The following is a 143,138-nucleotide window of genomic DNA, read 5'->3' as shown; positions in this document are numbered from 1 at the left end:
GAGAAGGTGGAGCATTATTGCATATGGAGTTAAGAGTAAGAAATTACGGGGATAGTGGAGTCTTGTTACGGTGAGCCAGGAGAAGGCTTGTCGAGGTAGCTCAGCGTGAGTGACGAAAATGATCAACTCAAGTTCGGGTACACGGAGGTTCACGCATGGGACAAGTTCAGGTTGGCGTGGCATATTCACCAAGGTGGAGTTTATTAGAGTTTGTGTTGAATATGTGTATAAAGTCGATTACATTCTAGGACTTCGAGTTGTATTAAGTGTAGAAAAAGAGTAGGAGTCGAACTCTATCCTAGACTCTCTCTTAAATAGAGGCACGCTTGTTGTAACCACATATGACGACTTAGCATAGCGAGAGGTAGCAGTTACCGGTGGCGTCTGGCCATGAGTCGTTGTAACTCTAATACTCTGTAATATGTTGGATCGGGGAGGAGCGCCCGTAATCAGTGCTCCGAAGATGTAGTCTAAAACTAAACTATGTTACCAAATATCATGCCTCGGTGTCATCATCGTGTTTTAATCTCTTATGATGTTTCTTCCGTGTTTGGTTTCGATGGACATTTCGAGCCGGTTTTATAACAATTTAGTTCCTTCGGAGGAAATAAAAAGCAATCAACTCTTACTATTCTACTGTGGAACTATTCATACACAACCTTCATCAACAGAATAGTGCTTAACGAAGCATCAGTGGATGCATTTAGTCATTGACATTTTTTTTCCAAATGCAACTATGTATTGTACAGTACAAGCACAAAGGCTATGTCGATAGTTCTTAATACACACTGCATAATTCTCGATTAAGGTTCAGTTTACCTCGCTTTGCTGTGATAACAACTTGTACTCGTTGTAGTTTATTACATACTGAGTTATGGTTCAATAATCAACAGCCATGTCTTCCAATTATTTCATATTTTCGTAAATACCATCTCCGTCCACAAATTTTCAGATGAAGCAAAACTGCAATAATCTACACACATTTGCGAAATACAAAGTAGGGAGGTAATTATGCTCAGTACACATTAGCAAGCAGAACTTGGCAGTCTTACTGATACTGCTGCGCGTTGCTTCCTTTACGAAAGGGTTGGTCCAGGTCCTTGAGATATGGACAGTCGCTGATATCCACATTTTCTACTTTTGCAACTGCCTCTGATCCACCAATTGACTGCAGGCCTTTGCAGTAGAAGATTGTCAAGTTCTCAAGAGATACAAGGCCATTCCATGTCTGTGCGGGAATTGAGTTCACCAAATGACAAAATTGCAATTTCAACGTGGTAAGGGCATAAAGGCTATGCAGGCAACTGAGAGTTGAGTCCGATATATCCCCGCATGCTTCAAGTTTGAGCTCCTTTAGGGATGAAGGAAACACCTGGTCTGATGGCCAATTGAGGTTCCAACACTCAGAAAACTCTAGTTCTTCCAGATGAACAAAGCCAGAAAAACCTTGAGATGGAAGTGACACCAAACTCTCACATTTTTCTATATGTATAGATTTCATAGCAGGAAAACAATAGGATTCCAGAGATCTCGCAAGGCTTGACAACTTTCTGCATCGGCTAATGAATAGTTTTGTGAGCCATGGAAACCTGGTGATGCCATTGTTACTGCTGCTAGCACTATAGTGGAATGGCAGAATTACAAGATTGGGGCACGAGTTAAATGAGATTGAAGACAAGCCATGTAATCTTTCATTGAACCAACTGGGATGGAGTTCAAGCGCTGTGTAACATTTTATTCCAAGGTGTTTAAGATAGTAACTAGGGCATAAACCCTCAACAATCTCCATTTCCAACCCAGTCATCAATTGTCTGGTGCATGTCGTGACTGGCTCATCCCATGAGAGAATTAACGTATCCAGTTTTTCTTTCTTATGTAGCTCAGCCTCAGCAGCTTCATCCTTACTCATGACATTGATAAGACCACTAATCTCCAAACTTCCATAAATGTGGTTCATATTCTTCAGTTCTCCAATGCATCGTCCATGTTCATTGCCCACAACAAAATAAGGCAGCTCCTCAAGAAATCTAAGCTTACCAACCTCTGGAATATACCTGAATTGGTTGATAAGGTTACCATTTAATTTAACCCTCCGCAAGTTTGTTAGCTTAGTAATGTCCTTGGGTAAATGTTGAAATGTGCATTCCTGAGCATACAAAATCTCTAGCTCGGAAAGACACCAGAAGGATGAAGGTAGCTTGTCAAAAGTACAAGAAGAGATATTGAGATATCGAAGGTGTTTTAAGTTGCCAATACTCTCAGGAAGCTCCTTTAACTGACAAGAATCAAAACTCAAAATTCGTATTTCCCTGAACATATCGAACCAGCCTTTAGCAGCATAAGTAACAATGTTAGAGTCAACACCATAGCACACAAGTGATCGCAGCTGATTGTATCTACTCAAGCTTCGTAAACTACTAGTGCCAAGACCACAGTTGCTGAGTAGAGACAAATGAAGGATATTGGGATGAACTATTGCTAAGTCAACTGAATCTCTAATCGTTAAGCATTCATTCTTGGCAACAACCAAAGCCATATCATGCAACATATCATTCATGACATACTTGGAGGACGATGCAGTTTTCTGAAAGAAAGATCTATTTACCAATTGATCAAAGTACAAACCGCCAACATCTTGAACTGGTATGTCCTTGTGTGCCACCACTAAGCCAACTGCTGCCCAACAGTCCACTAGTATATCCTTGTCAAACTTGTAACCTTTAGGATATGTAGAACAGAAAGAGAAGCACTGCTTCAACTCGGAGGGCAAATACTGGTAGCTCAGTAGAAGGGCTGGACAGATCCCAGTTTCATCTTCAGGCCATTCCCACAGCTCGCTTCTCAAGATGTTGCTCCAGAATTCAGAACTGAGGTGCAAGCTTAATAATCGCCCAAGAATTTTGGCAGCGAAAGGAATACCATTTAATTTTTCAACTATACGTTTTCCAATATCCTCCAGAAAGCGGTTGCTTATAAAGGTATCAGAACCAAACACACATAGCTTTAATAATTTCCAAAGGGCGACTTCAGGAAAGCCTCCAAGAAAGAAGGCATCCATAGTACCAAAAGTGTTGGCAACCTTCATGGACCTTGTCGTCATCAAAACCATACTTCCTAATTTGGCATGTTTTAATATAGAAAGAGAACCCATCCATTCACCACTGGTTCCATTGCAGACACATTCCTGTATGTTATCAACTACAAACAGAAACCTCTTTGGTTTATCAACAATGCCACCGGTCAAAACCCTCTGGATGCAACCTAAGTCATCAGATTCCATCTCACATTCAGCAACAGCATGTATGAACTTTTTAATTAAATCCTGCTCATGGAAAACATCTGAGGCAGAGATCCAACATCGGCGGTCAAAGTAATCTAGAACATTCTTGTCATTGAAAATCTGCAAGGCCAGTGTAGTTTTCCCAACACCACCATGACCTACTAGTGGCAAAACAGGCATATCTAGAACATTGGAAATCTGCAAGGTCAGTGTAGTTTTCACAACACCAACATGACCTATTAGTGGCAAAATAGGCATATTCTCTGGTCCTGCTTGATTCCTATTGATTTCTATTCTTGATGACACACCGAGTAGTTCCATCAACTTTCTAAATTCTTTCTGATAACCAAATATCATGTATTCCTCTGGGACAGTATTTGACTGTAACCTGATAGATTCATTAACAAACTGGTGCTCATCCACATAATATACAGAATCTCTAACTTCTTGGAGAAGCTTGGACTTATTATTATCGTGAATCCAACATTCAGAAGGACTCATATGGCCATGGATATCAGAAAGAACTGCCATAAAACATATAGTTAGAATACATGGTAAGACTGACTCATTTTAGCAACTCAGCATTAGTTGAATATGTTTACAGACTATTTTGCAACATTTTAATGGCCTGTTAGGACCAGGGAATGAAAAAAAACAAGGATAAGAAAAGGACAAGTCTTCACCCAAATTATGCAGGAATTTTCTGAAAGAGGCCATCAGTCTATGCATGACAAAAATGAATTTTCTCCAGAAATAATATCATGCTAGAATTCCTCCAAAATTCCTATAGGTTGAACCATTACATACGAATTATATAGGCTTGTTCCATTGTTACAAAGGTGTGTGTGGAATTCTTTTTTCCCATAGGATTCCATTGCTTCAGAAGTCTTTTTAAATTTCCTATAATCCGAAGAGGGATTATGCTTTTAATTGAACTAGGAAATAAATAAAACTCAATATACTATCAAGTTTGAAAAATTGCTGTTGCAATTTTTAAGGGAATAAAGTAATCGCAGCATACTTTTAGTCCACCAGCTAGAGCGGGACTACCAGGGATGGTGACTTAAAAAACAAAGTTCATATGTTAATGGCCAAAGTTTTAAAATATCCCCACAAGTCTCAGGGTAACAAACAGAAAAGAACCAGCAGAATATCATTATTTCGGCATAGGTAACGCTACCTTTGGGTAGTGGAATATGTGCCAACCTCTTCAGAGATAAATGGTATTTCTGTTGATGAGAAAAAATGCATTAGAATGATAATAACATATAACTGGGGAAGTCCATTTCCCCTAAACACCCTAAACATCACCAGTCCCAAACCTAGTAATACAAGTGTTCACAAGAGGCTTATGGCAAAATAGGGTCACATTTTGGAATTAAAAGTTTTGAGTTAACAGCCAACAGCTAGCATGTTTTACACTAATTAATGTGCACAATGTTACCTAGCTACCTAATTATGCCTTGGGATTTGCACCATTTAACTAACAACCTACTCGCCAGTCACCACTATGACTTGGCTACCTCACCACAATAACTTGGCTTTACTCATGTGGAAACTTCACACCAGAGAACATTATATTTGTCACGAATGGTTTTAATATAAAAAAATTGGACATATGCCTCGAGCTAGTACGTGAAAGCATGTTAAGAATCCATGCTGTGTTACATGTATACGTTAGGAAAAAAAACATCAAGTTGTGTGAATTTTCCATTAAGACAAAATGTCTGCACGTGCCCAAGAAATATAATGGTACATAAAAAATCACAAATGTGTATTCCAGAATTCAATGGTGAAAAGGACAAATGGAAGCTCAAAAGGTGCATTAACAATAGTGAAAGATAATCATAAAAATTTGCCTAAGATGGAATCAAACCTTTGAATGGATGGCTATAATTTCTCTGCTTAAACCCTCCACATCCATTAGGTCCATGACTTTTTGTGGATCAGCTTCTGTGTCAGTAAAATAGTATCAGAAAGACATTGTGAAAAATTGAGTAAAAGCTTATTCTCTTATGATAATATACAGTACTCTATAGATATCCATATAGATGATTCAGCAGTATCTACGGCAAGATATCTTATAAAAAATAGATAAAAGAAAGAAACAAGTACACACTCCGTTCCCAAATATAAGCATTTCTAGGATCCAAAACAAACATTCTCGAAAATGCAGGAGAACTGCACTTTTCATTTCATTAAGAAGATAGACATATTTAGTTATTTACAAAGAAGGGATCAAAGAACCCCTCCTACCAAGAACACAACTGTACCATAATATTATTAGGAATGTATAGCCATATATGTATAGGATTCTTTTGTATCCTTAGCTTCCTTCTATACTCCTCTAATTGAGGATCTTGTATATTGGAAACGCTATAATATATGGTCACCCCCCCCCCTCATTGGGGAGTGTGGTGTTCCCTCCTATTCTCTCTACATGGTATCAGTTTCCAGGTTTCTATCCTTCCTTTCGCACCTTTGACCTCCCCCCTGTGTTGCGCCGGCGCCGTCACCTGCTGGTCGCTGCTCTCCTCGTCGCCATGTCGACGTCTTCTGCCACCACTGCTGCGACCGACAGCTCCACAACATCAGCCTCCACCAACTCCGTCGCGACCGTCTTCGTCAACCCGTACGCGACCATCTCCGTCAAGACTCATGTCCCGATCTCCCTCGAGCTTTGCAACCCCAACTTCAACAAGTGGAAGACCTTCCGCTCGATGTGCGGCAAGTTCGGCCTCCTCGACCACCTGGACTCTGCACCTCCTGCAGCCCCCGACGCCTCATGGGAGCAAGCCGACTTCTGCATCCGCAGCTGGCTGTTCGGCTCGATTGCCGATGACGTCCTCGACCTCGCCATGGAGCCGGATCAGACGTCTCGCGCCCTCTGGCTCGCCATCTCCGACCTCTTCCAAGCGAACAAGGAACCACGTGCAATCTTCCTGCACCATGAGTTCCACTCCATGATCCAAGGCGATCTCTCCATCACCACCTACTGCCAGCGCATGAAGACGGCAGCCGATGCACTTCGCGACGTCGGGCACCGCGTCACGGAGTCGCAGCTGGTTCTCAACCTTCTGTGCGGCGTCAACTCCAACTTCACCAGCACGGAGGACAACATCGCAAGTGCTCCTGTCCTCCTGTCTTTCGCCTCTGCGCGGAACACCCTTGTTCTCAAGGAACTCCGTCTGGCCAACGACGCCGAAGTCCAGACGGAGACCGCCCTCGTCGCGGCAAGCAGCGCTGCTGCCTCTTGCCCCTCAGGTTCCTGCTCCTCCACTGGTGGTGGCGGCAAGGTGGAAACAAGAAGAAGAATGGTGGCCGCAACAACAACCGCAATGGCGGCGGCAACAACAGCGGCAACGGCGGTAGAAATCGTCAAGGCGGCGGCGGCGGCACCTTCTCCTTTGCCGTCCCGCGCACCCTGACTGGACCATGGGTCTGTGTCTCCCTATGGGCCGGCCAGCAGCAGCAGCAGCAGCATCAGTGGCGCGCCCCCAGCATCCTCGGAACTTTTCCTCAAGCCCACACCGCCTTTGCCGACCCGTACTCGTCGCCGGCCACCTCAGCGGCGCAACCGGCCTGGGATCAGGCAGGACTGGTGGCTGCCCTCAACCAGATGACGGTCAATTCTTGGGTCCTCGACACCGGCGCGACCTCGCACATGTCATCCACTGATGGTATACTCGTTACTCGCTTGCCCAACTCACACCTATATTACTGTCGGCAATGGTCACACTATTCCGGTTATATGTCGTGGCTCTTCCTTTCTACCTATAGGGACCACCAAATTCGATCTCAAACATGTCCTTGTTGCTCCTTCCTTGGTTCGCAATCTTCTTTCCGTTCGCCAATTCACTCGTGACAACCATTGTTCTATTGAATTTGATGAGTTTGGTTTTTCTGTAAAGGACCTCCGGACCCGGCGCGTGATTCTTCGCTGCAATAGTCACGGCGATCTCTACACCCTACCGGCAGCCGCACCACCCATCGCCGCCCACTGCTTTCACGCCACCTCCACCACCATTTGGCATCGCCGCCTTGGTCATCCCGGATCTGCAGCCGTCCTCGCCCTACAGCGCCTCTCCGCCATACCCTCGTCAAAGCCAGATAGTTCTCTTTGTCATGCATGCCAATTAGGCAAACATACCCGTCTTCCCTTTACTCGATCAAGTTCCAGTACTTCCTCTCCTTTTGAATTAGTTCATTGCGATGTATGGACATCTCCTGTTTTGAGTACCTCTGGCTACAAATTTTATTTGGTTATTCTCGATGACTTCAGTCATTTTTGTTGGACATTCCCGCTTCGTCATAAGTCTGACGTTCACCAACACATTGTGGATTTTGTTGCATATGCACACACACAGTTTGGTCGCCATTTGAAATGCATACAGGTCGACAATGGCGCTGAGTTCGTCAACCGCAGTACCACCTCCTTCCTTGCTAGCCGCGGCTGCCTGCTCCGCCTTTCCTGCCCATACACATCCCCGCAAAATGGCAAAGCCGAGCGTGTGCTTCGCACCATTAACAACTCAGTTCGCACCCTTCTCCTGCAAGCCTCCATGCCTCCTACCTATTGGGCCGAAGGTTTAGCCACAGCCACATATCTCCTAAACCGTCGTCCTTCCTCATCTGTACAAAACTCCATCCCATTCCAGCTCCTCCACAATAAACTCCCGGACTACTCCCCATTGCGTGTGTTTGGATGCCTTTGCTACCCTAACCTTAGTGCCACCGCCAGCCACAAACTCGCACCTCGCTCCGCCGCTTGCGTTTTCTTAGGCTATCCCACCTCACACAAAGGTTAACACTGCTTCGACCTCTCCACTCGCCGCATCATCATTTCTCGCCATGTCGTCTTCGACTAGACTTGTTTTCCATTTGCTCGTCACCCGGTCGATGTCTCTTCGTTTGATTTTCTGCTACAGGAAGTGACTACTCCCACCGTGGTCGCTCCACCCGTCACGGGTGTCGAGCAACGGCAGCCCTCCCTACCCCGCGCCACGGATGATCCGGTACGGTCGTCTTTGGTGGCTGCTCCCTCGGCTGAGGTCGAGCAGCCGCTTCTTCCCTACAAGGCGGTTGTCCCGGCTGCTCGGTTGGCTCGGCCGGCCACTGGGGGCTCAGCGCCCTCGACCAGGCCAGTCGCTGGGCCTCTTCTTCCGACTACGGCACGGCTAGTCGAGCCCTTCCCGCGCGTCTACCAGCGACGGCAGGCCACGCCACCACCGCACCTCGACGCTGCACCAGCACCTCCCCTAGTGGAGCCGCCTCCACCAAGCCGCATGGTCACGCGTTCCCAGACCGGCTCCATCAGGCCTGTCGACCGCCTCATCCTAGCGGCTTCCCACTCCGCCATCTCCCCGGTTCCGACCAACTACCGCAGCGCGCTCGCCGATCCCAACTGGCGTGCTGCCATGGCGGATGAGTACAAGGCCTTGATCGACAACGGCACTTGGCGCCTGGTGCCCTGCCCCCCGGGTGCTAACATCGTCACGGGCAAGTGGATCTTCAAACACAAGTTTCACTTCGACGGCTCTCTCGCTCGACACAAGGCTCGTTGGGTGGTTCGCGGCTACTCCCAACAACACGGCATCGACTACGACGAGACCTTCAGCCCCGTTGTCAAGCCGTCCACGATCCGAGTCGTCCTCAGCATCTCGACCTCACCTTCATGGCCCATCCACCAGCTCAACGTCAAGAACGCCTTCCTTCATGGAAAGTTGGACGAGACGGTGTACTGCCAGCAGCCCTCCGGCTTTGTCGACCCGGCCGCGCCCGACGCCGTTTGTCTTCTTCAGCGTTCTCTTTATGGCTTAAAGCAGGCTCCTCGCGCGTGGTACCAGCGGTTCGCCGCCTACATCCATCAGCTGGGATTTGTCGCCTCGACCTCCGACACGTCCCTCTTTGTCTACAAGGATCGAGACCGCATCGCCTACCTCCTGCTCTACGTCGACGACATCATCCTCACAGCTTCCTCCACGGATCTACTTCGCTTCATCACCACTCGGCTGCACTCCGAGTTTGCCATGACCGACCTCGGCGACTTGCACTTCTTTCTTGGCATCTTCGTCCGCCACTCCTCCGATGGCCTCTTCCTGTCCCAGCGACAGTATGCCGTTGATCTTCTTCAGCGAGCCGGCATGTCTGAATGCCACCCCACCGCCACCCCGGTTGACGCTCGGGCCAAGCTCTCCGCCTCCGACGGCGCCCCTGTCAAGGATCCGACCGAGTACAGGAGCCTTGCAGGCGCTCTGCAGTACCTCACTCTCACTCGGCCGGAGCTCGCCTACGCTGTTCAGCAAGTCTTGCCTCTTTATGCATGATCCACAGGAGCCCCACCTTGCCTTGGTCAAGCGCATTCTGCGCTACGTCAAAGGCTCTCTCTCCGCCGGACTCCACATCGGCACCGGGCTTGTCAAGTCTCTGACGGCTTACTCTGATGCCGACTGGGCCGGCTGTCCCGACTCCCGGCGCTCCACCTCCGGCTACTGCGTCTTCCTCGGCGACAATCTGATCTCTTGGTCCTCCAAGCGTCAGACGATTGTCTCCCGGTCTAGTGCGGAGGCTGAGTACCGCGCTGTTGCTCACGCCGTCGCTGAATGCTGCTGGCTTCGTCAGCTTCTCCAGGAGCTTCATGCCCCCATCGCCTTTGCGACCGTTGTTTACTGTGACAACGTCAGCGCTGTCTACATGACGGCCAATCCGGTGCATCACCGTCGCATGAAGCACATCGAGATCGACATTCACTTCGTTCAGGAGAAGGTGGCTCTCGGACAGGTCCGAGTGCTCCATGTACCGTCGTCCCATCAGTTCGCCGATATCATGACCAAGGGGCCGCCTGTGCAGTTGTTCATTGATTTCAGGTCCAGTCTTTGCGTTCGTGATCCTCCCGTTGCGACTGCGGGCGGGTATTAGGAATGTATAGCCATATATGTATAGGATTCTTTTGTATCCTTAGCTTCCTTGTATACTCCTCTAATTGAGGATTTTGTATATTGGAAAGGCTATAATATATGGTCACCCCCCTCATTGGGGAGTGTGGTGTTCCCTCCTATTCTCTCTACAAATATAAGCATATCTGGGGCACTAATTTCAATACACAGAAATCTATACATTTTCAGCCAATGAGATGCTTGGGAAGAGAATCTAAGCAATTCAAGATTCAAAATTTGACCACTGGAGTGACTAAAAGAGAATATTTTCCCTCCACCTTAGATTTTGCATAAGAACCTAGAAATGCTTATATTTTGGAATGGAGGGAATACATATAAATGCATGACTATCACGGAATGTCCACTTTTCACCCGACCGTACGAATAATTACTTAGTTTTTGAACTCTCAAAGCTAGTGCAAAATTATGTACAAAGTAGATACTGCAGACTATGCATCACATGTTATGTACCAAGCTTTGATTGCCTATGATCTCTATGTTACATTACATGTGCACTCAAGTTGGCTTAGCCCAAATTTCTCCATTACAACTCCTAGCTAACACTTATACCGAAAAAAAACTTATGCCCTCATGGTCTTCATTTTGCATTGTGCCTGTGGAGGTAAGGAGGTGGATGCCACAGGGATGAGGGCAACATGGACATGTAAAATGTACGGAGAGCATGACTGGAGGGATAGAGGCCATCTTTTGCTAGCTTTATTAGTTTAATGATAGGCATGCTATGCACTTGTGCTGATCTATGTTAGTAACACCGCATCACACTGTTGGCAACCACATGGCAAAACTATACAGTTAAAACTAATGTTGGGAAAGTTATTTGCATAGGTTGTCAGTCACCCAGCTTGCACAATGAATAATAGCCTAAACTTGCACAATGCACACACTAAATTTCCAGTGTGTCTTTAGTGGAACTCTACTGCAACTTCAGCGTAATTTCTTCTTCATTTGTATGGTTACACCTAGATGTATTTTTATGTTTATCTGGACTTTTGGTTCCATATCTTTTAGATATTCAATAAACAACAGTTTTATTAATTACTCCCTCCATTCCACATTACAAGACGTTTTGGCTTCTCCATTTCTCATCTAGATTTATTAACATCCATATGAATTTGGGCACTTACATGGATCCATGCATGAATCTATGCAAAACCCAAAATGTCTTACAATGTGAAACAGAGGAAGTAGGACACTGTTTTTGTTCCACCCAATAAAAAAGAAACATGAGCTGCTAGATGTTGATCTAGAAACTAAGAATACTGACTAACAGATAAGAAAATTAATAAATTAGTTATTTAACAAATAGATGGTCATATTTACTTCTTTTTACAGCTAAGGTTGAGGTTGAGGTTAGCAGTCATTTGTCATAATTCAGGGGCAGTAAAGACGTTCAATAAAAATGTTAGTTCAACAGCGTGCAACAAAAAACTTACTATCCAAGCCCAGGCGTAATATGACATTTATAAACCGCTCATGAAATTCAGGTGTCCAAACGAATCTTAGTATCTTAGATCCACAAATTTCTTCTGTTACTCTTGTGAACCTTGTTTTGGATTTGGACCTCTTTAGCAGCCTCAATTTTGTAACAAAAATAACTATGAAGGCTAATGATGAGAATGCTCTTTTTGCCGATTCAACTCGATAAGGTTCTTCCCATTCTATTTTACCTTCATGTGGAGTGCTTACTTGTCTGCTCTGACCAGAACGATATGTGAGAGTTGGCATTGGCCGCACAAGCATATTGTAATTGCTACTCTGAGATCCAGAAATTTCATCTTCTTTTACTCGTGTGAACCTTATTGTGGATCTCGACATCTTGAGCCATTTCAATCTTGTAAGGAAAAGAATTACTATAACTGTTAGTCTCAATGGTCGATTTAGTCTTTCAAACCTTGTTTCTCTTGGCAAGTATCTTACAATACTTCTTTCATAAGACATGGTTGACAATACTCGAATGAAAATAATTGCCAATATTGCTGAAAAGAATTTCCTTTTTGGAGATCTGACTCGAGAAGGTACTTCTTTCCATTCTGTTTTACCTTTATGTAGATTGCACACTTGCCTGCTCTGACCAGATTGATATATGCTAATTGACTGTGCAAGCTCATTGTAATTGTTCCTCTTAGAACCAGAAGTTTCTTTTTTTACTCTTGTGAACCTCTTTTGAAATCTGGATCTCAATTTTGCAAGGAAAAGAACTGCTAAGACAACTGATGAGATTGTGTGTCCAGAAGGTTCTTCCTTCCATTTTGTTTTACCTATATGTCGATTGCTCACTTGCCTGCTCTGATGAAAATGATACATGCTAGTTGACTGTACAAGCTCATTGTAATTGTTACACAATTTTATCCTTGATACATGAAAGATCAAGGTCCTCAAATCTTCCTCAACTATTGGCTTCACTAAATATGAAAGTGATCCATACTTTAATGCATTCAGGAAAGAATTTGTGCTTGAATCGTCAGACATCACTGCCATTTTTTTTTAATGTTAGTATTGTCCTCAAATTTCAGAGAAAACTATGTCAATAGTCAATACAACAGGAGGATATTGAATTGCACTTACCTGCGACTGGAACATTCTTCTCAAGACCGACATGTTCAGTTAATCTGAACACATTCATATCTGGCATGTGAGCTTCACTCAGTACTAAATCAAAACTGTCCGTTCTATCCAGCATAGCTAGTGCTTCTCTAGCTCGTGAACAAGTTGTCACTGTGGCAATGAAGGGGGAGAGACAAAAATGAACAACAGGGATGTTTGCTGTTTGACAACTATTGACCTAAATAAAGTATTACAGTGAATTGCAGCTTGGACCCCTTCTTATCAGTGTTTGGATTTTAGAACCCTCTTTCTTCACTTTGGACCCATCTTCTTCACTTTGCAGGCAGTGGACTGGTGCTGCCACCTTAGCTCATACCAAGTAGCAGATGACGACAGTGGTGAACTCAAGTATGGAGCAGAAAAGGAGAGCGGGTCCAAAGTGAAGCAAAAAGGGGAGTCCAAAGTGAAAATAATAGCTAAAGAGGGTCCAAAGTTAAACGTTCGTAAGAACAAGTCCAAACTGCAATTTACTCTAAAGGAAGAATATCAAGCTAAAGAGTTTTTAAAATAAAAAGTTCGTAAAAAGTACATTGATGTACAAGTTTATCAAGTTTTCTCCGTGGTTATTGGCATAACTTTTTGGAGAGTGACAATACAGGGGGCACTAGCTTTTCAAATATAGGAGCATCCAAATGGGTAGATGTTTAGAGCATACCCAGCAGCACATCTAAATTTGGTCCTCCATATCTCCTTTTGGATGGTCATCCAAAAAAAAATTCCTCCATATATCTTCTTACTCCAATAGATCATCCATAGTACATCCTCCATATCTCTTCTTACTCCAACAGATCATCCATAGTGCATCCTCCATATCATGCTCATATATTTTAATAATATCTCCCAACTACCTTTGCAATGGGTACATGTTTTTAGGCCTAATTCGATGAGTTAAAAAAAGAAAAATTGAAAGAAACAATGTATCGCTAAACATGTTTCACATACATCTGGTGATAGTTTATTAATCTCTCACATATATCGATGCTCGATTAATCACCACTTTTTAAATAGATTAATCCCCACGCTGTTTACTGTGAAAGCAAAGGAAAAAAGGGGGTGGAATGGATAAGTTATCGGCTCATCGCTCCCCACAAGCCCAATGTGTCATACGGACATGCGGGCGAAGACATGGCCATGGCTTTGCCACTTTGTCAGAGCATCATGGGCGGCAGAGCGGCACAAGCAGAGAAGACTGAAGGGCAGCGTAGCGCAGTGGAGATCGACGAGCAGCAGAGGGGCGGCGTGGCTCGGGGTACCCAGGCAGGGCGGTCGGCATGGATCTGACGATTGGAGCGGTCGGCACAGCACCGGAGGGGCGGTGCCGCTTCTACTCTGACAACCTCCGCCAAATCTAGTAGGTGCAACCTATCTACCACCACTCCCCCCCCCCCCCCCCCCTTCTACTCCTGAATCTGGGGGAAGATGGAATCCATATTGTGGCACGAGTTAGATCCGGAGGCAGGCAGTTGCGAGATGGCGTGAAGAGAGAGAAACGCCAAATTTGGCATTTCTCTCTCTAGGATGGCAGATGCACTAAAATTGGAGGCCGCAATGGCGTATCCGCTGGAGCCCGTTTTTCTCCCCCCATGCACTATTTTCAGGATGGTATACATGATATATAAGCTGCTGGGAATGATCTTAGGTGAACCAAAGTAAAAACTTTTTGAACCTTACTTCACCAGTCATCTCACCAATCAATCGCTTGGGGTTTCAACTAGTACAACCAGATTGAAATGAATCCGTAGAATCTCATAAAGGTAAATAAATAAATAGCAGTCGGGGAGGTGCCATTCCAAGAACCACAAGTCAAACGAGAAGAAAAAAGAGGCAAGCATCCTCACCGTGGCAGAGGAAGCCGATAAGCATCTGGGAGAGAGCAGTGAGGTTGGACTCATCATGGTCGACAACCAGCACCCTGGTCCTCATCAGGAATCCCTTGGGCAGAGAGCTCGTCATACTAACAAGAAACGGCGAAGCCCCAAACTCTGAAATTGAATTGTTAGAGGAAGGTGAAAGGTACCAGTTTTTTTTTTCAAAATTGTACTGAAGCTTCAGTTGATACAATGCCAATTTTCAAACCTTGAGGGGGACCTAGCCCCTGCCAGCCCTCCCGTCCCTCCGACCATTCAGATCCCATCTCCGAGAAGGTAAACAACCCATGCTCCACGGTGAGCTGTGGTTGCACACATAACGTTGGGGCAGAGACTTGTGAGTATACTTGTTCAAACACCAGGCCAGAAGGGTTTCAAGCTAGGCTTAAAAAAATAGTGTTGGAGCCAAGCCTGGGCCTGGCCCGAGCCAACAATTTTACATTTTCTCAGGCCTGAGGTGGCCTAAACAAAAGCCCAACATAACACAATTAACAAGCAATAGGTTGAGACTTATCAAAAAAACATGAAGTCACCGATGAGGTTTCAGCTATTCAATTTGAGCATGAGTATATGAACATGATGCATAGAGCCATAGTCCAAAGATTTAACTCAATGTCAACAGCTTAGCTAAAGGACATAGCTCTAAATTGCATAGCAAGAGGGCATGACAACAAGAGCTAAATAATCAGAATTCCATCATTACATAGTAGGTGGATAATTGAAGTTCCAGTCATAATATAGTTCAAGTCACCTTCTTGTACCATTGTAGATGGATGTGCACATCCAAGAACAAACAAACATATAAGTAGTTATTAAAGAATCAGCATCATACTTGTAGTTATTGAACAAAATTGAGCCAGCATCATTCAGAAAATAAACGCTCACTTCAGCATTACTAGTGGGATGCACATTCTTAACATGCCTCATGTTGAACTTTTGGAATTTGTTATCAATACCCTATGGCAAATATTTGCCATAACAATATTAAACATTTTCAGAAGGCAACTTGGTGAAGTCCTCCCATACCTCTGATTTCTGCTTCTTACAGGCATCTGTAGCTGGTTGTTGTGGATTGGAGCCTGAGGAAGTCCACGAGCTCGAACGCTTTAACTGCATCCTTGTTTGATGTGGTGGCAGTGGGGTTGCATTTTGAACTACCTTATTCGGCTTATGCTCCTCTTCCTCTTCTTAAACTTCGACATTAACAGAAGTCAATGGATTTCTCATTTCTGCAATTAAACAAGGAAGAACTCAGAGGCAACATAGAGCAGCAACACGAGTACTTAATTTGTTAAATTTAGGCCTCTCCAGAACAAGAAGAATTAGTGTTGAACTAAGAACAAGTATTTAATTCAACACCGAGTCTATTGCATAACCAACACAACCTTGCGTGCTAACTTGTCTCGTTGACTGCATCATGCATAATCTCCCACCCGAGAGAGGCTACTAAGCTACTCATACTGGTCTGCAGTCAGCAGTGACTTGAGGATATCAACTGACAAATACGATGTATATAACCTTAAACTTGTAGCGAATTAAACTCTCCCACCCCCCCCCCCCCCCATCCTCTCTCTTCTCTCCTGGCCGTGCCTTCCTTGGCGTTCCTGCCGTACACCTGTTATTTCCTATACAGGATATAGGCGTTGGGGATTGATGGGTTACCGCGGCCGATCGACTGTGGCGCAGGGAGAGGAGGCGGCCGATGATGAAGAAGGAAGGAGACGCGGGCGGCGGCCGAGCGTGCCGATGATGGATCGCGTCGTCGGCCTCAACCCTCAACCGCACAGCCCTCGACGGCGCCGAGCAGCGAGCAACCCCAAGTCTTTAAGATCTGGTATGGCCGTATGGTGGGTAGTAGCAAATGAGCATCTAGAGTTGACTGACTCGAGTATATTAATAAATGAATGTTCAATAGAGCATCAACATCTGTGACGAATTTAATAGCTACCACTCCCATAATATAAAATGATTTTGGTAGATGTGACACATTACAATGAATTTGGACGGATGGTCTGTCCAGATTCATTGTATTAGAAATATATATTAATAAATGATCCACATCTCTCACACACATCCTTTCTTCATCTCATGAAAAATTAATCTAAAATTGAATGGGATATAACCTAAATCTAAATTTGTTAGCTTGGTTTTTTTTACGAACTGTCAACTGAGTATGGTTTTCTTTAGCTTATATTAGAGCCAACTACTCCCTCCATCCCATAATATATGGCATGCACATATTTAATATTTAACACTTAAAACATTTGACCAACAATTAGTACAGTGTGAATTGAATTTTATTTGCTAAAATTAATATCATTTGATTGACATTTGAATTTAATTTCATATGGTTATAATTTTGTTGCTACAAACCTTAGACTTCCTCCGTCCGAAAATATATGGGATTTTGTTTTGATAGGACATATTCTAATAGTATATAAGAAATTATAAGCTAAAGGTGTCGACGAATGATACTCGCGGACCGGAAGAGTAGAGTATTAGGGTACGTTGGAACGAGGATCTACGTAGTACGACATCAGCAGACAAAAGACAAGGATTATACTGGTTCAGGCCCCTTATCAGGTAATAGCCCTAGTTCAGTTTATATGGGATTGATGATGATGAGAACAGATTACAAAGAGAGTAGTCGAAACAGATAATACCGACGAGATCGTAGTCGAGGGATTCAATGAGATCTCCCAGCGAGTGGGCTCTGCGTACTCTGGCTTCGTAAACTTTCGTGTGTGTGTTGGCGATTGAATTAGATGCCCTGAACCTCTCTTAGGGAGGCCCTTTTATACCGTGGATCATCTTGATCCCCAAGAAAGGTTTTGAGGATATCGGACCTGGTACGGTATAACAGAAACTCTATCCCTTCCGAGTAGGACTTTGGAAGTCACTTGACTCGTAGAGATATTGTCTATAATTTAAACGGTTTCCACGCGACATTTAAGGGAACAATCTGTATACGTGAAGGTATAACTTATCGGTATATTCCATAAGTCGTAGGATAGGAGGTATGCCTTATCCGTAACCCTGACAGTAGCCCTCGACTTCAACTCAAATGAATTTATGTTGTCAACCGTGACTTCTCTAATCAGCGGCTTGTCATACTTACTTGATCGTTCTCGATATGGGACCGAGAAGACGAGAAGTTATTGACAACACTAACGGATGTTCGACTGCTTAAACATGAATTTAAATTGAAGTCTGAACAATCGCCCTTAACGGGCCTCAGGATTTTTCGGCGGCAATCTCTCCCTTCCCTTGAAATTCGAACCGCCAAAAGGGTTTTAGGATCCATTTCAAGTCCGTTTGTCGAAAAATCCTACAACTTTCCAGCAACCTCGAACCTTCTGTCTCCCCCAAAATTCCCTAGGTTCCTTCGTCTTTCCCCAGTAATCTTCATCCAATGGCAGATCTTGGCAGGTCGACCTTCGATCTAGCGACGCTGGCGAAGCTCTCCACAGACGAAGCTCTCCCTTCGGAGCAAACGATGGCCCGAGAAGAAGGAGGTATTACCCCCTCCCCTACCCTAGGTCACATGGTAGCGGTAGAGGATTTCGTTCGCAGTGGTTTTTTGCCGCCGCCGTCGAAATTCCTTTTGCTGGTCTTGAACTTCTATGGCTTTTATCTCTTGCACCTCAACCCCAACTCCATCGCTTTCTTGAGCATTTTTACCCATCTCTGCGAGGCCTACATTGGGGTAGTGCCCTTCTTGGATCTTTTTCGTTTTTTCTATGATATCCGATGGATGGAGGCCAGCAGGGTATCGGGATGCTGCGGGTTTTGCCTACGCGATGGCATGAAGGCAAGATACATATCTCTCCAATGCCACACATCCCAGACCAAGTGGCAGTCCAAGTGGTTTTACCTCGAGTTGAAAGAACTTGACCCGGTTCTTGTCGTGCTCGAGGACCAGCATGTCCGACAAGACTGCTGGACTTCCAAACCTCCTCTGACTCCTTCCCTTGAAGCCTTTGTGAATGTGATCGGAGAGTTCCGAGAGCAGGGGCTAACCAGGTATGAGGTCGTTCAAGACTTCGTCACAAGACGTATCCAACCGCTACAAGCCCGCGCCCACCCCGTGTTCGATTATGAGGGAGCTTGCGACGTGACGTGGATATCGCCTCGGGGTACTCGTTCTCAAGTTGCTACCTCTTTGTTGCTTTTTGACAATATTTTTTGACTCAAGATCTGACTTACTTTCGCCTTCTTCCTCGCGTTCCAGTTCTCCCTGCGGATGTCGTGACACAACGGGTCAAGGACGTCTTGATCAGCCCCGCTTCTACCGCTGACCAGCTACCGATCCCACTCTGCGACAAACCGGTAGCTGACAAGGCGGGCGCCATCAACGTGCGTGAGAACCGTGAGAACATGCGACTTTTTATGTCTCTGTCAAATGGAGGATCAGGGTGACCTCAACTCCTACAGGTTCTGCCATTGATGGATGTCATCGGTCCCCTTGTTGATCACTAGGCCTCCGCTTTCCTCAAGGAGAAGGTTACGGAGGAGGTCGACGCTGCGTCCTCCGTCCCCATTGTCACAGGGGGGATTGGGACCAAGAGGAAGCCATGGGCTTGGTCCAGTGCTCCCGCCGAATCTCGGCAGAACTCCAGCGGGTCTGAGGTAAAGCCCGTCGTTCTTGGTCTGCTGCCTTTTTCTTTTTTGTGGGATGATGAAGTGAAGCCATGATTTGCTATCTTACTCAGGATACGGGTGGCCTCCCTCATCCCCCAAAAGAGGAGGCTAGCGAAGAGGGCCGCCGACAAGTAAGTGAATCTTTTGACCTCTTTCATTACTGCATCTGTGAGCTTATCGGGGATGTCTTCTCGTACTGGCAGGAAAGCCTCCGCAACCTCTGCGCGGAGCGGCGATGAGGTGGCGACTAGCGGGACTCCCGTAGTCGCCTCTCCCAGTGCGAATGTTGCGCCTGCCGCCGCCGAGTTCGCCGAACCTGCTGTCGCGGCTGTGACTGCGGTACTGCCGTAGGGACCACAAAACAGGTCTAACATGATGGCCGAGTGCCGTCGCCTCTTCGAGAACACTTCTCGGGAGGTAGGGGCTCATGTGGACCACTTAACGACCCGCGCCATGTCGTCGGATGGAAGGGTGGCGCAGCTGGAGACGGAGCTCAAGTCGCCCGCGACGACCTTCAGAAAATGAAGGAGATCGTGGCCGGCAACGAGATGCAACGTCTGGGCCTGGAGAAGAGGATGAGCGATCTGCAAGATCACATCTTCTCCATCGGCGACCAGCTTCGGAAGAGCTTCACCAGCCTGCACCAGCTAGCTCTGGCGTGCGGTGTGAAGTCTTCTATCCCCGCGCACCCCGACGAGACCTTCCTGACATCAGCGTTGGGCGAGCTGGCGACGAAGATGGAGGTCATCCCGTTGAAGCATGCTGCCAGGGTCTCGGAGGAGATCTCCAACGGGATCCACACGGGGGCTTGTCATGTCCTCGCTTGCGTAAAGCTCGCTCTCCCCGACGCTGATCTCAAAGAGATCTTGTCTAAGGGAGCTGCTGATGCCTCGCACGAGGACGTGATGTCCGATGTGGCAGATCTCGGGGAGACCGTCCTCCCTCTCTTTGAGGAGTATTTTTTTTCTTGTCTCGTGCTCCTCTTATACATATACTTTTGTCCTGTCCTGTGTGGAACAGCTTCTTTGCCTTAATGTTTTCAACTTGCTAATTTGTAGCATGGTTCCCTCGTAGATGTGTTGATCCCGAGGACGTCCAGCAAGGCGGACGTCCTGATGTCAACGAGATTAGCCCACCTTTGCTAAGCGGAGTGCCTTCACCTGACATTGGCATGGATACCGCCGTGTCGGAGGACACGGGTGCAGCCCTTGGTTTGTCAGATTTTGACGTAGCCCCGCTCCTCCGAGAGAACTCAGGTGGGATGTCTTAGGATTTTGCTCCCGAACCTTTATTAATTGTGAGGCAAAGCTCCCTGAACCCTTGCCCTTTGCAGATCTCAAGAACGTGCTTGGCAAGCGAGATCGACAAGTTCTCTATTGGAGGATGAAGTTTGAGGTGGCAGAGCTCGAGTGGTCTGTCCTGGTCGTGAAGAAGGACCAGGCTGTGGAAGCACTCCGAGGATGCAAAGTCTGGTTAAACTCATACCTGAAGAGCTGCTGTAGCACCATGTCGGAGATCTGCCGACAGCTTAAGATTGAACGTGTAGAGCCCGAGAAGATGATTACCGGGTATTTATCCTGGATGAGGGGTGCGTGTGCCCAGCTGGAGGGTGTCGATCAGCGGATCGACAACTGCCTGAAGGAGGAGTGTTGCCGTGCTAGCCGCTATGCCGGGGGTCACGTGCTCGCCTGCATCCGAGATCAGCGTCCGCATATGAACCTCGGGTTCCTGCATTCAGGGTTTGGCCGTTCTCGGCTGTCGGCGAGCGAAGTTGACCACCTGGCACGTTCTCTCGCTCCCCTCACCGAGAAGGTCTTCTCATTGATGGATTGGCGGTGGTCCTCTTGGTAGACTTCGTTTCCTGTGGAAAAAAAATCTAGGGGATTGTGTATAATATGAATGTTAAGTTTTTTGTAAACATAACGGAAATCTATCTACTAAGTATTTGAACGAGGTATGTTATGTGCGGGTACTACTCTTTTTACTGACCATTTTTGCCTGTTGTCGAGTTGGGTACCCTCCCTAGCCCCCAGCCTTGTCCTCGGAGAAATATGTTCTCGGAGGAGAAGGCTCGATGACCCAAAACTCACCTATTTGAAAACGTGGTTACCTAGCCCCCAGCCGTGAAGTTGGAAAAATCAATTTCCGATTACATAGCTCGGTGAATACACCACCATTGAGCACTCTTACATGACCATGTTTGACATGGTCGTTTGGCTTTTAGAATCCAACAAGGCTTTATCTGCTCTGGGCGTCGCCAGCTGAAATTCCCGTAGGTCTCTCGGAGGCTTGTTGGAATGGCATAAAGGGACATTAGGTCCGATTTCAATAGTAGGTGTTATCGTGGTAAGGGATCTCTGGGTAGAACACTATATCGCGAAGTACTCAAAAAATACCTTTGTGGAGCTTTATTTGATATTACTGAGATACATTGATCATATACATAGAATTTACGCAGTTGATCAATGATCCAGGAGTTGGATATTTCGCGGCCATTGCCATCTGCAATCTTTAATGTTTCTGGTCGTAAGACTTGCACCACCGTGTACGGTCCTTCCCACTTGGGCGAGAGTTTATTCCACCCTGCCTGGTTTTGAACTCGTCGGAGGACGTAATTGCCGATGGAAAGTGTGCGAGCTCTCATAATAACGGCGTAGGGCCTGTTGGTACGTGGCTGCTCGGACGGCAACTCATTCATGATGTTCTTCGAATAGGTTCACATCGTCGCTTCGTCTTTCATCCTGTTCCTCGTCGGAATATTTCTGTACTCGTGTACTCTGATGCCGTAGCTCCGTGGGGAGCATGGCTTCTGATCCGTACACGAGGAAGAAAGGTGTTTCCTTGTTGGACGTTGTCGGCGTGGTTCGTACGGCCCATAGGACTGACGGGAGTTCTTCTACCCATTTTGTGTCGTAGGCCATGAGCCTGTCATACACGCGGGTTTTTATCCCTTGGAGTACTATTCCGTTGGTGCGCTCGACTTGTCCGTTGATTTGAGGATGGGATACTGAGGCGAAGTAGATCTTGACTCCTAGTTCAATGCAGTAATCTTGGAAGTCACCGTAGTGAACTGTGAGCCGTTGTCCGTGAGGATGCGGTGAGGCAATCGATATCTGCAGAATATCCCTTTGATGAATTTTATGGCGTTGTCGGCTTTGATTTCTCGTGTTGGCTCTGCTTCAATCCACTTAGTGAATTTGTCGATTGCCACTAATAGGAATCTGTAGCCCCTTGTCCTCGTGGGAATGACCTGAGTATGTCGAGCCCCAGCATGAGAACGGCCATGTCAGAGGGATAGTCTGGAGCGCTTGTGCTGGTAACTTGGTGTGTTTGCTAAAGAACTGGTAGGCTTCACATCGTTGCACAATGTCATAGGCGTCTTTTAAGGCTGTTGGCCAAAAAAGCCTTGTCTAAAAGCTTTTCCGACCAAGGTGCGTCCGCCGACGTGTGATCCACAGATGCCTTCGTGGATGTCAAGAAGGAGAGCTTTTCCGTCGTCGGATGAGACGCACTTGAGGAGGATGCCGTTCGGGGCCTTTTTATATAGATCTATGCCAATCATGTAGTATATCTTGGCCTGACGGGATAACTTATTTGCCTCCATGTCGTCGTCCGGTAGCTCATCTAACTCCTGGAATTTTATTAGCGGAATACGCCAGTCATCCATTGTCTCAATGTTTGAAACGACGTATGCGACTTCTGCAGCCCCCGGCGGGATGTCTGATGGGAAAAAAATTACAAAACTAAAATCCTCACCAGGCAACTGAAGCTCTGATACCAACTGATGACGCTCTCTCTCGTGGCCCGATCTTCTGGTGAGGGGATAACTCTCGATTTGATCGAATGCGACGTTTGCGATGTGGCTACCAACCAGAACAAGTCCAGGACGCTGTGCAATCGCTACACCACAAATGATGTCGTACCAACCGTGACGCGCGGTTGATGATCCCTGCAATGCAAACGAGAGAACACTGCAAGAAGAAGATAAGATGCAATCTAAATATTGCGAATAGGTGATTAAGCACAAAGAAATAGTTGCGATTGAAGTGTTAGATCTAATCGACCCAGCAAATCAACACACCAACTATTGGGGGCTCTGAATTTATAGTCGCCGACTAATCGAGCGAGGACTAGAGACAAGGTGAATGGCACTTGGCAAAATTCAACTAAACAAAACCCAATTGTTTTTGAGGATGTACAAAGCTATTTATAGAGGAAAATAAAGCTAGGGTTAAGTGCTAATTCGTGGAGGTGGAGGGAGACACTTCCGAGATGGGCCTAGTCTATTACAATGCCCAAGGCCCAAGTTCGATTTTAGCAACATCACTGTCTTATTTTGGTGATTCCCGTTGACTCGAGATGAATTTGGACATGAGACTGGATGCGTTTGAAAGTTAGCAAGATATGCTTTTCATGAAGTCCAAGATCACCCAAATCGGAGTTGGCATGAAGGCGCTAGGTCCATTTGAAGTCAGTGCTGTCTCCGGAGGCCAAACTGGATTCCAAAACTCATTGGACTTTAATATCTTGTAGATCTTCCATTCATCCGATGTATTCTTTGGCAATGTTTTATATTTCTCATGCATGGTTGTATGCATATACTTGATGGTCACATCAATGTTGGTGTTGGCTGTGGTACTTTCGTCGTGCGTGTCCTTGACGGAGGGCTTCGTCAAGATGTCCAGGAATGTTCCGGGCTCAAGTGGTTCTCGTCTGGAAGCACGGCGTGCGAGGTCATCTGGCTCAACATTGTATTTTCGGTAGACGTGTTCAACCTCGACCTCGTCGAATCCGCGTTCCAGTTTTCGAACTTCAGCAAGGTATTTGGCTAACTCAGGGTTAGGGAACTTGTTGTCTTTGTGTACTTGGTTCGCAACTAGTTCGGAATCTCCTTTCACGATTAGTCGCTTTGCACCGAGTGCAGCTGCTGCTCTTATCCCCGCGAGTAGGCCTTCGTACTCGGCCGTGTTGTTTGTTGCCCGGAAATTGAGGTGGATTGCATGCTTGAATTGGTCTTCGGAAGGAAATGTCAAGATGAATCCGGCTCCTGCTCCTTCGTTGTTGAGCGCGCTGTCGAACGCCATAGTCCAAATTTCGTTATCTATTTGGCTGGACGGTCTATCCTCGGGGATAGTCCAGTCGGCTACGAAATTGGCTAGGACTTGAGACTTGATGGCTGTCCTTGGTACGAAGTGTACATCAAACTGGCTTAGCTCGACTACCCATTTAGCGATCCGGCTAACGATGTCTTTGTTTATGACAACTTCCCCCAAAGGGAAGGAGGAGACGACCGTGATCTTGGGAGCTTGGAAGTACTGGCGTAGCTTTCTTGATGTCATGACCACGGCGTAGAGCAGTTTCTGTATCTGTGGATATCTAGTTTTTGCATCATAGAGGACCTCGCTGACATAGTACACAGGGTGTTGTACTTTTTCCCTCTCTACGACGATAATCGTACTCATAGAATAAGGCGTAGCAGTGATATATAGGAATAATTCTTCATTAATTTGAGGAGCAATGAGTACAGGGGTTTTGACAAGTAGCGTTTGAGCGCGATGAATGCGTTCTCGGCCTCTTGGGTCCACTTGAATTTGTCATGCTTCTTGAGCAGGGCGAAGAAAGCTTGTCCTCATTCTCCCATCCTTGTGACAAAGCGGCTTAGCGAAGCCATGCATCCTGTCAGCCGCTGAACCTCCTTGAGTCTTGTGGGCGACTTCATGTTCTCGATCGCCTTGATCTTATCAGGGTTGGCCTCGATCCCTCGACCTGAGACAAGGAAACCGAGTAGCTTCCCTGATAGTACTCCGAACGTGCACTTCTCCGGGTTAAGCTTCATTCAATATCTGCGGAGGTTGTCAAACGTTTCCCTTAGGTCATCGATTAGTGAATTGCTCGTCTTGATTTTGACGACGATGTCGTCCACGTAGGCTTCGACATTTTGCCCGAGCTGATTGCCAAGTGCCACTTGGATTCCGCGCTGATATGTGTTCCCTGCGCTTATCAATTCGAATGGCATCTTGGTATAGCAGAATACACCGAAAGGCGTGATGAACGCTGTTTTCTCCTCGTCCTCTTTTGCCATGCTGATCTGGTGGTAGCCGAAATAAGTGCCAAGAAAGCTTAACAACTCGCATCCGGCCGTTGAGTCCACCAATTGGTCTATTCGAGGAAGAGGGGAAATGGTCCTTGGGGCACGCCTTGTTGAGATCGGTGAAGTCGATGCACATCCTGCACTTTCCCATTGGCTTTGCGTACCATTATTGGGTTGGCAAGCCACTCGGGATGAAGGACTTCCCTAATGAAGCCGGCTTTGAGAAGCTTGTCGAGTTCTTCTCGTATGGCCTGTTTTCGGTCGGGTGCGAATCTCCGTAGTTTTTGTTTAACCGGCTTCGCGTCCAGTCGCACCATCAATTTGTGCTCAATCACCTCCCTGGGAACCCCCGGCATGTCTGATGGTTGCCAAGCAAACACGTCTGCATTGTCGCGGAGGAAGGTGATGAGCATGAATTCCTATTTGTCGTCCAGTGTAGCCCCCTATCCTGACCGTCTTGTCGGGGTTGGGGCTTGACAACGGGATTATATTGATAGCACCGTTTAGTTTGGCCTTCTTGCTGGGCTTGCTCACTTTCTTGGGTTGCTCAGTTTAAGCGGGTGGGTTGGGAGTATGCTTGACCATGTCGAGGCTCCGCTTGTCATATTGTACTGCCAACTTAGTGTTGCCTTGGATAGTGATTGTCCCTTTTGGTCCTGGCATTTTGACTACCTGGTAAGCGTAGTGGGATGATGCCATAAACTTCACGAGTGCAGTTCTCCCAATGATGGCATTGTATGCTGTGTCAAACTCTGCGACATCAGAGGTGATTTGCTCTGTTCGGAAGTTATTGGCTTGGCCAAAAGCAACTGGTAGCGTGATCTTGCCCAGAGGTTTAGATGACGAGGGGTAATTCCATGGAAGGGCTAATCTATAGGCGTTAGCTCACTTTGAGGTATCCCCATCGCGTCTAAAGTGCTGGCAAAAAGCAGGTTGATTGAGCTCCTACCATCAATGAGGACTCTGGCCACCTTGATGTTCCGTATAGTGGGTTCAACCATGATCGGATATCTACCAGGTGTAGTTGCGATCTTGGGGTGATCTGCCTCCGAGAACTCAATCTTGTGCTGGGACCACTTCATCTTGGCGGTAGTTGCTTGCGAAGTGGAGCAGACTTCACGTTCCGCCTTTTTGTACTCCCTTTTTGAGCAGTACGATGTAGAGCCAACGAAGATGTGGGAGACATGGAGGTCATATTCTGGGAAGGCAGAGTCAGAATCGAGGGTGGTGGCTTCCTCAGCCGTCTCGACAACACGAACTCGCTTCCCTCTCTCAATCGCCAGTTGTCTCGCGAGCTCCTTCTTGAAGACGAGACAGTCCTCTATGGCATGGTTGTTGGTCTTATGTATTGGGCACCATTGCTTGCGTGAGTCGTCGTTTTGGGGGTTGGGGCGCCTGGGTGGGTCCGTTTGCTCAACGACGAGGACCTCTCCTAAGGATTTGCGCTTCCTACTTTTATGACTTCTCTTTTTGCTTGACTTTGGTGCGTCCTTGTTGGTTGACCTCTTTTCCTCACTCGCCTTGCTCTTTCCCTCCTTGTGCCCAAATCCAAATTATATTGCATCGGCTTGATTTCAGACGATACACCATCGGCAATCTAGCCAATCGGCTATCATTTATGGATTTAACTTTGGTTTTTTTGTTTCTTGTTGGTTGCAGAATCAAACCAACTAGCATGCTTTGAACCCGAAAGCAAATCTTTGGACTTGCACTAGAGTAAAGCAAATCTCTCAGGCCAGTGTGTGTTTTTTGCAACAACACATTCTCAAACCATTTTCACAATATTTCAATCCAAATCATTTAGTCATTTATACAATATCTAGCATATATCCCGCAACAAAAGCGCGGGGTATCAGTAGTATATATCATAATTAAATAAAAATAAAGAAAAAACAACAATACAACCAATTTTTTCACCTTCAAATTATCATATTGAATTTATGATGAATATCACAATTTTTTTACAAAATTTGTTGAACTTTAATTTGGTGATCGAATCTTTGGTATGTATTTAGATGGATTTTTGTTTTTTTATAGGTGCATGTAACACCTTTACATTGTTAGATATCAATTCACAGTCACATGTAGTACACTATCCATGTAGGTCACATATTTTTGGCTTTCAACATGGGTACTTTGGTAGATCTGTGGCACTCTCAACCTCGGTGTGCTGATTAATTTTTTGGTCTACTCAGATGACATGGAGTGATGACTAGGCTATAATATACCGTTTATTTTGGTGACAATAATGCTGTTTTGTGATCTCCAACTCTGCGATCGAGCACCATTAAGGCTGTGTTGTTCCCTGTTCTCTCTCAACTCACCACTCTCTTTTTCCACGCACACGCTTTTTAAACTGTTAAACGATACGTTTTTTCCTAAAGTTTTATATACAAAAGTTACTTTAAAAAATCTTATTAATCTATTTTTTAAAACAGATAGCTAATACTTAATTAATTACTCTCTTTATCTACTTTTGATAGTCATATTTCATCTTGGTACACAGAACAAGGATAAGTAATTCTACTTATCATTTATTTAAACATGCTACTCCCTCCATTCCAAATTGATCTACATATTTCATAGGTACACCAAGACCAAGAAAAGCTAATAACTCTCTCATACTATATTTACTCTCTACCAACAAACTCAATGCATTCATCATCCCCACTATTTCCTAGCCAATAGCAAATCAAGATATTGCATGTGGGTTATAAATGCTTGTGTGCATGAATGCATGCATCAATGTCCATTTACTCCAATGCACAAATAACGAATAGACCTAATGAATGAACATAAATATGTAGATCATTTAGGAATAACCTCAAAAAAACTATATGTAGATCAATTTGGAATGGAGGGAGTACTAGTCATTCCTCATAAACAAGCTATTCATTAATATTTATTGTCGACGGGTGATACCCGTAGACCGGATATAGAGGGTATTGGGGTACGTTGGTACAAGGATCTGCGTAATACGTCATCAAGCAAACAGAAAACGAAAATTATACTGGTTCAGGCCCCTTGACAGGTAATAGCCCTAATCCAGTTGATATGGGATTATATAATGGAAATCACAGGTTACAAAGGGAACAATGAGATTCGATGAAACCGTCGAGATCGTAATCCAGTTGGTTCGATTAGCTTTCCCGACGATTTGACTCCTGCAAGCTCCGACTTCGTAGGCTGTTGTGGTTGTGTTGATTATGAGATTCTCTCCTTAGGTCCTCCCAGGGGGTCCTTTTTATATCGCAAGTCAGGCGGTTTCCAAGTAGAACTCGGAGACATCGGACCCTACACGAAACATTGACAACCCAGTCCTGTCCGAGTAGGACTCTTATTCTCTGCAAACTCCGTGAAGGTTTTCCTTAGTGTACGCAGAGAATGTCCATATGTGCACGGGCATGCCATATCGATATATGACGTATATCGAAGGGTAAAGGGTATACCTTATCCGTAACCCTGACTGTAGCCCCCGACTTTTGCTTAAATGAACTCGTGTAACCGATCGCGACTTCTGGTGTCGAGGATGTTGTCGTTCTCGATGTGAGAACCGTAGAGACAGGACGCACTCGACAACACCATGCGAAGCTCAATGGTCATGAGTGAATTTAAACTGAAGTCCGAAAAACTACCGCGCGTAACAGACCTAGAGATTTCCGGCGGCAATCTCTCTCTCCTTTCCTTGAAATCGTACCATCGGAAATGCGTCTATTTAAGAGGATTTTGAGGATCCATTTTGAAGTCCGCCCGTTGTGAAAAAAGCTCTCCGGCCTCCAGGCGTTCTTTGTCTCCTCCGCTCCCGCAAAACCCTGGCTTGTTCATCTCGGTCCCTTCTCCGACAACCTCCGGCAGAGATGGATCTCGGCAAGTCTACCTCCACCAGCGTGTCGCTAAAAAAGCTACAGGAGGATGGCGCCCTCCCCGGCCGCGAAACCATGGAGAGGGAACCAGGAGGTACTGAACCTGAACCTGTCCTGGGTCGTATGGTTGCGATCGAGGACTATATTCTCTGTGGCTTTCTTCCTTCGCCTTCTGAATTTCTTCTCTTGCTCTTGAATTTACTACGGCCTTTCTCTGCTCCATTTGAACCCCAATTCCATCACCTTCCTCAGTATCTTTTCACATCTTTGTGAGACCTACATTGGGGTAGAGCCGTTTCTCGACCTCTTTCGCTTCTACTACGAGTTGCGTTGGATGGAATCTACCAGGGTATCTGGATGTACGGGTTTCCGGCTTCGGGATGGCTTGAAGTCGCGATATATCCCCTTCCAGTGCCCTTCTTCTCGTAGCAAGTGTGGTTCTATCTTCAGATAGAGGATTCAGATCCGATCTTTGTCGTTCCTGAGGAACAACCAGACAAGATCCCGTCTTGGACCGCAAAACCCGCCTTGACCCCTTCTCTTCAGTCGTTCATCGATGCCATCGATGACCTCCGAGCGCGAGGTTTGTCGGGGTATGAAGTCGCTGCCGACTTCATTGGTAGGCGGATCCAGCCGCTCCAGGCCCGTGCCTACCTAGCCTTTAACTTCTCTGGGCCGGAGGACGCAACCCAGGTTTCTCCTCGGGGTATTTTTATTGTGTTTAATTTGACTTCCTTATATGCATGTTCCTCCTGACTTACCGAATTCTGGTTCTCGGTCTACAGGTTTGAACAGCGAGACCGTGGAGCGTCGCGTCGGCCAGTTGATGATTAGCGGCCCGACAACAGCGAGCAACGTCCCTGTCCCCCTTTGCGAGAAGGGGAAGGCTGAGCGTGAAGCAGCAATCAACGTGAGTGTGTTCGCCGACGCCTTTATTTTTGCTCCTAGATCACATAACGATTTCACGTGGTGCAGGCTCTCCCTCTGACCGACGTGATTGGACCACTCGTGGACCACCAGGCAGCGGCCTCATTGAAAGAGGGTGTTGCTCAGGAGGCGTCTGATGCGGCCGCTACCACTGCTGCCGCGACTAGTGGCAGTCGCGTCCCGAGAGTGGGGAGAAAGTTCACCTCCGTGCTCGGCAGCCGCCGGAGGGCGTCCTCCCCATTGGTGAGTCTCTTAATTTGTTAACTTCGTAGTCGGAAGATGTCCCCCTTAATTCGTACTCGGTTTACTTAGGCTGTGGATGCGTCTCCGCCGCCTCCGCGACGACAGAAGCTGGTAACGCTGGGCGAGAAGTAAGTAGACGAAAATTGAGATTCTTCCCTTGTTTGAATTCTGGTGACTTGTCTTGAGGGCCAGACATGATAATCTTCTGCAGGTCGGTGCGGGCGAAGGCGGCGCAACACAGGTCCAGAGGGAACTCCAGCGCATCTCCTGCGGTGGCCTCGCCTGATGTCGTGATCGTGCCCAGGAGCCGTGAGGCGATGCCGAGCGGCCCAGCCAGTGATCTCGGGCCTACTTGCGGCCCGCCTGCTGACGTCCTCACCTGGGGGGAGCTCCAAGTCGAGATGGGGCGCATCCTCGAGGCTGGTGCTCGCGGCATAAGTCGTGACATTTCGGAGGCGAGGGCAGCGGCAGCGTCGTCGGCGAACGAGCATGCCGACAAGCTGGAGCGCGACCTGGCAGAGGTTCGCGAGGACCTCCAGAAAATGAGGGAGCTGGTGGCCGGCAACGAGCGACAACGTCGGGGACTCGAGAATCGGATGTCGGAACTCGAGAGCAACCTGTCAGAAATCCGTGGCTCGTTGCGGGTCACCTACACCGGCCTACACCAGCTCGCCAGGGAATGTGGTGTTACGACCACCATCCAGGTGAACCCCGACGAGTTCTCGCTGACGTCTTCGCTTGCAGAACTGGCCACGACGATGGAGGCAATACCCTCCAAGCATGCGGCCAGGATCATGGAGGAGGCGTCCAACGGGATCTATACCGAGGCGAGTCACATCCTTGCGTGTGTAAGGTTAGTGCACCCCGAACTCGATCTTCAACAGATCTTGAATCAAGGGGAGGCCAACGACGCGCGTAAAGGAGTGATGGAGGAAGTCGGCAAGCTAGGAGAGTCTGTTCTCCCGCTTTTTGAAGAGTAGGACCTCAGTTCCCTTGTAATCGGTTATGCTTTGTAAAACCCTTGTTGGCTTCAACTGCCTTTGCTTGTGCAGCCATCACCTTGGTCACCTTTAGCACTTTGATCCTGAGTACTTTTGTTGTCCTTTGTAGAGATGTCGATGTCGAGGATGTGCAGCAGCGTGGGCAGCCTGAGTCATCAGCGATCCTTCTGGATTTTGCGTCTGAGGAACACGCGTCGCTGGAGAACGCGGATGAAATTTTACCCGCGAGTACGGGGACGGCGACGACTTCCTTAGGTTGGTGGTCTCTTCATCCCTTTTCGCTCCTCTGACTTGATCAGCCGTGTTCCCGAGAGAGAAAAGCAGCTTGACTTAGTCGCTTCCGTATTGAACAGATCTCGAGAATGCACTTGCTAACCAAGATCGTCGTATCCAGTATTGGAAGATGAAATTCGAAGTGGCGGAACTCGAGAGAGCCATGTTGGAAGTGAAGAAGAAGCAGGCCGTGGAAACGCTCCGAGGTCGTGAGGTGTGGTTCAACTCATACTTGAAGAGTTGCTGCATGTCCATGGCCCGAGTTTGTAGAGAGCTCCGAGTACCCCGTGGAGATCCCGAGGAGTCGGCGGCCGGATACATCTCGTGGCTGAATGGGGCCTGTGCTCAGCTCGAACGCGTCGGCAAGCACACTGACGAAGCCCTGAAGCAGGAATGCCGTCGATTGAGCCGATATGCCGGAGGGCATGTATTGGCTTGCATACGAGATCATCGTCCGCAACTGCACCTCGAGTTCCTCCATGAAGGGTTCGCTCGTTCTCGGAGAACTCCGGCGGAGATAGACGACCTAGCGAAGTCGATGGCGCCGCTGGCGGAGAAGGTTTTCCAATCTATGGACTGGCGTTAGCCTTCCTAGTAGTCTTTGTACCCTGTGATGGATATCTTAGGAAAAAAGTGTAATATAGTTCTGGACTTGTGTAGAATTGTAAGAAGTATGTTGTGAAATAAAAAAGAAATCTATCTTAATGAGTCCTTCTTACTCTGGGTGTAGTGTGTAAGAGTGTTTTCTCAGTTCACGACTTTGGTCAGTCGTTTGAGTCGTATACTCTCCCTAGCCCCCAGCCTTGTCGTCGGAGGATTCTTCTCGGAGGACGAGGCTCTTGGACCTTTGACCTGCCTCGGTTGAAAAAGCACTGATCCTAGCCCCTAGCCACGAAGTTGGAAAGTCAATTTCTGATTACGCGGCTTGGTTAATACGCACGGCGAGAACTCTTACACGACCAGGTCTTACATGGTCTTTCGTCTCTACAGGATCCGACAAGGCCTTATCGGCTCTGGGTGTCCCCAGCCGAAGATCCCTTAGGTTCCTCGGAGGCCTTGTCGGGGCGGCGTAAAGGGACATGAGGATAGGTTTGAACGCTAGGTGTCATCTGGGTAAGGGATCGTTGGGCAGGAACACTTTGATTGTAATTTGCGCCTAAAAATAGGCTTTATTGATGCTGTAAGGTGTCTTACAGGCATGGATGCTATTGACTCATACATAGAATTTACGTAGTTGGTCAATGTTCTACGAATTTGCCAACTCGAGACCATCGCTGTCGACAATTTTGAATGCGCCTAGCCGCAAGACTTGTGTGATCGTGTAAGGTCCTTCCCATTTGGGTGAGAGCTTGTTTCGCCCTGCTTGGCTTTGGACACGTCGGAGGACGTAGTCGCCGATCGAAAGTATGCGTGCTTGAATGCGCTTCTCGTGGTAACGGCGGAGGGCCTGTTGGTAACTGGCTGCTCGGACGGCAACTCGTTCGCGATGTTCTTCAAGTAGATTCACATCGGCGTTTCGCTGCTCCTCCTGCTCCTCGTCGGAATACCTCTGTACTCGTGTACTTTGATGTCGTAGCTCGCTGGGGAGCATGGCCTCGGAGCCGTACACGAGGAAGAAAGGTGTTTCCTTGTTGGACGTTGTCGGAGTTGTGCGTACGGCCCATAGTACTGATGAGAGTTCTTCGACCCATTTCTTGTCATGTGACATGAGCCTGTCATAGACGCGGGTCTTGATCCCTTGTAGTACTATGCCATTTGCCCTCTCAACTTATCCGTTCCTTTGAGGATGAGAAACCGAAGCGAAACATATCTTGACTCCCAGCCTGATGCAGTACTCCTGGAAATCGGCGCTGATGAACTGGGAGCCGTTGTCGGTGATGATGCGATGTGGTAGTCCGTATCTGCAAAATATCCCTTTGATGAATTTGATGACGTTGTCGGCCTTGATTTCCCCCGTGGGTATCACTTCGATCCATTTAGTGAATTTGTCTATTGCCACGAATAGGAACCTGTAGCTGCCCTGTCCTCGTGGGAATGGCTCGAGTATATCTAGCCCCCAGCACGAGAACGGCCAAGTAAGAGGGATAGTCTGGAGCGCTTGTGCGGGTAGCTTTGTGTGTTTACTGTGGAATTGACAGGCTTCACACCGCTGGAATATGTCGCATGCATCTTTGAGGGCAGTTGACCAGAAAAACCCTTGTCGAAAAGCTTTCCTGACCAACGTCTGACCTGCAGAGTGTGACCCACAGATGCCTTCATGTATATCAAGGAGGAGGTGTTTGCCGTCGTTAGACGAGACGCATTTGAGAAGTACCCCGTTTGGCGCTTTCTTGTATAGATCGTTGCCGATCACGCAATAGATTTTCGCTTTACGGGTTATTTTCTTAGCATCTGCGTCGTCCTCGGGCAACTCTTCGCTGTTGATGAATTTGATCAGTGGGGTGCGCCAATCGTCTGTGGTCTCGATATGGCAACGGCGCGTTCTGCCTCTGTGGCCTCCAAGCTGATGTCGGAGGTGTCTGGGTTAATTTCGCCGCTGACCTCTTTCACTGATGGCTTTGTTAGGATGTCCAGAAAAGTACCGGGCTCGAGTGGTTCTCGTCTGGACGCGCGCCGTGCTAGATCATTTGGCTCGATGTTGTCCTTGCGGTATACATGTCGGACCTCGATCCCATCGAACCTTTTCTCTAGCTTCCTGACTTCTACGAGATATTTGGATAATTCGGGGTTAGAGCATTTATAATCTTTGTGCACCTAGTTTGCGACTAGTTCGGAGTCCCCCTTCACGATCAGTCGTTTGACCCCTAGTGCTGCTGCAGCTCTTATCTCGGCGAGTAGTCCTTCGTACTCGGCTGTGTTATTGGTTGCCCTGAAGTTGAGGTGGATTGCGTGCTTGAATTGTTCTCCGGAAGGAGATGTCAAGATGAATCCTGCCCCTGCTCCTTGGCTGTTGAGTGCACCATCGAACGCCATTGTCCATGTTTCGTTGTCGATTTGGTTGTCTGATTTATTATCAAGCATAGTCCAATCAGCTACGAATTCAGCGAGTACCTGGGACTTGATGGCTCTTCGTGGCACAAAGTGGACATCAAACTGGCTTAGCTCGACTACCCATTTCGCAATGTGGCCGATGACGTCTTTGTTTCTCACAACTTCACCGAGAGGGAAAGAGGAGACAACTGTGACTCTGTGGGCTTGAAAGTAGTGACGCAACTTTCTTAATGTCATGATTACCGCGTAAAGCAGCTTTTGTATCTGTGGATATCTTGTCTTTGCGTCATGGAGAGCTTCGCTAACGTAGTAGACTGGTCGTTGTATTTTCTCTCTCTCGACAACAATGACAGTGCTAACGGAATATGGCGTGGCGGCAATATAGAGGAATAATTCTTCATTAGGTTGGGGAGCAACAAGTACAGGAGGGTTTGATAGGTAGCGCTTGAGTGCGATGAATGCCTCTTTGGCTTCCTGTGTCCATACAAATTTGTCTTGCTTCTTCAGCAGAGCGAAGAAGGGTTGTCCTCGTTCTCCCATCCTAACGACGAACCTGCTTAGTGCTACCATGCATCCGGTTAGCTTTTGTACTTCCTTGAGTCTTGTAGGTGACTTCATGTTCTCGATTGCCTTGATCTTCTCAGGATTTGCTTCTATTCCTCTGCCAGAGACGAGGAAACCGAGCAGCTTGCCTGCCGGTACTCCAAACGTGCACTTCTCTGGATTGAGCATGAGGCGATATCGTTGAAGGTTGTCGAACGTTTCCCGGAGATCTTCAATCAATGTGTTACTTGTCTTGGTCTTGACAACGATGTCGTCGACGTATGCCTCGACGTTGTTGCCGAGCTGGTCGCTAAGTGCGCCCTGGACCGTGCGCTGGAAAGTATTCCCTGCGGTTATCAGTCCGAATGGCATCTTAACATAGCAAAATACCCCAAACGGCGTGATGAATGATGTTTTCTCTTTGTCCTCTTTCGCCATGCTGATTTGGTGGTAGCCAGAGTAAGCGTCGAGGAAGCTCAACAGCTGACAGCCGGCTGTGAAGTCCACCAGTTGATCTATTCGGGGAAGAGGGAAGTGATCCTTGGGACACGCCTTGTTGAGGTCGGTGAAATCGACGCACATTCTCCATTTCCCATTGGCCTTCCGTACCATTACTGGATTGGCTAGCCACTCTGGATGAAGTACCTCTCTGATAAAGCCAGCTTTGAGAAATTTGTCGAGCTCTTCTCGTATGGCTTGTTTTCGGTCTGGTGTAAATCTCCGCAGTTTTTACTTCACTGGCTTGGCATCGGGTCGCACCATGAGTTTGTGCTCGATCACCTCCCTGGGGACCCCCGGCATGTCAGACGGCTGCCAAGCAAACACGTCAGCATTGTCGTGGAGGAAGGTGATGAACGCGAGTTCCTATTTCTCGCTTAGTGATGCCCCGATCTTGACGGTCTTGTCGGGGTTGGCATTAGAGAGTGGAACGATCTTGATCGCACCGTCTGGTTTCAGCGTCTTGTTGTCTTGCTCACTTTCTTGGGAGGCTCAGTTGTGGCGGGTGGGCTAGGCGTTTGCTCGACCATGTCGAGGCTCCGCTTGTCACATTGTACCGCTAGCTTGGCGTTCCCTTGAATAGTGATTGTTCCTTTCAGTCCTGGCATCTTGAGCACTTAATACGCGTAGTGAGATACGGCCATGAACTTCGCAAGTGCAGTTCTCCCGATGATGGCGTTATACGCTATGTCAAATTCGGCGACATCAAAGGTGATCTGCTCCGTTCAGAAGTTGTTTGCTTGGCCGAAAGTCACAGGCAACATAATTTTGCCCAATGGTTTGGACGAGGACTGGGGAGTGATTCCATGGAAGGGTTGATCGGTAGGTGTCAACTCGCTTCGTAGGATTCCCATCGCGTCCAAGGTGCTGGCGAAGAGAAGGTTGATTGAGCTGCCACCGTCGATGAGGACCCGCGCGACCTTGATGTTCCGAATAGTGGGTTCGACCACGATCGGATAGCGTCCTGGGATGATGGCAGTCTTGGGATGGTCTTCTTGCGAAAATTCTATCTTCTGTTCAGACCATTTCATCTTAGGTGCAGCCCCCTGCCATGTCGAACAGACTTCACGTTCCACTTTCTTGTATTCGCACTTTGAGGAATACGATGTGGAGCCTCCGAAAATGTGTGAAACGTGGAGGTCAGAGTCTGGATATGCTGAGTCCGATTCCTGAGCAGCCGCCTCCGCATCCTTCTCGACTACGCGTACTCGTTTGCCTTTTTCCAATGCCATGTGCTTCTCGAGCGACTTTTTGAAAACAAGGCAATCTTCCAAAGAATGTTTGTCCGTCTTGTGTATGGGGCACCATGCTTTCTTCGCGTCGCTACCTTGTGGGTCTGGGCGCTTGGGTGGGTTCACGTATTTCGCTGCGAGAACGTACGCTTGGGCTTTCCTTTTCCCACTCTTGCGATTTTTCTTCTTGCTTGACTCCGATGCGTCCGTGACCGGTTTCTTTTCTCCCCCGGTCTTCGGCTTGTCGTTCTTGCGTCTCAGCGCATCGTCTACGTGGGCGCATCGTTCAACGATCTCGAATAATTTCCAAGTAGTTGTGATGCGTCTTGTCGCCAACTCCTGGGTAGTATAGCGATCTCGGACACCGGACTTGAAGGCGCGAATTACAGAAGCGTCGGTGATTTCGGGGATTGTATTTCTGCACTCGTTAAAGCGCCGAACATATTCCCTCAAGGATTCACCCGAGTTCTGTGTCAATGCGTGTAGGTTGTCTTCGATCGCGTGGCGTTTATAAGTTCCTTGGAAGTTGGCGACGAACTGCTGCCACTGGTCTGCCCACGAAGAAATCGAGTAGGGCGGGAGATGCATCAGCCATGAACGTGCAGAGCCTTTTAATGCAGTTGGCAGATAATTTGCCATCGCATTGTCGTCTGCTCCGGCAGCGTAGAGTACTGTGGAGTAGACTTGAAGGAATTCTTCTGGGTTGGTACTCCCATCGTACTTCTCTATTGCCCTGGGTCGGAATCTCTCAGGCCATCGGACATCACGCAGGGAACGACTGAAAGCTCTACACCCAGCGCTGGGGGCGGTGGGTTGTCGGCGATCATGTGTCCTGCGTGGATGTCTGTCTGACGATGAGGATGAAGAAGAAGACGACGATGACGATGGATCGCTTGGCTCCGGTGTTGGATTACGAGGTCGTCGGCTAGGTTCTCGAGAATCCTGCCGTCGGTCTGCGTTGTTGTCCTGGTGCCGATCTCTGTTGTCTTCGTCGTTATGGTGGTGTCCTCAACCAGTATCGCCCTACGTCCGCCTCTCGCGATCATCATGATCGTGGCGATTGTGGCAATTAGCACGGTCTCGGTCTTCGTTCGAGCGGCCCTCTCGTTCTTCGCGATGTTGGGAGCGATTCCCATCGTCTCGTGTGCGTCGTGCCCCTCGGTGGCCATTGAGATGGTCACGGAGATCGGCAGAGCCGCGCGGTGCAGGGGTAGCTCGATGGGGTGACTCCCGCTGTTCGGGATTTTCGCCATCGACACCGCTGGTTGGTGGCTGTTCCGGGTGCGCTGCAGCAGCGGCCTCTTCGAACGCGTTGCTGAGGTTGGTTACCGACTCCCGTAGTCATTCTGTCCACTGTGCGAGATCATCGTTTAAAACGGGATTGTAAGGGGTCTCCCTCAATATTGCGTTGATGGTCCTGATGTGCTGGGCCGGTGTAGTCACTTGATTTTGCGCTTCCGCGTTAGCGTGTGCTGACGTGCTAGTCCTGTCGATAGCTAATACCTCGCGTGGTGTACTCGTTGGCGACGAGCCATAGTCCTCGAGTAGATGCAGGACTAATGGTTCGTGGGAATCGATGTTGATCACGCCAACGAATCGATCTGAGACCAGCGTTTCTTGTTCCTTGTCTTCATCTCTAAGGGGTATGCCTGACTGCTGGACCTTAGGAGATGACGTCTTTGTGGCGCTGAGAAAGACCTTGCAGCTTGAGAGGTTGTGATTCTTTGTCTTGTGAATAGGACAGTAGACATCACGAGTTGGAGAAATACGTTGAATTCCACGCTCTTTGCAGGCGCGAATTTCGGCGTGGATGTTGAGAAAAACCCAGCAAGCTTGCAAAGTGTGTTTCCTGGTTTTGTGGATAGGACACCAGGACCTTGTCGCTTCGAAAGTTATTCTCGTCGGCTCGTGGTTCTTGTCGGAACGACAAGGTTTGGCCGCATTAGAATCCTTCTCGAGCTTGGATGTCGTCGATGTTCCGTTCTCCGCTTCGGCGGGAGGATCCTTCGACATGGAGTCATCCTGGGTTGTAGCCACTACGTTCTCGTTTCCGGTCATTGACGGACCGGCTGAGATCGGCATCGTGATGTAAACCGGGAAGACAATTTCGCCGACTTGAGTCCACACTAGGATTGTTGAAGCAGGAACTCCTTGGTTGAGGTTGATGCTAATGCTGTTGTCGACGGAGCTGGATGACATAGTAGTAGAACCTTGAGCACCAAGTCCCCCTACCTGGCACGCCACTGTCGACGGGTGATACCCGTAGATCGGATATAAAGGGTATTGGGGTACGTTGGTACAAGGATCTGCGTAATATGTCAGCAAGCAAATAGAAAACGAAGATTATACTGGTTCAGGCCCCTTGACAGATAATAGCCCTAATCCAGTTGATATGGGATTATATAATGGAAATCACAGGTTACAAAGGGAACAATGGGACTCGGTGAAACCGTCGAGATCGTAATCGAGTTGGTTCGATTAGCTTTCCCGACGATTTGACTCCTGCAAGCTCCGACTTCGTAGGCTGTGGTGGTTGTGTTGATTATGAGATTCTCTCCTTAGGTCCTCCCAGTGGGTCCCTTTTATATCGCAAGTCAAGCGGTTTCCAAGTAGAACTCGGAGACATCAGACCCTATACGATACATTGACAACCCAGTCCTGTCCGAGTAGGACTCTTATTCTTTGCAAACTCCGTGAAGGATTTCCATAGTGTACGCAGAGAATGTCCATATGTGCGCGGGCATGCCATATCGATATATGACGTATATCGAAGGGTAAAGGGTATAGCTTATCCGTAACCCTGACATTTATATTTCTTGATGCTCATGTAGCCAATCTTGTGTGGAAGAATGGAGAGTCACGCATTAAATCCGAGAAAGTCATTAAGATGATAGGTTGTTGGATTGAAATATATCTATCAAAAATAAAATTTTCAAATTTAGAAATATGACTATCAAAAGTAGATGGGGAGTATGTGCTAATAAATCACTTCATTTTACTTGCGTGTATAATTACTCCCTCCGTCCCGGAATATAAGGGATCTTGAGTTTGTGCTTACAACGTTTGACAACTCGTCTTATTCAATTTTTTTTGAAATTATTATTTATTTTATTTGTGATTTACTTTATTATCTACAGTACTTTAAGCATAACTTTTTGTTTTTTATATTTAAAAAAAAATTGAATAAGATGAGTGGTCAAAACGTTTCAAGCGAAAACTCAAAATCTATTATATTGTTGGACGGAGGGAGTAGTTCCCAACAGGATATGCCAACGCAGCCTAAGACTGTCTCCTGTTCTAGCACCGAGTCTATGCAGCATACAGTCACGGAGGATTAATTGCTGGCTGCACTAACTTCTCGTCAAAACAAATCCAGTCGTCTTTGGCATCCCATTTTGGTTCATTAATTAATTTGCCTAATCTCCAAACCTTGCGCGGTGGCCTAATTATTTGACGAGTTTCTAGAATTTTGAATGAACAAAAGTGGTATATTAATAAGGAGCTTCGTCTCAATGTTATTAAGAGAGAAGCAACATAATGTTGCCTAGAATTTAATTTTGGGAGGTGGTGAGTTACCTGGGTGCGAACCCAGGCCAAACATGTTAATCTAGAATCAATTCATGGTAAAAGAAACTTGTGAATCTAGTGAGGCATGAGCCTCATTTCTATAGCTGGTCGAGTTGTTGAGGAACAACTCGCCATATTGATTCAGAAGCAAGTCTCTGGTAATTGAAAGAGCAAACACGTGTGAAATTCTTTTTAAATTAGATGTTTACAAAATAAACTCAACCCTTCCTTGACTTCAAAGATTATATATTCACATCTCCAAAGACTTTTCATGGTAGTAAAGTTACCTTCACACTATTTATTTGATGTTTCTAGTTATATTAGAATGATTTATCAACTATTTGGTCATAACAGGAAGGAAACATGTCAATCAGCCAACAACTACAAGTCTAATAAATAAAGTTTTGCAATAATACTTTAGTCTATATATTTTGTTTCTGGCAGTAAGATAAGATTGCATTGCAGGTTTCTACTTTAGAGTTTATAACCCACACTCTGCTTCACATTTCATTTCTATTATGGGAGATATCAAATAATTGCTGCAATGATTCGAGAAGACAGAAAATAAAAAATGAGCAGCCTAATTATTCATGTACTTTGTAGTTGAATCCAATCAGGTCTAGTTGAACCACACCTTTAAATTAATTCGCTTACACTTTTATTCTCGCTTTTGTGGAAAACAGTTAACAGGGAATTAATGTATCCAGACAACTCAATCTTAGAGCAGGTACAATAGCAGGCTATTAGCCAGCTATAAACATATTTTTATGAGATAAATGATGAAAGAGAAGAGCAGCGGGCTATAGATCTGTAGTCAGCTGCAGCACGGACTCCAAAATACACTGTGTGTATGATAGGTGGGACCATATATTAATAGCATAGTAAACAATTATTGTATGAATTAATTATTAGATTGGCTATAAATGAATTGGAGCTAGTAGTGAGCTGTACTGTTAGACTTGCTCTTATAAGCTAGTGCCATTCTCACTTTTGGAAAGCGAGGTGGGATAAAGCTACAGCTGCTGCTTGCCGCTTGCACGCATTGGCCGGCCAAGGCCGCTGTTGCTGCTGGGCTGCTAGCTAGCTTGCTCTTTGCCCTTTTTCTTTTCTTTTTCTCTCTTCTCTTTTTGTTTTTTTTTCCTTCTAATTATTTGCGGAGCGTTACAATCAGATCCAATTTTCTTATCATGATCCTGGCTAAATGTTCGTAATACTCTCTCTATCTCTAAAATGTTTGACGTCGTTGACTTTTTTAAAAATGTTTGACCGTTCGCCTTATTCAAAAAATTTAAGTAATTATTAATTTTTTTTCTAATCATTTGATTATTGGTAAATATACTTTTATGTATATATATAGTTTTACACATTTCACAAAAGTTTTTGAATAAGATAAATGGTCAAACATGTTTAAAAATATCAACAGCGTCATACATTTAGGGAAGGAGAGAGTATAATCTGTATTGAACTAAATCTTCATTTGTCAGATGACCAGTGATTATTCATTGGTACTCCATATTCTGTCATATATATCCCTCAATACGAATTTTCTTTTATTAACGTGTAATGCCTGAAAGAAGTTTAGATAGCCAATTGTGATTTTACTAACAAAAGATAAAAAGTAGTATAGCACATAAGCCATATTTGTATTAATATTTGCCACTAAATGCTCAACAGGTAGGCCCAAAGTCAATTAACCTACCAAAAGGTTTAAAGAGTGAATTAAAAAATTATATGCAGGCGGCGCGTCATTAGCGCGCCCCATTGTCTAATTAAATCTAATCCATTATATTATATCCGATGGACGGCTCTTTTGTTCCATTATTAAAAAAAAGAATCCCAATTTCTCAGCTTGAACACGAACCTGCAACTTTTGTTCTGTCACAGTACAGGCGGCTGCACATGGCAATTATTCTATCACAAGCTGGGCCCACACGGGGCTTGACTGACTTGGCTCTTGACTCCATTTCTTCATTTCTTTCTCTTCCTCCTGCGGCCGTGGGTTCACCTCTATCTCTCTCTCTTCGTGCAGAGTGGCTTGTGCAGGTCGGGGCGATGGGTCGAGCAGTGAGGTTTGGATCCCTAACTCAGAGATTCGTTGTAGTGTTCGATTTCAAAGCTTGGAATTGCATGGTCGAATTCGAGAGTTGATCGGGTTCTGGAAGCCGTGATTTTGAGTGCAGATTGTATGATTTGTTCTTTTTTTTTTCCTTCAATTTCTTTGTAGATGAGCTGAGAGGAGTTAGGACTTGGAATTAGACGATCGAATTGAGCAGGAAAGGAATGTGGTGTTATAAAACCAGCCCCGAAATCACATCGGAAACCAAACGCGAAAGAAAACGTCATAATAGATACAAACATGATGACGACACCGAGACACGATAGGCATGATATTTGTTAACGGAGTTCAGCCGAGGCCTACATCTCCGGGGCACTGATTACGGGCGCTCCTCCCCGATCCAGCATATACAGCGTATCAGAGTTACAACGACTCACGGCCGGACGCTGCCGGCAGCAGCTCCCTCTCGCTATGCTAAGTCGCCATGCGGTTACAGTAGACACGCCCCTCTATTTATGAGATATCCTAGGATAGAGTCTGACTCATACTCTAGTACTAATATCTATTATAACTCCAAGTGTTAGAGTTTGCCCTAGGATCACCTAGGTTAGATCTAGTCGGGTAGGTTCTATTTGGGTTGATGAACGGCATTGTAGATGAAAGGGAGAGGGTTTAGATACCGACTGGTTAAGGTATTCGTGGAGGAAGAGGCGCTGGACATCGTCGTTGTTGTCGCGGCTTGACGTGGACGGCGGCGATGGTGTGCTTGACGGCGGCGGTTGTCGTTGCAGCGGTGGTCGTGGGCGATCCCGGCGAGGTCGTGGCGCGGCGGTGGCGTTTCCCGTCACTGGCTGCACCCTCGATCGGATTAGGGTTTTGTGGGGTGGAATTGGCGGCGGCGATGAACTTCGTACCTTGTGCTGTGCCGGCCTCCACTCCTCTTTTATATGGCGCAGTGTGACGGGGGCCCACTAGCCATTGGGCTGGGCGCCCCCGATCAGGGCGCGGTCAAGGTCCGTTGTGCCGTTGGGCCCGACGGGTGGGAGATCTATCTAACATTCTCCCCCTTGATCTCACTATTTCTTTTAGCTTTTTCTATTCCATCACATATTTGTAAATAGAGCATGTTTCATCGTCACGGTCAATCACCGATGGATTCGACAGCCACTATACATATCTCTATTCAGAAACAGATACTTTTACTTTTGGGCCTTGTAGACCAGGATTCATAAGGCTTCCCTTAAACCCATGCCGGCTACATGTTCCTTGAACACGTTGGGTGGTAGGCCTTTCGTGAGCGGATCCGCGAGCATCCTTTCTGTTCTAATGTGCTCGAGACTGATTGTTTGATCCTGGACTTTGTCCTTCACAACATAATACTTTATGTCAATGTGTTTGGCAGCACCACTTGACTGATTGTTGTGAGCGTACATTACCGCGGGTTCGTTATCGCAGTATAACTTTAGTGATTTCTCAATACTGTCAACCACCTTTAAATCGGGTATGAACTTCTTTAGCCAGTTCACCTGCCCCGTTGCCTCATAGCATGCTATAAACTCGGCATACATAGTAGACCCTACAGTGATAGTCTGTTTTGAGCTTTTCCAAGAAATAGCTCCTCCTGCTAGGGTGAACACATATCCCGATGTTGACTTTGTATTATCTTTTGCAAAATCAGAATCTGAATACCCCACTATCTGGAGCGATTCTGATCTTCTGTAAGACAGCATGAGGCCTTTTGTTCCTTGCAAATAACGCAAGACTTTCTTTACTAATTTCCAGTGCTCTGGGCTTAGATTACTCTGAAATCTGCCAAGTAACCCGGTAACAAATGCCAAGTCAGGTCGTGTGCACACTTGCGCATACTGTAGGCTTCCTACAGCTGACGCATATGGCTTTGTTTTCATTTCATTGAGCTCATACTAATTTCTGGGACATTGTGATGTCCCATACTTTTCGCCTTTGACTATATGAGCAGGTGTAGCACTGCATCTGTTCATGTTGAATTTCTTCAACACCTTTTCTATATATGCCTTTTGAGAAAGTTCCAATGCATACTTTGTTCTATCTCGGTGAATCTCTATGCCCAAAACATATGAAGCCTCAACGATGTCTTTCATGTCAAAGTTTGAGGACAAGAATTTCTTTGTTTCCCGCAGTAGACTGACATCACTACTAGCCAGTAGAATGTCATCCACATACAGAATTAGGAAAATAAATCTCCCATTCTTAAACTTTGAATAAATACAGTTGTCCTCGACATTCTCTTGAAACCCAAATTTCTTTATTGTCCCATCAAACTTCAAGTACCACTGTCTCGAAGCTTGCTTTAATCCATAAATGGATCTCTTTAGACGACATCCCATATTTTCGTTTCCTTTCATGACAAAACCTTTCGGTTGCGCCATGTATACTTTTTCCTCCAAATCTCCATTTAGAAATGTCGTTTTTACATCCATCTGATGTAACTCTAAATCATAATGTGCCACTAGTGCCATTATAATCCTGAAGGAATCTTTACAAGAGACTGAAGAAAATGTCTCATTGTAATCAATCCCTTCACGTTGCGTGAAGCCTTTTGGCACAAGTCGCGCTTTAAACTTTTCTATATTCTCTCTGGAGTCATATTTGGTTTTGTAGACCATTTATAGCCTACTGTTTTGGCTCCTTTAGGAATTTCTTCTAAATCCCAAACATCGTTTAGTTTCATTGATTTCATTTCATCTTTCATGGCTTCCAACCATTCAAATGAGTGAGCGCTTCTCATGGCCTCTTAATATGAGGTGGGATCATCCTCCATATGCGACTCTTCTATATGATAAACTTTATAGTCATCACGGATAGCCGATCTTCTGACTCTTTCAGACCTTCTAGGGGCCTCCACATTTGGCACATCCTGTACTTGAGGCTCTTGTTGAGTCTCCTGTACTGGCACATTATCTGTTTGAGGCTGTTGCAGTTCCTCCTCTGGTGTGGCAATAATTTCTGTTGAATCCTGTAGAACAGGTTCCTCACTTTCATTCATTGTTGCCACAGGAGGGGTAACAACAGGTGCTGGTACCGCAACATCATGCATTGCAGGCACAACATCAGCAGGTAGAGAGAAGAAAGGTTCCTGAGTCGACGGAGCGGGTACAGACACCCGCCTCTCCTCAAGATCAATTTCTCGAACTACCGAGCTCCTCCTAATCATTTTGTCTTCCAAGAAGACGGCGTGTCTCGTTTCTACAAACTTTGTATAACTGTTTGGATAGTAGAAACGATAACCCTTTGATCTTTCAGGATAGCCAATAAAATGGCAGCTGACTGTTTTGGGATCCAACTTCTTAATATTTGGGTTAAATACTTTAGCCTCTGCAGGACTCCCCCACACACGGAGGTGAGCTAGCGAGGGTACTCTTCCTGTCCATAGCTCATATGGTGTTTTGGGCACCGATTTGCTTGAAACTCTGTTGAGAATATGAATGGCGGTTTTTAACGCCTCCATCCATAACCCAGTGGTAGGGTGGAGTAGCTCATCATGCTGCGCACCATATCTATAAGGGTACAGTTACGCCTTTCAGCTACCCCATTCTGTTGAGGTTCGACTGGTGTTGAATACTGGGCTACTATTCCATTCTCTAGCAAGAACCTTGCAAAAGGTCCAGGGACTTGCCCATAAGGCGTATGTCGACCATAGTACTCCCCCCCACGGTCAGATCTTACAACTTTAATCTTTATATCATGCTGATTTTCAACTTCAGCTTTGAATATCTTAAATTTATCCAATGCTTCTGATCGCTCTTTAATTGGATAAATATAACCATAGCGGGAGTAATCGTCTGTGAATGTTATGAATGAGTCATAGCCATCCATACTTTTCACAGGAAATGGACCACAAATATCTGTGTGAATGATCTCTAAAATTCCCGCGCTTCGTTTTGCACCCTTTTTGATGCTCTTTACAAATTTGCCTTTAATGCATTCTATGCATTGTTCTAAGTATGAGAACTCCAATGGAGGAAGAATTTCATTCTTAACTAGTCTCTCAATTCTCCCCCTTGAAATATGGCCCAAACGACAGTGCCATAATTTCGATGAGACATCGGGAGTTCTCTTTCTTTTCTTGTTTTCTTTTGTCAATGAGGACACAACATTCACATTCTCAGAAAGAGATAACAAATAAAGCTCGTCTCGCAACACAGCAAGACCAATACATGCATTATTATACCATAGTTCACATTTGCCACTTCCAAAGTGGCAATCATATCCACCGAAATCCAATTTCGATACACTTATTAAGTTTCTTTGCAAAGAAGGAACATAAAAGACATCTCGAAGTAAAAGTGTGAAGCCATTCGCGAGCTCTAGAGGAAGATCTCCAACAGATTCAACTTTTTCTTCAACTCCATTGGCAACTCTAATGGAGCTTTCGCTTCTTTGCGTAGTCCTCGTCGAACGGAATGCCTTTAAACAATTACAAGCATGAATAGTTGCTCCAGAATCAATCCACCATGTGGATCTAGAGTAACCAACATAATGAGATTCATTTACAAATGTAATAATGTTCTCACCTTTCTTTGCCATGATCATTTTCAGGAAGTCAGGACAGTCTTTCTTGTAATGTCATGTCTTCTTGCAGTGGAGACACTTATCCTTCTCAACAGCGAACTGTTGTTGCTGAGGCAGATGCTGAGACTATTTAGCTTTTGAGGTGGGAGACTTGTGGTTCTTTTTCTTGTTATCTTTAACATAGTTGATTGAACCACCATTTGACTCTTTGATTCTCTCCTCCTCTTGCACACAATTAGCGATGAGCTTTTCAAAGTTCTATTTCTCTGGACTTATGTTGTAGTTGACAATAAAATTGTCAAAATGATTTGGCAATGAGGCCATAACCAGATGGACCAGAAAGTCATCTGTTATGCCCAAATCCATTGCCTTCAACGTGGAAGCCATGTTGCTCATCCTAAGAATGTGGTCTCTAACACCATCTCCATGGTACCTCTCTGTCACAAGCTGCTTGATCAGCTGTGTAGCATAAGTCTTTGAAGAGCCAGTAAACTAACTCTTTATTCTTTCAAGGTACTCTGAGACAGCGTCACACTCTGGGATTGAGCCCAATATGGTTGGCTCAATCGTATTCTTTACCACAGCCAAACATTTCTTGTTGGCTAAGGACCATTTCTTATATTCAATGTCATACGACATGACGAGGGGAGCATGGTCCCTCTCTCTCTTTTGCCAGTCAGCATCTGACTCTTTATCACCTCTGATAAGTTTAGCACACCCAGTTCACCTCTCCCAAGATAAAAGCAAGGTCGAGTTTTCTTTTCCATTCTGCTTAGTTATCTCCTTTTAGGGTTGGAATATCTTTAATGCAACCTATTAAGGAGTAGCCACCTGAAATAATCATGTGCGGTGAGAACAAAATTAACATTAAAATAGTATGCATTAAGCCTACATCACCATTGGGCAGAATTAGACATAACACATAGCCATAACTATAACATTGCAATTATCAACGTTGGTCAGAAACTTACAACATCATAGCACATAATTAATGTTCCTAAAATTAAAGTCTCCCGTTGATTCAAAATTTAATTTTAGAAACACTAATTTTCATCAATTTCATCTATTTGCAGCGGAAATACTATATAAAATTCATATAAACAGTAGCAAAACTCTGTTATTTACTCTATGTAAAAATTCTCCCGTTGGTTCAAATTTAAATAGAGGTAAAACATGCAAAAATCTATTCAAATTCTATTGAAATTTGCATGAAAATTATACAAAATAAAATGGAAAAATCGCCACTGTTCTCATTTCCTTATTTTCGGCCCCCCGAGGGGCCTAAATTGAACTTATGCCGGCGGCCCACGGCCTTTTGGCGCGCGCGAGCCCCCCCCTCCCTAGGCCGCAACCTAGGCCTGGGCCGGGAAAGCCGCCGCACGCGCGCTTCCTTTTGGGCCGACTTCGGCCGACCGCCGCCGGCCGTCCGATCACTAGGGTTTCGATCGGACGGCCGCTCGGGAGGATCGGGCAAACAAAAACCGCCCCCCAGCCGCCGGCGCCGAAACCCTAGTTTCTTCTCTTCTCTCTCTTTCGCGTGCGACTGCGCGGGGCGGTGTCGCCGCCGCCGGCGACGCTCGCGCCATCGCGCCATGGCCGGCGCCCCTTTTCTTTTCTATTCTCCCCTACACCATCTCTCGCCCCCAAACGTGTGCAGTGAGAGAGAGAGAGAGACCGGCATCGACGGAGATGGCGGCGCCGCCGCGGCCCCACTTGTCGGCGCGCGCGTGCACCCGGGGTGCACGCACGGCCGTCGAGGGGCTCCTTGGCGGTGCCTCTTTGCCCCTACCCACCTCCGTTGCCGGCGTCAACGACGACCGGCGACGAGGTAAGATTAGGGTTAGGGTGTAGGATCGAATCACAAGAACTAAGACAACCAAAGGGGGGGGTGAATGGTTGAGATACCCAAAAACCAAAAACTTTTAGCGGAAATAAAAGTTACCCTCGAAATCGATGGATCACGGTCTGACCGAGGTAGTCGTGCCGGTCTGACCGTCTGGAAGCCACCGGTCTGACCGAGATAGGAACTCCGGTCTGACCGCCTGATCAGCTGCCGCTTGCTGTCGCCGCTGCCGGTCTGACCGCCCTTACGCCGCCAGTCGAACCACCGTGATGCTGCCGGTCTGACCGCCGGTGAGATGCTGGTTAGACCGCCGAAACTCGGTGAAACACAAATTGAAGAACTCTCAAAGTAGATGATAACTTTTTTCTTCTCTCTGTGTTTACAAAGTGCACCAACAGCACTCCTTACAAAAAATCTCGACTAAACTCGAAACCCTAACTAAACTAGCAACTCAATTGCTCTCAAAAGCGATACAAAAGCGATACCGGGAAGCCTCACGCTCCCCCTCTATTTATACATGAGGTAGGCAGCCTAAAGCCACGAACCAAACTCATACTAAGAGTCCTAAACACCTTAGGAAACCCTCTAGTACAAGAAAGAAACTTTACATAACCAATCGTACCAAGTTTGGACTCCTTCCAAATTCGACTCCGCATCCCATGCGCACACAATACCTCCATCGTATGCCATATGGAATCTCCATCAACCACGTGCATCAACTCTAGCCTTAGTATCCCGAATGATATCTGACCACCACGGACATCGTCTTACCACCAAGCCGACTCCCGGTCCATCACCGCAAATACTCTCCCGAGGCATCGAGTCACCTATACATGAAACAAACAAAGAAACCATATTCCGAGACCAAGCTATCACCAACTTGACTCATTATTAGCAAACAACAGTATTACATACGTATAGTATCCATCTAGAAGCCATAACCATGAAACAATCACGGATATCCAAACAAACAACCCGAAACTGAAACCGACACAGCGTCGGCAGGTCAGACCGCGGCCGGCCGGTCTGACCGCTCACATAGCCGGTCCGACCGGCAACCACCGCCCGGTCTGACCGGTCCTGACAAAACAGCAAACCCTGTTCATCACCTGAAAAACAATTATCTCCAAAACCACTTCGACAGTAATCTCCAAATATCAAAACCAATAATCACAGATGCCAATTGTTCATCACAGAATAAGAATCAAAACACACGTTGATCTTACAATCTCCCCCTTGATGAACACATTGGCAAACCCATTAAAAATGTTTTGGAGTTTGGAAAATTAAAAACAAAAGTGGTAAAAAGCACACTTCGTACAAATGTACACATCGTGCTTAAATATCCAAAAGAAAACTTCTCCCCCTTTTTAAAAGAACCAAATTTCCAATTGAACCAAAAACAAGAAAACTTCTCCCCCTTTTTAAAAGAAAGAAATTCCCAATTGAACCAAAAACATGCTCTTCTCAAAAACTCTTCTCTTCTCCCAAAACACAACTCTTCTCTCCAAAACTTATCTCTTCTCCCCCTTTTGACAATGATTTCATCAAGCATAGGAATTATGTTCATTAATGTATAAGAGCTTAACATACATATAGCATAACATGTCATGTGTTGCAATAAAAAGAAGATGAATCCATCTATAATATAACAAGCAAGCATTAAAGTATAACCATGAACCAAAGATTTTACAATTAAGCTTGAATCAACAATCAAAATTCATGATTTCATACGATTTATAATGCAACATCTTAACAAGCACATAGGTTGAAGAATAAACACTAAACACATATACCTATTGTATTTATCACTCTTTCTCAAATAACCTTTAGCACAAAATAACCAAGAGAATTTTTACTTTTTCTTTCCTTGAGCCTTTTTGATCATATATTTCTCTTTTTTTATTCCGGGTATGTACTTGTCGTCAAGATTGTTTCCAGGGATTAGGCACCCATTATTTTGCTCACATCGAATACGTCCTTGTCGTCAAGACTATTTCCAAGGATTCGGTATTCATTTTTTTCATATTTTATTCTCTTTTCACAATGAGCAATTAAAGCTATTTGAGGAATAACAAGTCAATAAAGCATATATATAAAGCATTTATAAATCAAACCATATGCTAGCATCAACATTGCATATTTTCTTAATTCAAGTGAAAAAAAATTAGTGTCATGCATCATCTCCCTAAGCAAAATCTAAATCTCATGAAAAGACTAGAATACATACAAGCTATGCTAGAGACAAATAAATCTTCAAAGTATTGCTAGCATGCACAAGAAAATACCATATGTATATAACAAAGCTCTCTTTTATCAATTTTTTTCATTGTCATATTTTTGCTTGATAAAACCATGAGGTACAAACTCCCCCTCAAATCATGCCAAAAGAAAGTCATAAAAAGCACTAACTCCCCCTCAAAATAACCTCCAATTCTCCCCGAACAAAAATCAAGAAGAAATCAAAGATTTTGAAAAAGACATCCAATTGCCAATGATATCACCAAAATTCTCAAGAGTTGACATATATCCAATAGTATTAACCAAAACTACAACCTCAAATACTAGCATATGAAAAAGCTAATAAACAAGAGAGTAGACCAAAATTATGTCAATCCAAAAGTAAAGTGATGTTACCTTGCTATACAATCGTCATCTCAATGTTAAACGCTCATGGGAGTATGCCACCAAAATACCTACAAACGAGAAGATGTCGAGGCCTCCGTGTTGGGGTTAGAAATAAGAAATTTTGGAATCCAACACTGAGTCACACGACCAGTAGAACCAGTAGGTACATATGCACTAACAAAATCAGAACCAGACTTACCTGAAAACTTACCTTCTTGTTTCACAAAAGTCTGATTTGAATTACGCACAAAATTGCCCAGAGGCCGGTCAGACCGCCGCTGTGCCTGCGGTCTGACCGGGATTGGTAACTGGTTTGACTGCCGATTCAACTGCGTCTGACCGCTGGCCGGTCTGACCGACTAGTCAGTGTCGGTCTAACCGTGGTCCTCGAATTAAAATCCGATTTTTGCCAACGTTGTTTTGCAAAAGCAATTTCTCTTTCCTTTTTCTGTTTATGGGCAAGACTAAAACAAAAACCAACCAAATGTCCATCTTTTCCAAAAAAGAACAAGTGTACTTTTCACGACAGGTTTGTGAAGTAGATGGTTTTGAAATTGATGGTTTTGCAACAACAGAAGGTTTTGCATTCACAACATTTGATTTCGAAGAAGATGCATTCAAATAAGACATGATGCCAGCAGATTTAGACACAGTGTTCTTAGGCTCAGATTCAATCAAAATTTCACCTCTCCTAGCAACACCCAAAATAGTAGGAGGATGTCTAGCATGATAAGCATAAGAATCAAAACCTAAACCACGATTGTGTGTGCTAACCTTAGATTGATCAAGAATCATGTTGAGGCTCTTTTTACCATCAGAAAATCTTTGCAAAGAACTTTTCAAATAAGAAACCTCCTGAGTAAGAGTAGCACAATTTTTGCAAGCATCCAAAAGACCTTTTTGTTTTCTACAAGTTGAGCAAGAAAACACCTCATCTTGTTTAACAATTTCTTCCATGTGTTTAACACGCCCTAAAGCATCTTACAACTTCATCTCATTCAAAACACACTTTGAACAATCTTGAGAAATCAAAACACCATTGTTTTGTGTTTTGCCTTATTTGCACATGAAGCATTGACCAAAGAACTTGCACGAAAAGCAACTTTGTATTTTCTCAACACATTCTTTGTCAAAATCAACTCATCAATAACACGAGCATGTAAAGCAAATCCAAGAGCAAAAGAAGATTTCAACTTTTTAGATTTTTCAATCTCAAATTCCAATTTTTTGCAATTAACAGAATTGACATCTCGCAAAACATTAATTTCATAAAATAAAACTTCACAAGATTGACAATTATCATCATCAGGAATCGAAGATTTTAATCTATCAATTTCAGCATTTAAAATCTCAATAGTGTGATCCTTCTCATCAAGCACAATAGAACATGTTTGAAGTTTCTTAGCAAATTTATAAGCAGCAAGTTCTAATTGATCATAACTAAGCTTTTCTTCATTATCATCATTAGATTCATCAACATCAGAACTTGCATTACGAGCAATAAAAGCTAGATCAACAACTTGCTTACCTTTTCCCTCATCTTCATCTTCAGATCCATCAAAAACTTTTATGAGTTCTTGAGTTAACCACTGCATACAATGCTTCTTCTTCTCCTTCTCCTTCATGTTCTTCTTCTTGTTCACGTCATCCTCTTTGACTCTACCATCATCTTCCTTCTTGCCTCTCCCAATCTTAGGACAATGTGAGCGAAGATGATCAAGTGCACCTCACTCAAAACAACGATTCGGTTCTCCTCTTTTCCTGTTCCTAACATTTTTCATAGCTCGAGAAAATTTGTTAGATAGCAAAGCCAATTCCTCCTCCTCGAACTGTTCGAGTTGATCATCGGACATGGCATTAAATAAAGCAAGAACAGAAGACTTCGATGAAGAAGCACCAACATCAAAAGAAGATGAAGACGAAACCAAAGCACTAGACTTAGAATCACCTTTACAAGAAAGAATATTCATCTCATGAGTTTTTAGTTTTGTGTAAAGCGAATCCAAAGTCAAAGTAGACATGTTCACAGACTCCTGAATAGATATAACTTTCATCTCCCAAATAGACATGTCAAGACCATTCAAAAAGTGACGAGAAATCTCAGATTGTGGATAATTAGCATCATAAGAAGAATCAACAGATCTAAGATCACTCAAAATTTTATTAAACCTAGAAAGATAGTCATCCAAAGCTTCTCCAGGTTTCATCTCAAATTTAATGTACTCCTTTTTGAAAAGATCACGACGAAGTTCTTTAATGTTATTTGTACCTTGATGAAAATTATTCAAAGCAACCCAAATCTCATGAGCAGTTTGAAGATGAGCAACACGATCAAAATCCGAACTAGAAATCCCACTCAAAAGAATATTGCGAGCTTTGCAATTTAGTTCAAAAGCAGTTTTTTCAGCAGCAGTATTAATAACTTCAGGAATCACATAAGGAAGAGAAACTTTTCTCCAAATATCATAATTCTCAGCCATAATGTAAGATTGCATCCTACTAAACCAATGAGAAAAATCCGTTCCATCGAAAACATGAGGCTTAGTTGTAAACTTATTAGAAGCAGCCATGGCAGAAACTCTAGATCGATAAAAATCCAAAGAAGCAAACAAGGCTCTGATACCACTTGTAGGATCGAATCACAAGAACTAAACCAACCAGAGGGGGGTGAATGGTTGAGATATCCAAAAACCAAAAACTTTTAGTGGAAATAAAAGTTACCCTCGAAATCGATGGATCACGGTCTGACCGAGGTAGTCGTGCCGGTCTGACCGTCTGGAAGCCACCGGTCTGACCGAGATAGGAACTCCGGTCTGACCGCCTGATCAGCTGCCGCTTGCTGTCGCCGCTGCCGGTCTGGCCGCCGTTACGCCGCCGGTCGAACCGCTGTGATGCCGCCGGTCTGACCGCCGGTGAGATGCCAGTTAGACCGCCGAAACCCGGTGAAACACAAATTGAAGAACTCTCAAAGTAGATGACAACTTTATTGCTTCTCTCTGTATTTACAAAGTGCACCAACAGCACTCCTTACAAAAATCTCGACTAAACTTGAAACCCTAACTAAACTAGAAACTCAATTGCTCTCAAAAGCGATACAAAAGCGATACCGGGAAGCCTCACGCTCCCCCTCTATTTATACATGAGGTAGGCAGCCTAAAGCCACGAACCAAACTCATACTAAGAGTCCTAAACACCTTAGGAAACCCTCTAGTACAAGAAAGAAACTTTACATAACCAATCGTACCAAATTTGGACTCCTTCCAAATTCGACTCCGCATCCCATACGCACACAATACCTCTATCGTATGCCATCTAGAATCTCCATCAACCACGTGCATCAACTCTAGCCTTAGTATCCCACATGATATCTGGCCACCACGGACATCGTCTTACCACCAAGCCGACTCCCGGTCCATCACCGCAAATACTCTCCCGAGGCATCGAGTCACCTATACATGAAACAAACAAAGAAACTATATTCCGAGACCAAGCTATCACCAACTTGACTCATCGTTAGCAAACAACAGTATTACATACGTATAGTATACATCTAGAAGCCATAACCACGAAACAATCACGGATATCCAAACAAATAACCCGAAACCGAAACCGACACAGCGTCGGCCAGTCTGACCGCTCACATAGCCGGTCTGATCGGCAACCACCGCCCGGTCTAACCGGTCCCGACAAAACAGAAAACCCTGTTCATCACCTGAAAAACAATTATCTCCAAAACCACTTCGACAGTAATCTCCAAATATCAAAACCAATAATCACAGATGCCAATTGTTCATCACAGAATAAGAATCAAAACACACGTTGATCTTACATAGGGTTTTCTTTTCAATCCGTTGGATCATTTGCTTTGCTTTCTTTCTTTCTCTGGATTTCTTTCCCCGAACCAATCTAAATGCTAGGATTGCTCTGATACCATTGTTAGAGTTTGCTCTAGGATCACCTAGGTTAGATCTAGTCGAGTAGGTTCTATTTGGGTTGATGAACGACATTGTAGATGAAAGGGAGAGGGTTTAGATACTGACCGGTTGAGGTGTTCGTGGAGGAAGAGGCACCGGACATCATCGTTGTCGTCGTGGCTTGACGTGGACGGCGGCGACGGTGTGCTTGACGGTGGCGGTTGTCATTGCAACGGTGGTCGTGAGCGATCCCGGTGAGGTCGTGGCGCGGCGGTGGCGTTTCCCGTCACGGGCTGCGCCCCCTCGATAGGATTAGAGTTTTGTGGGGTGGAGTTGGCGGCGGCAACGAACTTCGTACCTTGTGCCGTGCCGGCCTCCACCCCTCTTTTTTATGGCACAGTATGACAGGGGACCACCAGCCATTAGGCTGGGCGCCCCTGACCAGGGCGCGGTCAAGGTCCGTTGTGCCGTTGGGCTCGACGGGTGGGAGACCTATCTAACACCAAGTACTAAACTGTAACCGACTATGTACACATATTCAACACAAACTCTAACAAACTCCACCTTGACGAATATGCTACACCAACTTGAAATTGTTCCATGCGCGAACCTCCGTGTACCCAGACTTGAGTTGATCCTTTTTCGCCGCTCATGCCGAGCCGCCCTGACAAGCCTCCATCAGGCTCACCGTAACAAGAGACTTCGCTATCTCCGTAATTTCTTTCTCTTGACTCCACCTGCAATAGTGCTCCATCTTCTCTCATATCACCCTAGTCGTCTTGCCAAGCGAAATTGAATTCATTCCTGGTTGTTACATCATAGACTCCCTGAAGATCATGTTCACCTCCATCTTCCATCTTAAATTTGACTTGATCTAGTCCATGGCCAGATAACCGATGTCATCACCAAATAGATAACTCAAACTCACCAGACATGAAGAACTGAACCTTTTCTTCCTTATCGTCTTATGAACCGAGCTAACGAATTCAACGTCCACTCCTTCCCGCATCTTTATACTGAATTCCAGATAACTTGAGAAATTTTACCTTGCCTTGAATCACCCGAAGAAATTATCACAAAAGCGCTCGCTCTTCCTTTTTAGTGACGCAGATTCCATATATTCTCATCATGCAATCTCTGCAGATACTGGATATATCCTATACTGTCAAACAGACTCGTTGACACCCTCAACGATTTTCCCCCGCTGTTGCCCGGGATACACCAGCTCACTGTAACCGTCGAGTCCCACTTTGTGCCGTTTGAGAGGCTCTCCGAATGCAACTTGGTCACAGCCGAATCGCTTCTTGACTCCGCCTTCCCATGGCCACAAACTGACTCCGACTTGGTAAGCTATCCCCCGTACGTGCATCTACGTGAACATCCCTGCATGGAGTCCTGTACATGCACGACGCATATGATGCATGCACATCCAACAGACCTTGCACAAGTTCCGATGCAAAGTAATGCATGTAACGTTGCTTGGCCTGCTCGTGTTCACACTGCACCATGTCGCCGGCTCGCCGCAACACATACAGGCTGTGTTCTCTTACTTGGTGGAGAAACCATTTTTGATCGGTCGACCAAATTTTATAATAGTCTCGGTTGCAATAAAAATCGGGACTAAATATCATTTTTAGTCCCGGTTAAAAAAATTTTGATCACACCGACTGGGACTAAAGATCATTTTTTAGTCCCGGTTCAAAGAAGTTGGTGGGTCGAGTCAGGCAGCAATTATCTTTAGTCAGGCAGCAATTATTATAAACAACCGGGACTAAAGATCTATTTTTAGTCTCGGTTGTTTATACCAACCGGGATAAAAATGAACTGCCGAGCCGCGCGCCTACCGCTACCCTCTCCTCGGTACCCGGGACTCCCTCTCCTCTTCCATTTTTTCCTCGGTATCCCAGCCTCCTCTCGTTCATCTCCCCTTCCTCCCCCTTCCCCTCTCCTCTGATTCCCCTCCCTGCCTCCTCCGATTCTTCCCCTCTCCTCCGATTCCCCTCCCCGCCTCCTCCGATTCTTCCCCTCTCCTCCGATTCTCCTCCCCGCCTCCTCCGATTCTTCCCTCTCTGCTGCGGGCCAGGCGGCGGCGACGGAGGTAGCCGGCCGCACGGCAGGCGGCCGTGCGGCGGACGGGTGGCGGCAGCCATGCGGCGGCCGGTCGGGCGGCAGAGCGAGCTGGCCGCGCGACAGGCGGCCATGCGGCGGACGGGTGGCGGCGGCCGTCCGGGAGTCGGTCAGGCGGCGGCGGCGGCCATGCAGTGGTGGCGGAGCGAGGCGGCCGTGCGACGGTGGCGGAGCGAGGCGGCCGCGCGGCAGGCGGCCGTGCGGCGGGCGGTGGGGCCGTGCCCATCGGTGGCTGGCAAGCGGCCTGCGGGGCCGCAGGTGGCGGCTAGTGGGGCCGCGCCCAGCAGCGGCAGCCAGGTGGCGGCCGGCGGCAGCGGCAGCCCGTATTGTTTTTTTTTAATTATTTGTGATTTCACTGAGATGTACTTTTGGATGGATAATTTTGTGATTCATTGCACATTTGTATGGATCTGTGATGTATTTGATTTGTGTGTATAAGTAACTTTAATTTGTGATGTAGATTTGAGATGTTACTTCGATTTGTGGATTGGGGGTTTGATTTGAGATATGTATCCCACTTGATTTGGAAGAAAATAAAAAAGAAAAAAAAAGAAAAAGGGGACTATCTAACTGCCGCAACCCTCTTTTTACTAAAGATCCCCTCTCTTTAGTCCCGGTTGGTGTTACTAACCGGGACTAAAGATCGATTTTTAGTCTCGGGTATTTGAACCGGGACTAAAGATAGCGATCTTTAGTCCCGGATTGGTAGTCCCGGTTTGAAAACCAGGACTATAGGGGGGTTGCGAACCGGGACTAAAAAGCACTTCTCCACCAGTATCTATGGGTTGTTCCCAACTTGGAACAGTAGCATGGAAAACGGAGTGGTCCATTAATGCATGATTAATTAAGTATTAGCTATTTTTTTCAAAAATAGATTAATTTGATTTTTTTAAGCAAATTTCGTATAGAAACTTTTTTAAAAAAACACACCGTTTAGCAGTTTGAAAAGCGTGCGCGTGGAAAACGAGAGAAATAGGTTGGGAAAATGGGTGTCCGAGCACAGCCACAGTCGACACCGCCTCTGCCTCAGATCTCCGCCACAACTTTTCCCCGAAGCAACCGACACCACCGCTCCCCGCGAAAGCCGCCGCCTCCAATCATAGGAGCCAGCTCGCGTCGAATCCCGTCGGCACCTACACGACGACCACACCAAGCCGTGTTCCTGCCGCTCTGTCTTCGTCGCCAACAAATCCGCTCCGGCCGACCTCCAATTGACCACCTGTCAATCTAGCCGTGAGCCGAAGCCGACAAATCATATGCCGTCTTCCCAGTCACCGAACGACCCGAGCGCTACGTCTAGCTATCTCCCTGTCGAACGCAACTCATCGAAAGGCCCAGGCCACCCCACCCAGAGTGTTCGATTCCACCGACCGAGAACGCCAATTGCCTCCAGCTTCAATCAACCCTGAGCGTCTGGCCACACGTCTCCCTGTTGAGAGTAGCTCACCGGAAAGTTCGAGCCACCCGCCCGAAGTGTCCAACCCACCGATTGGATCGCCAATCGCTTTCGCCGCCATCAACCCGAGCATCACGTCTGGTCGTCTCCCAGTTGATTACAGCCATCGAACGGTTCAGACAGCCGCCTGAAGTGTCTGATTCCACCGATCAAAATTTCGTTGATCGCCACCGTGCTCCACTTTGTGTCCATGGCCGTCCCTGGACACCCTGTGTAGTCGTCGCGGCGTGGAACACCTCCCTCGTACCTCTACCATGAATCTCCAGCAGGCTCTGATACCACTTGTTATAAAACTGGCTCCGAAATCACATCAGAAACCAAACGCAGAAGAAACGCCATAGGAGATCCAAACATGATGACGACATTGAGGCACGATATTTGATAACGGAGTTCAGCCGAGGCCTACATCTCCGGGGCACTGATTACGGGCGCTTCTCCCCGATCCAGCATATACAGCGTGTTAGAGTTACAGCGACTTACGGCCGGACGCTGCCAGCAGCCTCTCCCTTTCGCTATGCTAAGTCGTCATGCGGTTACAACAGGCACGTCCCTCTATTTATGAGAAATCCTAGGATAGAGTCTGACTCATACTCTAGTTCTAATACCTATTATAACTCCAAGTCCTAAACTGTAACCGACTACGTACACATATTCGACACAAACTCTAACAGGTGGTGTCCAGTTTCAACAGGAAACGACAGCAGAGTAGCATTCCCCTTCTCTGCAGTTTCCACCGGTTAGTAAGCACACATCTCATCATCTACCAAAAAAACAAGTAAGCACACATCTAAGTATTTATACAAGACTTTTCTGTACTTAATTTCGTTAGTTGAGGTGTCAACATTTGATCGTCCTAAAAAAATGGAAGCATGCCCAATTATTGCAGGAGTAGTTCTATGATTGCGCTGAGTAACTAACTAAGTGGAAATATCTATGATTGCAGAAATTGAGCCATGGAGGTTACAGCAGGGGCGATGATAGCTCTCCTCCCCAAGCTTGCTGAGCTGCTCAAGGATGAATACAACCTTGAGAAGCATGTGAGGGAAGGGGTCAAGTCTCTGGAGATAGAGCTCACGATGATGCATGCTGCACTCCGTAAGGTGGCTGAGGTGCCCCTAGACCAGCTAGATGATCAGGTCAAGATCTGGGCATTCAAGGTGAGGGAGATCTCGTACGACATGCAGGATGCCGTCGATGTATTCATGGTGCGTGTGGGAAATCTTAAGCTGCATGTTTTTCGTTTCTTTGCTACGCAGCATTCTTTTTTTTTCTTCTGTTAAATAATCTCACCATTATTTTGGAGTCTGCATGGATGCATGTTTTTAGTACTGTGTTGGTAATCGTTGTATATAAATACATTGTTCTTATAAGTACCTACTCTCCCTCCAGTTCGATAATACTTGTCATTTAGGCCAAAGACATGATCTTTAGAAAACAACTTCAACCACTTTTTTTTATTATAATATATATAAAAATACCAACGAATATATGGTTTTATCAATGTATCTTTCAAGATTAATCTATACATATATAGTTTCCATGCTTGTAAAGTAAAACATTTTAAAATTTATTTATAGTCAAAGTACTAAAATTTTGACCTCAGCCTTGTCCAAAACAACAAGTATTTTAGAACCAAAGGGAATAGCATTTTTCTCTTGTCTAGAATCTGACACTTCTTAATTTAATACTCCCTCTAACCCATTTTAAGTGCAGTCGTGGGTTTTCGTGTCCAATATTTGACCGTCCGTCTTATTTAAAAATTTTTTAAAAAATAAGTCACGCATAAAGTACTATTCATGTTTTATCATCTAATAACAACAAAAATACTAATCTAGAAAAATTCAAATAAGATAGACGGTCAAATGTTAGACATAGAAACCTTGTTATAATGATTTAATCATGTGATATCTTGTTATAACGATTTAATTTCAACAAATATAATGCTGTAATCGGATTTTAGATCGGATAAGTAGTTTAGGAGAAAAAATCATTTGAATTTTGAAGACAAACCCCGATACGTCCCTTTCATTCTGATTGATCCTTTCATGGGTCCCATACCCCATACACACTTGGAAGCTTGTATGAAGCGTAGTTCGATTTTTCTCTGCCCGAACGGTAGATGAGAAGGAATTTCCATATCTTTTAGCACAGAATTAACATAGTTAATAAGTGCTCTCAAAGGAATAGGGGCAAAGAAACAAACACAAGCTTCGGTTAAAAAAAATTGAGGGTAAAATCATAAAGTCTAAAAATAAATAAAATCATAATTATATTTGAAAACATGTTTAATAATATAATTGTCCCTGAGTTGTAATATATGTATATACTATTGTACTTTTAGAAGGTAAAGATTCTCTGCAACAGTCCGTAATTTAAAACGGAGAGGCCGAGACCCGAGAGGGTAATTTATATTGGAGCCACGTTAGTGCTGTCGCTGCTTGTACACTGCATCTCAGCAAGTCATGCAGTCAACGGTCATTTTCCCCCTCCCCCTACTCGTTTTGTTTCGTCTTCCTCCTCCTGCGCCCGAGAGCTCCTCTCTCTCTCTCTCATATCTCCTCGCGCATCCCCCTCTCTGTGCTGGGTGGAGCACTGGAGCTCGCCTAGCGGGCTAGCGGTGACACCCTGCAGCGGCATCGGCGGCGGTAGCGGCGAGGCAAGGCGGGTGGGTGACTGCATTTACCAAGGGGAAGGTGGCGCCGCGGCGACGGCAGTGTGGACCCGGATTGAGGCGGCGTTTGCACTTTGCCGTCAACGGGGACGGGACGTCGGTCGGCGGCGACAGGCTGAGCGAGCAGTGGCCAGTGAGGTTGACTTGCCTAGAGAGCCTTTGTGATGTTCCATTAAAGCTCAGAGTAGTTGCTCGGGTTTTGAAAGCTCGTGATTATTACTGTATTTTTTTTTAACCTTGAAAGGCTCGTGATTTTGGGTACAAACTGGATGATTTTGCCTCGATTTCTTGCTTTTTTAGATGAGCTGAAAGGAGTTGGATGATCAAATCGAGCAGGAACAACCAACAGGAAACGACAACAAAGGTAGCATCCCCCTCAGCAGCAGTTTCCACCGGTTAGTTTGCACATACCTAAGCAACACTTGCTGTATTTATACAAGACTAGTCTGTATTTATACGCTACTGTTATTTTCGTTATTTCAAGTGTCAAGATTTGATTGTCCTAACAGATGAAACCATCCCAATTATTTCAGGAGAAATGCCAATAGTTTAATTTTCTGTATTTAATTATTTTTCCACTACTGTTAGTTGAGAGGCAAAGTCAGAGGATGTTTGAGTGTTGTGACTGGAATGATCACAGCGGTTCGATCTGAGATGAGATGGGCGGGTCAGGTGCCGCTATCTCCCGCTATAGCTATTTGAAAAGAGTTCTAGCTATCTGCTCTCATGTACAATTTAGCCGCTATAACTCCATTTAGCCCGCTATAGCTGCTGCTATAGTTGTTTGAGAAGCTAACCGCTAAAGGCCTTAGCCCGCTATTTAAAACATGGGGCAATTGCTTATTTGACCCTGTTTTGAATTGTAATTGCCACTTTTTGAACTTTGCTTATTTGACCCTCCTTTTCGAGTACGAAGCTCCGGTCTGACCCTATTCCGTTTGGGTGAGGTGACGGTGTTAATTTTGGGATAAATAGTCCATTTTGCCCTTGCTTATTTGACCCTGTTATATCCCTTTTGTTTGCTTATTTGACCCTATTTTGTTATACCGTGTATATATTCAAGAATGTTGAAATATTTGTAATAATTTTTGCTCAAGTAACAGATTTGGCATTAATTTGACAGATTTAAATCATTTTGTGAAATTTGACTTAAATTTGACATAATTTTGTGAAAATAAAATAAATAAAATGTGCCCCAATTATAACAGATTTGGCATAAATTTGAGAAATTTGATTCATTTTGAAAGATTTGACTAAAAATTGTCAAATTTGAGGCAATTATGATAGATTTTGTTAAAAAAAATTGGACAGCATAACTTCTCATTTTGTGGATTTTTTCCAAAGTGCATTCAATATAGCACAAACATATAGCCAAATTCAACAAGTTCATATCCAAGCATGTGACAACATACATCTATTCAACTTGCACATTACTAGGTCCAACATAAGGCCAACAAAAGCACACCACCAAGGCCCACAAAAGTGCACCATTAGGTCCAAAACAACATCACACAGAGGCACAAAGCCATATCCAACATCACACAAAATGCAGTAAATAGTAGGCACCTATTACATGATCCAATCAACAGCCAAACAAAGCAGCTAGCCTATCTCTAGCTCTTCCCCTATCTCTGCCACCTCCAGTAGCACCATCACCACCACCACCTCTAGCTCTTCTCCTACCCCTACCCCTGCCACCTCCACCTCCACCTCCACCATCACCACCACCACCAGCACCACCTCCACCTCCACCTCCACCTCCACCTCCACCATCACCACCACCACAACCACCACCACCACCACGACTTGAACTTGCCCTCCCTCTGGCTATTCCCCTTCCCCTTCCTCTTCCCCTTCCCCCGCCACTCGCACGTCCACCTCGTGCGTTCATGGTACCTTCCCCATCCCCTTCCCCTTCACATCCACCTGCGCTTGCACTGTATATGGGAGCATAAGAAAGTTAGTTAGGGCAAAAGTTATAGATGAATTAAAGTGAGGAAAAAATTCACTTACTTAGATGCATGTGCATCACTGCTGCTCTCTTGAGTGACTTTTTTCCTCATTTGACTAGCTGTGAGGCCTCTTTGGCAATACTTAGCTGTATGGCCCAATTCATGACACTCTGAGCATTTTCTTTTTTTCCTTTGGCCAACCTCAGCAGAAGCTTGGTCTCCCTGGTTTCCTCCTCAATTTGGGCTTCTTGATTTTGTAGCCTACATCAACCAATGGCCACAGATGCTTGGATGTCATAGGGTTGAATAACCCTGCATATGCTTTCCTGAACCTCTCAACGGAGAAGCATTCATCCACAAAATCACCCATATGTACTTCTCTGCTAAACTTTGCAATGAAAGCTAAAGCATGGCTACATGGCTTTCCACTTACTGTATTTGCCAAGCCCTACAACTACAAGTTCTCTCATTCAAGTTTACTGCATATGTAATGGTGGATACAGTTACCTCAGCGGTGCCATCTCCACATCTAAGAACTTCATGGTCCTTGATAGCCTTGCTCTGAGCATTAAGATCTTTGCTAATGGCTGGTATTATCTTGCCCTCCATATTTCTAGCAATCTTGGCTCTCAAGTCAAACTTTGCAACAATCATATGTCTTATTTTCTCATGCATATCCACAATCTGCAAGTCCTTAGTTTTCGGCACCCAACTGTTGAATGATTCAGAAAGATTATTGTTGATGTAGTCTACCTTACAAAGATCAGAAAATTTGCTCCTACTCCAAACATAAGGATGATTCTCATCCAACCATTGTATTGCATCAGGACACTTCTCCTTTATCTTGTCCATGTGGTATTCATACCTCTGAAGTGTGCAGCTCTTGGCAGCTCCCCACATGTTCTGAGAAAACAATGTGCCATGATACTTCTTCTTCATGTTCTTCCACAAGTGCCTCATGCACTCTCGGTGTTCCACTCCTGGATAGACATCATCTACAGCTCCCTCTATCCCTTTGCCTGTTACAACAAAATGACATGGCATGAGATACAAGTGTACATCACAGTCATGAACAAAAGAATGCAAAACACAAATCATTTGAACAAAGGAATGCAAAACACAAATCACTTGTTAATATACCTGCATCGGTACTGATGACCAATCCTGTAGGAGTTCCTATGGCTTGCTTCAAGTTCTGAATAAACCATGTCCAACTCTCCTTAGACTCAGTTTCAATCACCCCATAGGCCACTGGAAATAGCCAATTGTGGCCATCGACTGCAACAGTAGCTGCCAACTGACCTCTTGACCTTCCTGTCAAGTGAGTTGAGTCCATTGCAATGTAAGGACGACATCCTTGCAGGAAACCATCAATGCATGGTTTCTGAGCTACAAAGAATCTCGTGAAACAAACATCTCCATTATGCTCTTCAGTGTCCAACTCAACAACACTACCAGGGATTGCCTTCAGAAGTGCCTCTTTGTAAGTAGGCAATAGATCATAGCTCTCATCCCACTTCCCATATATCATGTCCATAGCCTTCTCCTTGGCCTTAAAAACCCTGAAATATAGGACATCCATCTTGTACTTCTTATTGATCTTCTCTTGCAACTCCTTTGGTCCTAATGTGGGTTTCTCCTTTAACCAGTCCACCACCCTATCAGCTATCCATCCCTTAGAAGCCATTGTATCACCACACTTATTGACTGAAAAACAAGTGTGCTCTGGCTCATTAAGCTTAACCTGCATCAAACAATCAATGGACATGTTAAAATTCACATAAAGGCACATATGTTAAAATTCATGATTGAAAGCATGGAAAAAAAATCAGCTCACTACATACCTTGCAACCATCATATTTGGACTTGCTGGTGGATGCAAAAAAACGTCCACTTGCAACCCTCCTCTGCTCACCTACACTTTGCCCTAAACCTATCCTTGTTTTTCTTAACAGTTTGGAAATTATAATCATTCAAGATTGCATGGTGGGTTACTGCTGATTTGCACTGATCAACATCGCGGAACAACACATCTACATCAATGCATGGATCATCAACATCATATGAAAAATCAGGAATATCATCACAATCATCATCATCAACAACAATTTCATCATTAGGTTCATAGCTGTTATCGGAGTCAGAGCATTCAGAATCATAGCAATCAGAATCAGATGATGCAGCCAAGTCAGTGTCATAGCTACTATCACTTAGTGCCACCAATGATTCAGTTTCGGAATATGAGCCCTCCTCATCAACCCCGCATGTCACATCACTGACCCTTTTCCTTGTGGCTCTTTTGGTATGCTTAGGGCATCCACAATGTACACTAGAAAGTGACCTTAGACATTAAATGCTGCTACAGTACAACACATTTAGCATTGTGGAGTCAGACCACAAGTCCGATGCAACCGAAGTACACCTTAAGCTTAAGGTGTAGCAACAAAGCTATAAAATACAATACTTTTACTGTTTTTTCTGTGCACACCAATAAAATATACATGTCAGTTACTAAACACAGTAACGAGTACTACTAGCTGTTGCTGCTCTTCCATTTGAGTTGCTCATTTGGTCTCCTAGCCGTTGCCTTCCTCCAGCATTCTTCTGCTGCCTACAAAAGGAGGAACAAGTGATCTATTTAGTTTCCCCACATACTAAATGGAGCCTTTCAAAGGAAACTTCTCAAACCTCCTCAACCAAGGTTCCTCAAGCCAAGCAACAAATAGTGATGCCCAAAACTCCCCTTCTACCCAATTTCCCACCAGTTATCCCCAAAACTTCAGACCTAGTTTTCTCCAAAATTTCCATCCTTTTGGTCCTCCAAGCAACTACCAGCCATATCGACACCCTCCAATCTTTCAAGGTGCTCAGCAACAAGATTATTATGGGCAAACTACTCCAGGAAGCTTTGAAGGTTTTCAACTTCAAGAAAATCTGGTGGACTCATCTAACCAAGCATTTGGATTTGCAGCCAATAGATCACAGTTTGGTATGCAATATAGTACTTCAATTAGGGCTGCAGCCAACACTTCTTCTCATGGATCAGCTTCTCCATGTCATACAAGACATAAAGAGAAAGAAGTAGTTGAGGTTGAAGAGGCAAGTGATAGCAGTGAAGAAGGAAGAAGAGGGACACGCATCAATTGGACTGAAGATGACAATATACGACTAATGAGTTCTTGGTTGAACAATTCAGTTGATCCCATCAAAGGCAATGACAAGAAATCAGAACAATATTGGAAGGCTGTAGCTAGAGAGTTCAACAGCAATATGCCTAGCAATGGGAATAAAAGGAACCCCAAGCAATTCAGAACACATTGGGACAATGTCAAGAGAGATGTCACTAAGTTCTGTGGATTTTATTCTAAAGTTAGAACTACTTTCACTAGTGGGTATTCTGATGATATGATAATGGAGAAAGCCCGTGAATGGTACAAAAAGCACAACAACCAAAAACCTTTCACCTTGGAGTATATGTGGAAAGATCTTAAAGATCAACCTAAATGGCGTAGAGTCCTTGAAGAGAGTAGTCATAATAAGAGGAACAAGATTTCTGAATTAGGAGCGTATACTTCATCGTCGGACCAAGACACAGAGGAGGAAACAGAGCGCAAAGAGAAGCGCCCTGAGGGGCAGAAGGCAGCAAAACAGAGGCAAAAAGGAAAAGGTGCACCATCACCTTTAGGGGATAAGCCAAGTCAAAATATGGTTCTCTTTCATGAAGCTATTACAACTAAAGCAGCAGCATTGCTAAAGACAGCAGAAGCAACACTGATTGGAGCAGAAGCAAAAAAAGAGAAGGCAATTGCAAAAAAAAGAGAAGGCAAGGGCAGAAAAATACCAAATGTATTTAAAACTGATGGAGAAGGATACATCAACCTTCAGTGAAGCAAAACTGAAGAGACATGAAAATGTGTTGGACCAATTACCTAGGGAACTTGCTGAGGAATAAATGACCAGCAAGCAATATTAGCAATTATGCTTATTTTATAATGTCAGTATTCTTGTCATATATTAAAATTATGTACTATGTTGATGCTTGTACTGTGAACCTATTTGTATTGTGCTATGTTATGGTAATTTGTATAAATATTGTGTATTACAGCTATGGAATGAAACTACAATATCCTCAGTACTTGAGAAATCACCTTTTCACATGGATCTAGTTGGTGTTGATGTTTTTCCTTCCATCCATGACTGTGGACCCCCGTTTTTATAACAGGAATCAATCGTGTAAACTGTACCATTTCCCTGGATCAAGTAGTCTAGTACACACGAATTCATAGCTGAAATACCAAGTGCACATACACGAGTACGAATTATTACATCATAAGCCCGCATGCATAGTCTTAAATCATCGGACCGAGCGGTCCGGAATACATTCCAAAAACAGAGGGGGGTAAGGCAGCGGAGTTAAGGCAGCGGCACGCCATTACCACAAGCAACGACCGTACTAAGACCTATTGAGCGCCGTCGTCTTCATCACCCTCCTGGTAGTAGGCATAGGGGTCCTCCGATGCTTCATCTCCGACCTCTGATTAAGTTTATGTTTGCAAGGGTGAGTACCAACCATACTCAGCAAGCCACCACAACAACCATGCACATGATAGGAGTATTTCAAGGAATGGCTATGGTTCTTTTGCGCAAAGCCAGTTTTGTAATTCTTTTCACAAGCCTAAGACCTAGCATAGACTGATCAAATTTTAGTACCAGTGTTTATATTTAAACAACGACGGTTCTGTCCACCATCCATTGTGATCCCAAGGATAGCTTCCCGCCATTGAGTCGTCATGGTTTTCTGAGGCTGACCACCTTCCCGCCTCTCAGGAAGTGGCCCCAACAGCATAAAAATCATCATGCAATATCCCATCCCACACAAGTTAAGAATTTAGAGTCTAGCCAAGTGTAATACATGTCCCGGTACTCATTAACCACGAGCACGGCTATTCGAATAGATTTAGTTTATTCACACTGCAGTGGATGTACACTTTACCCGCACTCCGCGACTGCCCAACACATGAGCCTCGTCCCAACACATGAGACGCGTCACGGCAAAGCTTTTTGATAACCTTGCATTGGCAGTACCCGCTCCATGAACTTAAATCCTCATGCACTCTAGGCGTCCATGTTTCTAGCAGTGAGAGGAGTTCTGGCGCTCCCGGGAAAGAGAAGTCTCACACACATATTAAATTATGGTTCAAGTTAAGTTTTCTCTCTCACACACTCATGGCAGTCCTACCAATGGCGACACCGATATAGGGCATGCCTCTCGGCCCTACCTCAACGGCTGTCCCACCGTAGCGCACCTGCCTCACTCAGGGGTAAACCATCTATGCAGGGATACTGCCTCCGCTCGGCTATCTACTCCGCTAGGTCTATACCCATACGAGAAGTGCGGTTGTACGGGGGTCGTTTCATGCTTAGCTTCATGGCTCAGTCCTTAATTGACCGGGGACGGTACTAGACTTTCCCAGATACCACCAAGTCCTCCGTCCGCCCCAGTCGAAAACAGTGTTTGGTTTATTTCTCCTTTCACAAATCATGTCATCAATATCATGGCAATGTGGTTCTCATGTCTCCACATGCCACATTTCAATTACCTCCCCAAAGGTAATTGCCCAAGCATATAGCATTTGATAAATATGGGTATGCATGATTCTAGAGTAGTATTACTAAGCATTTGTCATAGTTGACTAGGGACTCATACGTAATCATGTTTACAAGGGAATAAGGGTAACCAATAATCAGGGTATGGCATATTCACAAGTAGGATGTTCGTCATTGCATGCAATCTTATTTGTAAATAAAAATAATTTCGCAATTGGGATCAATATGCTCAAAGAGTAGTGATGACTTGCCTTGCTCAAAGTCTTGTGGGTCTTGGTCCTCGCTTGGATCCGCAACTCCCTCGGGCTCCAAAATTACGTGCGAAGATTTGAATTCGGTTAGAATTCAAATAAAAATCCGAATAAATCCAAAATGGAAGTCGAATGCGAAAGTCGATTCTTTTATATTAACTTTACTATTCACGAACTAGGGCAAACCCAATTTCGATTTTAAATATCCTAAACTATTTTGCGGGTATAAATATTTTGTTATCGTAAGTTTTTAATTTAACCTACCCGAGCATTATATCCATATAATAGGTTAGAAATTTCTATCGCGGGCTAAATATCGGACAAAATCCTAAAATTACCTTATAATATTGTAAGATTTAATTTAGGCTATGACTAAACGATTAAATATAATACTCGGCTAAAATTCCTAGTAAATAAATCTGAATTCTTACCGTGAATCGACGACTTATAGAGATTACCAAAAAAAAATCTATAATAATCTATAAGAATTCATCTAGTTGTTTAGTTATTAATTACGTCTAAATTACTACAAATTTTAATCTAATCCGATCAAGAAACATATTCCTATAATTAACCCGGAATTTCGATCGAATTACTATTACACTCTAGGAGCTTCCAAAATTAATCTATGATTAACCCCGACCATTTTTATTTCCTAAATCCTCCTAATCTCTCCCCTAATTTCCCTTTTATTTTCTCCCTTTCTTCTTTTCTATTTTCCTCTTTCTCTCTTTCTCTCTTTTCTTTTCTTTTTCTTTCTCTTCCTCTCTTTTCTTTTCTTTTTTTTTCTTCTCTTTCTCTTTTCTCTCTCCCGGCTCCTTTCTCTCTTCCTCTCTTCTTTTCTCTCTCTCTCTCTCTCTCGGCTTCGTTCTCCCTCCCTCTTTCTCGGCTTTTTGCCCTCTCGGCGGCGACGACGGTGGACGCAAAAGGGGGGGAAGAAAAGGCGGCGGCTCACCGTTAGCGGCGGCGGCGGCGACGATGGCGATGGCGGCGCAAGTTGCGGCACGGCGCGGCGGCGGCGCGGCGGCTTCGAAGGCGGCGGCGCGGCGGCACGACGACGGCGGCGCTCGGAGAAGGGGAAGAGGGAGAGGAGGAGGGAGTGGAGTGGGGTGGAGGAGGGGGAAGGGGCCGGGGTTTTTATAGGGGAGAGAGGGCGAGCAAGCGGCGCGCGACGCGGTGTGGGGCACGAGGGGCGACGACGACAGGCGACGTGACGACGACGCGGCGCGGCATGGCGCGGGGCGCGAGGCGGCGATGGCGACGGGCGAGCGGCGCGCGGCACGGCAAACAGCAGCGGCGACGCGACGGCGATGGCACGCGGCGACGGGACGGCGACGCGGCGGCGCGGGGCTCGAGGCGGCGCGGCGCGGCGATGGCGACGGCGCGCGGCGGCAGAGGATGGGCGCGCGGCGCGGGGCAGCAGCGGCGATGGGATCGGCGCGCGGCGCGGCGTGGCGACAACATGGCAGCGGCGGCGTAGGGCGCGAGGCGGCGGCACGGGGCTCGAGGCGGCGGCACGGGGCGCGAGGCCGACGGCGACGCGACGGCGACGATAGCGACGGCGGCGCGGCGGGCAAGCGGTGTGCGGGCGAGCGGCGCGTGCGGCAGGGGAGGGGCGGGGCTAGGGGAACGCGATTGAACACTTATGCCGCAATGAATAGTAACTTTTCCTATTTATCCAGATTTTAGCCCATTTTCTATTTAAATATAGCCCTATAAATTCCAATTTTTGCATAATTGAAGTTTACTCCATATTTGTGTTATCATAATTAAAAATTCACCCTAATTTAATACCACTCATATTTTATTTATATAATTTATTTGAATTTTTAATTAGGGTTAATTCTTATTTCATCGTGCTAAAATTTAATTATTGCTAATATAGTTGCGACAATATTTTATTTATTTCCAATCTCACCTCAACCTTATTTTAAATCATATTCTAGTCATTTATTTTACTTATTTAATTTTGGGTTTTATTCCTAATCAATTGTTCTTTATTTGCGATCTATGAACTCCGAAATCCGAATCCAATAAAATAGTCGAACAAAATTGGCATGATGCAATTTATTTAAAAAGTTTTTGAAAATCCATATTTTTAGTGTTTTGATTTCATCGATCGAATTTTTAGGGTGTTACAATGACCAATCTGTTTTTTTTCTCCACCTGAATACATATGCGCAATAATTAATAGAGAACAAAAGCAAGAGGGATGTTGATAAAATCTAGCAAAATATAGCTGTTATAAAAGACTGACAAAAGCAAGAGCTAGCTGTTGGGATATTGACAAAACCTAGGAAAATATAGCTGTTGTAAAAGACTGACAAAAGCAAGAGCTAGCTGTTGGGATATTGACAAAACCCAGGAAAATATAGCTGTTGTAAAAGACTGACAAAAGCAAGAGCTAGCTGTTGGGATATTGACAAAAGCTAGCAAAATATAGCTGTTGTAAAAATCTGACATAAATCTAGTCGTTGTAAAATGTATCATCTACAAATAGGTAATGTAGTTCAGCAGAACAACACCCATTCTCATATTGTTCAAATTCATCTCAACAGCCTTCCCACTTTCAAAAAAAAATGTCCAGCGAGTCACCACATCAATCTAGTGAGTCAGATGATTCTAGCTCTAGTGACTACCTTGAAGAGCTGATTTTGGAAGAAATCAATGATTCTATGGAAGCTGAGATTCAAGCTCAACTTCAAGCTCAAATGCAAGCACAACAAGCTGGTCATTCTAATCATCGTGGGGGCTACAAACGAAGGTACATAAATAGAGATCACCAAGACGACCACAACAGATTGTTTGCAAAATACTATTCCGACAATCCTTTATATACTGATGATCAGTTCCGTAGAAGATTTCGCATGAGAAAGCATCTATTTTTTCACATTGTTGAAGCTCTTGGCATTTGGTCTCCATATTTTCGTTTGCGAAGAGATGCATTTGGCAAGGTTGGTCTATCACCGTTGCAAAAATGCACAGCTGCCATACGCATGTTGGCATATGGTACACCAGCTGACCTTATGGATGAGACTTTTGGGGTTGCAGAAAGCACAGCAATGGAGTGCATGATAAATTTTGTTCAAGGTATTAGACATATATTTGGTCAGCAATACCTTCGCAAGCCTAACGAACAAGATATCCAGCGTTTACTTCAACAAGGAGAGGCTCATGGGTTCCCTGGCATGTTGGGTAGTCTTAACTGCATGCATTGGGAGTGGCAAAATTGCCCGGTTGCATGGAAAGGGACAATTCACACGTGGTGATTATGGTGTACCCACTATCATGCTTGAAGCAGTTGCATCTGCTGACCTATGGTTTTGGCATGCATTTTTCGGTGCTGCTGGTTCAAACAATGATATCAATGTGTTGGATTAGTTACCATTGTTTACTGCAGTGCTACAAGGAAGAGCTCCTAGTGTTCAATTTACTGTCAATGGGACAGAATATAACATGGTATACTATTTAGCTGATAATATTTATCCAGAGTGGGCTGCATTTGCCAAATCAATTACTAGACCTCAAAGTGACAAGGCTAAATTATATGCACAACGTCAAGAATCAGCGAGGAAAGATGTGGAATGAGCATTTGGGGTTTTGCAAAAACGTTGGGCCATAATTCGCCACCAAGCACGGCTTTGGGAAAGGGATGAACTAGCTGATATCATGTATGCATTTGTTATTTTGCACAACACGATAGTTGAGGATGAGAGAGACGATTATGACATACCTGATGACAACAAATATGAGCAATCACAATCTTCTGTACAACTAGCAGGACTCGACCATGGGCCAATCCATGTATTTGCAGAGGTCCTAGACACAGACATGAATATTCGCGATCGAACAACCCATCGACGTCTCAAGGCAGATTTGATGGAGCACATTTGGCAGAAATATGGTGGTCAACAACAACAGAACTAGAGTTTATTTGTGTTATGAAACTTGTGTTCTTTTTTCCATTTTTCTTTCAGTCGTCCAATTTATTCTTATTAGTAACTGAGACTCTTTACTTTTTCATGCACTAAGAGTATGTACCAGTACCATTGCCTTAATTAGTCAAGCACAAGTCACATTGAAAATATCATGTTTTTTTGTCATTTTTTAAATCTCAGATCTGTTGTAGCACAACTAAACACTCTATGAAAATTCCATCGGGATCGAAAGGAACGATTCACATGATGCATACATGTACAAACAGAAAAAGAATCTGTAGTAGCAGCACTTGCACATATTTGATGACAAATTTAATCATAGCAGCAGCAGCACTTGCACAAATAGATATAAATTTAATCACCGGGCAAACCAAAAGCAAGAAGAGATTCCACAACACGGAAAAGGAGAGGCCACGGAATCAATCACCTTGTCTCTAACGCAGAACTCACGGACGATGTAGGCGAAGTTGAGGGCGGTGACCGTCTAGTAGGTGCTGATGGTTGAGAGCAGCTTCAAGTTTGTGGCGCGGACGAGACAGAGATGCACATGTCCGCAGCGTTGCGTCTGGAGTAGTTCGCGCACACAGCGTCATCGATTGTGAGGCCGCACGTGGCAACGTGGCACCGAAGCCGCGGCACAGCGAGGTCACAGCCGAAGGAGGGGAGGCCAGGAGGAGCAGCGACGTTGGCGCAGCCACGGGAGGAGCAATCGTCGGAGAAATTGGGGATCCAGTGCATGCACTATGGGAGAATCTGGGGATCGAGCGGAGCGACGAAGAAAGGAATTGGGGATCTGAGGCGGAGGAAATGGAGATCGGGACAGAGCAACAGTAGATGGGGATTTTTTCACTCGCGCGAACAAGCAGATGGTTAGGAGTGATATGTATTCTTTTTCTCCCGTGGGGCCCAGCGGGACCCACCTTATTTCCATCAAACAAGCAGTACCATTGTAGAGATTACCTTAACTATTGCTACCTGTGGATGGGCCCACTCTTGTTATGCATTTTACCATATACATTGGCCTTGCCCTTAGCCTTTGAAATAGGTGGCTCTACCACTTTAGCTGTGGGTGGGGTTAGATCAGTAGGAGGACACAAAGAAATATGTGGAGCACTTTGAATTTGCAGCTGGACACTATTTCTGAAATTTGGATGGACCCTTCTTTTTGTGGGAGAGCATTGCAATGGGCCTTTAAAATCATCAACATTGGCTTCAATATGTGCTACTTCATGAGCTATGTTCAGTGATAACCACTCATGCAATTGCTCATCACTTCTAATCTCAACAAATGCATCATCACAAACACGCCAGAAAGTAATGTATTGTTTGGAACCCCACACAATTTTAGAACCGATGAAATCAACTAACTGCAGCAATTTGAAGCTAGCTATGTCCACATCAGTCGTAAAATGCCTACTTGTGAAATAGGTCTTTGGCCCCCTATCCAGCAAACTGAAATGCGACCTTACTCTAACATCAAGAATCAAATTACATGGAACAGGCCTACAAATAGGAGCAACACAAGATAAAGAACAACTTTCAATAAAATTTCTAGGTGCTAGTAGGAATGGAGACAGCATACAACATATAAACCCTAGGTTAGATTAGCAATTGAGACACCAAGTTCAATTATAATAAGACACAACATCTAAACCCTAAATTAGCACTGGACACAGCCACCTAACCACCCCAAATGGCACTGCAAGCAAGGTTGAGGGAGCACAGCTGCACAGGGTCACAACCACAAGCATGCACAGGGTCACAGGATCACAACCACAGGGTCACTGGAAGAGAATAGAGGGAAAATAACTTTCTATGGTAGGAATCCCTTCCATGGTTGAGGGAGCATCAATGTCGGCTACCTCCGAGCGCTGGCCCTCCCACCGTCGCCGCGTGTAGAACCCGCTGCTGCCCTGCGCCCCACAGCTCGCCGTCGCCGCGACCCACAGCTCACCGCCGCCGCCCCCACAGCTCACCGCTGCCGTCCCCACAGCTCGCCGCCGCAGCCGCCCTCCCACCGTCGCCGCGTGTAGCACCCGCCGCCGCCGCAGCCCCCACAGCTCGCCGCCCTCGCCCTCTCAGATCGGCGCCGCCCCACACCCCATCAAATCGCCGCCGCCGCCGGCCTCCACCTCCACGAGCGGGCGCCGGCGTGGCTGTACATCACTCCGCCGCCGCCTCCTCAGCTCGCTACTGCCTCCCCCCATAGATCGGGGCCGACCCGGACCGGACGCGCCGCCGCCGCCGCCCTCCACCACAACGAGCAGGTGCCGGCGGGGCTGTGCTTGACGCCGCCGCCGCGCCCTCAACTCTCCGCCGCCGCCGCCCCCTTAGCTAGCCGCCGCCGCACGCACAAGTGAGAGAGAGGTACGCACGAGTGAGAGAGAGAGAGAGAGAGTCAGAATAGGGTTTGGCTTTGGAGGGTATTTTCGCCATTAGGAACTCTGGAAACATTTTCTTTTTTTAAATAGAACCCTAACGGAGTCAGCGAAAGAGGGTCAGACGGAAGCTTCGTACTCGAAAAAAAGGGTCAAATAAGTAAAGTTCAAAAAGTAGGGTCAAATCGGCAATTACAGTTCAAAACAGGGTCAAATAAGCAATTGCCCCTTAAAACATTGTATCGTATGCACATCACAACTTATACAGTTTTCATTTCTTAATATCATTGGGGATACCAATCACCTTTGACAACTGCCGAAAGCGCAAAGTACGGTTGACCTAAGGCCTAACTGAAGACTAAACTATGGCCATTCTCTTGCAATGACCTGATTAACTAACCAAGTGGAAATTTCTGCGTCTGATGAATTTCTCAATAAGTAGTCTTATATGACCTGAGTAACTAACCAAGTGGAAATTTCTGTGATTGCAGAAATTGAGCCATGGAGGTCACAACAGGGGCGATGAGAGCTCTCCTCCCTAAGCTTACTGATCTGCTCAAGGATGAATACAGCCTTGAGAAGCATGTGAGGGAAGGGGTCAAGTCTCTGGAGATAGAGCTCGAGATGATGCATGCTGCACTCCGTAAGGTGGCTGAGGCGCCCCTAGACCAGCTAGATGATCAGGTCAAGATCTGGGCATCCAAGGTGAGGGAGATCTCGTACGACATGGAGGATGCCGTTGATGCATTCATGGTGCGGGTGGAAGATGACTCCCATAGTGGGCCCAGTACCTTCAAGAACAGAGTCAAGAGGTCCGTTAAAAAGATCAGCAAATTGTTCAGAAAGGCAAAGGAGCTCCATCAGATTGTTGATGCCATCAAGGAAGCCCAAGCCCTCGCGCAGCAGATGGCTGGGTTGCGTGAAAGGTACAGCGGACTCGAGCTGCAAAACAGCGGCATGGTTATTGCTACTATTGATCCACACTTGACAGCATTGTACATCGACGCAACAGATCTTGTTGGTATAGATCACACTAGGGAGGAACTGATCAAGACATCGACAGAAGGTGAAGATTCATCCAAGCAGCAACTGAAGATAATCTCCATCATTGGCTTTGGAGGACTGGGCAAGACAACTCTTGCAAGAGCAGTGCATGAGAAAATTGAAGCACAGTTTGATTGTTCGGCTTTTGTTTCTGTCTCTAGGAATCCTGACGTAAGAATGATTTTCAAGAAGATGCTTCATCAATTGGACAAAGTAAAATATGCAAACATCAATGAATCATCAAGGTATGAAACACAGCTCATTGACGAATTGAGAGAATTTCTTCAGGACAAGAGGTACCCATGACCGAACAGAGAACATATACCCTTCTTTACCTTCTAGGATAAGCATAAATGATGATTTCTGCTCAATTGCTTAAGCCGATCCTTTTTTAAAAAAAATATATATATCTTTAGCTGCGGGTATTTCATTTCTTTGCTACGCAACATTCTTTTTTTTTCTCTTTTGTTAAATAATGTCACCATTATTTTGGAGTCTGCATGGATGCATGTCTTTAGTACTGTGTTGGTAATCATTGTATATAAATACATTGTTCTTATAAGTATCTACTCCCTCCAGTTCGATAATACTTGTTATTTAGGACAAAGGCACGGTCTTCAAAAGACAACTTCGGCCACTATTTATTAATATTATATATATATATATATATAAAATATGGTTTTATCAATATATCTTTCAAGATTAATCTATACATATAGTTTCTTTCCATGCTTGTAAAGTAAAACATTTTAAAATTTATTTATAGTCAAAGTTCTAAAATTTTGATCTCAGTCTTGTCCAAAACGACAAGTATATGTAACCAGAGGGAGTAGCATTTTTCTCTTGTCTAGAATCTGACACTTCTTAATTCAATATTCCCTATGTCCCATTTTAAGTGTAGTTGTGTGTTTTCGTGTCCATATTTGATCGTCCGTCTTATTTGAAGATTTTTTTAAAAATAAGTCACGCATAAAATACTATTCATATTTTATCATGAGTGAAGTGCACCAGCGGTCCCTAAGTTTGTGTAGGTGTGTTATTTAGGTCCCTGAACTCTCAAAATGCATTTTTGGGTCCTCGAACTTGTCTTGTGTGTCATGTAGGTCCATCCGCTGACGTGGCATACCACGATAGCGCCTACGTGTCAGTGGGGACCCCACATGTCAGTCATATGTATAAAAATAAAATTAAAAACCATATTTATTCTCTTAGGTAAAGAGGAAAAAGATAAAATTTAAAAATATTAATTATAAGGTAGAGAGGAGAAAAATATGTTTTTAAATTTTATTTTTTTTTCTATGTGAATGCATGTGGGTCCCCACCGACATATAGGCGTCACCGTGGCATGCCACGTCAGCGGATGGACCTATATGACACACAAGACAAGTTCAGAGACCCAAAAATGCATTTTGATAGTTCAGGGACCTAGATGACACACCTGTACAACTTTAGGGACCGTTGGTGCACTTTACTCTTTTATCATCTAATAATAACAAAAATACTAATCTAAGAAAATTCAAAAAAGATAGACAGTCAAATGTTAGACACAGAAACCCACAAGTGCAATTAAAATGGGCTGGAGGGAGTAACGACTTCCTAACTAGGAAAAACATCAAAGCTACAAATTATATATATATTTTTTCCCTGTTAATTCCAAATTCTCACAAGCTAATATTCAGGTACTTTATCATAATCGATGACTTATGGGACGAGAGAGTATGGGACTATATCAAGTGTGCTTTTCCTAAAGACAATCTTGGCAGTAGGTTAATCATGACGACCCGCAATGTCAATGTATCTAAAGCATGCTGCTCTGCCAATAATGATATAATCTATAAAATGAGACCTCTTTCTGATGATGACTCCAAGAAACTCTTCTATAAAAGAATATTTCCTCATGGGAATGGATGTCCTTGTGAACTAGAGGAAGTATCCAATGAAATTTTGAAAAAATGTGGTGCCATTAGCCATAATTACTATAGCAAGCCTTTTGGCTAATAAGGAGTTACAGACAAAGGATCAATGGTTTACTTTGCACAATTCTATCGGACGTGGACTTACAGAAGGCCGTAATGTTGAAGACATGCAGAAAATTTTATCTTTCAGCTATTATGATCTACCTTCACATCTGAAGTCTTGTTTATTGTGTCTGAGTGTATTCCCAGAAGATTATGAGATTAGGAGAAACCGGCTGATATGGAGGTGGATAGCAGAAGGTTTTGTGCAACAAACACAAAATGGTGGTAGCTTATTTGAGCAAGGTGAAAATTACTTTAACGAACTCGTAAATAGAAACATGATCCAACCCATTGATATCAATGCTGAAGGCAGAGCAAAAGCTTGTCGTGTACATGACATGGTGCTTGATCTCATATGCCACCTGTCAAGCCAACAAAACTTCATCACTGTGTTCAATGATATTGTGAATATCACATGTTCACGAAACAAGGTACGCAGGTTATCTCTCCAACATAGCACCACAGAGTGCAATACCCCTTGGTGTACCCTGACTATGCTTCAAGTGAGGTCCTTCACTATGTTTAGTCCTGCAATTAACTTGATGCCATCCCTTTCAAGCTTTAAAATGATAAGAGTATTGGATTTGGAAGGTTGTGATCTTGGGAATAGCAACCAATTTAACCTTATGCATGTCGGGTGTTTACTTCAGCTTAGATACCTAGGACTACAAGACACATACATTATAAAATGGAATAGTAAATATGCAGAAAGCCATACCGCCACATATGTTGGTCACGAGCTCTCAATGCAAATTGGCAAACTAGAGTTTTTGCAGACACTAGACTTAGTTGGATCTCGTATAAACAAGTTGCCTGCCAGTTCAGCTTCGACGTTTGATGTGCCTACGTATTAGCTTTGGCACAAGGCTGCCAGACAAGCTAGGCGAAATGACATCGCTAGAAGAGTTGTCGAGTATCTCAACTAGTAAATGTGTAGACATTGTGAAAGAGCTGCGCCAACTGACCAGACTGAGAGTGCTTGCCATCGAATGGGAAGAAGTGGGTGAGAAGCAAGACAAAGCTTTAGTAGAGTGCCTGGGAAGTTTGCACAGGCTGCAGATCCTGAATATCTACGCATTTGGTGGATGTCTGAATCTGATGCAGGAAGGCTGGATGCCCCCTGTATCTCTCCACAGATTTCTGTCCAAAGGATCTACCGGTTCATTCTCGAATCTGCCGACATGGATCAACCCATTGCTCCTCATCACCTGTATAGACATGTGGGTTGATCAAGTGCGACCGGGGGATATACAAATCCTTGGAGAACTGCCAGCTCTTTGCTCCGTCACCCTCAGGGCGACTGGCAGCATAGAGGAGCGTGCAGTGGAGAGATTTGTGGTCAGCACCAACGCCTTCCAACGCGCGACAGAGTGCACCTTCTTCAACTTTGTGACAGTGCAATCCATGTTCTCACGAGGAGCCATGCCGAGGGTTCGGTACCTTGAGTTCAGCCTCCGAGCATGGGACAACGACATGGCCATCGGTAATGGTAGCAGTGGTGATCTCGACTTGGCCATGGGACATCCCCCTTCACTGGAGCGTGTGAGCGTTACGCTCTGGTGCACGAAAGCTAGCCGTGCAGGGGTGGAGGGAGTGGAAGCGGCTGTGAGGCGTGCAACAGAGGTCCACCCCAACAATCCAACCCTTGTAGTCCGTAGATGGGATGATCGACATATTCGGGAGCAAGAGAATAATCTGGCAGATAAAGAGGATGATCTGCTAGAGGAAGATGATGAAAAGGAGAGCTCACCACCCTCAGTCACGACTGACATGTAGCAGAGCAAGAAGATGGTACTCGAGCTTCGTCTGACGAAGAGAAACAAGAGGAAGACGTATGTACCTTAAAATCCTCCAATAGCAAGCGTGAGCTTCCATTCCATTGTAAAGATCACAGCTGCTAACGCTACATATGATTTCCTTCCCATATGTACTACGTTTTGCTTCTCGTTTCTTTCTATCTTGATTTCAGTCGCCATATGTGCCATGCAGGTATTACTCGTCCTTGGACAAATTCTCCATGCAGCCATGCAGGTATTACTAGTTACATAATTCATTTGTTCAGTCTACGAGTTAGTAGTGTTGCAATGCTTGCTATGATGTGTAAAATGCAGCAGCGCAACATAGGAGCCAATTTAGAACAACAGAAAAAATGGGAACTCTTTTCAAATACAATTTTTAGTTTATCCTTTTTAATTTTATTCCTCAATTATAAGTTTATTCCTTTCCTTCCTTGGGAAATATGGAATTTCATTCTCCATTTTTTATGCTACTGATGCATTCAGCATGCTCGTGAGTCCGTCTCAGTCTGGAGCACTGCATGAGCGATACATTGTTGAATAAATTAAGTGAAAGTGCTCTGTTTCTGGTACAATTTAGCTAATTCATACATGAAAAACATGTCCTCTTGCAGCTAGCAGGCAGCATCTTCCTCGAGATCGACATTACAATTGACAATATGTCAATGTATGCTGAACTGGCTGTAATTGGATTCGTTTCAAATGATAGAAATCGGATGGATGCATTACATTCATCAGGGGATGACGTCGAGACGAAGCTCACAATCTCCACATATTTTGATATGGTTATTGTTGGATTCATCTACTTTGTATCTGTTCTGTCACTTCAAGTTGCCCAATGTTTTTAGGGCTCATCCTGCGTGTTACTTTACTGGTTTGGAAGGACATAAACTTCAGTTTACTGCTAGAACTCTAGCTAGCTCCTAATGAACATGTTATCCCCTATTTTCCTTTCAATTAAGGAGGATTCTGATGTGATGAATGCTCTTGCCTATCGTTAAGTGCTGTGTTACATCACAGAATTTTGTCATGAGATTCTGTAAAGATATATAAACATAACTGATCTTTATCTATGGCAATGTTCTGCAAGTTCAGTTTTCTGAAACTTAAACTGAAACTTGTGTCCCCAAGATTAGTTTTCATGCCTTTAAACAGTTATAAAGTTTTCTACTAAATCTTTATAGTACACATCGAGATATACATCTGAGATCACAGGTATTACTACCATTGAACATTGATCAAAATTCAGAAAGAACACAAACATTGCGCCATCGCCGGCGGCGAACATGACGTCATTCCAGGCCGTCGATCTTGCCGGCGTGCACGGCGACGTCGTGGTAGGCGAAGAAGAGCCCAGTCATCCTCATGAACACCTGGCTCGCCACCAGGCTCTTCTCGCCGGCCTGCCGGGGCTCCTCCACCGCCGCCGCCGGCGCGCCCAGCACCCTCGCCACCCTCACCAGCCCGCCGCGCAGCTCGACGCCGTCCACCGGCAGCCGCGCCGCCACGTACTTGGCGTCGTACACGACGCCGAGGTGCCCGCGCAGCCGCGACGCGAACCCCTCGGCCGTCTCCGGCAGCGGACGCCCGCCGTCGAGCATCTTGAGGAGGATGCCGAAGTCGTAGAGGCCGCCGAACGCCACCCAGGTGAGCCGCCCGAGGTTGGCGGCGGACACGATGTCGAACACCCGCAGCGCTTGCCCGAACACCGCCGCGGGGACGCCGCGCGCGCGCAGGTGCTCCAAGTCGACGCCGGCGGCGCGGAGGGCGTCGACGGCGGACTGGCTCACGTCGAAGTCGGAGAAGCCGACCTGCCACGCCATCTCGACGGCGATGGCGGCGCCGCCCGGGCAGGCGATCGCGGTGGCGGGGAGGCGGCCGTGGTGGTCGCAGAGCGTGATGCCGAGGTGGAGCACGTCGAGCTCGTCCACCCTGGACTTGGCGAGCCTGTAGCACCGCTCGTCGGCCTCGCTCTCCCTCTTGTTGCCGCGTCCACCGCCACGGCGGCGGCGGCGGCGCCTCCCGTGGCGCGCCGCGGCGTTGTCGACGGGGTAGTCGGCGTGGATGGTGATGTAAGGGAAGTAGGGCAGGTGGGAGCGGATGGTCAGCATCTCGACGGCGAGGTTGTCCGCTGTCACCCGCCGGATCAACACCTCGCTCACCGGCTGCGTGGCCGACATCGCCGGCGTTGTCGTGGCGGGGATTGCGCGGTGGCCGTAGACGGCGAGGTGCGGGCGGCGCGTGTTTGGCGCGAGTAATGTTATAGGCGGTTGCGCCTAGTCCGAGTGGGACTAGGACACCAGAGTCCTACTCCTTTTTTGGCCAAGAGTAATCTATCGGGCAAACCTAGCTAGGCGGCGCGCGTTTCGGCTGGTTAGGTTAACTAGTTACTCCCTCCGTCCCATTTTGAGTTTTTGCTTGCAACGTTTGACCACTCGTCTTATTTAATTTTTTTTTTGCAAATATAAAAAATGAAAAGTTGTGTTTAAAGTACTGTAGATAATAAAGTAAGCCACAAATAAAATAAATAATAATTTCAAAAAATCTTAAATAAGACGAGTGATCAAACGTTGCAAGCAAAAACTCAAAATCCCTTATATTATGGTACACAGGGAGTAGTTATTAAGGATAGAATTAAGATAAAATTGTCTTTTTTATTTATTTTTACTACTCCCTCCATCCCTAAATATTTGACGTCGTTGACTTTTTTAAACATGTTTGACCATTCATCTCATTCGAAAAATTTAAGTAATTATTAATTCTTTTTCTATTATTTGATTCATTGTTAAATATACTTTTATGTATACATATAGTTTTACATATTTTACAAAAGTTTTTAATAAGACGAATGGTCAAATATGTTTTAAAAAGTCAACGGTGTCAAATATTTAGGTAATGAGGGAGTAACAGATAGAAAACTTTTAAGTTAGATTTGAAAACTTTCGACTTAAGATTTGAACTTTGAAGTTAAATTTTAAAACTTTCAAATCAAACTTTGAAAATTTTCAACTCGAAATTTAAATTAGTAAGACAAATTTCGAAAATTTTTAACTCAGATTTGAGAACTTTTAACTTTGGTTTGAAAACTTTCAACTCAAATTTGAAACTTTCGATTCCAGATTTGAAAACTTTCAAGTCGAGATTTGAAAACTTTCAACTCAAATTTGAAACCTTTCGACTCCAGATTTGAAAACTTTCAGGTCGAGATTTGAAAACTTTCAACTCAAATTTGAAAACTTTCGACTCCAGATTTGAAAACTTTCAAGTCGAGATTTGAAAACTTTCAACTCCAGATTTCAAAACTTTCAACTTGAAAAACTTTCAACTTAAAAACTTGAAAACACGTGTGCTTAGATTAAAAAAATCGAAAAGAATGCAAAAAAAATATAGAATATGCGCCGAGGGGAGGGACGATAAAATTTGAGAAAAAAAATCGCGCCAAATTAGGAGGGAAAAAATCGCGCCACAAAAAGAGAAAAAACATCAAGGAGAAAAATCGCGAAAAAAATAGAGGACATGTGGTGCAGTGGAGGGCGCGCGCTGCGCCAATTAGCAGTTTCATAGCCTATCAGGTTTAATTAAATTTTAATTCTAAATTTGGATTGAGTAATTTAATCATTTTTTTAGGTAGGAAAATATCTGCTTTACCGTAGAACACTAGTAGTATAATTTTATGGTTATTTGTCAAAGATGATTTGACCACTATTTTAATATGTCATCTCCTAAAGGAGATAAAAATTTGAAAAAGATGACTTTGGAGCATCTTTAAAAGAGACCTTAAATTCAACCCCTAATCAGTCCGAGTGGGATAAAAACACCATAGTCCTACTCGTTTTTTTATTAATTCATGAAGAATAATCTATAAGGCTAATTATTTTGGATTTTAAATTTAGAATGAGTGATCCAATTTTACTAGGTTTTATCGCTTTTAACCCTAAACCCCAACACATGTTTAAATCAAATCACACTCGAGAGTAGTAAGTACGGCCACACAAAACAAGTCATTAACACATAATTAATTAAGTTTTAGTTATTTTAAACATGAAAAATGGGTTTATATAATATTGCATATCAACTTTTATATATAAAGCTTTTACACGAAATAAAATATGTAGTTTAATCAGAAATGTACGGGACCTAACTGCAACATAAAAAATCTAATATATGCAAAATCTAAGAATATCAACTGAAAACGGCGTGCAACATCCCTAACAACTCCTCAGTTTCAGCATCAAAGATGCACTATGTGCTACATCAAAGAAACATTGCGTTCATGCGTTGCGTGCAATATCCCTGGCAAACATCAAGAGGAAATACCAATTTCCCCCTTCCTACATTGCCGTAACTGGAGAAATAACGGCTTAACACGTTGTTTTTTATTGGATGGATAAGGGTAGTAACTACCACATCTATCATTTATTCTCTTTTTATAGAAGCCGGAGAGAGGCTTAACTCAGGATTCATCCTTATTTTCACAAACTGCTTTACAATAGAAAAATGCTACACATACGTCCGAAAATGTCCGACTCCTGTACGACTGCAACGTCTGTTCATGGCTTGATCCCCGCGCTGTTTAATCCTCCAACTCATTGAGCCTCACGCCGTTATCCATTTGCTGTTTTGCCGTTTAGTCGTACGGTTTTGCCGTTTAGTCGTACGTCGGTGGGACAAGAAGGTCGGATGTATAGCAGGGTTCTTTACAATACTGCAGCACCATGGGTTCGCCAGAGAGTTGTGGGTCTTCTATTGATCATAGATATCTAGCGATGCCTAAGTGCATGGTTTATCTTCTGAGAATATATTCTTTCATAGTGATTTGTCATTCACCGTAATTAGTTCTGGACTCTTTTGGAGAATTATTAAATTATTTGATGACCTTGAAATATTTTGCCATTATTCAATGTGCTCATAATAATATTAAGATTTATGTCTACCATGCTTGAATAATTGATATTAACATCATAAGATTTTAAATAAGATTTATATTTTTAGATTCACCTTAGAAACACTTCCATAATGTATAATTTTTTTTTGACTGAAAAAGGTAGAGAGGCTCTACCTTATAACCATTTTATTAATGGTAGTCAAGGTGTTACAACAGGAGTACAAATATCGGAAGAGAATTGAAAAAGAAACAACAGCAGGAAGAGGAAGGAATAATGTATAATTCAGAAGTTAAACCACATGAACTTCTAAAATTTGATTATCAAAGATATAAATGTACTTTGAACTAAGCTAGAGCAACAATTTAAAATGGAGTAAATAACTTTATCCTTTTGTAATTTTTAAAAACTTGCACAGAATTCAAAAATGTTGAAAGCTAGCTGGGGCCCAGTACCACATGAAGTAATACAGAATAAGCATTACATACTTGGAAACAAAAGAATGAATCTTGCCAAGCCACAATAAAAGAGAGAGAGAGAGAGAACGGCATCAAACAGTGTGTGAAGTTTTTTTTCGCTTGTTATTATCTCCACTGATTTAATGATTTTCATACAACAGAACATATAAGCTGGAAAACTGAAGCAAGGAAACACGGCTCCCAGTTCCCACAAAGCTTCACAGCTTCTTGTTGTCCACTGCCCATTAAGCTACTTACAACCGTCACTCATCTAAATCTAAACTTATAACCTAAAAAGGCACAACAAACGGCAGCTGATACATAAGAAGGTCAGGCAAATGGACTGCTCTGGGCTGCAGCGAGAAGAGCTGCTCGGTAGGCTGACACCTTGCTGACCCATCGAAGGTCCTGCAGTTATTTTTAGGGGTCGCCCGGCAGCTGAAGAGCCAGTCCTGGTCACCAACATCTGTATCTTCCATCTGTGTGGGTGATGGTTTCCAGTTCACAAACAAATCTGCAAGCTTCCTCCCTTTCTTCTCAGCCTTGCGGCTTTTCCGGTCAGAGCTGGACTGTTGTGCCTCTGTTACTGGGGATGCTGCTGCCAAGACACTTCCAACAGAACAAGGCTCTTCTTGTGCTTCGGGCACAATCTGTTGCTGCTGCTTGACAACAGGTGGTTCGACATGCGCCTTCGGTTTGTTCAACAGGCCAGGTGGCTCAACACACAACATCTCCGGCTTGCTTAACAAGATAGGTGGATCAGCACACACCTTGGGCTTGTTTAGCAGAGTAGGTCGCCCTGTGTTAAGCTGGCCCCCAAGTAGGGGACCTCCTGTTTCTTTCCTCAACTGAACTTGAGTACTCTCTCTGTTGAACACTTTCGAAAGAGTGATATGGCCAGCTATTTGCATTGCTTTCACAGGTGTAGCTTCAACCTCTTGCATCACCTTTGTGGACGTGGGATTAGCTCTCTGCATTGACTTCACAGGTGCAGCTTCAACCCCTTGCATAACCTTTGTGGGCGCAGGATTAGCTCTTTGCATCACTGCCTTCTCAGATGAAGGCGGATCAACTCTTTGCATCGCAGCAATCGGTGTTGACTTAGTTCTAACTCTCTGCACCATATTGACTCTTTGCATGGACTTTGCATCATGCTGCTGACTGACTTTTCTTGACTCATCCAAACAATTGCCATTCCTTATAGACATGTTCTTCTGTTGGGAGACAACTTGTTTCACCACTGACACTGTGTTGACATGAGGCTGGAACTCTCTCTTCCTATTGGCCATGGACAGATCCATTCCGGTTTCTTTGACTGGTGATTGTTCAGTAACTCTTGGTTTCATTGACATTCCTGTTGTTGCTTCTGGGTCTCTTCTTTGATTTGTAGGTGTAAACTTTACACGAATGTTAACACCTGCAAGGGCACATAATATTAGCATCACATATTGAGAAATATTGCTTATATAAAAAGAGGTTGCAGAAATAAAAAAGAAAAAACAGAAAAATCCTTACCATTTCTGGTTTGACTAGGGCTACTTGACACTTCAGTCCTCAGCCTCTTAGTGCTGTCCAGTGAGCTCTCTGGGGTACAACGCAAAGCCTGACTGTAGGAAGGAGCCTCATGCTCTTCAGAAAGACTGCTCTTCTCCAAATGCTCCATGGTAACATTACAAACTTTTCTTGTCTCCTCGCCAACTATTTCACAGCCTGAGTGCTTTCTCTTCTTATGGCCATGCTTAGAGTGATGATCATCTGTCTCATATTTCTCACCCAGCTGGGCAGCTTTCTTTTGTCTCCTTTTCTCTTTCTTCCTTTCCTTCTTTTCCTTCTTTTGCATCATTTCCCTTTCTTTCTGGAGCTTCAGCCACCAGATTAATCGTCAGTTCCAATTCAGAACAGACGACGGGAATGCAAAGAGGCATGAAAACAATGCACCAATATTGATACTTTTTCTAGCGTATAATCAATAATCCGGACTCAACAGATAAGAAACCAGTCCCCTTTGAATTATCCAACAATGCTTAGCTTCAACCTACAAAGTTCACTAGAAGTCTAGAACTGTTTCGCAATGGACTCGTTCTGTTAGTCACCGTGTCAAATACCCTGCTATGTACTTACCAACCAGCACAAAGTACAAACAAGCACCCATTGTACTATCAAATAGAGCAAAATGGCAACAAAATTTGCACACTTCAAATAAACTACAAGACGATCTGGCTAAAATAAACTCCAAGACAAAGGAAAGCAAAACGGAACTGAAATATGATCTCACAATTTCACAAAAACATTAGAGCAAGCCACAGATGAATAAAGAGCAAGAAACCAACATTTTAAAAGATTTCATTGTTTAAGAGAAAACATCAAACATATGTTGATAAAAAAAATTAAGTCAAGACATTAAACATTGTAAATAAAACATTTAAGGGCGAGGAAAAAAATGGAACCGGAAAACATTGAAAAAAAAAGTCAAGACAGATGGCAGAAAGGTTTTTGACAATGCAAAGTACACAATGGACATTTCCATAAACGGAAGTAACAGAGAAGAGGTCTGTAATTAGAAGCAAATAGCAACAAATTTCACTCTTATTGCCATTTGTGAGTGACTACATCTTGTTGTCACATTTTACCAAAAAGGACATTTATCTTGTATTACAAGATGTTTTCACCTAAGGAGGAAAAACAAAATCATCTTCTGCAATCAACGATAATCAACGACAGTTTCACCCAAATATAGCTGAACTTTTGCCTACCAGAGGCATTTGAATTCCATAATGGAAAACCATAAACCAGCAACAGGCACGGAAGACTTAACTAATTTGCAATCAATCAAGCACAACTTCTCCGCTCAATTTCCAATTTCCTGAACCAATTTTTCTTGTCCAGAGAATTTCACCCCAAACAAACAGTTAATCCTGTTCCCCAAATTCTCCCCAAACAGACAGTTAATCCTAATCCCCAAACATAACCCTAATCCTAGTTTGTTCTCAAGAACATGCCACTATAATCCCAATTGAAGCAACCAACAAACAAGAACCCAAAAGCAAGCATGGCCAACAAACAAACAAACAAACAACCAATCACCCGTGCCTGCCTAATTACTAGCGGCGTTGGTCAGATCCTGCTCATAATCCTAATCCTAATCGCAATTAAGAGTCGATGATTCGACAGCGGCGGCGGCCGTAGCACAGCACAAATTCGGGAAAACCGAATCGGACTTTGCTCGACGGGCGAGCGAGCGAACGAACCTTATCGATCCCCGGCTCAACCGCCGCCGCCGCCGCCGAAGACATCGACTCCGCCACGGGGTTCCGCGTGTACGGGAAGCACCTCGCCATGTCCCCCCCGCCCTACCGTCAACCAATCCTCCTCCTCCCCACAAAATCTCTCCGGCCTCTCTCTCTCGGTCTCGCCGCCGCCGCCGCAGCTGGGCTAGGGTTTCGCCGGCGAGGCGAGAGAGGAGGAAAGATTCGAGAGGAGGGGATTCGGTTCGGTGGGTGGAGGGGATCGGGTCGAATTTATAGGCGGCGGCGCGGCCCGTACGGAGAAACCGACTCGGACAGTCGGACGCGGTTTCCCATCCTGGCTGGCACGGGCGGGCGAAGCGGGGCCCACATGTCGGTGGGCGGGCGACGTGGGCCCCACCTAACCAGTGGGTGGGGGTGTTTCGTATGGTGCCGCTCGGGTGCTACGTGGCGACCTTATTGTGGTTTTGGAGGAGGGAAATATCTGGCGCTTTCGTTGGAGAGGTAGGGCCCACTTGTCGGTGAGAAAGAGAATCTGACACGTGGGCCAGAGATCCTGTTAGCTCTATGTTGAATGTGTCTTGACCACAAGGGTTTATTTAGTACACAGCTTCGCTTGAATTTCGTTTAAATTCATTGCCCAGGATTTATAGCTCCTCCAAAATGCTCCGTTTTTCAATGAATTTTGAACAAAATTCATCAAATTTCATGAATTTCGCTCCAAATTCGTCATCTCGCAAGGACTGAATTCACTGGAGAACTCGATTATTGAATTTCGCTGACGAAACTAATTCATGTTAGTGCCAGTTTGACCGAAAACAAATACTGTCAACCCTGCTCAGAACACATCAATTCATTGGAGAACTCAATAATTCAACTGATCAATCACTGCTCTTTAAGATTAATGGCAGAAAATTCTCAGACATAATACTGGGAGCTGACTAAACTGTCTGGCAAAAAACATATAAAAGGAACTTAGAACCACAGGTATCTGCAACACAGAGACACCATCACCAGTCCAGGCCTCCGGCTCCTTGTGAGGCCCTTCACGCCGAAAACGCCATGGTTGAACTTCACCTCATCAGATCACTGATCAGATCAGGAGCTTCTCAATGGCGACCTGCAATGATTCATAAGGTTGAATAGAATTAACAAGCTGTGAAGGAGGTGAATGCAAAAGTTGGGAGGTTTAGCCTCTGAGAGAGGGCGGGGGTGATCCATCGGTCATCACCTTGAGGTTATTGATTGGATCTCTCAAGTTGCTGGCCTCATTGCTGGTCACCGAGCAGGCGATCACGGGCCTCGTCACCCCACATGCATGGCCGAGAGCTTGCTTTGATGGGACAAAGACGTATGGCACATTCTGCACACCGGTACAAATGAGTTCGGTACACCATTGAGGATGAAACTCTTCATGGTTTATGGCCAGTGGGCGTGCGTGTGAAAGTGAGATGCAAGGTCAAGATGTAACAATTCATTCATGATTTTGTATTCAGAAGGAACAATTGAGTGTAATAAGAGCAGTACAGCACCATCAATCAACTAAAAAATGATCCTACCGTATCTTGTAAAATAATGCAGTATAGAAGATACACTAATAATTTGTGGAAGAGTATACTCAACAATCATCAGTCACATTGGCAGAGTCAGGTAATATTGATGTGCTTCAAAAGAAATATCACAATTTCACATACAAAACAGGGAAAACAAAATTATCAACACATAAGTATCTTTTCCAAATTGCAACTAAATGTTCTTGGACAAGCTACTCGTCAGCAATTTGGAAAATTATCAAGGTAGTCTTAAGTCTTATCTATACATAATTGAACCTGAACCGAGTAGATCATGACAAAATAAAGCATAGGGCATCAAAAAAACTATCGGAAAATACGCAATGTTGAATAATCAATAATCAAAATTTGTCAGCCAAATAATGCATGCACTGGATTCAGTACTAACAGGTATCAAATCACATTTACTGCCTAAATACTAACGACTCTATCACTTCTTGTGCTGTTTCATCTAAACCCTGCACCCCAAGCAACAGCTATCGAAACCCGCAACAATTAGAAAAAAAAAAGAATCATTGAGCAATCTGATGGACCTTGTCCTCGGCGAGGAGGGGAAGGTGGAGAAGGATCTCGAGGGGCTCGGCGTCGGCCGCCATCACCACGAACTCCGCGATCCCTCTGTTGAGCGTCTTCGTCGCTGCAAAAGCACACAAAACTCACACCCTTTTAGCAGCAGCAAGAACATCATAGCAATTCCACCCAAGAACCGAAAGCGAGAACTTACCTTCGTTGGCGCCCTTCTTGAGCTGCTTGTAGTTGGCGGCCTGGCTGACGAGCTCCTGGATCGCCTGCGCCAGCTGCGAGTCGGCGAGCGGGTACGCCTTCGGGTTCACCTCCGCCATCTTCGTCTGTGGCTCGTCGGCGGCGGGGGGTGGGAGGTGGGGTTTGGTCGTCGGCGGCGGAGGGGAAGAGAAGGGGTTAGGTAGGGTTTTATCGCCTCTTTTTATTAGGGCCTCGAGGGTTTAGCGGGCTGGGCTCTCCCAACATGGGATCCGTGGCCCATGGGCTGAGGTTGGTCCGGGTTGGGCCAGGCCAGCCTAGAAATAATGTTGTTCCTTCTATAAAAAAAAAAACCCGAATGGCCATTTTGTTGTTGTTATTCTCTAGGAAGAAGGACTTTGGGGAAAAATATTCTACTCCTACAATCCATTCAGGAAAGGAGAATTCGGTTGGGTTACATCAAAAGATCCCGAGTTTAGAGACATCTGCATCTGCATCAATATCAGGTTTTGAATGTAATTGAAGGCCGGGGTTTAACAACATCCTCACCATCAATTGAAATGTGCTTTGCACAAGCATCAACGCATTTTTGCTTTCTCAGTTGGAAAGTCTATACACATGTAGATGCAATCTTGTTAGGACTACGTCCAAATCATTCATGTAACAGATCTCCTTTTCTTTCTTCTATCTTGACAAAAATGGCAGCAAAAATTGCCTTCCAGTCAGTCAGCGATTAGCTGGAGTCGCCTGTGTACTTCCATACCATCTAACCTATTTAGTTTCTCTACAGTAGAAGCTAATGACAGCCATCTTCCTACTGGATTAGCAAAGACAGCCACGTGTGCACTCTCTCCAAGACAAGAAGGAAGTTCATTAAAAAAAAGAATAGAAGAAGGAAGAAGACTGTTCTAAAAAAGAACAAGGAAGAAGACAAAAACATTTTGATACTTTATTTTCGATTTATATCTTCATTCAAAGAAAAAATATTTCTCATCTCTCACACTCCTTTTGTCCCCTTTTCACTCTAACCATTCATTCGAGTTGAAAATTTAAGTAAGGATACAGATATCTATATCCGTTTTGTTTTCGGGCCCTAACATTTCTTATATATAGAATTAGCCGATGTGAAAATTTAGATTTTAAATTTTAATTTGAAGTTGATTTTAAAACTTTTTCATTAAAGTTTAAATCCCTTGTATATATAAATTTTTAACTACAAATTATTTTAAATCGTGCGGCGTATTAATATTTAGTGTTTCGCCAAAGGGATAATTGTGCTTTTCAGTCAATTTGATCCTTTTTTTTTTAACTTTACTCACTTGACCACCTTTTTAAAAAACGAAGCTGCCGCTTAATTGGCCAAATTCTAACCACAACGTTACATATGCATTCAAAAAATATGAAGTTTTCGGGTTACACCCGAGTGTACATGAACCTACAGGGTCGCGCGCTTAATGGGCCGGAATAAGGGGATTGGACGTAGATCCAATATGAGCTTAATTCGGATAGGGATCCGAATAGGAGTCCTTTGGGCCTTGGAGGGCCGAGTCATGGATCCTATATATTTGTGAGGGGTGTGACCGGTGGTGTGATTGCATCACGTGAGAAACCCTAGCCGCCACTCCTCTCCCCGAGCAAAACCCTATCCGCGCGCGGACGCTAGCACGTCTGCACGTGGCGTTCCATCCCTGTACGTGTGGATACCGGTATAGGTGCCGCTGGTTTGCGGTGCTGATCGGTGTGAGAGCACGGCGAGGAGAATGCACGAGGAGGAGAACGTCGAGCTGCTGCGATCGACTACTTCCTTTACACTGACGCACGCTACATCCCCGACGTTCCTTCGGCTACTTAGCACTTACTTCTACTGCACAACACGTCAAGTGGTAACAATATATGATCTAATACTTGCATGGTCCCTGTTTTACGTGGTAGAAAATTTTTGTTTTATGCTATCGTAGCCTACGCATATCCCTACAGCTCAAACCTAAGTTTCGGAAGAATCTACCCATTGTGCGCTCGATGCCCCCAAAAATATTAGGCAATCAAATTTGCCAGTTGCCTAACGAGTGAAACATCAAGTTATACTAGAAAAGATGCTCGTGCGTTGCAACGGGTAGATTCAATTTAATTTGTACATGTGTGTCAGTGGATAAATAATCACAGCCCATTGTTTCATTTATTTATGTGCTTATCTGAATCACTTATTACCAAATAAAATACTATTTATGTGCTAATCTTTTATATACATGATCTTAGCGACTAAAAACAAATGATGTAAAATAAAGTACGATAAAAAACCAAAAAGTCGAATTCAAGATTAAGAAATTTAAATTTTGGTTTATAGTAATAAGTATAAGCCAAACAATGAAGCCTTCGAACATGAGTTCGATTTGTCGTCCAGCTTTATCTCAAGTCGGGCAGGAGTTGATGACGGACGGATTCAGCAACTTTGATCATCCTTTATTTTAGCTGGCACGTTATTTTAGAAAGTAAAACTAATTCTTACGTACGAGCATGTGTGGAGACTGACTTAAAATTATGCTAACATGTTCCAGAAATCGTGTGATGTAATACGAATAAAATCAGTTGATCTAGGCAACGACGTACGTGATATCCACACGGACTCTGCGAGTTTCATTCGCTTGGTATCGACATCACACGAACTCTCTTTCACAGTTCGCTCACGAGTCATGACTTTGCAATGAATGTTACACGTTACGGGAATCGGATACGGACAACGTCCCATAGTTTTAACAAAAACATCTTCAATCTTTAAATCACGAGCGAGGGCGGCCCTATCCCAATCGGACATGCGGCAAGGGCAAATCGCGCGTGAGAGCGTCGCGGGCCCAATTGGGCATACGGAAAATCGTGCGCGCGAGGGTGTTGCGGGCCCAATCGCGGTGGCGCGCAAAGGCGCGTGTGGAAAACGGTCTCATGCACGCCCGATTGGTGCGTGAGGTAAGGGGCACGTGAAAAGGTGCGGCCCAATTAATTCGCATGCATCTCGAATAAGAGGGACACTCTAGCGTAAGAAAAAAGGAACTAAAACCGATTCAAATACAGATTACAAACCAAAATTTTAGCGAAAACATCTTCAATTTTCATAATAGTAGAGATATGGTGAAAAAAAAAACAACAACTGAAACATTTAAAAATTTTATGAAACATGGTGAATAAACACGGTGAAACATGTCGCTATTATATATGAAACAATTAGTGTTAACATATTGAAACATATGTTTTTCTTTTATCAAATATAATCATGTGATATATGGCTGTAAAGATTTAATAACAATAAATACAATGGTGTGACCGAATCATAGATTGGATAATTAGTTTAGGAGAAAAATCATTTTAAAGCTCGCCAAAATGCATGCATACGTGCATGGATAAGGTGGAGAGAGAGAATAGAGAATAGTGACGGGTACTTTCGGGAATTTTGGCAAAACACTGAAGACACACAATGAAACGTATCACTATCATGTATGAAACATTAAATTTTAATGGTTTGAAATATATATTTTTCTTTCACCATAATATAATCATGTGATATTTTGTTATAAATATTTAATTACAACAAATACAACAGTGTAATTAGATCGTAGATCGAATAAGTAGTTTATAAGATAAAAACATTTTAAATATTACTATGTACTGTTGGAACAAAAGAGGGAGCAGTAGTACACTAGTAAATTAGTTGTTGAAGCTGACCATCCGATATTGGTTGGTAGGATTGATAGACCGTTCATTGACATTCTCGCTAAGTTTCGTTTTTAAATAAGAGGATCAAATGAAAAAAGTTTTTAAAAAATAATGTCAAATTAGCAGTTAAGCTTTGAACCAGGGCTCAAAGCGCAATTAGCCCTTGGCCCAAAGACGAGGTCTTAGCCTTGATTTTAGTCCACGTAGAGATGGTGGGCCCACTTGTGTCGCAAGGTTTGTTTTGTCCGCGTTAATTAGTACTACGCCGTGTCCGGTTCGATCTGTCTTACGTACGCCCGCACGCCGAATCCGCCTCTGTTTCACGGACGCTGCATGTGGGCCCGCCCAATCCGAGTCGTATCTGGACACGGCATACATGCACGTGTACGTGCAATCACTATTTAAGGTGACAACAAGAATCCTCGGGGTTCATCGTTTTCATGCATTGTCTACAGGCGATGAACTTTCGCCGGAACTCCGCCGCCGGCGCCGCTCCGGCAGCCATGCCATTCGGCCCTCCGCCGCCGCCCATGGCCTTCTCGCCGCTGTACCGGCAACCCTCGCCGTACTACTCGCCATACCCGGCTCAGTCGACGTTCCTGCCGCCACACGTCTACTTGCCACAACCAACCGATCAATGCCACCACGTACAACTTCGCCAAGGCTCCGGCGGCGCCCGCGCCGCCGCCGCACGTCAACGTGCCACAACCGGCGATGCATGCCGCCGCGGCGCCGGCGCCGCCGCTCTGGCTCCGGACCATGACGGCGGCGAACCTCGACTCGGAGATGGGACTGATCGGCGAGATGATGGTGCAGTACCCCTACGTCACCATCGACGTCGAGTTCGCCGGCGTCGTCCACCACCCGCCTTACACCGGCAGCCGCCCCACGCCGGACGAGATCTACGCCGCCGTGAAGTCGAACGTCGACGAGGTGCCCGCCGTCCAGATCGGGATCACCCTCTCCGACGCGGAGGGCAACCTCCCCACGAGATCTTCGTCTTCTCCTGAGCAGGGGATCGCGTGGGAGGTCGTCTTCTCCGACTTCGACGCCGGCCGCGACCCCCACGTCGTCGACTCCGTCGAGTTCCTCAAAAACCAAGGCATCGACTTCGACCTCGCGCGGCAGATCGGCGTCACCTCCACGGCGTTCGGAGAGAAGCTGCTCGCCATCCTGCCGCCGCCGTCGCGGCGTGGCGAGCTCACCTGGTCGGCGTTCGGCGGCGCCTACGACATGGGTTACCTGCTCAAGATGTTCACCGGCGGCCAGCCGTTGCCGGAGACGAGACAACAGTTTATGCAACTTGTCAAATCTCGGCTAGGCGGCGGCCGGATATTTGATTCAAAATATTTGGTAGAACACGACCGTCAAGATCTGCGCAATGCCGGGTTGAGGCACACGGCAGATGTTCTTGGCGTGAGACAGCAGGAGGGGGTGAAGATGCTGGCTGGGCACAAGAGCGTGGTAGCAGCTGCCATCTTTGCCACAATCCGGTCTCAGGGTGTTCACCTCCTGCATGAAGGAGTTATCGATGGAATTTTATAGTCCATATATATTTGTAATCTATCAATAGATGCTAATGTATTGATTTTTATTTCGTTCAGAAAATCATATAGATTTTTGTGTTGTCGAATATCCTCACTGTAAATGAAATATGCAAAATAAAAGTTTTATTTATGTTATTGAGAAAATCGCTGAGAACTCAAGTCGATCGACTTCACGCAGCCGCACGCTGAGGGGAGTTAGACTCAATTCGGAAATACTCGCATCACACGTACGATTCAAAAACTATGAATTTCTGCCTCGAAACTCTCATCGGGAAAATTACAAACTTTCAATTCGGAAATATGTAAATTTTCATCTCAAATCATTAAATTTCAATTCAAATATGAATGTCCCATCTCAAAATTAAAAAAAAATACAATTATATATTAAAGCACTCAAAGTTTCACCTCAAACCAAAAGAGCCGGGATCTTTGCCGCAATCCGAACTCAGGGCGCTGACCTCTCGTTCACCAAGGAGTGTTTGATGGATTGTCATGGATAAAAATGTAATTCTAATGGAATATGATGCTGTGTATCTTTATTTCGTTAAGAAAACTGTACACATTTTCTCCCACTAGTAGCCTGCTTTAACTGCCATTTTTTGCACGAACACACACTGCTTGACGCCAGGTCCAACTCCCAATTCCAAAATAATCCTGGCAAAAAATATACATATGAGGTCCCTCGTCTTGTCATCGGATTACAACTAGATATATGTCATCCTTCAACAAACAAAAGCGGATTACTATGAGACCTTAGGCGGTTTTGACCTCAGTCTTTGTCTGACGCGGCATCTGAGTTAGTGGGACCCATGGTGACCACTCCTCTCTTTTACCTCTTCTCTTCCTTCCTCTCTCTCTCTCACTCTTCTCTGGGCAGGCCGGCCGGCGGGGCGAGGTGGGAGAGGAGGGCGTCGGTGGTCAGCGACGCGGCGACGACCAATGCGGCGGCAACGACACAGGAGAAGGGGAGGTGGCGGTTGCAGAGAAAGTAGGCTTGGAGGAGGGCTACTGTCGAGGGATGAGGTGGGGCTAGCAAGGGAGCAGGGAGGCCTGCGGCGACCTCCTCACCGGCCGCGACATCGCCATCAAGTCATTCCCCAACCCCCGCCATGGCCTCCGCGGCGGCGAGGATCTCCATCCCGTACCCATCGAGCGGGAGGCGGCCATTCTCCCCAGGTTGCACCACCGCCACGAGGTCCACTTCGTCCTCGACCTCGCCGCTGGCGACTAGCTGTTCTCCCTGCTCGACGTGTCCAGCCGCATGACAGAGGACCTCGCGCAACACTACTTTCGGAAGCTTATCTTTGCTGTCCGGTACTACCACTCTCGTGGCGTGTACAATCGCGGCATCAAGCCGGAGAATCTCCTCCTCAACAATGCAGGCGACCTCAAGGTCGGTCGCCCACTTCAGCCTCAGCGCCCTCCACCACACCCTCTGCGACAACCCTTTTCCCGCGTCACCGCCGCCGCCACGGCGTCGCCTGTCGCCGCGTTGCTGGCCCCCGATCCCCTCCTCCTCTCCCGCCTTACCCTGTCGGCCTCCTCCCCACCCGTCGGCCGGCCTGCCCAGGGAAGAGTGAGAGAGAGGAGGAAGGGAGAGAAGAGGAGAAAGAGAAGGTGATGATGTGGTCACCCTGACGTGCGACCCATGCTGACTCAGCTGTCACGTCGGATAAAACCGGGGTCCAATCCACCTAAGGACCTAGAGTAATCCAGTTTTGTTAGTTGAGGAATGGGACTATGACTAGAAGTGAATGGGGCTTTACGCATACCGCTTTACCATTTCAGTTCATCTTCCCCAAGCTCCTGATGGCTTTGTTCGGCGCTTGTTCTTCCGCGTCCAGCTCTGTTCATCTCAGATACGTTCATCTCAGATATAATATAGAGTTTATGAGCTGTCCCTAAATTGTGAGGGTGTGTTATCTAGGTTACCGAACAATAAAAGTACATTGTTAGGTCACACAATATGTTCATTTAGATCCAAACAGGCTCCAACACTAGTAAATACTCCCTCCATTCCAAATTGATCTACATATAATTTTTTTTAGGTTATTTCTAAATGATCTACATATTTGTGTTTATTCATTAAGTCTATTCGTTATTTGTGTATTGGAGTAAATGGACATTGGTGCATGCATCCATGTATATAAGTATTTATAACCCATATGCAATATCTTGATTTGCTATTGGCTAGGAAATAGTGGGGATGGTGCATGTATTGAGTTTGTTGCTAGAGTAAATATAGTATAAGAGAGTTATTAGCTTTTTTTGGTCTTGGTGTACCTATTGAAATATGTAGATTAATTTGGAATGGGGGGAGTAACTGTTTTTGTAGACGGCCAAAACCGATCTTTGCATGCGGCCTCTGAACTGCCCTCCAGGGGGAGCAACTTTCGTAGATACGAGCAGTTATGGCTCACCTGCAACGAGGGGCTCTCGTCTAGAAAATTCGTTTCTATAGTATAGTGCAACCCGCTCCATGCACTGATGTGGTATGACACAGTGACGTCTATGTGTTAGTGGAACCCAAATGCTAGTCACATTTAAAAAATATATTTTTTCTCCTCTCTCTTAGTCTCGGCGGAGGCAACCCAACCAATGTATAAGTTGTCTAAAAGTAGAACTTTTACTCCGATGCTCGAATCAAATGTAAAATATGAGTGCATACTTATGATATTCTTTTATGATCATTATCACTTGACAAGCTAGGTTTGCCCCATTCATGTCTAAATGCTGGTCCCGCCACTCTCTATTCGGTGAATCTTTATAAAATTACGGCTCAATCCCTGCATAATTATTAAAATTTTCATGTAGAGAGAAATATATTATATAATTTTCTAATTATATGGTGTCCTAGTTCTAAGAATCATTATTGCAATATATTCGTCAGTTTGGATTAGAGAGGTTAGAGTAGTCAATGTCAAATTGAAAGAATCATGAATGGTTGTTGGATCTACTCAGAAGTTTGCCTCTGGGGACTCGATCTAGTTCTTTTGTGGTCTATCTAATGGTAATACTGATACAGGCTGTTATTTGCTGACTTAATTATCAAAAAGGATATTACTGTAGAAATTCAGAGTAGCAGAAGTGTAGATTGGAACGCTGACGGTGCAGCGATTACGTGTTAATCAGGCGCACTAAGCGGCGCAAGTAATACAGATATATATAAGCCTGGTTCGGTTGGTTTAGAGCTCCTAATTAATTACGTGGGATAATAATTACAATTTACATGAAAAGCGGTTGTCACAATTCATATTTAAAGTTTTCTCTCTTAGAAGGATTATTGATCTATGAATATGCATGACCAAGCTTTCTCAAGGAGCGCATGCATAACCCATGCCATGATGAGATGATGAGAAACTGAAAAACGTTGTGGTCTTGATGCCCTCATTTCAATTGAGACTAATACATCAGATCGATCTATAAATATAGATGGTGCATTCTTGTTTGCTTGAGGTAGCAGTACACTAATGCATAGCTAATAAAGTTGATTCGAGGGTATGTACACATGAGTAACAAATTGCATGCTCATGCCTTTAAGAGATGGGATAGTAGAGGTTAACTGAAAAAGCACCAGACACTAGCATCCCTCGTTAAGATGCCCAACGGTGGCTCGCCACGGCTGGAAACCAGACACGATTTCCATATACACAATTGAGGTCTAGGTTGTTAGGACGGCAACAGGATCTTTGATTCCAAATACATGTAGAAGTACGACCAACAAGATCTAAGATCTGCGTGATGCGGTATAGTCTCAAGTCTCGACAGGACAACCACATGGAACAATGATGTTTGTTGGAAAAAAGAGTATATATCGTAGCCATATCTCCCAGGCTAATGAAAATCGTCACAAAAGGAATGGTGGATGACTTGGAAAAAAAGAGTATATATCGTAGGCATATCTCGCAGTCTAATGAAAATCATCACGAAGGAATGGTGAATGATTTACAATTATAAATAGTTAGTTAATCTGGATGATACCCTTCAACTTGCCGTGCGAATTCGATTATGTTGAAAGTCTTATGACTGATGTTTTCACGTAAAAGTGAATGATGCATGTAAGGTTGAATAATTATTTTATTATGTATCCAACGAATTAATATATTGTGTTGTGTATTTTGTGGCGTGTGGGTATGATATGCGTGTGGAATGTCATGTATTATGTATGCATCTTCCGTTTAATCTAAAAAAAATATAGCAAAAACTAAATAGATGACAAAAGGCTAAACATTATAATGGATCACAGTATTCCAGTTCTGATATGAAGAAATGATTAATTGATTTCATGCCATTGCAAATATGCTGATTCAGATAAATATCATTATAATTCATCTGTTCGTATACATGCCATTTGAATTCACAGTAAACTGAAACCATGCCATCACCCCTTTTTTTTAGGGAAACACTGTAGGGGAAGCCCCCACATTTAATAAATTAAATTAAAAGAAGGAATACAAAATATTTACAAAAGGTTTATTCACTGAGATAAAGCTTGTCTCTCAGAAACTTTTTAATCTAAAGACTAAAAGGGAAAGATCAATCTTAAAGAGAGCTTTTCAGGAAACAACCGAAGGTGGTACATTCTGAAAAATGAAAGCATTTCATTGCTTCCAAATGTTCCATGCAGCATAGAGAATTTTTTTAACAAAATGAGTAGATCTATATGAGTTCTTTGCCTGTAGCAGCATATCATCAAAATTGAGAGAAAGGTTCCAGACAATTCCCAGCTGCACCCAACAATCTGAGCTGAATTGGCATTGAAAGAAAAGGTGGAAAGATGTTTCCCTTGCTTAAGCTGGACAAAGGACACATGCTAGATCAGAATTTTCAGGAGGGCAGTGCCTTCTCTGCAGCATATCATAAGTGTCATATCATAAGTGTTTAATCTGTCAATTAGGAGAAGCCAAACAAACACCTTAACTTTCATAGAACATTTGCTTTTCCAAATCCAACTTAAGTACCCAGGGGCTTGAACATGAATGAAATTTATTGCATAAATTTTATGAGAAGAGAACAGTTCATTCCCCCAGACATAAGCCCAAACATCTTTATCATCAGATAATAAGTTGAGGGGGTCAGCTTCACTCATGGATTCATATTCCTGGAAAACTTGTTCAGATAAAGGCAGAGCAAAAAGCTGTGATATGCTTTTAGTAGAAGTTATGCTTACTGAGTCCTTGTGAAAGAGTGCAAAAGAATAAATTCTAGGGTAAACAGCTGACCTGACTTTACCATTCCAAAAATCATCCCAGAATAAACAAGTTTTCCCATCACCCACTTTACAACTTGACAGACTTCTGAAAATATCCACAAATTGCAACACATCCTTCCACCAAAAGGAACCTCTCGGACGAACAACATGTGGTAATTTATCAGAGTAATAAGAGGTCCAGATCAAATGCCTGTTGTAAAATTTATGCAAATTTTTCATTAAGAGAGCAGCATTCTGAAGATTGAGATCAATAACACCCAAGCCACCTCTATTCTTTGGTTGACAGACTCTCTCCCAAAGCACTAAGGATTTCCTACTAGAATTTATGTCAGACCCCCTCCATAGGCAATGCCTTCTTGCTCTATCAATACTTTCAATCACAGATTTTGGGAGGGAGAGGGAACACATGTAATCAGGGGCGGAGCCCAATGGGCCTAGGGGGGTTCACAGGCACCCGGCCCAATTTCCAGATTTAGTACTTACCCCCCTATTTTGGAAAAAGTCCACTTTGACTCCCTCAACTGTCGGCCGAATCTAATTCGTGACCCTCAACCGCAAAACCGGGTACGATGACTCCTTGAACTATTGAAACCAGTGCAATTTGACTCCCTGAGTAGTTTTGGAGGGTGGTTTTGCTGATTTGGCGCTGACGTGGCGATGTTGACCTAGTCTTCGTCTCACGTGGCGCTCACGTGGCATTCAAATTAAAAAAAATATATGTGGGACCCATCTGTCATTCACACACAAAAATATATTGTGAGACCCACTAACACGTGGGGCCCACATGCCATCCTCTCTTCTCTACCTTCTTCATCCTCCCCCTCTCTTTCTCTTTGTGAGCGTGGGACGAGGGCCAGCGGCGCGGTAGCGGTGGCCGGGAGCCGCTGGCGGCGGCGGCGGGAGGGCGAGGGCCGGAACAGGGGCTAGATCATCGGCCGCGGCGGCGGACGGGGGCCGAGCGGCGGTGGCCGGCGCCTCCTCCAACCCCATCCCGCCCGGAGTTCACCCGACGCCGGCAAGTACTCTCGACTGAGCTGCCGGGAGTTGCCCTCGCCGCCCCTCCTTCTCTCCCCCAAACCGGTCGTCGACATCCTCCCCCGCCCCTGCCCACGACGCCATTGCCGCCCCACCTTATCGGTCCAGATGCCACAGCCTCCAAGGCTCCTTCCCGCGGCGTCGTTGCCGGCGCCGGCGCCGGCGGGCGGGAGGGCGGTAGCGACACCATCTCTTTCCGGCCCCCGTCCGCCGCCGCTGCCAACCCGACCCCCGTCCGTCGCCACCGCCAACGCCGATCTGGCCCCTGCTCCCGTGAGGACAAATGAGGGAGAAAGAGATGAGGGAGAGAGAGGGAGGGGGAAGATCTGGCCCCGCCGCCGACCACTCCCTAGACCGCCGCCACCGCCAACCACTCCCTCGACCGGCGCAGCCGCCGCCCTAGTGTCGCTTGCTGCCGTCGCCGCTTGTTCGACTCCCGCCCCTGCAGACCGGTGAAGGGAAGAGATAGAGAGAGAGGATGACATGTGGGCCCCACGTATCAGTGGGTCTCACAATATATTTTGTGTGTGAATGAAAAATGGGTTCCACATATATTTTTTTTAATTCGAATGCCACACAAGCGCCACGTGAGACGAAGACTAGGTCAACATCGCCACGTCAGCGCCACATCAGCAAAACCGCCCTCCAAAACCGCTCAGGGAGTCAAATTGCACTGGTTTCAATAGTTCAGGGAGTCATCATACTCGGTTTTGCGGTTGAGGGTCACGAATTAGATTCGGCCGACATTTAAGGGAGTCAAAGTGGACTTTTTCCCCCTATTTTCACCACATAGGAACCCCCTCAACCCAACATCATGCACCACCCCTGGCCCATGAGCGAACAAGTGAAGGCCTTAGGCCCATGAGTAAAGCTGGGAGGCGCACAGCGCACCTCACGCACCCAGGAGCGACGCGCCGCGAGGCTCGCTCAATCACCGCGCCTCAGAACTCCTCGTCTCCCGTTTTTCTTTTTTCTTTTTTCTTTCTTTCTCCCCACCGCGATTCCGCGTCTGTTCGTCATCCGTATCGGCGGTATCGCCGTCGCCTTAGCAGGCAGCATCGCCGTCGGCCCCCGTCGCCCGCCTCTTGTAGTCTCTCTAGCCGGCCGCAGCATCGATAGGCAGCAGCGCAGGTAGTGGCGGGTGCATGTGCATCGCGGCATCGCATCGCAGTGGCGCAGGCTGCAGGCATTAGGATATAGGAGTACTGATTTAGGCCGGGTGCGTGGCTGCGTGCATCGATCAGACGACAGGGAGGCAGGTGGCAGGGAGCAGCGCAGGCTCGCAGCAGGCAGTAGCAGCTGGACTACAAGCAGGGCACAAGGGCAGCCGAGCAGTGCAAGCAGCACAGGCAAATTGATGAAGGTATTTCTCATTTTTCATTCTCTAATTCTCTTGATTAGTTCTAAACTTTCAATTTATCCTCCTCTCTTGTAACATTTTGATTAGTTAGATTTGTAACCTGTTGATATATACTGCCTTTTCAATTGTCCAGATTTATATAAGCTAGGGTTTAAACCGTTTAAAGTTTTGAAGAACTGGACGTTTAAAGTTTGAAGGCACCATCACTAGTAAAATTATAAGCACACTGTGACACTATGATATTATCAAATTATCATTGCATTTGGAGTGTACATTGTTCTATTGTACAGTGCACGTATAGTCTAACATAATAAAACTATTTAATTGACAGATTATATACAAGTATCTCAAGAGAAAAGCGCCCAATAGTCCCAATAATTTTTTGTGTTTATTGGAACATAAACTCTAAACCCTAAACATATTTATTTTTTATATTTTTTACATGTTTATTGGATATAAATTTTTAGTTGAAAATTAAGATGTTTCTGACTTATGTTCTGATTTTATTGTAGGCTATTAACTATCGATGATATTGACATTGACAGTTTTGAGGTCAAGGATGTATTTTGCATAGATTGATCGTCTTTTATGTATCCTTTATATGTTTCCGTTCATGGTTTCTTTTCATCTTAAATTTCGGTAAGCACTTTTACTTGCTATTCAATGATTTGGTGTCAATATTTATATATAAATGGTCAAATACCATTATTTAGAGTAATAAGCCAACATCTATAGAGTGAAGTAGTGCACCACCCTCGATTTGGTTCCAGCTCCGCCACTGCATGTAATAAGTAGGGAGGGAGGAAAGTACTGAATTTACCATTGTGATTCTGTCACCATAAGACAAAAGAGCAGAGGTAGCTGAGAGCCTCCTTTCAATTCTATCAACAAGAGGTGCAAAGTCAATTACCTTTGGTCTAGTGGTTCCCAAAGGGAGGCCCAAATATGTAAAAGGTAGTGATCCAACAAAAAAATTTAGACCATTTCTCGATTTGTGCGTGTTATCGTTGTGCAGGGGCCATGCTAATCTTCTCTGTATCGTTCCAATTTTATCGGATGTCTCGGAAGAGACCCATCACCCCGTTTTTGTCACTGCCGTCTAGTTTTCCATCACATTTGCTTTCTTCCTTGTTCCTTTCCTTCTCCCCATTGCTGGGTGGCAGGAACAGCAGTGCGTGGTCGGCGTGTAGGGGCGACGGGGGAGGAACATCCTGCAGCGGAGTATGTCCTGCCGCAAGCACGACGCAGGCAAGCCAAGCCGGTAGGCTGTGGACTGATGATACCATGCTGTGAGCATTGTCCACGCCGTACAGGAGCACTGGATCGAGAGCACCTCGATCGCCGGCTCCGGCGCGTAGGCAGCCAGATAAGAAGAAGAAGAAGAAGGAGAAGAAGAAGAAGAAGATGAAGGGAAGCAAACAACACCGCCTGTTCGCGGCCATGTACGCCGCCGCTGCGCCCTCTTGCTCAGTTGCTCCACTCCTCTGCTGCGGTACCCTCGCCGCGACAGCCGCGCGCCCGGACACGTTCTCGGCAGCACCGCCACCACTTCATCCCTCATCTTCCCTGTTGCTGCCGGCGGCATCCTCACCGTCCTCATCCTCCCACCGCTGCTCCTTTGCACCCACGCAGGCGACCTCATCGAGGTCTCCTACCTTTTCCTGGCCTCACACGCTCTCCGTCGCAGGTTCCTCTCCGAGATGGGTCGCGCCACTGCCGACGCCGTGAGTGAGGGGTGGCGAGCGGCAGGACGATAAGGCCGCAACAAATGACAAATTTTCAGTTCATTCAATGTATAATGCGACGATGAACTCTAATATGACATCTGTAGGAAGATCTTATGGGAGTTGATCAAAGTATTTATGTGGTTATTTCAGAATAAATTAATCCTAACAAAGGAAAACCTTCGAAAAATGAATTTTATTTTGGGGTGGTGGTAAGAAATGTTGTCTTTAATGCGCAAGAGACAATTTAGTGTGTCTTTTTTAAATGTCGCATAGCAAGATTTGCTTCACGGTGTGTGTTGTTTGCTTTCAATATTCCTCCACTCCGTAGTGTCAAAAACATATTTTTGGAAACTAGCTTATGAGGGTGTCCATGTGAAACAAAGGTTTTATTTAGATCTAGTGCTCTATGTTGGCTAATTTGATTTTGCCGAAATGATAAAGTTTTGATAATAAAAAATAGCATAAATCCTAGAAAACGCTACACGGTTGCAACCTAGTTTATGTTTACTGACATCATGATGAGGTCAACATGGTACATGTGGATATCGTGTATGGTACTTCTGGTATCATGCCGACGTAAGTATGATCCTGCTATAAAATCGGTTTTTCGTGGCGGCACCATAATTTTTTTTTTGTTGGCGGCACTGTGCACATTCTGCCTGTGAAATTGTAACTTGGGATGGGGAGAGGCTAAAAACAACTAGTGAAAAATAATTTTCGATGACGGTTGGGCTACGTAGACCGCCAACGAAGATGTAGCTATTTTCGCTAGCGGCCGACTAAAGCAACCGCCAGTGAAATATTACCATGACCTATAAATGACCATGGCCCACCACCCACCCGTGGCGACTTTTTTACTAGCGATTTTACCGAGGTATCTCTATCCTCTCCCCCTCTCTCGCTCTAGATCCATAACTTCTCTCTCTCTCTCTCACGCAATTCGGTGGGCAGCGACACAGGGTGGCGGTGCTTGGCCATAGCGGCGTGGGGGAAGGGGCGGCTTGGCGACCCGAGATGCGCGGGTGGTGGATCCGGCTATGGGAGAGGCGCGGGCGGCGGATCCGGCCACTAGAGGGCCACGGACGGCAGCGGCTCTGGCGGTGGTGCTCAGGAGGGCGGCAGGGGGGGGATGCAGAGAGGCAGATCTGGCGCCTCCTCCTTCCTCCCGACCGGTGACGGCGGCAAAGGGGAGGGATGGCGGTGGGGCCATTGCCTATGCCCTGCACCAAACACCAAGATCCAATGGTGGGGTGACAAACCATCAGCCGTCGCGCCGACACGGGTGGGCTGGGGGAGAGTTCCGGCATAGGGGGGCTCTGGCAGCGGGTTCGCGCGGGCTTCGGCAAGGGCTCCAACACGGCCGGGCTCCAGCGGTGGATTCAACAGCCAGTGGTTGAACAAGCTTTGGTGGCGCTCGGGTGCGGGCGGGCAGTGACCACGGACGACGAGGGGAGCTTCAGTATGGCAACTTGGCTGCCTCCCTCATCAATGGCAACTGACGACGACTACTTTGATTTGGGATTGTGATTGTAGATTTAGGACAATGATTTGGGATTGTGATTGTGGATTTAGGACAATGATTCAAAATTTGTGAAACTTTTTGGATTTGGATTTTCAATTTTTGTTGCTCAAAAAAAGATTTCGCTGGCGGGTCTCGTAGCATCACCGCTAGCGAAAACTGATTTTCGCCGGTGGCTGTCTTAGCTTGCCGCTAGAGAAAACCCGTTTTCGCTGGCGTACGGCTGGCTGTTCGTCAGACCAAATGTATTATTTCACTGGCCTTTAGTTGCTACCGTCAGCCGCCAGCAAAACCCATTTTGACCATCAGCAAAAAAAATCATTTTTAGTAGTGTATCGTTCTACTACATGTGATTAACGTATCTATCTTATCTATCTATATATCTGAAGCTGGCTAATCTCCTTGCCAGCTGATTGGTCCATGTTTTACCCGTTTATTTACTGCCACGTGTCTCTCCACCATTTAGCCAACCGGCGTAGCATAAACTTCGTGCGTACGCATGCATGCCTCCGTTGCCATTCAGGAATAACAGGGAGTAACAGTGTGTGCCTCTCGTGTAAAAATCATGCACTTTCTAGACCGTCTCGCTTGCCCACGTTGGTTCATGAGCAAGCAGTGCTTTTGCACTATGCCGACCGAGCCAACGGTGCAGTAAGCTCACATATTGTCACATGCATATGCATAAACTAAACTGTTAGCTTGTACGAAGAAAAGCAATAAATAAATTAATTATATATAAAAATTAAATTTCAATATAGACGGTTCAAATACAAGAGGTGAGGATATAAATACTTTTTTTCTATCGCATCTGCAGATTTAACTTCTTAGAAAGTAAATGAGAGATTTCCAAAAAAAAAAAGAGAGATTCCAACAAGTTAACCTGTATTTCTTAAAAAAAAGTAAAACAACAATTTTAAAAAAAAAATAGAAAGCAAGTATATAATAAAAACTATTTTATTCTAATCATAACAACTTAGATGTTAAACTTTAAAAAGTACAAAAGCAATGTAGAATATTCAGGAAATACGCTTTTCTATATATTAAAATATCATCTTCACCGCTGATAAGTTCAAACTTAAAACAATATTATTCTATAGCATGATATATGTTATTCTTCGGTGTTCTACAAACTTATCTCGAACACACTAAAGGATACTTTCAACGTAAGATGTTTGCATATATTTGATATAAATCTTTACACTAATTGCTATAAATAAATCCCATATTCGAAATAATATCTAAATGAAATATTAGAGGCTAAATTAGCATGCTTGCCAATAGGCACGCTCAATTTCTAGTCTTATATAGTGAAAGCAATAAGCTTTTTTGCAGGAGAATGCGCCACATTATCACAAATATATTAGCCGTTAGATAAAGGGTTTGGATAAACAATGGCCGTTGAATCAAAATGGTATATGTATTAAGAAAACCACAAATGGGCTAAACATATGGAATTTTCCGGAGTCCTCTGGTACCTCCTCCTAAACACATGATAAAAAAGAGAGGAAATAAAGAGAGAAGAAACATGAGGCTTCTAGTGATTGCTCTTATAAACATATATAGTACAACTTAGTTAAATTTATATATGGCTAGGGAAATCAGTACTTTGTAAAAAAATAACTTATTATATCAAACCTTTTTAAAAGCTTACCTAAACTAATAGACCATATAGGAAAGTTCTTAAATAGAATTAAAAGTAGTTAAATATATAGTTGGTTAGGAAAAATCAATACTTTGTAAAAAATTAACTTATTATATGAAAACCTTTTTAAAAACTTACCTAAACTAATAGACCATATAGAAAAGCGCGAGTATGTGGCTAGTTAATTATGGTATCTTACTTCATCTATAATGACCTTAGCATGTAATAAAGTATTTCATTAGTTGAACGGTACATTAGTCACCCTCAAAATATTTCCAACGTGTCCAGCTACAACTGTACTACATTTCTCATGTATCAAACATAGATAATTTTATCATCCTTAAAACGATACTAAAAGGGTACCATATTTTCTAGTGTAAAATTGAGATAATCTATTCTATACTACTGAGTTTGTTCGAGTTCAACAATTTGCCATCGACATTGTCTATTTCTATATTATACCGATGATTTTATCAAATGTTCTACAATACGCCATTGGGTTGGGCCTTCTTTTCAAAAATACCCAAAATACCCTTATGAATATACAAGGTTAACAATTGATTTATCTCATTAGAAGTTTCAAACAAATATGAGAACTTTTATGTGGTCTCCTTATACAACATGGAAATTTGTATAGAAGTATCAAGTTTTTTTACATTTCTACTTTTTTTTAAAAAAAGAGTGTACATAGCCAGTCTTTAAACTTGTGGGGGTGGTGTCACTTAGGTCTATGAACTTAAAAATTGCACATTTAGATCCGTAAACTTGGTTTAATGTACCACCCCGGTCCAATCGTCCTTTAACCACATTACCCCATGGATTCTCCAAGCTCGTCACCGTCTTGAAGTCGCCGGAATAAGGTGTCATTGATCAAGTGCCCGTTGTGTAAGGATAAGGTCATTTTGGAGCGCAAATCAATGGCAATTGCTAATCGGAACCATATTTTCTATACATGCAAGGAGAAAAATAAGAGGGAAGAACGATTTGAGTTTTTTTTTGGAGATTCTGGTGTCACTATATAGCTACAAGGAGATATGTGCAACATGTTGTTATGTGGAGGGCGCTAAGAGCAAAAGTGTTGCATACGTGGCATGCCATGTTGGCGGTCAAACATAGTCAAAGCACATTTGGACCGAGATGGTACATTAAACCAAGTTTACGGACCCAAACGTGCAATTTTCAAGTTCACTAACCTAAGTGACACAACCAGACAAGTTTAGGGACCGGCCATGTATTTCACTCCTTAAAAAAATATAATTTATCCGCTATATGCTATATAAAATATCTTTTTATTTTTGTTTTTAATATAAATCATCTTTCATACACTACATAACATATAACATATTTTTGTGCTGTTATATCTTGTATAAGCAAATTTTCTCTCAAGTACCACATAAAATATTTTTTTTCTAAAAACTAAATATACTAGAAAAACCTTAAAACTTATATACAAACTTCTAGGTTGTTTAAGTGGGCCACATAAAAATTATTGGGTATTTTTGAAAAGAAGCCCTAACCCAATGGTATATTATAGAAAAATTGATAAAGTCGTCGGTATATTACAGAAAGAAGCAATGTCGATGGTAAGTCGTTGAACTTGAATAAACTCAGTGGTATGGGATAGATTATCTCTGTAAAATTTGATAACTTTTTCGAGGACAGTAAAATTTATCATCCAACATTTCACGGAGACTACCTCGAACAAGGTTGTGGGACACGTGCGTGGTCAACTATTCATGGGTTGTGTTAGACCCGGGCTCTGCTTGACGGCATCAACTCCTAGTCGGATGACTGAAAAGATTTATATGCAAGATAAAATGGGAACACAGGGGCAGATGCATGCTGAGCAAGGCAGTCACAGCACATGGTGAGGGTTTTAAGCCTAGAAAAGGTTTTGAAGATGCAGGAGACACATATATAAATATTGAGGTTGCTGACTCTGTTGCAAATGAGGAAGGTAGATTTTGGGGAGGGTGAGGAGTTTCTTGATTCACAGGAGTCTGAAAATAATTTTGCTAAACAAGTGAGTGGGTTTAGTGATACAGAGGAACAAATTGATAGTTAAGAAGTAGAGAAGAGAAGAAGTAAGAAGCTAATGGACAAAGAAAACAAATCTACATGAGGTGGCTATTGAGAGGAAGGAAGCCCAATATGCTTTTATTAATAAAGGTCAGAATCATATTCCATCCTTTGTCCACGATTCCAATGTTGATTTAATTAATGTTGTCAGTTTGCTTGGAGTTAGGTTAGGATGTGCCTTAGAAGAGATTGATTCTAACATACAATTGGTAAAAAATCTTGAATGTGCTAGAATTAATTTGTTCTTAAAAGAGCAGGAAGTTTCTAGAAATATAGATGGGGAAAACAAATCAGGGGATGATTGTCCTGATGATCACTTTTCATCTGAACATTACGAACATTACCTTTCTTTTAATTTTTCTAATTTTGGATATTATTTTATTTTTTATTCTAAATTTTAATTAATCTCGTATTGGGTTCTTATATGGATTATTCTTTCAATATTGCTTATTTTTAATTCCGAATTTCATCTAATTTTAAATTGTATTCCTACTTAAACTCTTCTCTTATTCTTTTTGCTACTTTCAGATTTTATTATTAGTTTTATTGCCAATTTTAATTAATCTCGTATTGGGTTCTTATATGGACTCTTCTTTTAATATTTCTTATTTTTAATTCCGAATTTCAGCTATTTTAAAATTGTGATGCTAACTAACAAGCATGAACTAAAATAAAAACATAAAACTAAGATATTACGATTAAGATCAAATCAACACTAATAATTCATGATTTCAAATGAATTATAATATAACATAGTTACAAGTACAAAGATTGAAGGACAAGCCATATATATATATATATATATATATATATATATATATATATATATATATATATATATATATTTGTATGTATATAAATATATATATATATTTGTATGTATATATATGTATATATATAGAGTAGCTCTAATATACACCCCTCCCCTAGAATAACTATTCAACACCCCCTCCCACCTCCCATCCGTCCCCACCTTCCTCCCTCCCTCCCGCGCCCCCTCTCCCTCCCTCGCCCCCTCCGTCCCCACCTCCCTCAAGCGCTCCATCCGTGCTCCTCCCCTCCCTCCTGCGCCCCCTCTCCCTCCCGCCCCCCTCCGTCCCCACCTCCCTCCCTCCCGTCGCTCCTCTCTCCCTCCCGCGCCCCCTCTCCCGTCACTCCTCCCTCCGATTCCCCCTCCTCTCGATTTCTCATCCTCCCCTCCAATCTCAACTTTTCTTCTTTTTTTTTCTCTCCCTCCTTCTCTCTTGTCACTCCTCCCTCCGATTCCCCCTCCTCCTCTCCTTCCTTCTCTCTTGTCACTCCTCCGTCCGATTCCCCCTCCTCCCGATTTCTCATCCTCCTCTCCGATTCCCCTCCTCCCGATTTCTGATCCTCCCCCCCCAATCTCAACTTTTCTTTTTTTTTTCTCTCCCTCCTTCTCTCTTATCACTCCTCCCTCCGATTCCCCCTCCTCCCGATTTCTCATCCTCCCCCCAATCTCAACTTTTCGACTTGAACCCATGATCTCATGGTCCATAGCAAGCACTTCTAACCAAATCACCATATGATGATTTGTGAACAAATCAGTTATGTTACTATGATTCGGCAGTAACATTATCTCAGAAGGATAGTAACATCATATGTTACTGCAAAAATGTATAGGTTGTTACTGTAAACTTTATAGGTTGTTACTGCACTTTTGGCAGTAACAATATGACGAAATTTGCAGTAACAGAGAACATGCATAGTAACAGTGGCCCTATAGTAGTAATGTTTTTTAGATCTAGAGTATCTTAAATCTCAATCTTTAGAGAGTACTAACGTACACGTCATGTCTTATTTTTCTAACCCATCTGCATCACATCATGGCGTTCGTAAAAAAAAGTGCTTAATGAAACTAAAATCATCATAACTATTTTTTAACGTTGTTAGTGCGAAAATCAAATGTGTTACTGCATATTGGCCATCGTGTTTCTACGCTGTTCCAGTGAGACGAGGACTAAAAAAGAGGTAAATCTCAATCTTTAGAGAGCAATATCTCTCACATCATATTTTGTATTTCCAATCCGTTTGCACCATGAAGTTCATAAAAAAACGCTTAACGAAACTAGATCCATCATGGCTACTTTTTGACGTTGTTACTGCGATAATGTTGTCTTGTTACTGCATGATGACCGTCCTGTTACTGCACGATTCCTGCAAGACGAGAGCAGCAAAGTGGTGGGCGGGAGAGGGAGTGGTGGGCGGGTTTGACCGGCGGGAGGACGCTTTGACCGAGGTGGGATGGGGGTTTTGGGCCCTAGGGAGGGTGGGGGAGGTGGGTTTGACCCATGGGAGGGGGATGTAGAATAGTTATTCTAGGGGAGGGGTGTAGAATAGATTCACTATATATATATATATATACACACACACACACACACATATATACATATATATATACATATATATATATATACCCAAAGCATTATTACTCATTCTCAAATTGATTCCTTCTTCAAAGATAACCAAGAGTACTTTATCTTTTATTGTGAGCTTTTGTGCTCATTTTGATATTATATAAAAACTCTGAATTATTGTAGGTACGTTCTTGTCATGAATACTGTCTTAAAGGATTCGACACCCATTTTTTATTATTCCACCGCGAGTATGACTTTGTGTGCAAAATCTCAACTAAGGGTGATGTATACAATTACTAAATTATAGTTGCACAAATGATCACAGTAAATCACCCAACTGATGAGATGTTTCAGGATGGAATGAACCCTCACGGCTTCATGGAGTCTACTTTCCAGATCAAATGAATGACATTTTAGATCACATCAAATGAAATCGCCCAACTGGCAGTATTACCAAATGTCATGGATGGGAAGACCCAAATCTAGTTGTGCCTGAAATAAAACATGAGCCAAACAACTGCCTAAGATTGGGCTAAGTGTGCACAGATCCATCACCAAAAGATCGACCAACAATGGATGATGCTTACCCAATTTCCCCTAAATTTTCATTATAGCGATCTGAATCACCGATTACATACATAAATTTGTAATGTTCTAAAGGTGTATGACAGCAGATTCGCATGCATAGTGTTGATTTACTCTAATTAATGAATCATGAATTAACTCCTGTTTTGAACAGTAATTATGTCAGTGGTTCTCCGAAGCATTAAGTTTAGAGGAATTTTATGGTCCTTAAGTAGGTATCAAGAGGTATTAACATTTTAGTGTAAAATTTGGTACATCTTAGTACTTAATGTACCAAGAGGTGTACCTCTCGGTACCTACTCAAGAACTGTAAAATTGCTAAGTTTATTGTATACGCACTTCCTCCGAAAAAACTTTAACTTTAAGCCATTTAACAACTCTCCATTTGTCAATGTTGGTAGAAACATGGATAGGCATGTGAAGCATCGGGAGTGCTAGCCATAGATGATCACCGACCGACTGCTCAGCCATCGAGAGTGTTAGCCAGCTTGCTCTTAGCTAGAGTTTGAGTCTTTTTGAGTTCTAACACACCATGTCCAAAGTATCACCAATTAGTGAAGAGTGACTAATTAGCATGTACGTGACAAAAATGTTTTTCTTCTCTTTGCCACTACAAATTGATGAACCTCAAACATAGCATTTTAATCCATTTAGAAAAAAGATACATACAAGTAATCGGTCGCGTTATCTTTAAAATTGAAATTCTTCTACTTGGTAGCAACTGTGAACCTTAGTACTTTTTTGGTCAATCAAGTCAGTGAAACAATACATTTTTTTTGTTTGTGACCATATTTGTCGGCAAAGTTAGTCACATTATTAAGATAGTTGGTCGTATTATTAAGATTGAGCATGATTATGCTATTATTCATTGGTGCTCTCACAAGACTCATGGGCAATACCACTAGTGGTTCAACAAGAGACAAGAGAAATGTCACTGAATCGCCCACACGAACCGACTCCCAGTTAACAAATAATTTACCAACTCCTATCTAAATATGAACCATGTTAGCAGTAGTATGAACCAGTAAGATCCACACCCTGCATGATATTAATGTTTTGATGAAAACTCTGAACATTTCTGGTAGTAGTAAGAAAAACAAAAGAGGAAACCTTAAAGTTAAGGTTACTCTTAAAGTTGTTAAGAGAAATGGGGGAATAGGAAAAAAAAGAGATGAATGAAAAAAAAAAAAGAGATGAATGGTAATATTAGAGGTATGGGTGTTATAGATATAGAAAAGGTTGGAATGTTACAAGATCTGTTAGAGAAAATAATGTAGATTTTGTTGGTATAATGGAAACAGTGAAACATGACTTTTCCCCTAGAATGCCGAGGGGATTAGTGGTCATACATCTTCGTGATGGAACTGGATGCCTGCTTCTGGTAAATCTGGGGTATTCTAGTTGGCATTAATACTGAAAAATTTGATATCTTGGAAGTTAATAGAAAACAAATTCTATGTCAAAGTGAAGCTGATAAATATTACTACCAAGTTTAAATGGGACTTGATGATAATTTATGGAGCAGCCTCAAAAGAGGAAAAGAGTGTTTCTTAACGCATTTGGTAAATCTTTTACATCAACAAAAAAAATCCTTTGGTGATGGGAGGTGATTTTATTATCTTAAGAAAAGAAAGTGAAAAAAACAAAGCCAGTGGTTATAACAAATGGAGTTTCATTTTCAATGCAATTATTGAACAAGCTAGTCTTAGAGAACTTTGTTTGGGAGGAAGGCAATTTACTTGGAGTAATAACCAGGACAGCCCAACCCTAGAAAACTTGGACAGAGTTTTTATAAGCAATAAATGGGAGGTTCAATTCCCACTCATTGCTGTTAGATCTTTGCCAAGGGGCTTGTCTGATCATAACCCTCTGATAGTTACCACTGGAGAAAACACAATCAGTCATCCCATTTTTAAATTTGAACAGAGCTGGTTCCTTAGGGAAGACTTGAATAAAGTAGTGGAGGAGGTTTGGAACAAGAATTATTCTGGGACCAGTATAGAAAAATGACAGTTGAGGCTTAAAGCCCTTAGGAAAAAGACTAAATGGGTGGAACAAAAACTGGGAAGGCTTATATAGGATCGAAAAGCAGGACATTCTGGAAAGAATTGATGCCATTGACATTAGAGTAGAAAGCATGGGTATGAGTGGTTCTGATAGAGAGGAGAGAAGGGAGCTTGAAAAGAGACTCAAAATTGTTATTAGGGAAGAGAAACTGAAGTGGATTCAAAGGGATCGTAATACTAAGTTCTTCCATGCTAAGGCAAATGGGAGGAAGAGGACGAGTTAGATTCATAGTTTGGTGCATGAAGGATAGATGATTGAAGGACAAGATAAGTTATTGCTTTATATTACAATTTTTTACAAAGATCTCTTTGGACATTCAAAGGAAAACATGTTTTCAATTGCTATGGCAAATGTATCTAAGGTGACAGAGGAAGATTTGAAGAAGTTAACCACTCCTGTCACTTTAGAGGAACTCAAAACATTGATTTTTGAAATAAAAAAGAACAAAGCCCCAGGTCCAGATGGAATAACAGGAGAATTTTACATGCATTTTTGGGACTTGGTCAAGCAGGACATGATTGACTTGATAAATGATTTTTTCAAGGGTTTGATAAATATTGATAGATTGAACTTTGGAGTGATTACTTTGATTCCCAAAACAAAAGATGCCTCTCAAATACAAAAATTTTGTCCCATATGTCTGCTGAATGTAAGCTTTAAGATTATAACTGAAGTCCTCATGAATAGACTCAACACAATCATGGCATACATTATCTCTAAACAACAAACAACTTTTCTGAAAAATCGTTTCATCATGGAAGGAGTGGTGATATTACATGTAGTGTTGAATTCAGTACATCAAAAAAAGTAGGGTGAGATCTTGTTTAAAGTTGATTTTGAAAAAGCATATGATAATGTGGACTAGGTCTTTATCTATCAAATGCTAAAAGCAAAGGGATTTCCAGATCAATGGTGTGATTGGAGCATGAAGGTGATTATGGGAGGGAAGGTGGTAGTCAAAGTGAATGAGCAAATTGGTCCTTATTTCAAAACTCATAAAGGGTTAAGGTAGGGAGACCCCCTTTCCCCCCTGCTTTTCAATTTGGCAGCAAAAGCTTTGACTTTGTTACTTCAGAGAGCTAAGGAGAATGGTCTGATTGAAGGTTTGGGACTAGTGGAGATAACAAAATTGTTGTCTTGCAATATGCAGATGACACAATTTCCTTATTGATGATAATCTAGAGCATGCAAAAAAATTGAAGTGCATCTTTTGTCTGTTTGAGCAACTTTCTGAACTTAAGATAAATTTTAATAAAAAGTGAGGTTTTTTGCTTTGGGGAAGCTATGGAAAAACAACATATATATATAGTAATATTTTCACCTGCAATGTGGGTGATTTACCTCTGAAATATTTGGTAATTCCCATTGACCAAAAAAGAATACTAAACCAGGACTAGAAGGTGGCTAAGAACAAAATGGAGCATAAATTGGGTTGCTGGCAAGGTAAGCTGCAATCTATTGGAGGAAGGCTAGTGCTGCTTAATTCAAGTTTAAGCAGTGTTCCTATGTACATGCTCTCTTTTTATGAACTGCCAAAAGGGGTGAAAGATAGGATGGATTACTTCAGGAAAAGATTTCTATGACAAGAAGATCAAAGTATTAGAAAGTACCATCTAGTTAATTGGCCCCTAGTTTGTTCACCAAGAGACCAAGGAGGTCTTGGGGTGATTGATTTGGAAGCAATGAACAAAGCTTTGCTGGGAAACTGGATCTGGAAACTAGGTGAAACCCCGCGCATCGCTGCGGGAATTTAGTATGATAACAACAAAAATAATAACGTGTAAGATAACTAGATAACATCAGATTAAGTAAATTAATGTGGTTTATGATAATTTAAATTTAAATAGTATGTGGAATGGTGATTCAAACGTAAAAAGTAAGGTGGTATGACTTTATGGAAGAAGAAAAGTAGGGAGATAGTTTGGACCGTAGATTAATCATCTAAAGGCTAAAAACAATTGATGTGGTATGACTTAATTAGAGGAAAAAAGGAGAAAGATAATTTGGACCATAGATTAATCATTTAAGTACTAACTAAGTGAGGATGAACTATATAAGTATATAGGATATCATAAAACATAATAAAGATATACATTAAAACATTATGTGAATTATGTTGGATGATAATTTAACATGTTTGTATTTGAAAAGCTCTTAAATTATAAAAACTACTCCCTCCGTTTCACAATGTAAGTCATTCTAGCATTTTCTACATTCATACCAATGTTAATGAATCTAGACATATATATCTATCTAGATTTATTAACAACAATATGAATGTGGAAAATGCTAGAATGACTTACATTGTGAAACGGAGGAAGTATAAAGATATAGCATGTTTGCATGATGTTTAAATGTGATGATTGTTAGTGTATGATGATGTGGCATCTTGTTAATTAGTGGATGATGATGTGGCATCTTGTTAGTGGATGATGATGTGACATCTTTGATGTTAAGCTTAAGGAGTTAGCAGGGGATAACTTTATAGTAAGATAGGATTAGAGAACGAAGAGGGTTGGTGGCAAGAGATCAATATTGAGAAATATTACAAAAACAAACCACTATCAGGTCTGAAACTCAAACCTGGTAATTCACATTTTTGGGAAGGGATTATGGAGGTGAAAGATGTTTCTTTAGTCTGTGCATAAAAAAAAGTGGGAAATGGAGAAAATACTCTTTTTGGGAAGATAGTTGGATAGGTGGTAGACCTTTGGCCTTGCAATTCCCTAAGATTTATAACATAGCCTTGATAAAAAAAATCACCATTGCAGACTTGAACAAAAAGGGCATTGGTTCTAAAAAATGCAGAAGGGATCTGTATGGAGCCAAACTGAGAGATTGGAGAAAAATTACACACGGGTGGGAAGAGTTGAATTTGAAAGAAAATTATAAAGACAAACTATGGTGGAACTTGTCCAAAGATGGGAAATTCACTGTGAAATCTTTCTATAATGCACTTAAAATGAAGCAGGTGAATTACCCTCATAAAAGAAATCTGGAAGTTCAAAATAGCTTTGAAAATCAAAGTGTTACTTTGGCTCTTTACCAATAATAAATTTTTGACAAAAGACAATCTTTTCAAGAGGGGCTGGAGGAAAGGTGATAATAAATGACAGTTTTGTGATAAGGAAGAAACAATTCAACACCTTTTCTTTGTTTGTCCCATGGCTAGATTGATTTGGAATATAATCGCTTGTGCTCTAAATTTGAAACCTGTTTTGAATAGGCAGGAACTGTTTGGTTTCTGGATTAAGAATGCTGACAAATTCACAAAAAATCTCATTGTGGTTGGGATAGCTGCCGTGATATGGTCTATATGGAAATGTAGAAATAAAGCTTGCTTGGAGAAAAAACTTCAAAATAATCCCACTAATTTAATTCACATGGCCTGCAATTGGGTGGATGCATGGTAAATTTTGCAGAAACAGGAAGCAAGCCGAAGAAGTTTGCAGCTGGGAGCCAGGCTGCTAAAATAAGTAGCAGATGAAGTCTACAACTCAAGACATGGCTGGCCAGGAGGAGTACACAGGATCGCAGGATGATGAAGACAGAAGGAGGCCTATGCAAGTTGCTGTCTGATGTCCGTTTTGTGATGTTTTCTGCTCAAGAAGGGCATGGATGCCTGCTTATGTTTGCTGTTGTGGGTCCTAGTTTTGTTTTGACAAGCTTGTAATGGTCCAGGGGTAGTGTTTCGTTTGTGGAATCTTCTAAACTATGGGCCGGCAGAATCTGGAGTGACCCTCATGTTTAGTTTCTAATCTTTTTTCTCTTTGCTTTTGTAAAGACTGCTGTTACTAGCCTAACATTTCTAGTAAAAGAAACGGGAGCCTTCTGTCTCTAGTTAAAAAAAAAATCAACTCCGAGTTGGAGTCGGACTACGATTACATACTCCGATTCCCTCAACACTTTGCGCAGTATATATTCAGTTATTCACAATGAATTCACTAGCGCTTTCTCTTCTGCGCTCTGCTGCTGCTGCTGCTCTCAGGGCGGTGAACCGCAAACGATCGGCGCTGGAGCAAGACGACGCGACCATCGGTGGCGTCAAGAAGCGGCTACGGCTAGGCTCCATCTACGACTACAGGAAGCTCGCCGTGCTGGGCGAAGGCAGGGACGGCGTCGTGTTCAAGGCCGAGCACCTCCGCACCGGCGACATGGTCGCCATCAAGTGGGTGCGCGCCGCCGCCGACCAGCGCGCCTTCATCCGCGAGGTCGGCTGCCTCGCCGCCTGCCGCAGCCACCGCAACATCGTCGAGGTCCGCGACGTGGTCGAGGACGCCAGCACCAGGGACATGTTCATCGTCATGGACTTCGTCGGCGGCCGCACCCTCCACCTCGACCTCTGGATGACCCATCCCGACCCTGAGGAGAAAGCCCGCTTGGTGATGCGCGACCTCGTCGCCGCCGCCGGGGCGCTGCACGCTGCCGGCGTCATGCACCGCAACATCAAGCCCGACAACGTCCTCGTCACGTACGGCGGCGGGCTCAAGCTCTGCGACTTCGTCCGCTCCTCCCAACGTCCTCGTTCACTTTTTTTTTGCTCCAAAGAAGATTTTGCTGGCGGGTCTCATAACAATGCTGCCAACGAAAACCAATTTTCGTTGATGGCTGTCTTAGCTTGCAACAAGAGAAAATCCATTTTCGTTGGCACGCACCTGGCTGTCCGTTAGCACAAAACGCACTCTGGCTGTATCGTCGGCCACCAGCGAAAACCCATTTTGGTTGTTAACAAATTAAAATCATTTTTTATAGTGTATCATTCCACTAAATGTGATTATCGTATCTATATTTATGTTATCGTACTTAATTGATAATGACGTTAGCATGTAATAAGTATTCTCTCCATCCCAGAATATAAGAAGTTTTAGAGTTGGACACAGTGATTACTAATAAAGTAGGTAGAAGTGAATAGTAGAGGGTTATGTTTGGCTGAGTAGTGAAGGTATGTGGGAAAAGTGAATGGAGTAGGGTTATGATTGATTGGGAAGAGAATATTGATAGAGAAGTTGTTATATTTTAGGACAAATGCCGAGGGCTAAAAGTTGTTATGTTTTCGGACGGAGGGAGTATTTCATTAGTTGAACCATATATTAGTCACCCTTTCCAACTGTCTAGCTACAATTCAATCTGAACCACATTTAATGTATCAAACATAGTTAATTTTATCATCCTTAAAACGATACTAAGATGTACCATATTTCCTAGTGTAAATTTTGATACTCCCTCTGCCCTAAAATATAAGTATTTTTAGACTTTGACACAGTTTTCGAGATGCTATTTTGATTAACAATACCTATAAAAATAAGATATTTTAAATAAAAAGAGTACATATTATGATAGTTTTTTTTAATAATAAATCTAGTAATATCAAATTTATATGATTGATCTTTTTATTATTTTTACTATTAATAATTAAAGTTAAAAATGTTTGACTTAACACTATAAAAAATATTTATATTTCGAGATGGAGCGAGTAAGTTATCAGAGGACCTTAAAATTTCTCATCACGGAGACTACCGGAACAAGGTTGTGGGCCACGTGCATGGTCAACTACACACTGCTAATTCGCGTACAACTCACGCGCACTGCCACGTGTTAGGCTGCAGAGCGAACCCCGTCGTGCTCCCATCACTAATCATGGCGATTAGCGTTAATTACTGTCATTAGAGTTAATCACTGATTCGAGAAAGCTAATTCGCGCGCGACGCGGAGTGGTTAGAGTTTTTTTTGCGGTTTCTTTTTTTCTTTTCGGGATTTTTTTACGGAGACGTGTAACTAATCCGATTAGTTTTAGATAATGACGATAATTAAGGTAAGATTTGTAAATTTGTCTTTTTTTAAGATTTTTTTAAGTAACAGATTGAAAAGAAATATATACGTGAAATCAAATTTTAAAAACTTTCAACCCATATTTTAAAACTTTCAACTCAAAATTTAAATTTGTTTGGAGTCAAATTTTGAAAACTTTCAACTTTTCATCTGAAATTTGAAAAACTTTCAACTCAAATTTAAAACTTTCAATCCAGATTTGAAAACTTTCAACTCGAAATTTAAATTGTTTTGGAGTCAAATTTGAAAACTTTCAACTTTTCACCTCAAATTTGAAAAACTTTCAACTCAAATTTAAAACTTTCAATCCAGATTTGAAAACTTTCAACTCGAAATTTAAATTTGTTTGGAGTCAAAATTTGCATCTCAAATTTGAAAAACTTTCAATCAAGATTTGAAAACTTTCAACCCAGATTTGAAAACTTTCAACACAAAATTTTAAAACTTTCAAGTCAAGATTTGAAATCTTTCGTGTCAAAATTAAAAACTTTCAATTCTACATTTGTAAAGAGGTGTGCTAAAGATTGAAAAAAATCGGAAAGAAATGGCAAAAAAAAGGAAAAACGTGTGTGCCACAATAAAAAAAATGCAAACAGAAAAAAAAGGAAATAACCTTTATGTAGAAAGAAAAATAGAATGGTCACCGTAATTCTGATCGTGATTAGTTTGATTACGCTAATTAATTTGATCCTACATGCTGCCCATACGAACGTGTACGTGTCCCCACCTTCCCGCCCTGCGAAGCGCCGAAGCTGCGTTATCGTATGGTGGGCTGGACCCAAACCGCGCGCGACTTCGTTCGCTGGCGCAAGCGCGGGCAATAGGAAATTCGTGGTCAACTGTTCCCGGGCTCTGCTTGACGGCATCACTCCGAGTCGGAGTCGGAGTCGGAGTCGGACTACCATTACATACTCCGATTCCGACGACACTTTGCTCAGTATATATTCAGTTAGTTATTCACGACGAATTCAGTGATCTGCTTTCTCTTCTGCTCTGCTGCTGCTGCTCTCTCATGGCGGCGACCCGCAACCGCAAGCGATCGGCGCCGGAGCAAGACGACGCGACCACCGGTGGCGTCAAGAAGCGGCTACGGCTAGGCTCCATCTACGACTACAGGAAGCTCACCGTGCTGGGCGAAGGCCGGGACGGCGTCGTGTTCAAGGCCGAGCACCTCCGCACCGGCGACATGGTCGCCATCAAGTGGGTGCGCGCCGCCGCCGACCAGCGCGCCTTCATCCGCGAGGTCGGCTGCCTCGCCGCGTGCCGCGGCCACCGCAACATCGTCGTGGTCCGCGACGTGGTCGAGGACGCCAGCACCGGGGACATGTTCATCGTCACGGACTTCGTCGGCGGCCGCACCCTCCGCCTCGACCTCTGGATGGCCCATCCCGACCCCGAGGAGAGAGCCCGCTCGGTGATGCGCGACCTCGTCGCCGCCGCCGGGGCGCTGCACGCCGCCGGCGTCATGCACCGCGACATCAAGCCGGACAACGTCCTCGTCGCGAACGGCGGCGGGCTCAAGCTGTGCGACTTCGGGTCGGCCACGCCGGTGAAGCCGCCGGGGAAGCCGTACGAGGAGTCGCGGGTCGGCACGCTGCTCTACACCTCGCCGGAGCAGCTCGCCGACAGCGAGTTCTACGACCCAGCGGTGGACATGTGGGCGCTTGGGTGCATCATGGCCGAGATCCTCACCGGCGGGCCGCTGTTCGACGACTCGTCGGAGGAGAGGATGCTCAAGGAGATGGCCGACATGCGACACCGGCTCGAGTCCACGGGGACATGCAAGCTGTTCGACGAGCTGCCGGAGTTGTCGGCGGCCGGGCGTGAGGTCCTCGCTGGGATGCTGGCCTTCAACCCCGACGAGAGGATGACGGCGGCGGAGGCGCTGGACCATCGGTGGTTCACCGGCAAGCCGGAGAGGCGATCATAACTGTAGTTGACACGTGTAGCTCGCATGCACTTGTCTGTGTGTAACTCTTGTGTAATGATTCATGCTGAAACAAGAAGATTCTTTTGTTGAATTGTTGTAATTAAGCATATTTAATTGCTGAAACAAATGAAACAACCGATCTTTTCAAATAATTTATCGATCCAGTTTCAACAGTAATTAATGTGTATACCTTTAATCAAGCTCGTAGCGCCAACAATAACACCTACTATAGTGGTAACGGACCTCTACCGCTACCGCTACAAGATAGTGAACTGCAAATAGCTATTTGGAACTTAGTGGCCGCTATAGCGCTTCACAACTGCTATAGCACCCTGCTATAGCGCTTCGCAACCGCGATAGCACCCTGCTATTGATTTTGTTAGATCGCTATAATGCATAAACAATGTGCTTGACATATGGATAGAATAAATTAGCATTGTGTGCCTTCTTTATCTTATACATTTATGTGTTATTTCATAATTTTTATGTTATGAAATGTAGGAGCAATTAAACAGACAGTCTAAATTTTAAATTTTAAGTGAAACTTGATGTTAATATTGATATACAATCTAAATTTATGGTTATTTTTCTTAATTCTGCTATTGGAACTTAGCGTCCGCAATAGCGCCCGCTATCTTTGCAATCCGTTACCCAGACACTAATCCGCTATCAACCTGCTATACGCTATTTATTACTTGACCTTTATCACATACTCCCTTCGTTTCAGGTTATAAGACGGTTTTATTTTGGTTAAAGTTAAATTGTTTTAAGTTTGACTATGTTTATAGAAAAATATAGTAGTATTTATAATAGGTATTATATGCCCCCACCTCTCAACACTCCCCATCCCACCGCGCGCGTGATGCCGCCTGCCCTGCGCCTCCTTCCCCTAACGCGCGCGCTTTGTCAGCCCGCTCATGCCGGATCAGGATCCCTGTGCAGTTGTTATTATAACTGCAACTTAAGCAGTTATATGTGCATCACACGATACTGAATTAAAGGTCCGGATAAACAGCAGTACTGTAGCATTCATCCAAAGCCGTTGGATCAGAAAACGAATGGCCAAGATTGCGTGCAGTTACGATAGCAACTGCATTTGATCTCAATCCGCTCGCGCCTCCCTCCACTCGCACGTGCTCTCCCCCTCCCCGATCGAGAGATCGATCTCTGTTATCCCTCCCTCTCACGATCTCTCTCTTCTCCCTTCCTTCTCTTCTTTTCTTCTTTTCTTTTCCTTCCTTCCGCGATTGATCTCCTCGATCTTCCCTGTGCCACTGTCTCTCACGATCTCTCTCTCATCCCTGGCTTCTCTTATGCAGCTAATAAGATTTGAGCACTAGACCCTTTAACTAAATTACCACAAGTATTAACCACTAAGCTACACCTCACTTTATGATACATAAACTTTAGTGGAATATTATCTTCTTAATTCAAATCTTATGATGCTAATCCTCGTGACACTTGGCACAATATGCAAATAGTTGTTACTGTCAATCGCAAATTGTTTTACTATACGATCTGTTATTGTGTTACTATATACCATAAAAGTGGGTTTTTCTCTCCTCTAGGAAACCAAAATTTCCTCCTTCATGGCTTGCATACGTCTACCCATGTCATTCATGACAAAGAAAAGAAAAGAAATCATTAAGAAGAATTGAACTCTAGACCTCCCTTTAAGCGCATAGGAACCACCACCACACTATAGCTATTCCGTATATCCGTACGTTACTACCGATACTACTATGTGTTACTACACCATAGTAGTAACAACGTGTGAAATAAATATAGTAACCACATACCTAATGTGTACTTCCTCCGTTTCATATTATAAGACTTTCTAGTATTGCCCACATTCATATATGTGTTAATGAATCTAGACATATATGTGTGCCTAGATTCAATAACATCTTTATGATTATGGACAATGCTAGAAAGTCTTATAACCTGAAACGGAGGGAGTAGTAAAAAGTAAATGTCTACTCTATGCCATTGTAAACTATGTGTACAATCACATCCCTTTGGAATAATTACTCTACACCTCCTGGCTCCTCCAAATTGTTTGAGCTATCATATCCTCGACTCATGCCTTAGTTCGCATGGTGCTCCTCCTCGACCACAAGCGAAACCGCGTCTTCCTTCCCTCCACCATAAAAGAAAAAGAACGATAATAGCTTATGAACAATTAAACTACAACAAGGCATTAAGATATATAACCTCTTCTATATCTTAGCTCCATTGCATAGCACACTATATATACACAAATCACCCTGTTTATGTCCACATTACTGCATGATCCATCCTGTGTTACCGCAGAACATGATGTGTGTTACTATACTAGGTTGACATGTAGTAACGAGCTATATTATTACGAGTGAATATGTGTCTTACAGCGGAACATGAAATATGTTACTACATGAATATATGTTTTACTGTAGAACATATAGGACATTACTGCACTTTTGGCAGTAACATCGTGGTGAAATTGTATTAAACTAGGAACCGAAACAAAAATATATGGATTAAAAATCTCACATGCTAAATGTACTTGTTACTACACAAAAGTTAAAGTGTTACTGCATGGCAAGTACACGTTACCACATGTTTATGCAATAACACTGTCTAAAAACTGCAGTATGACACATTACTGCAAAAAATATAGTCTTTACTAGACTCTTACAGTAATGTCGCGATAGGATTGTAGTAATGTACAATAGACAGCAGTAACAAGTAATACTAGTTTTGAAAAGGCCTAGCTTTGAAAAACAATATGTCTCATGTGATGTAATATTTTTTTTATGACCGTTTGCGTCATGATGCTAGAAAAAAAGTGCTTATCAAAAGTAGATCCATCATGACTATATTTTAACTATATTTGAGAGTTGTTACTACACATAAGACATAGTGTTATTGCACAGTGGCCATTGTGTTATTGTACCTTTCTGCGAGACAAGAGCTGAGAAGAGGTGGGTGGTGGGGGGGTGTTAGTAGGCGGATTGACCGAGGTTTGACCGGCGTGGGGATGTTTTAACCGACCTTTGACTGAGTTGGGAAGTGGGTTTTGGACCCTTAGAACAGAGGGAAGGTGGGTTTAGCCCTTGGGATGGGAGGGTGGTATAGAATAATTCTATACCGCGGGTGTAGAATAGTTTTGTTGTATTTATAATACTAAATTAGTTTCATCAAATTAATAATTAAATATATTTTCATAATAAATGTCTTGTGCTGAAAATGTTACTATTTTTTTCTATGAACATGGTCAAACTTAAAGTAATTTGATTTTGATCAAAGTTAAAACATCTTATAACCTGAAACGGAGGGAGTACTATATTTTTAGTTGGACATAAACTAAACAATGGTCATTAATATGGTGTTTTTATTCTTACTCATTAGGAAAAAATTGTTGATAAGATGGGAGACAAAAATCGTTGCTATGGTTACCACGGCTCAATTAACATTACATAGCCTCTAAAGAATGGTAAGTTCCTTGCATGATTGTGGGAAAAATAGTAATAAAGATTTTTTTAGCTTAATGATCAGAGCATGACAAATCATAAACCGGGACAAAAAATGAACACCAACCGGGACTAAATATCATAAATATCATAAAGTCCCATTGCACTTTTTAATGGGGAGTCCCGGTTCCTATTTAAACAGGCACTAATGTGATTTTGCCATCCAAGCAAAGATCACTTCCCCAGTAGTGTCGTCTTAACCGTCGTAAATGCGATTATTTTTATTTTTAAACCTTTTTTATTTTTAATTTTAAAGATAAACCTTTTCAAAAATTATTTTCAAAGATCTGAAAAATTTAGCCACGTAAGCTGAATTGACATGGCAAAACAATACTGTCATGCCGGTCCCACTAACGTGGCAACATTATTTAACCACACCACTTTGACATGGCAGAACAAAGCTGTCACGTCCGCTGCAGGTGACGTATCAGTGTTGTTTTGCTACGCCAGACAGGCTAGCGTGGCCACAAGATTCAGATTTTGAAAAATAAGTTTTGCAATTTTTAATTTTTCTATTACTATTATAAAAATTGAAGATGTTTCCGCGGTCCGTCATCCGTGTTTGAGTCAGTTATAAAAATTGAAGATGTTTTCGTGGTTCATCATCCATGTTTGAGTCGGTTATAAAAATTGAAGATGTTTCTGCAGTTCATCATCCGTGTTGAGTCAGTTTCAATTTTATGTGTTGGTTTTAATCTATATCTCTTATTTACTATTATAAAAATTGAAGATGTTTTTGCTAGTATTTTAGTACGTCATCCGTGTATGAGTCAATTTTTAATATCGTTTGCTTTTGGAATCGGTTTTAAAGATCGTTCACTTTTAGTAATACAGAAGGAATCATATAAGAAATCTGTTTAAGAAAAACTCGCATGCTAACTTGAAATGATTAGACTCCTAACTGCAGCTCATGATTTTCTAAATATGCGAACTCCCACAGTGAATTTCATCTTAACTAAACCATATAACAATAAAAATATTAAAATAGACTTCACCTGTAGCAATGCACGGATATTTTTTCTAGTATAATTAAAAATTTAAATGGTTAGAAAATTCCATAAAAGCATGGTATTTAAGTAAACGTGTATTATCTAAGGGAATGTTCAAAGGCAAAGACTCTTACAACAATTGAGACCCATAAAGGCTCCAATAATATGCACCAAAATATTTTTTAAACCTTTTTGTTCGTTTCCTCATCCTCATACAACGAAGTTTCCATAAACGTTAAGAGTCTATGTTAAGTCGCTGTTAAGCTTAACATGGATGTTTCTCTCATCTCCCCTTTCTCTTCCATGCCATTAAATTAACTTACCAAGCTTGTTAAGAACATAAGAGAAACTGCTATTAATTGCTACTGAACATGTCTGAGCTCTACCTTTCATCGATCGTTAACCTACCAAGCTTGTTAAGAACATAAGAGAAACTGCTATTAATTGGTACTGGACATGTCTGAGCTCTACCTTTCATCGATCGTTCCATGAGTGAGGCTCATTTGGCAATATGTCAAGTTTGAACATAAATATTCCATGATTTTCTTTTCGTAATCATGCAGAGAAAGCATGAAAAGCACTATGGCATTTAAAACGCATGGAAATCACCATAATTCATAACTTCGCAGGTTCCTCTGTTAAAAGGATTATTGATCTATGCATGCTTGACTTTGCTGCTCAAAGGAGAGGTGACATGCATGATCCTTGCCATGATGAAAGTATGAGAAGGTTGCGATCTTAGATGCTTCATTTCGATTGAGATAGCACATCAGACCTATAAATTTTGATGTTGTATTCTTTTTCTATTGATGTAGTAGTACACAACACTAAGCTAATAAAGTTTATTTGAGGAAATGTACATGAGTAACATAACGTGTGTTTTTGTGCTTATGTCGTCTCTAGATTAGCATGTCTCTAGATTAGCATAAGAGATGAGATATTAGAGGATTACTGAAAAAAACGATATTAGAAGATTATTAAACAAAACGCAAGACGCAAGACTAGCCGTGAGTTGCGATGTTGTTTGATATGAGAGACAGTCTTGGCATCTCCAAATTGAAGCCTTAACGTGAAAATCTTCGAGAAAAGTGAGTTGAGATGTTGTTTGTTGCGATGTTGTTTGATATGAGAGATAGTCTTGGTATCTCCAAATTCAAGCCTTGACGTGAAAATCTTCGAGAAAAGTGAGTTGAGATGTTGTTTGATATGAAATTTATTGCATCAAATTGAAATTTCTTCATCTTCTAGGTGTAGATCAAACTCTGGAGCCCTGTATAAGCAAACAATCTGTCAGTCAAACAGATTCTTACTCGGAGCCCTGTATAAGCAAACAATCTGTCAGTCAAACAGATTCTTACTCGGTTTTTTACATGTGCAAGAAACACTAGACTCCTGCAACATGGTATTAATATTATTATGAGTTAATAAGATTATATGCCCATGACATATTCTACCGACTGCCTTAGTGCCGCCTTAGTGCCTAGCACTAGGAAAAAGCTGTATATAAAACCATGGCTACTTCAAGTACTGAAGTAGTAGATAAAACTAGAGTTTCTCAGCACAAAAGGAAGAGGTACAGTAATATCAAATATAAGAAAAACACTATTCCAGTTCAGTGCAGTGGCTAGATATCCTACTGGCATGAAAAAGAAGGAACAAGATTTCCCGCCTCCTCCACACCTCTAGGTTTCCGTCCCTACTCCACCCTGACCCTCGTTTTCTTCTAGCTTTTGTCTCCCTTCTGCTGTTGTGGATGCTTCTCCTGGACCCTCTGCCATGTTCAGAAATGCTAATCATGGCACCAGGCAAAAGCATAGATATGTGCTGCATCCAGGATTGCCTTCCTCCCCTCCCTAATGCCCCCACCTCTCTTCCCTCCGCTGCAGTACAGGTCTGTTTCTTCCCACTAATTATTAGCAACCATATTGCCATATAAGGTTAGATTTTGTGTATAATGTCGCCCCGCCCCAAGCCCCAATAGATAGGTGTGGTGTTAGATAGGCATATCACCTCATCTGATATTGTAGCATCGATACAAAACATAATTTGATTCTGTTGGTTCTGAAATGTACTGGTTTACAGACAAGCAATTACCTGCAGTATAGAAGCTCGTGTAGGGATAGAATGAAGTGACGAAATTGCTTTCAAAAAGATTCCTGAACTGCAGCGAATCGAGCTGAATCATAAACACGCCAATAGCCGTCAGCACAAAAACTGCATTGCTCTCCTCGGCAAAGCCTAAAACGACCGGGCGCCATGGCTCGGCCTGCGGTTTCAGCGAAAGGATCTTCTCCAGTTCAAGGGTTCTCCGCAGCAACCATTCAGAATTGGCCATCCTCTCCCACAACCGGATGCGCTGTCCACTCAAAATCCCAATCCCAAGCTTGCTATCTTCCATCGGGAATATGAAGCTGCTCGAAGGGCGGCTATTATCCGGAACATGCGCCAGCCCTCCGATTACAGACAGGATCTGCTTGTCCAAATTGAACTCAAGGATGCAAATAGGGCGATGAATCAACCAGCAAAGAACATTCCCAACCATGGTGCTAGTACCCACTGAAGAAGTCCATTGTGTAACCAATGTTGTTGAGGCGATATCGCCCCATGTACCGGACTCCGAATCGTAGAGACAGACAGAAATTTGTGTTCGTCCATTGTCAATGAACACCAATGCCAGCTTGAAGGGGCAATTGCCGTGCACATGGACATGGCCATCATCGGCCGCCGCCGCGGACGAAATCACCTTGGTTGATGGCGAATTCCGGTGGGAACGCCACGGAGCGGCGGCGGGGCCGGTGACGGGGTCCCACACGAGGGCCTCGAGCCGCGGCCGGTTGAGGAGGAGGGCGAGGGCGTGGCGGCAGCCGAGGAAGGACAACCGCTCGCCGGGGCCCTGCCTGAGAGAGAGGCGCTCGGCGGTGATGCGGTTGGGTGGATCAAGCGTGGGAGTGAACAGGGCGTCGCCGTAGTCGTCGATGAAGAAGCCGAGCAGCGGGGGGCTCCGGTGGTGGTGGGCGCGGAAGCGGCGGAGGAAGACCGGGCCGGCGACGAGGCGGCGCCAGCGCTTGCAGACGAGGGAGGCGCGGAGGAGGGACGACGGCTGCGGTGGGAGGCGGAGGAGGATCTCGGAGAGGAGATCGTCGTCATCAGCAGGCGATCGCGGCGGCGGCGGCGGTGAGGTTTCCGGAGAGCAGGAGTGGGGGCGGTGTCGAGCCACGGAATCCTCACCCATCTGGTGCCCCGGCGATGGTGTACGGAATGCGAGCGATTCCGACGGCGGCGAGGTCGCCGTCGCCGCCGTCTAGGGGAGGGACGAGGCGGCGGCGGCGGCGAGCCTATAATGGGAAGGGGAGAGAAGCAGGCTGGGTATTTTGCGGGCTTTTGGGCCGTTATCTCAGCCCAAAGGCACTAGTTTTCTTTTATTTTTTTTTAAAAAGTGTTTTAAAACGAATGATATTTAAGGGAACTCCTAATGCAAACCGATATGAGGGATCTACCGCTACCTTCAATGTTGCCGAGTTCATATTCGAGGATAAATACTAGATTAGATCATCCCAAATATTATACTCGTGTGATACTAATATATAAAAGCAGCACCGGTTTCGGTCAATAGGAGTATAGTTATTACCTATCAGATAAGGGCTCCGAATTTGTAAAAAAATTCTTGTCTCCCATCTCTTTTATATTTCCAATTACCGTAATCACGGTCGAACCCCTCGACAAATAATGCTTCCAAGAAAACTTATAACAAAAGTTTTGAAAATACCGTAAATAATAGTAATAACAATGCAAAGCTTAAAGTAATATACTTGTTAATATGATTGAAGTATGTGTTTTTATCAAAGAAAGTAACAAAGAAATAATTTATTTGGGTAAAATGGGACCTTTTATCAAATCTAGAATTGATGTTCAGCCGAGTGCCGACCTCTCCCGTCTCTTCCCTCACTTTCCACTTCGGCACAAAATCGACATGGCATAGTATATCCATGGACTAGTTCATTCAATACACACCTAAAAAGTGTTTACCAAGAAAATGTGTGCTTGGTCTATTTTGCCGAAATTGCTAATTAGTGCATATGCACCATAAGCTTAACTCGCGCGCGTTTCTGGCCCATACTCGTACATGGCCCACACACTCCCACTTACCCATCACTTCCTCTTTTTTCGCTTCTTTCCTGCCGAGCGTGCACAACGGCTGTTTCTTTTTTTTTTTTTTGAAATCTGTCCCTTTTTTCTCAACACGTGTGATTCTTTTTGCAATATTTTATAAATAGAATCTTTACCTCCAATTTCACCTGAGAGTTTTGAATTTGAGTTGAATTTTTTTAAAAAAATTAAGTTGAATGTTTTGAATTTTAAGATGAAAGTTTTTAAATTTAAATTGAATATTTTGATTTTGAGGCGAAAAGTTTAAAATTTGAGTGAAAAGCTTTCAAATATTGACTTGAATTTTTTTAAGTTTGAGTTGAAAGTTTTCAGATCTAAGTTGAAAGTTTTTAAGTCTTGACTTGAGAATTTTCAAATTTGAGTTGAAAATTTCAAAAAAATCTTGAGTCGAAAGCTTCAAATCTTGACTTACAAGTTTTCGAACATAAATTGAAAGTTTTAAATCTTGAATTTAAAAGTTTGTTGCAGCTAAATTCCCGTACCTATCCCAATTTATCGTGTCCTAAATAAAAGGAATAAATTGTGCGGGCGGTTATTTTTCCAAAAAAAAGAAAACATAAAAGAAAAGTAGAAATGTTACTCGCACTGCTGTTCCCGCGCGCGAGTTAATCTCCCCGCGCGCACACACGGGGTAGGAGGCCCCCTATTTATGCAATATATTTTTATGTAAAGTGTAGTTTAGATATTATGGCAACATTCTAATTGCAGTTTATACTTATAATATTTTACTCCCTCTATTTTTAAATATAAATATTTTTAGATTCGAATTATGTATACAATATATATAAGCATTCTAGAGTAGTACTGGTCTTATCAATCACTTGTCATTGAGATTTGTATATATCTTACTCTCAACTTCCCTCCCGCTCTTGACCACCCCTCATTTACTAAACCATCACTATAGTCTTTTTTTCTCGAATCTTAATATCTACTTAAAGAACCAATAAATGTTTATATTTGGAAATGGATGAAGTAGTAGATGTGCCTTCTTGCCCATAGTTATTGGCATTGCTGAGAAAGGTTGTGAGAAAGAAACTTTATCTTAGTCTACATAATTTTTATCCCAAAATAACTTTACTTTTATTCTGTTATCTGCCATCGGTCCATAAATCGATGAGCTTTATTAATTCCTTCCATACTCATACCTAATATTTACCTATCAAGCCACCAATACTATTTTTCTATTAATAAGTGGCATTTTGGTCATCTTATCTCTACCTTGTTTTGTACTACCTCCGTCCCAAAAAAATTGCATTTCTAGCTCTAAGGCTTTGTCCTCCAAAAATTGTATTTCTAGCCATGTGGGGCCCAGCAAATTGATTCATCTAGATAAGTTTCCTTAAGTTCTCTCAGCTTGTAACTTAAGTATGCTAATTATATGGGTTAATTCTCTTAAACTTCCTTTTAATCATTTGTATATATGGAATGTGTGTATGCAATGGATTCATTAAATAAGGTCATTGTGGTCATTTTCCAATCCTACTGTTTTATCCTAAATTAGTTAAAAATGTAATTTTTATGAGACGGAGGGAGTATCTATAAGGTTAAAATTAAAGGTATTTTGGGAAAGAGTGAGTAGCAAATTACAGTGCCAACTTTTCTTTCCCGAAAGGAGATGCACTGTTTGGTTTGATCCTATTTTAGGACCTTAACTTTGTTGACTGATCTACTTTGACCTGTCACTTGTCTCCAAGCTCGTCCAATGCATGCAGATCCTTTGTCACACTGACAAATGGGATCAGACATGTCTAAAGGAAAAATATCAATAGATCTGCACCCCAAACTTCAGAGTTTTTAAACTAGTTTGAAAAATAATTTTCTTGCAATGGATTAGGTATTTGGTTTATCCAATCATTGAATCTTTATGTACACTGTTATGTTGGCAGATCAGGTCTTGTTTTGAACATGTGAATCTTCCAAGGTCTCTCTGGTTGTCTCTTCTGGTCTCTGTAATAGGTGGTAGGGATTGACTGGTAAACAGCTCAACCAAGAACCAACCACCCATCCATGATGTGGTGGTAGTTTCGCAAGATCACCTTAGACTGGTTTGAACACAACAAAGTTTGACCAAGAATTTGAATAGGCAACGAGAAGCCTTACATGTATATGTTTCTCTAGCTTCAGTTCAGGCATGTTTATTTTTTGATCAAGCAATGCATATCAATCAAATTCACACATACTATTGGGAGGTGTTTATGGCCCCCCACACCCTGAGTAAGGTAGAGGAAAATCTGCAGTTTGCTTATTAAAAATTCCCCACACCTTAGACTGCAGTGGGGAATACTAAAGAGAGGATAAAGTTTGAATATGATGGCACCACGATGAATAGTTTTTGAGATAAAATATATAATGGCTCATGTATTCTTGATGGTGTGGGTTCACCTAAAAGCCCCTTTATAGCATTATAGCTTTAAATATATAGAAAGAATGGATGTAAATATACAAATATGCAAAAATAAGTTTTGCATGAAGAAAAAGGACTTTATTTAGCCATTATGCGAAAGATAAATTATATGCAAGTCAAAATTTAAAATTATTTCAACGATTCCATTATAAATTCCATGTTGGATTGCAATGATTTGTATTAATAGACCTTATTATAAATATTAATAGATGACATTATCACCAAAAGTTAAGAGAAATAATGGCCATTGAATTACTGTACAATGAACGGTTCAGTTTGGTGTATCTAAAAAGAACTCCACACAAGAAGTTCTGTTGCTTGAGATTTATGTTTCATCCTAAATGTTATTCTATTTTATCACATGCCTAAATTAAACTCGGCTCACTGAAGGCACAAACTAGGTGGGCTCAATCTAGGTTTTGTTTATGTTTATTGTTTCATCTCACAGTGAACATTGGTGTCATTGTTCATATGAAATTATGAGGTGTCCACCTTTGAAGATAGTTAAGAATGCAGATCCTTCATTGTTTTCCTCTGATCTTTCTTCTCTAGGATATCTAGATGCTGTGTTTGGTCTATGGTCTTCACTTAATACTGTTCTTATTCTAGATTGGTTGGTGATCAGAAAAAAACAAGTAAAATATGAGGAAAAGCTAGTCAATATAAATTAAAAATATGATGCACTCCCCTGAAACCTTTGGTTTCTCTCCCCATGGATCCATAGCTTGTGAGAACCACGTATTCGTGTCATGGTTTGAAATTTTGGGTATTTTAATTGGACCCTATCGGTAAGCACAAATCTCCCCTGTTTTTTTTGGATTTTTTTTCAAATATTTATGAATTTGGTCAAAATTTGTTCAAATTTCAAATAGTTTCGGACAAAAGACTCCAAAATTCATGAAATTTTTAAAATTTGGCAACAACCGAAATTTTAGTGGTTACCGAAATTGCAAACTCGGATTCTTGTACCGATATATCTTGCATAATATTTTTTGGTACAAGCTGGTAATCTTCTGGAGTTTCCTTTCTAACTAGTAAAGGCACACACTGAACTATATGCAAGGTATTTGATAAAAATATGAAAACAGTATCAAAGCAGTATAATATAAAGCCTCCGTAAAAAATACTCCCTCTGTTTCTTTCTGATGATGTTGGTTAGTACTGACCAATGTCAAACATTTCAAAATGGAGGGAGCATACAATGCAAAACAACAAATTTAAAAATCATAAATAATATTACTTGTTTGATACTCTAGGGTTCTTCAGCTTGCATCCTAGCTAGGATGTGCCATATATATCTAGCTTACATAGTTTTCAGATGCATGGCCTTGTTTACAAACAGTAAAATGCTTACCTTTAAGCAAAAAACTAGTTACATTTCCTATATAAATTGAAGCAGCAACGTGTACGTGCACGTAAACGTAGAATTCAGATAGTTTGCAGTCACAATAATTCAGTTATTATACTTTAACTAGGATGGTAGCCCGCGCATTTGCGCGGGCATTCATGAATCATTGCTTAAATATTTCTTTTAAGATATTTGTTAGTTTATAATATGTAATATTTAATTCATCTTTATAAGCACCAATCTATAAAGTTATTCTTCTTCATCATTTAAGAAGACGTAGGTCTTTAAGTCTAAATCAAAAGTAAGGTGTTGTTTTTCTTTTTAATTAAATGTTTTGGGCTCTTATTTTTAACGAATCTCAAAAAGGTTATTTCTAATAAATGTGTTTTATTCCTTCTTTTAGTTGGTTCACATTTGACATAATTTGTTATACGTACTTACATATGAATTAATAAAAATAGAGTAGATATATTCTAGGCCTTGCTTCCTATATTATGTGTGACTTATATATATTTTTAAATACATTTAGTCAACTTGAGTGTTAAAACCCAAATTTACTAGTAAGAAATATAATATTTAAAACCAGCTATCTTTTGCTATGGCATAGAATAGAGGGAAGTCTATTGATATGTAGTCACTTAAAAATCATGCAGTGGTTATGTATGGTTGTCTCAATTTAAGGGAAATTAAGAACCACAATGGTTCTAAGAAATTATAAGATTTTCTACAATTGGTTCAATATACACTTTTGTTTTATTTTATATAAAAATTATTTTTAGTTCAAATTTATGATATCATAAATAGTGACAGCATTACACCCTGTGCGTCAATTTTTTTAAAAGTTTTTTATCCATAAGGAAGTAAGATTGGTATAGATTCTCATTGTTTATTAATAAATGAATTGTATGGACATACGGCTACGGTAAATTCACGGGCTTGTATACTCCAATATATTTGCATTATATGATAGATAATTTATTTGGGAACGTTTCATATATAGTGTCTGTGGCTCTACTCAACCATTGTGAATATGATTTGATGGCTAATTAAATATAACAATACATGCATGCAATATTGTTTTTGGAATGTAATGTTTTACTAATGCTTCCATGATTTAAATATTTCTATAAAATTTCTTATGAAATATTAGGAATTGTGTGATTAAAACCAATCACTCTCTATTTTTTTTAGCTGGCCTTCACTTGGTATGAATTAATAAAATTTAAATTACATAATGCTTTATGTGAAGCCCACAATGCATATCTGATCCAATTGCCATAAAATTTTAAAAAGAGACCCTAGAAAATCTTTGTGTTCCAACAACCAAATAAATTCTTTCAATTTTTTTTCACATTCTAGTATATATATTGTTTGTGGCTATATGGTCCTCTTGCTGCTCCTATTTAGTATTCCCTATTGCTAAAAAAAGGTAAGGCGAAGCTAAGCACATTGTGCCTTCTTCCACTCTCTCTATATGCATTATTCTTAACTCCTTCTACGTACTATCTAGCTACTTCTATTTCATCCATCACGCGTATTTGCACAAGAAAATATTTGGGTTCCAAAGTATAAAAAAGTTTATTACAATTTGTTCTAGAAGTAAATCTAATGATTGAAAATAATTGGCCAAATATTTTACTTTTTTCTTTGAATTTCTAAGGTTTTTTTTCTAATTTTTTAGACATGGTGATTATTATTATTGGTTGACATGTAAAGGATATGGGCTATGTTCAACTGATGTAGTTTAATTTTTTATAAAGACAAATATGGTTAATCTTGAATTATCTGTTTCATTATAAATAAAACAATAGTTAAAAATTAAAGTCATATATAACTTTTACAATTATAATCATTTAGCTATCTAATTATTGATTGTTTTATATTATGTTGTTGTTTTGGAAATAGAAAAATTAGAGAGGAGGAAATTGGATAGGAGAGGAGATATGTGCATCTACGTATGACAAGGGGAGAGGATGATAGTTTTTGTTCTTTCATAGAGATCCAATTAATTGGTTCATTGGTCCGAGTTATCTATATTTAAACATAAATATAATATTAGCAAACAAAATAATGTATTTTTTTTACTACTTATTATTTTAATCTTATTATTTAATTCTTTGTGTTTCATATTATTCTAATATAAGCTACGTGTTGTTAATAAGGTGTTTAAATATATATATGATATTCCCTTAAAAATGTGTCTCAAGTGACCAATAGCTAGTCCAAAGTAATATTTTTGTACTTGTTAAATATAGTTAATTTGAGCCTTCAATATACGACAAAATCTAATGTACATATGCGGATAAAAAATAACTATAAGATTCAGATCAGATAGTTATCATATAGTAATATGTTTGTGTGTTATCATATAGTAATATGTTTGTGTCTAATACATCATAGAGAGAGGGAACCGAATGGGTGGAGGGACAAATATATACATGTAAGTACGTACGTATGTACATATGGAAGGGAGGGACTTGGCTCACGTGGGCCTTTCAATTTTTTTAATAACAAAAGTAAATCTAATTGGTCCACCATGTTTAAAGGAAAATCAATTGTTGTGATATGGACTTGAATTATTTGTTTTCGTTTTCCATCTAATCTAAATGAGAAAAAGAAGAAAAAGAAGTATGGTAGGATCATATGTACGTACAAACGTACATGCTGTACAGGTACACGGACCGAGGGATATTTTAAGAGAGATAATTGATTTGGTAATTTTGTACTAAGATAGATCTAATGGTTGTTGATTTGGCAATTTTGTAAGATAGATCTAATGGTTGGAAATAATGGGTCCACCAGATTAAATGAAAATAAATGGCTAGATGTTTTGCTTTTCTTTAGAATTTTTAGGATTTATCAAATCGCCACGTGGTGGTCTAGGAGTGTTTTTAGGAGCGCCACATGGCGGCTTGAGAGCGTTTGTAGAAAATTTAATGGACTTTTAGTATATAATAGATATTATGCTTTCATCCTACCCACATAGGTAGCAACAACACACATCTTGCTTTGTTGGTTGTTTCCAAGTGGTTTTTGTTTTTACAGAAGCATGCAGCACCTGATTTTGATCACTACTGGGTATGTGTGTCTAGACCCTGACCTTGATGATTTATGTTGAGCAATGCATGCAGCTCACTTGGTTTGAGTTTTTCCTTCTGATGGTGATCCAACGTATTAATTTTTCACAAGAAGTTTTGGACTAATTTGATGCACCTCTGCGAGTTACAACGGCGCATTCCGATACCCTGAAGACAGAGGCAGGTAAGTGGTTTTGATCTGCTACTAGTCTAAAGATAATCTTGCCAGTCAAACATGGTGATGCCTGGAGATGCAACACAGAGGTAACTGAATATTCAGTGAATATACAACAAAACCTTGAGAACCATTTTTTTTCAGAAAATGGAAATGATTTACATTTTCGATCTCTACCAACAAGCACACAGTTATAGGATCGTAAAGGGTCTTTCCCACTCTAAAAGCTAGCCTTGAGGTGAGGGGCTCCCCTACTTATATCTTAGGTCCTTTGCCCTTCCACAACCAATGTGGGACTATTTAACAATCTCCCCCTTCACACATTGGTGTCCCTCAGCCCTTCACCGCCCCTTCACCGTATCCGGGCCCCACCGGCATCAGGCCTTCACACGTGTCCATCGGGCCAGAGATGTTAACCTAGCCAGGCTCTGATACCAATTGTAGGATCGTAAAGGGTCTTTCCCACCCCAAAAGCTAGCCTTGAGGTGAGGGACTCCCCCACTTATATCTTAGGTCCTTTGCCCTTCCACAACCAATGTGGGACTATTCAACAACAGTCAACAAATAAAAAGACTCAAAGTTATGGGAAAAATCCCCATTTTTTCCTCCTAATAATATCAAACTGAAATACCGATTAGAAAACACGTAGAATCTATACCGATATTCTAAAACAACTATGCCATCCAGAGTGGAATAAAAAAAAACCTAGCTACCTATTCCAATTGTATAGCTTCATGCATATAGGATAGAGCTAGCTGAGCTGATCTTTCATGTACAACGTAACAACAGGAGTATTTAATAGTTGATGACGACGTCTTCATCGACAGGCATGGAAGATTATTTCAAGCGTTGAACGAAGAATTGTCTTCATAATTTTCCACGATTTTGAATCCATACCACAGATTGTAGCCTCTATGCAAATATTTAAGATGCTATTTGATAGAAGATACTGAAAAGGGTCCAGAAGGAAGGCGACAAACACACGAGTTGATAGTGCCCTCAAGAATACAGTGATAATGGGCAAATGGGCATAGACTGAACTCTCAGGATATTGAGAATATATGTAGTGAACTCTGAAAGTCGAAAAATGGGAATACTTTGACCAAAACATGAACGACAAAACCCAATCAAACATATTTATACGTGTGACAGAGACATAGAGTGACCAGACACTTACAGCATGTGAATATCTATGGTCTATCGTTAACCTGGAATCTAAAAAGGCAAATAGTATTTGAGCCACAGAAGCCTTGTGCCAAACATAAGAAATCCAGAACCTCTTGGAAGCATGACCATGAAAAGTAGAGTGCCAAATTCTAGAAATAGGATTATAACATATTTTTGGGCATCTAAATAATGCATAGATCTTTCAAGTCTGTCAGATTTATCATGACTTTATAATTGCTGTCTTGGCATGCAAGATATTCCACTCTGATTTGTCACCATTGAGTTGGATTCAAGAATCTTTCGTAGAGAAGGGTTTCTCAAAATGTTTAACTGAAAACTACATGGAGTATAATGCCTCAGTAGCAAATATAATACTCCCTCCGTTTCAGGTTATAAGACGTCAAATTACTCTAAATTTGACTAACTCTGCAAAAAAAAAGGTAATATTTATAACACCAGCATATTTTTATTAAATCTATAATTGAATAAATTTTCATAATATAGGTTAAAAATATTACTATTTTTTTACAAAATTAGTTAAACTTAGAGTATTTTGACTTTGACCAAAGTCAAAACGTCTTATAATCTAAAACGGAGGGAGTATAAGAGCAGGTACAATAGCAGGCTATAAGCCAGCTGCAAACGTATTTTAAGGAGATAAATGAGGAGAGAGAAGTGCAGCGGGCTACAGATTTGTAGCCAGCTGTAGTACGGACTCCAAGACGCAGTGTGTGTATGACAGGTGGGACCAGTTATTGATAGTGTAGTATGTAACTATTGTATGAATGAGTTATTAGATTGGCTATAGATAAAATGGAACTAGTAGTTGGCTATAATATTGAACTTGCTCTAAAGCAACATTCCAGTGGTAACTCGGTAAGTAGTATTAATTGTTTTCCACTTCAAAGATTTTAGCAATCATCCTTAAAAGTACCAACATGTAGCATATAGCATTCACAAAATGCATTGCCCCTACTTTTGAAGCAAACAATATATCTCTTAGGGGAATTAAGCAGAGTTTAGTTGTCCTCCTAAATGATATAAAGTACCGACATATCATACATAAACTTGGAACTCAGACGCTTTACAGTCAAAAGAATTCAGTTATGTTGTGACTTTATTTGGCTTTGAGCCTACCACATTGGTAGGAAGAACAGTTATCCTGCTTTGTTGGCTCTTTCCAAGTGGTTTTTTGCAGAAGCATGCAGCACCAGTGTTTTGACCACTACTATTATGTGCTTCTAGATCCTGATCTTGATCTGTCATGACAAGACAAATGCAGCTCATGTTGTATTGAGTTTTTCTTCCTCGTGGTGAGCTAATGCATCAATTATATCATTCAGAAGTTTTGGGATGATCTGAATCATCTGCTGCACTTTCGCGATGCGAGTTAGAATAGAAGCCTACTAAGTTGGATTATTCTGAAGAGAGGGATGATGCATGTCTGGTTCTCTGCAACTTGTCTAGTATTTTGTAATTCAAACATGGTGATGGCTGGAGCAGCACTCAGCTATTGAATTATTCAGAGAGTGAATAAACAGTCCGTCCTTTAGATAAACATAAGAGATAAATCATGTTCAGCTGACTAGTTAAGATTATTATTTTGTTCCCCTGATGATGTTGTCATTGACTAGATGTCTGGATTGAAAGATTAATCAAAGTGCAATAGTTTGAACGATGAACGATCGCTATCATATTCCACAATTTTGAATGTATAAGATAGATCATGGACAATAGAACGATCATGTTTAATGGAAGATATTGAAAGGATGGAAAGGAAGCTGACAAACACACAAGCTCACAGTGATAATGGGCAAATGGACACTAGACTGAGCTCGAAGCATACTCAGACTGAACTCTCTGTGTGCAGAAAAATGGGAATATACTTTGACGAAATGTTGTTGATCATTGTTGATATGTATGAGGAGAAACTAACAACATGTCAATATCTTTGGTCCCATATATGATTAAGACTAAAATACGTCCTTAAACATGGATCAGA

The 143,138-nt window shown here is 43.3% G+C and overlaps 11 protein-coding genes, 1 non-coding gene and 1 pseudogene across 12 annotated transcripts; 5 read left to right on the top strand and 8 right to left on the bottom strand.

Annotated features, from left to right (window-relative positions):
- Nucleotides 1–13,099: 13,099 nt before the first annotated feature.
- Nucleotides 13,100–16,560, bottom strand: LOC127752435 (uncharacterized). The gene is made up of 5 exons (XM_052277777.1): nucleotides 16,371–16,560; nucleotides 15,735–15,937; nucleotides 14,917–15,010; nucleotides 14,679–14,822; nucleotides 13,100–13,688 (listed from the first exon to the last, which is right to left on the bottom strand). The coding sequence occupies exons 2-5, from the start codon at nucleotides 15,822–15,824 to the stop codon at nucleotides 13,630–13,632; spliced, it is 387 nt and encodes a 128-aa protein (XP_052133737.1). The 5' UTR covers nucleotides 15,825–15,937; nucleotides 16,371–16,560; the 3' UTR covers nucleotides 13,100–13,629.
- A 6,171-nt stretch (nucleotides 16,561–22,731) lies between these two features.
- Nucleotides 22,732–26,522, bottom strand: LOC127752613 (uncharacterized). The gene is made up of 3 exons (XM_052278023.1): nucleotides 26,330–26,522; nucleotides 23,963–24,789; nucleotides 22,732–22,980 (listed from the first exon to the last, which is right to left on the bottom strand). Exons 1-3 carry the CDS (start codon nucleotides 26,520–26,522, stop codon nucleotides 22,732–22,734), a joined length of 1,269 nt encoding a protein of 422 aa, XP_052133983.1.
- Nucleotides 26,523–63,711: 37,189 nt separating this feature from the next.
- On the bottom strand, nucleotides 63,712–74,310 carry LOC127752612 (uncharacterized). The gene is made up of 6 exons (XM_052278022.1): nucleotides 74,198–74,310; nucleotides 65,772–65,904; nucleotides 64,917–65,520; nucleotides 64,588–64,795; nucleotides 64,284–64,488; nucleotides 63,712–63,750 (listed from the first exon to the last, which is right to left on the bottom strand). Exons 1-6 carry the CDS (start codon nucleotides 74,308–74,310, stop codon nucleotides 63,712–63,714), a joined length of 1,302 nt encoding a protein of 433 aa, XP_052133982.1.
- A 2,141-nt stretch (nucleotides 74,311–76,451) lies between these two features.
- Nucleotides 76,452–77,416, top strand: LOC127753043 (disease resistance protein RGA5-like). Its single transcript, XM_052278501.1, has one exon. It carries the CDS (start codon nucleotides 76,452–76,454, stop codon nucleotides 77,298–77,300), a length of 849 nt encoding a protein of 282 aa, XP_052134461.1. The 3' UTR covers nucleotides 77,301–77,416.
- Nucleotides 77,417–79,791: 2,375 nt separating this feature from the next.
- On the top strand, nucleotides 79,792–81,804 carry LOC127753040 (uncharacterized). The gene is made up of 3 exons (XM_052278496.1): nucleotides 79,792–80,844; nucleotides 81,002–81,043; nucleotides 81,423–81,804. Exon 1 carries the CDS (start codon nucleotides 79,850–79,852, stop codon nucleotides 80,786–80,788), a length of 939 nt encoding a protein of 312 aa, XP_052134456.1. The 5' UTR covers nucleotides 79,792–79,849; the 3' UTR covers nucleotides 80,789–80,844; nucleotides 81,002–81,043; nucleotides 81,423–81,804.
- Nucleotides 81,805–82,100: 296 nt separating this feature from the next.
- On the bottom strand, nucleotides 82,101–82,988 carry LOC127752611 (probable CCR4-associated factor 1 homolog 11). The gene has a single exon (XM_052278021.1). It carries the CDS (start codon nucleotides 82,986–82,988, stop codon nucleotides 82,101–82,103), a length of 888 nt encoding a protein of 295 aa, XP_052133981.1.
- Nucleotides 82,989–86,249: 3,261 nt separating this feature from the next.
- On the bottom strand, nucleotides 86,250–89,634 carry LOC127752533 (uncharacterized). Its single transcript, XM_052277938.1, has 3 exons — nucleotides 89,398–89,634; nucleotides 87,665–88,010; nucleotides 86,250–87,566 (listed from the first exon to the last, which is right to left on the bottom strand). Exons 1-3 carry the CDS (start codon nucleotides 89,485–89,487, stop codon nucleotides 86,440–86,442), a joined length of 1,563 nt encoding a protein of 520 aa, XP_052133898.1. The 5' UTR covers nucleotides 89,488–89,634; the 3' UTR covers nucleotides 86,250–86,439.
- Nucleotides 89,635–90,217: 583 nt separating this feature from the next.
- Nucleotides 90,218–95,922, bottom strand: LOC127752610 (13 kDa ribonucleoprotein-associated protein-like). The gene is made up of 5 exons (XM_052278020.1): nucleotides 95,855–95,922; nucleotides 91,690–91,904; nucleotides 91,499–91,602; nucleotides 90,626–90,757; nucleotides 90,218–90,514 (listed from the first exon to the last, which is right to left on the bottom strand). Exons 1-5 carry the CDS (start codon nucleotides 95,920–95,922, stop codon nucleotides 90,488–90,490), a joined length of 546 nt encoding a protein of 181 aa, XP_052133980.1. The 3' UTR covers nucleotides 90,218–90,487.
- Nucleotides 95,923–96,104: 182 nt separating this feature from the next.
- On the top strand, nucleotides 96,105–98,168 carry LOC127752609 (probable CCR4-associated factor 1 homolog 11). The gene is made up of 2 exons (XM_052278019.1): nucleotides 96,105–96,883; nucleotides 97,982–98,168. Exons 1-2 carry the CDS (start codon nucleotides 96,105–96,107, stop codon nucleotides 98,166–98,168), a joined length of 966 nt encoding a protein of 321 aa, XP_052133979.1.
- Nucleotides 98,169–105,513: 7,345 nt separating this feature from the next.
- Nucleotides 105,514–105,616, bottom strand: LOC127753587 (U6 spliceosomal RNA). The gene has a single exon (XR_008012643.1). It is a non-coding gene; the product is annotated as a U6 spliceosomal RNA (small nuclear RNA).
- Nucleotides 105,617–120,473: 14,857 nt separating this feature from the next.
- LOC127752606 (uncharacterized) lies at nucleotides 120,474–121,054 on the top strand (annotated as a pseudogene).
- Nucleotides 121,055–123,379: 2,325 nt separating this feature from the next.
- Nucleotides 123,380–124,297, top strand: LOC127752604 (putative cyclin-dependent kinase F-2). Its single transcript, XM_052278014.1, has one exon. The coding sequence runs from the start codon at nucleotides 123,380–123,382 to the stop codon at nucleotides 124,295–124,297; it is 918 nt and encodes a 305-aa protein (XP_052133974.1).
- Nucleotides 124,298–129,809: 5,512 nt separating this feature from the next.
- LOC127786188 (uncharacterized) lies at nucleotides 129,810–132,126 on the bottom strand. The gene is made up of 2 exons (XM_052313522.1): nucleotides 130,893–132,126; nucleotides 129,810–130,068 (listed from the first exon to the last, which is right to left on the bottom strand). Exons 1-2 carry the CDS (start codon nucleotides 132,028–132,030, stop codon nucleotides 130,043–130,045), a joined length of 1,164 nt encoding a protein of 387 aa, XP_052169482.1. The 5' UTR covers nucleotides 132,031–132,126; the 3' UTR covers nucleotides 129,810–130,042.
- Nucleotides 132,127–143,138: the final 11,012 nt, after the last annotated feature.

Source organism: Oryza glaberrima, chromosome 10, assembly GCF_000147395.1.
Source record: "Oryza glaberrima chromosome 10, OglaRS2, whole genome shotgun sequence".
Classification (NCBI taxonomy): domain Eukaryota; kingdom Viridiplantae; phylum Streptophyta; class Magnoliopsida; order Poales; family Poaceae; genus Oryza; species Oryza glaberrima.
This window is presented reverse-complemented; position numbering and strand designations above follow the sequence as displayed.

Coding starts and splice junctions, on each gene's coding strand:
- LOC127753043 (XM_052278501.1), top strand. CDS start 76,452: ATGGAGGTCACAACAGGGGCGATGAGAGCTCTCCTCCCTAAGCTTACT.
- LOC127752609 (XM_052278019.1), top strand. CDS start 96,105: ATGCATGCCGCCGCGGCGCCGGCGCCGCCGCTCTGGCTCCGGACCATG. Junction 96,884..97,981: donor GCCATCTTTGCCACAATCCG/GTCTCAGGGTGT, acceptor GCAAGGGAGCAG/GGAGGCCTGCGGCGACCTCC.
- LOC127753040 (XM_052278496.1), top strand. CDS start 79,850: ATGTGCCTACGTATTAGCTTTGGCACAAGGCTGCCAGACAAGCTAGGC.
- LOC127752435 (XM_052277777.1), bottom strand. CDS start 15,824: ATGCAGTTAAAGCGTTCGAGCTCGTGGACTTCCTCAGGCTCCAATCCA. Junction 15,011..15,734: donor GTAAGAAGCAGAAATCAGAG/GTATGGGAGGAC, acceptor GTGCAACCACAG/CTCACCGTGGAGCATGGGTT. Junction 13,689..14,678: donor TATCGGCTTCCTCTGCCACG/GTGAGGATGCTT, acceptor CCCATTGCAAAG/GTAGTTGGGAGATATTATTA.
- LOC127786188 (XM_052313522.1), bottom strand. CDS start 132,030: ATGGGTGAGGATTCCGTGGCTCGACACCGCCCCCACTCCTGCTCTCCG. Junction 130,069..130,892: donor CACGAGCTTCTATACTGCAG/GTAATTGCTTGT, acceptor TTGCTTATACAG/GGCTCCAGAGTTTGATCTAC.
- LOC127752612 (XM_052278022.1), bottom strand. CDS start 74,310: ATGCACTGGATCCCCAATTTCTCCGACGATTGCTCCTCCCGTGGCTGC. Junction 65,521..65,771: donor TTGATCAGTGCAAATCAGCA/GTAACCCACCAT, acceptor TGTTTGATGCAG/GTTAAGCTTAATGAGCCAGA. Junction 63,751..64,283: donor GTGGAGATGGCACCGCTGAG/GTAACTGTATCC, acceptor GTGCAAGCGCAG/GTGGATGTGAAGGGGAAGGG.
- LOC127752613 (XM_052278023.1), bottom strand. CDS start 26,522: ATGAAGTGGTCCCAGCACAAGATTGAGTTCTCGGAGGCAGATCACCCC. Junction 24,790..26,329: donor CGCGATGGGGATACCTCAAA/GTGAGCTAACGC, acceptor TTATCGTCGTAG/AGAGGGAAAAAGTACAACAC. Junction 22,981..23,962: donor CAGCCAACACCAACATTGAT/GTGACCATCAAG, acceptor ATAAAATTCCAG/GAGTTAGATGAGCTACCGGA.
- LOC127752610 (XM_052278020.1), bottom strand. CDS start 95,922: ATGGGCGGCGGCGGAGGGCCGAATGGCATGGCTGCCGGAGCGGCGCCG. Junction 91,905..95,854: donor GCGGCGGAGTTCCGGCGAAA/GTTCATCGCCTG, acceptor CCTAATAAAAAG/AGGCGATAAAACCCTACCTA. Junction 91,603..91,689: donor CAAGAAGGGCGCCAACGAAG/GTAAGTTCTCGC, acceptor GTGCTTTTGCAG/CGACGAAGACGCTCAACAGA.
- LOC127752533 (XM_052277938.1), bottom strand. CDS start 89,487: ATGGCGAGGTGCTTCCCGTACACGCGGAACCCCGTGGCGGAGTCGATG. Junction 88,011..89,397: donor TTGAGCCGGGGATCGATAAG/GTTCGTTCGCTC, acceptor TGGTGGCTGAAG/CTCCAGAAAGAAAGGGAAAT. Junction 87,567..87,664: donor CCCTAGTCAAACCAGAAATG/GTAAGGATTTTT, acceptor GTGCCCTTGCAG/GTGTTAACATTCGTGTAAAG.
- LOC127752611 (XM_052278021.1), bottom strand. CDS start 82,988: ATGTCGGCCACGCAGCCGGTGAGCGAGGTGTTGATCCGGCGGGTGACA.
- LOC127752604 (XM_052278014.1), top strand. CDS start 123,380: ATGGCGGCGACCCGCAACCGCAAGCGATCGGCGCCGGAGCAAGACGAC.